This window comes from Siphateles boraxobius, unplaced genomic scaffold, assembly GCF_051911475.1.
Source record: "Siphateles boraxobius isolate OS27281-9 unplaced genomic scaffold, OSU_SipBor_1 7, whole genome shotgun sequence".
Taxonomy (NCBI): Eukaryota; Metazoa; Chordata; class Actinopteri; order Cypriniformes; family Leuciscidae; genus Siphateles; species Siphateles boraxobius.
In genome coordinates, this window is record NW_027509197.1 from 15,452,662 (window position 1) to 15,576,491 (window position 123,830).

Here is a 123,830-nt window from a genome sequence, read left to right on the forward strand (position 1 = left end):
GTTTGTATTACCAATAAAGGATTTTCATTACACTTATTTTTTGAGACATTGTATAAGTGTCTCTTTTATTATTTCATATGCCACAATAAACATGTCTAGAAATTAATTCATGAATCATGATAAAAAGGTACAATTCATGCATTCACTTTGCTCATTGCATTAAGTAACATAAAATAACTATGAAAATGTTAATGAATGTTATCTTATTTAATGTTAATTTCAACTTTTACTAATTTAGTCATTGAATCAAAACTTGTATCTTTTAATATGGACCTGAGCTAACATTAAATAATTAACATTTGTATTTTTTAACAACTGTTAACAAAGATGAATAAATACTTTTACCTATGTAGGCTATTGCTATAATCTTATTGAAACATTAATGATACCTTAATGTAAAGTGGTACTGATAACAAAAGACCGTAGCTATTTAATTGCTATGAATATAACCAATAAAATGATATTGTCAAACCTACATACAAAAAGAGGGGCTTGTATTACATTGAACCCTACATTGTTAGGCTATTACACATATAGTCTCCATGGTTTATTATAGAATAGACAAATGCCCATATTTAAAGGAACTTTTGCAAATGGATTAATTGAAAGTATTTTGTAAAGGAATTAATTACATTTCAGCCGGAAATAAAGCATGAACTGCAAATCTTGACCTTTGAGTGGTGTGTTTTGATATGTCTAGCCAGAAGATGGGGACTGGCTAGAAATAGGTCAGATTTCAGGCCACGCCCCCAAACGTGAACGCATAACATGATTGGATGGTGAGGCACGTTCTCAAATAACATGAACGAAAAAGTGAACTCTCAGAAAGTTTGGTGGTCTGACTTGCATTTTTTTAGTAAATGCTACCAAAACCAGGCTACTGCAGTCGCATCATAATTTGTTTTTGAATTAGCGCGAGTTATAATAATAAAACCCTCATAAAAAGAACAACTAAGATGTCACTTTGCAAAGAGCGATTAGTTCAAGAAAAAAAGCGAGAAACGGTCCTAAGTGAAAGCAATGGGGACACGGGAAAGAAGTCCAGAGCGTTCTGTGGTGTTTGTAATCGGATGTATAGAGACCCTAAAATCCTGCCTTGCTTGCACACTTTCTGTGCGGACTGCGTTCGTCAGCTCGAGCCGTTTTCTGTGCGTCGCGTGAACGGGGAACGACGCTCGTCTGAAGATGACACGCACGGGCACAACTCTGGCTCCACGATCCTGTGTCCTGAGTGCGATTCAGAGGTGAATCTGCCGCCATCGGGGGTGGATGGGCTGACCACTGATCATCTTGCGCTGGACGAGGTTTTCACGGAGACACTGCTAGTGGACAGCCGCGTTTTGTGCGACTTATGTAGCGACAGTGACGCGGGGAAGCGCTGTGAGGTGTGCTGTGTCAACCTATGCGACTTCTGCAGTCAGGCCCACAGGTTAGTTGACCATAAGTTAAGCCTGTAAGACTTTATTCCTTGAACACAAATGGAGATGATAAAGGGCTTACCCCCAAAAAATGAAAATAGTCATCAATCACCCTCATGTCGTTCCAACATGTAACGTTATTACTTCCTTTCTTCAAAATATTGAGAGCTAAACAATTTTGGTTATCATTGACTTCCATTGTATGAACAAAAAACACCTCAACATTTCTCAAAATATAAAATATATAGCTTTCTAAATATAATATTGAGTACAATCATTATTTTTTAAATACTTTTTTAAAGTGGTGTATTGAGAGCGTGATATGTCAGTCTATTGTATATAATACATATTACAGAGGTTGTGCTTCACCACTTCAGCTATTGAACATGTTATTATAAATAAAATACTCAATAGCTGCCGACACGAATATGCCTAACTTACATCTCTATAGTAGGTGAAAAACAGTATGTGATATGAGTCGTAGGCCTATGTCTGACATAAGAAATAAGAAAATAAGCCAGAATTGCGAGATATAAACTTTTTTTTTTACATGCTTCCATAGAATTCACAGTATTCATAAAACAGTAGGTGAGAAGTACCCGGATGACTAATACTTCAGGCAAGATTCTAGAGTGTACATCTGATGAACATTTTAATATCCCATGAGGCAACGGGATAGGAGTAACAGACGCAACGGACACTAGTCACATAATGAATCCAAATTTAAACTACACAAATACTATATAATATGTACTTATTCAGAAGAATTACTTATTCATAGAGTATGTGATTTCAGAACACTTAAAGCGGATGACCAGATTAGACATTTGGGTAAGGGTCAAAGGTCAAGACCTATGGTTATTCAGATGTAACATTACACCTGGAATGGTCAAAAATGGCTATCCCAAAAATGTGTCCTGTGTGAACACCCCCCTAATGCATTCTCTGCTTCATCATTTAAACAGCCATTGCAAAATGATGCGTTCAAGTTTTCTTGCGAAGTTTGTTTACACAAATTGGTAAGTCATAATTATGATGCTTTCAAATCAATATGGTCGGATCAAGATGACGATGCACATTTTCTACAAAAAAATAAAGCAAGAACATTACTTCTACTAAATGATGAAGAATGCACATCATGTGTTTATCTTTGTTTTTGTGTAATAAACTGAATCGAACTGAAATTCCTAATATTATACATTTTGTATTGTGCATATTGTTAATTGTTTCTATTTAGACAACTAAAAAGACTTTGTATTGTAGCACAGAGTAAGTGCATTTCTTTAGCAACCACAAATTGTGACCAAATGGTGACCATGATTAAAATGAATAATCATGTATTCTATCGTAACTGTTCAACACTACTGTGTTTTGTACACAATTTCACATGTATGCAATGCAACTTAGCTAGTTTTACTGTAAATGAGGAAAAAAAATCAATTATTTCATTCTAATTACAAATTTAACACACTCAAATTTAAAACTCTGGGCTTAAAAAAACCCCAGGGATTTCCCCTCGAAATTACAAATTTGTGGTGGCGTTCATGAGCATTCAACTCATAAATACGATCTTTCCATCATGACGTGAATGCAAACTGAGTCCTGTAATGTGTATCTTCCCTGCAGGAGACAGAAGAGGACCTCCTCTCACTCTATCCAAAGCCTACAGGAGCTGAAATCCCAGGGTCGTCTCACTAGACCCGTCCTGTGCTCGCTGCATCCTGGTCAGGAGTTACGGCTCTTCTGCGAGCCATGTGACCTCACTGTGTGCCTGGAGTGTGCGGCCACCTTTCACCGTGACCACCACTGCAGCTCTGCCCATGAGGTCATCAGTCGCCATGGAGATCGCATCAGGGATTTGGTCGTCAGGAGCTTGAGGCCTCGTCTTGCTCGTCTGGAGGATTCAATGAGATGCGTCGACACATCCCAAGAGGCTTTGCGGGCACGGACTGACACGTTGGCGGGTGAGATTCGTGCGTTTGCTCGGAGTTATGCCGACGCTGTGGAGGCACATTGCTGTTCGCTGCTGCGGTCACTGGAGGACTTGAAATTGCAGCGCAGGAACCAACTCCATCTGCAGAAGGCTCAACTGCAGCAAGCCTTGTCTGACGTCCGTGGTGGAGTGGACTTTGCAGAACGCCTGCTCACGTGCGGTTCAGACGCCGAAATCCTCAGTGCCAAAGGAGTTACTATGAGGAGATTGACGAACCTTGTAGAGTCAGGATTCGACCCACAGCCAACGACGATCGCCCACGATAATGCCAGCAGCATCTGTTTTCTACCTCACGAGAGTGCTGGGGAGATTGAGGGATTTCCTGTGGTTGGAGTTGTACATGCCAAGACTTTGGATCCCAGCAAGTGCACTATCCAGGGAGAAGGTGAGAGTAGGTCTGGGCTGCGTTTAACTCCACTTTTCATACACTCGCAAATTTCCCTAATCACTTCCTTTCAGGGGAATCCCCACCACCATTTTGAAATGCGTTCAGCTTTGTCAGGTGGACGAGGGAAGTTTATTTGGACAGACCCTCAATTTTACTCGTATGTATACATTAGGCAGATCCATTGACCACAATGCAACACGATTGTGTGACGTCTCAACAGTAATTCGCACGGCAGCCTCCATAGCAAATTCCAAGATCAAGGGCTTAGGGCTTTCCATTTAAACACATTGCCAGGGTTCTGCCAGTAGTGGGCACTCGTGAAACGTAAGAAATGACATACATCTGAGTGAACGAGACAGAGAGAAGTTAGTGGGGGAAGGGCATAGAAAAGTGGACATAAACGCGGCCCTTGTGTGGAGAGACAAAGTGCTTGTCGCTGGAATCATATTGCATGGTTAGGATATGGTGTAAGAGATTTAGAACCGCTGACATAGGGGAAGACCTCAGCCTTAAAGGAATAGTTCACCTGTTAATGAAATTTCCACCGGGAAATTGTCGGTTGTTGATGTTATTCCAAACTTTTAGGACTTTCTTTAATCAATGAAGCACGAGAGAAATTTTGCACTGTTCTGATCGCTCTTTCCATGTAATTGGAATTCCATACCAGGTATGAGAACTGATACTTTCAAGCTTCAGAAATGACACACAAGCATCATTAAAGTACATTAAAACCATATGAAAGTGTGATGAACTGATTGAAAATAAAATGTAACTTCTGCAACTAGAATATAGTCAGTAGCTAGGTCGAACGGGTAAGTCTGCTTTATGCAAAAACCTTTTAGATTTTGTGAACTGGATCAGCTGATTTATTGAAAAGTTGAAAAGTCGAAAAGTCATTCACAAATCAGACGTGGCTAAGAAGATCTAGGGAAGATGTCAAGATTTTCATTTAATAATGATTCAAACTTTAGTCTTTTTCTCACACAAGCTATCATTTGGCTTTAAAAGACTTAAATATAACATGGACCACTTTTATGACGTTTTTTGGGGTCATTTTGGTGCTTGACAGTGCCATTTCTTTTTAACGTGCATATTACTAATAATATTAATTGAAATATTTTTCAAAAATGTATGTTCCACAGAAGAATGTCATAAAGGTTTGAAATGAAATGAGGGTGAGTAAATAAATGACAGAATTTAAATATTTTTTAACTCCTTCTTTTAAAGTGAAATCTGATATAAAACTGTAAGTACTTTTATGAGCTCCTCTCCCCCTGAATTGGGTCATTGATCATGAATGACGTTACTCATGAAACTATGGTAACATGCTTTAGTAGAGTTTGGTTTCGTGACTTTACTGTGGAATCTTAAGCTCTTTGTCAAACACATGACGGGTCAGTGCACATTCCTCAGAAACCATAGTTCAGATGAAATTGTATATTTGATGTGCGACAGGCTCTGAAGTCTGAAAGAGAGACTTTAGATCCACATTTGTCCCACACACCGATATACATACACAAGTGCACACAACAAAAGGCCTAGGGCATGACACTGGGATAAATAGCAGACAACATTCCTGGTTACTATGACAACAACTCAGTCTTTTTATGTACTGGTGCTCCTAGACTGTAAAAGAGTCACTTATCCAGCTCTGTCCCAGCATGCCACATGCAGGTTCACCTCAGGAGGACAAAATGCTGCTGCTTGCCTGTGTTTTAATATTGATATTTATCACAATATTAATTTACCATTAATGGAAAAGGAAATGCTTTCCACATATTTGTTAGAACTTGAGAAAGAAAACGTGTTTGTTCACAATTAAAGAGTAGCTACCTTTTAATTTAGGGCCCCATTAAATCCATTTTATTTTTACTGTGATTTAATACTAGTTTAAATCAACTTCAACAATTAAATTAAGCTTTTAAAATGTAATCAAATGAAAATATAACAATTCATTTATAACAAAACATTGCATTATTTTTGTCAAATAAGATGCATTTAAAACATGGATGAATTAATGTCTTGGTTTTATGATATTCCTTAGAAATAATTATATTATTATTATTATTAATTTGAGAAGTACATTTAAGTGTGCAGTAGTGATAGCCTATATTTCTGTCATAATTTCTTGAAGATAAACCAAACTTTTATTTTGACGGTTTGTTGCGAAGATCTTTCAGTTTTAGTTTCAGTGTGTATTTGACAGTAGTTATTTTTTTTTAAACGTGAAAAGCACAAAACTTTAAAAGCACGTTATTAATCTAATTCAGTTGTTTTAGAGTTTTAGAGTTATGTCTTTTTTAAAGTTGGGATGGAATTAAAATGTACCCAATATATTTTCTAAATGAATCTTTTTTTTTTTTTTTTTTAGATACAGTTCATGGGGGATTTTTTTGACCTCGTAATTCTTAATCAAAATATCATAACTGTGGTCTTCCGATTAAATGACAGACTTGTCCTATCACTTATATGGCTTAAATCCTGTCCCTTTCGCGCAATCGAACTGCAAGCTCGCATTCAGATCTGCCTTCATCCAATTAACAGCCAGTTTTTCTTTTCGAGAATTTGTTTCACTCAGATGTACGTCACTGCTTCCGTTGCATAGCCTGTGTCCACTCACATGTGTCCTTGTGTGTGAATAACTCCCAGGTGTGGAGCGAGGTCGTGAAGGCCAGCGGGACGAGTTCACTCTGGTTTGCAGGGACTCTTCTGGAGAGCAGATGGGACGAGGTGGAGACCCTGTGCTGGTCAGCATAGTGCACAAGGACAGGAAGGACTGGTGAGGATACAGGGAAAATGAAGACACCACATTTTTAGAAATGACAGTAGAGTCTTAACGGCTGAAGCATATTTGCCAATGCTTACAGATTCTACTCTTATAACAATGTCAATGCACATGCCATTTTATCAAATGGGAAAAAATGTTTAGCATTTTTTTCTGAGAATCTGCTGGTTCATGAATGGCTGAATGTTTTAGTTTTTATTACTTTATAATATTTCCGTTTTTATTACTTGATATGTAGGCCTGAATTAAAGTATCATATTTTCATACATTTGGATTACTCAGGATTAACTTAAACTAAGTAATAACTTAATGTGATTCATATTTGTCAGTAATGCATAAATGAAACAAGTAAGAATGAGATTTCTGTAATGGTAATAATAAACTGAATGTGTTTTAAATTCACAATAACAAAACATGCAGGCAAATAAAGGATAAAATAAGAAATTTGTGTTGAAATACTGCACATTATCAGAATCTGAGATCAAATCGTTGCATTATTTAGTATAAGAATTGACAGACTGCCTCGACCCAGATTCCACTCCAAGATAGGTGGTTGAATGTGCTTATTTCCCAAAATTGCTTAATTATCATATAGAAGTAGAACAAAGTCAACAGTTTCATGCACGATTTGAGTGGATAAAATCCTGAGCAAATGTAGAATCCATTCAGTTGTAGAATGGGAGGAAGTGAGGGACCTTAAGGACCATCTCCGACAATAGGGTGTCTAACTTCGTACAAAAGGAGCAACTTAATTTACATTAGGGGTGGTAAACTGTAGTGGGACTTGAATTTAGGATGTTCAGGGTTCATTCTGACAGATGAACCCCAAGATCTTCAATATCCTCATCATTTTTTCTCACCTCAGACTGTGACTCCTCTTTTTCCCCTCTGTGGCATTACAGCTCTGTGGAGGTGTCTGTGGTGGATAACAGTGATGGCTCCTATGGTGTGTCCTACACCCCTGCTGAAGCAGGTCTTTACTCTGTGTGGGTCTGTGTTAAAGCACAGCACGTCCAGGTAACTGTGCAGTTAAACCAAAACACAAGTCTAATAATAACAACAACATTATTGGCCAGTTTGAAGGAATATCAGTGATGCTGGGACTGACATTCCAACAATCTGTGTTTTCCAGGGATCACCTTTCGTGCTAAATGTGAAGAGGAAGTTCAGACGTCACCGTGGCATATTCCATTGCTGTTCCTTCTGCTCTAGTGGGGGTGCTAAAGAGGCACGCTGTGGCTGCACAGGGACCATGCCAGGTACTGTAGCACAAAAAATGGTTTTAATTTAATATTTATTTGATCACATTAAAGGCACACTATGTAACAATTGCATCGTAATATAACAGCTTCAAAGTAATTTCGGTGGTAAATAAACTCATAGTAGGACGAATCATCCTGGTAGTAAAGCTAGGGGGGTCGTCGCTGGAAAAACCGGCTATGTAAGTTTGAGAGGAGCGCCCCCGACAAATCTCGCGAGAATCACGACTTGCTTTAAGGCAACTACGTCACACACAACAACAACATATGAAACACGCAGACACTTGCGCGCATTTCAGACGATGGAACGAGCAAAGAAAAAGCGGTTGGAAGAAAGTTTGAAAAGGAAAAGAGAATCTGACCGCGTGAGGAACCGGACAAGAGTCCCACTCGGTCGGGCATTTACTCGTTGGCGCAAGCTATAAAGCAGCACTCGATGCAACAGCAATGGTGACCTGGCGATCTTGTTGATGGACTAGTCAGTAAATATCTTATTTGTAAACTTGTTTGCGTTCTATATTGTATGTTGTTGCGCTTGCTTGTAGTATATCATTTTTTACGATGCTGTTCATTCATCCATTGTTGATAATTAGACCAGTCCAATAATTTATCATGAGATTATCATGAGAACAGTTGTCAATATCTCACAAAGTTATCAGGACACAAATAAAGTTAAGCCTAGAAGGTTGTAAAAAGTGTAAACGAGCACAATTTGCAAACTATTATGATAAATTGCAATAATCATGACTAATGACATCACAACGGCGAATGTTATGAAATAATGCGACGTACATTTAACTTTATTGTCATCTGGCATTTTGTAATGTTTACATTACAATCAAAAAACACAAATGAAATTATACAGTAGTCCTAGGCTATTTACTTGTGATTTAGCAGCAATCATGTAAAAACGTTTTAAGCCAGCAAACGCGGTAGGCTACTTTATTATTATAAAGTGGTCTCACACTTGACATATAGTTATTATTAACCTTTTACCATCATCAGTAGTTCAGTAGACTATGCAGTAGCCTAATATTTGTATGAAATCGTGAAACATTACCTGGTCAATATCTTCCGAGTCTATCTGTGCCTTTTGCATGCCGGACACTTCTATTTCCTACCGAACAGGTACCAGTGTGGGGGGTGGGGTGGGGCATTTACGACAGTGCAAGTATTCCACAGCGACTCTAGGGGTCGCTGTTTGACAAAAACAGAATTCCTGCATAGTGTGCCTTTAAAGGGAATGTGTGTGTGTGTAATGGGACGTGTGTGTGTGTGTGTGTGTGTGCGTGCGTGCGTGCGCACTTAGGAGGCTTTCAGGGTTGTGGACATGGTCATAAAGGACACCCTGGTAAGCCCCACTGGTCATGTTGTGGTAGTGTAGTGGAGGCTTCAGAGTGTATCCTACATAACCTGGCCAGCATTTCTCCTCGTGGACATCTCCGGACCGTGGAGCTCTGAGACAACCAGCAAATATACTCTGTCTGATCAAATTTGTACCATAAACTCATAAACCATTAACCAGTCAACATCAAGCACAAATTCACATTGTGCCTTTCGTGCTGCCTTTATTCATACAGTGTAATTCTCATTATTTTGAAATATTAAACTTTTTAGGGTATCCATAATTTGGGTATTGATGTTTTTTTTTTTTTTCAGCGGTGCCAATATTTATTGTGTCCCTTAATCATGGCAGATAAAGAGCAACTTATATTGTGTCTGTTCTGTTTTCCAAAGTATCAACACTAATACTTATGCATCAGTATTATAAAGATTTTTAGAGCTAGTGTTTTATTTACACACTCAGAACTACTGTATTTTTATTTGTGTTCACTGTAAATATTTTTTATCCATAATTTGATCGTATTTAGCATTTGACAAAAACATTTTAGAAGTGTCTGTGGATATTTTTTGTTAATGTCTGTGGTATTGTTTTATGCTTTTTTTTAATCATAATCATCATGTTTCCTTTGATAATACCCTTTTATATAGACAATGTGGTTTGTATTATAATGACTCTATTTCAAGACTGCGTTTGTTATTATATGCATCCATATATTACATTTTCGCTGTCTTTGTATATGCTGTAGGCTACTGGTACCTCGGATTAAACAACTCTTACCTCTCCATTTGTAAGAGTGGCACTTCTCAGATTGTGAGTATATTTGATTGTGCTAATGTGATCTGTTTTGCATAGTGTATATTCTGTGTAGTCAGGTCTATAAAACACGTGTCGTGACAAATAAAAGGTCTTTATTACCTAATTACCTACTTTAGTTCTCACCACCATGTGGTTTATCTTGCTTACTGAGCAAAATATCATTTGAATCAATGCAGTTATTTGGTTTGCCGTTTTCATTTGTGCTGATTTTGAGCACAGACTTTGAGAAAAGAATTAAAAACATCAACGCAAGTAAACTCAGTGGATCTGTGATGCAACATACTGGATTGCTCTGGCTAACGCTAGATGGCAGTTGTGCTTTACTCTTACTGCTTTGTGGGGAAGTTACATCGCTCTCTCTCTCTCTCTCTCTCTCTCTCTCCCCCCCTCCCTCTCTCTCTCTCTCTCTCTCTCTCTCTCTCTCCCCACCCCCCCCCCCCTCCCTCCCTCTCTCTCTCTCTCTCCCCACCCCCCCCTCCCTCTCTCTCTCTCTCTCTCTCTGTCTCTCTCTCTTATTATAAATTATACATTTTAAGTGTCAATGTGACCACACAATATTTAAAACATTTTTTTTTTTTACAAATATATTACAAAATATACACATTTAAAAAATGTATACAGCATATAATATTTATTCACTTTGAAAAAAGGAGCCTGTGAAAGGTATCAGTCAATGACCTCTATCCAAATATTTCTTTCCATTATGCCATGCACACACAAAGCAGTGGATTAAAGTAGCAATCAATCTGATTCAGAAGGACAACATGCACGCTTTGAACCCTCAGTTTTCTCTTTGAAATCTTCACACAGTCAAGGACACGAGTGGTTCTGTAAGCCTGCAAACACTCTTTTATTACAACTGTACAATGTAATATTTGGATTTATCTATTCTGATGATGGACTTTCGTATGTAGTGATCTTTTCATCTTAATACCCCATCATTAATACCCCTAGTTTATATATATACAGGTCAACACACACATATGGTCACCCTAATTTTGTGTAACCCTACTCCTTTTCCTATTTATATAACAGGAAAAAGGGTAGGGTTACCTTTTTTAAAAGCATACATGTAAACTAGGGGTATTAATAAAGAAAACTATATTTTCCCTTTACTGTCCTAAAAGATGAAAAAAGTCTAGGATGTTGATCCACATGTCCTAGTTGGAAGAATCATCACCCACATATTTTTTTTATTTTTATTGACAGATATTGAATTAGTGTTATATCTAATTTGCATTTCAGAGAAGAATCTCATTTGTGACCCACATGCGCATTCTAGGGGGCTAAAGTAAGGCCTAACTATGCATTAATCTGCATGCATAGGGTTTGACAGCACAGATCAAAGATTCAAGCCTCTTTGGGGGGGAGGGTCTGTTACTCTGATGACATGACCTGGATAGAATCTTAATGGCTATTGGAAGGAAAAATGTTGAAGAAGAGAAGCAGTAAAGTGTGTCATTATATCTTGATGTAGGTGAAGAACGTGGTCAAATGATTTGGCTGGTGCAGGCATAGTATATGCCAATATCATTGTACAAAGCAAATTAAGTTAGGAATATATAACATTATGACCAGTCACATGTGAATGTTGTTGATCATTTCCTAATAAGGTCACAGATTAAGATCTGTTAGATGGTAAGCAAAATATCAGTTCTTGTAATTAACATGTTGGCTGCAGGAATAAAGATCTGAGTGTTTATGACAAGGTCCAAATTGTTATAGCAAAGCAACTGGGTCAGAGTTATCTCTGAAAAGGCATGGCTTGTGGGTTGCTCCTGGTCAGAAGTGGTGAGAATTTACCAACAGTGGTCCGAGGATTGACAAACCACAATAATTTTAGCCAATAAGGTGTTGGGCGCCCAAGGCTCATCGATGCACGAGGGCACCGAAGGCTATCCTGACTGGTCTGAGCCACAGAAGGTCCACTGAGGCACAAGTCACAGAAAACTTTAATGATGGTTAGGGGAGGAATGTGTGACAACATACAGTGTATCGCACACTGCTGCGTATCGCAGACCAATCAGAGTGCCTATGATGACCACTGCTGGGAAACTCCGGGTCCAGCCATTCATGTGGGCATAAATTTGACACATGCCCCCTACCTAAACATTGTTGCAGACCAGGTACACCCTTCATGACTGTGGTGTTCCCTAGTGGAAGTGGCCTCTTTCAGGGAACATGATGAAGAGTTCAAGGTGTTGTCCTGGCCTCCAAATTCCACAATCTAAATCTATTCAAGCATCTGTGGGATGTGCTGGACCAAGTTCAATCCACGGCAACTCCACCTTACAACCTAGGACTTGAAGGATTTGGCAGCACACGGAGGACCAACATCATATTAGGTAGTCATAATCTTTTGGCTCATCATTGTAGCGTATATACAGTATCACTTAATTGTATAATAATAATACGGCTGCTATGTCATCCAGAAGATGTCATTAATGATGTGCATCATTAAACTCGTTGCCTGTTTTCCAGAGACCTCGTATTCCTCGCTGTGTACTTTTTCTGTGAATGTCTTTACATAATCCTCATGGGCTCGAGAGCTGCACGCTATCATATATGTTGATATTGGATGCACTCATTCACTCAGCTGCCTCCTCTTCTCATTGCATTTGTCATCTCTCTGTCTAAAACACATTGTCTCGTTTGGCAGTGTTTACCTCTATGAGCTCCTCTCTGTCTACACTTCATTTATCATTCACACTTGAGGTCTAACGCACATTCTCTTGCTCTTGTTATTTTTCCTCCACATGCCCTTTTGTAAATTGTTCTGTCTGATGTACACACTTTGCTTTTACCGTATTCATTAGTATGTGACTACAGTCTGTCTCAGATCTCTAATCTCCCATCAATCCCTCGCAAGGTGAGAACTCTTCCTCACCTGTCAGCATCATGTCATGTCACAGCGCCGAGACCAGATTGTTGTGACAAAGCTTGACAACCAGGGCTAAAAGCTTCTTTTTCACATCCACAAGATCACTGAAGGGAAGAATAACGTGCCAGAGTTTTGAATCCGGGACTGTGCTGTGACTGAATTATTCAATTGGATTAGTTAACATTAGCAGTTTGTCAATAATTCATTCACAAGGAGAAATGTGGTTTCCAGGACAACTTGCATAACATAGTGTTTAAGCCCCTTTGGGCACCTAATATATTTTTAGTAACAGAGCTGTGCTCACTTGCACAATTAAAGAGATGAGAGTTTAAAAAAAAAATTATGAACGGGACATGAAGCATATGTAATACATTACTAGTTGATCTTACAGTAAATCATGTTTAAGATGTAAACTATAAAATGAATCCATGTGTTAAGGCAGCATTCTCTTTTACTAACTCTAGAGCAGAACTAAGGTACAGCTGTGGCCAAATGTTTGCAAATAAATAAAATAAAATTTGTATGTTAATACAGTAATAATGTTCTTAGCTATCATGATTACTTTGGCAAAGAACTGGCAAAGTACATGTATGACTTGTGGAAGGGCTCTTTAAGGAATTTAGGTGTTCACTTTTCATTTGGAACACAAATGGCGTCCCCTTCCTGAAGTGCCCTTCAAGGTGATTGATTATGTGAATCTCGAATGTGATTATATTGTTTAGTGTAACACTTAGACTATTGTTTAATTATCAGTTTAACATATGGGTACTTCTGTTACGGAGATGGTTTTTGCCCCCACTCACTTCCTATTTTCTTTAGCATTATGGGGGAGTGCTGTGTCGCCTCATTAACTGGAATGTCAGATACAGTCACCCTTATCTACATTTATTGGTGACAGGACGTGCAATTGACAGCCGCTTTGGTCCTGCAGAGCCAATCAACTCGCCCTTGCCTGGACTTCTCAAGGTTGAAGCTGTATCCCAATCATTTGCTTGCTGAGTTTAAACTGTCATCGTTCACCATTCCTCACTTCAAAGTCTCAGAACACATCCTGACTCATTATGCAGGCCCGCTGGAGGATTGTCTCAGTTTCACCTCTACTGCTCTTAAAGTAATATAAACCTTTCAATCATCCGTTTCCTCTGCTTTTCCCTGTCACTTTGTCCTCTTTTTGCCTTCACAGAGGTTTGCGGTGAATTATTTTATCTTAATCCAGTCTTTTTTGTTGTGGTCTGAGATTTAAGGTGATTCTACTTTTGGCCAGTGATCTGTGTCATATTCTCACAGAAAACTGAGAAACTCAGCAGAGCGAAATTGCTTCTTTCTGACAGTGACTTCTGTCAGGGTGTCAAATGTGCCTCTTGAACTGACTGACAGCAGATACATTCCCTTGGCCACTGCCGCCTTAAATATGACTCGCACATGAATTTTTTGCTCTCCACAGACTTCAACGACACTGACATTTGCTGTCTGGTATATCATCCTTAAATCAAGAGAAAAGAACTACACTTATGGCAGCCCAAGGACTAAGTCACAAGCTGATCTAAATGGCCTCATTTCTCTGCTGCTCAGCAGAACGTGAACGTGTCCTTTGACGGATCCATGATGTAAGGGCGCAAACTATTTTATACTCAACCGCGTCCTCTAAACATATATTTGATTATATGTAAATCATTTCTAAGATTGCGTTATCTAAAGTTTAACATATATTTAATTAAATGTAAATCATTCGATTGCGTAATCTAACGTTTAACATATATTTGATTCTATGTAAATAATTTATAAGCTTGTGTTATCTAAAGTTGAACATATATTTGATTATATGTAAATCATTTCTAAGATTGCATAATCTAATTTTAACATATATTTGATTATATGTAAATCATTCCTAACATATATTCAATAATAGGCTATGTAGATAATTTCCACAAAGACGTCGATACATTTTTTAGATATATTATATGTAAATCATTTCTACGATTGCATCATCTAAAGTTTAACATATATGATAAGCTATATGTAATTCATCTGATTACTTATTAATGTTATAAATTATTAATTGTAACTTAATGTCATAAAACAACATACTTGATCATTCTGACATTACGTAAAGGGTATATAGTCATTGTCGCTTTTTTAAACACGAAACAAATGAGTTCAAATCATTTTACATTGTTTTTATTTTTGAAATATATATATATTTTTTTTATATTTGTATTTATAATTATTCATAATTTATTTATCATTATTTAAATAATTATAATATGCATGCAACTATATTCATCTCAATATTCATCAGAAACGTAGTCGTGCATATGTTTCATAAACAGCAAATGGAACATGAACATAAACAAGCATACAGGAATAGAAAAATAAAGATAAAGTAGACAAAAAATAAAAATATTAAAGTAGACAAAAAAAGACAAGTAATACCAATCTAATTTAGGAACTGTGAAAAATTACTCCTATAAATGCTCTATTTTCTCTACCGTCCACAGTCTACCACTATTAATTTTGCGTTGCCCAGAGAGACTCGTACTTGAGCGACGCTCCCTGGCTTTACCAAACGGCAGCTGACTGGATGTTGGAGGTCTGAGAGGAGGAGTAGCTGTTGCAGTAACAACATCCTGGATATTGAAGACTGGCGGCGCACACGGCTACAGAAATAAGGAGGAACGAAGACATAAGGGAGGCGGTGGTGGCATTCGGGAATGTTTCAGTGCATGGAAGCAGGGGCATAAACGTGAGCCTGGCAACTTTCAGGCATTAATTGAGGATTTACGGTCTATGGCGCCGATTTATCCTGAGGCACCGACAAGGTGATGCAGCAGTTGCAGGACGGGATCAGTCCTCTACACGGCTGCCAGCTGAATGCCTTTACTGGAGGAAAAAGGCGCAGCACACGTACAGCGCAGGCCAGCTTGATATTTGATTAAAATAGGGCATTATGTAGAGAGGATCCCCCAGCGGTTGCGATACACCCGTGGTTTACTTTCAATATTGTATCGGCTCTCGATATCGCTCTCCGGTTCAGATACGCTGCCACGGCATCAAGCGGATCAGGCCTGTGCTGAAACACCGTCCGCGCGCTCCGCTATATTTACCGTTTGAAGCTCATGATGATGTGACTGGAACTTTGATCGTTAACACGCAGAAGGAAAGCTCTTAGAGCTTTAACACATTGTGTTCACTATCCGGTCGGTCAGTTTTCTTTGTGTTCTCCTAGGTTGGGTTACTATTTTGTCATATCAAACTGCTTTTTTCGCTATCGTAAACGTATTGCTAGTTTAATATAAATAACTGTTACGTTACGACTTTCGGGCGGCGAGGGCGGACTCGCCGTTTATCGTGACGATAACGACTTGACCCAACCCCTCCTCGACACCGAGAAGCGTTTGGATCAAAGCGAGGATCATGGATCAGAATGATAAAAAGACCCTCACGGTATGTGCTCACATTTAACCCATATAATAATAATAAAATGGTAATAAAAATCCCGGCTGATGTTAAAGATAAGACCTGCGTTTTGAGCACGGAACGCTTGATGTGGCGCTGTAATGAACCATAAGCACTTGTACAGGTGTCACATTGTCATGCTCAAAGTCTAATAGAGTACTGTACTGTCTATATGCCGAGTTTTATATATTTGGCGCATGTTCATTCCGATATTGTTGTTTTGATATAGCCTAATGCTGATCTCATTTGAATGGGTTCTCGTCTTTGCTTGTTTGACTCTAGTCTACCTGTGTTTGACATGAATGTGAAGCAGTGTCCAAACAAGATAATCTAATAAACAAAATTTAAAGTAGTTTTGGGCCATAATGTATGCTTGTGTCCTCGTGAAAAAGTGTGATCCAAAAGCCCATGTATGTAATTAATGGGTGGCGTAATAGTAGGGAAAAAGTATTTAATCCTTATAATTAAGCAATGTATCACGAGCTAGATTGTTACACAGTACTGCGGGTAATCACATTTACAGTATTGCTACCCATATTCATAATATAAAGCACATTGTACTACATACGGTCATAGAAAGTTTCAAACCAAGTGTTGTAGTCAGTATGCAAGGCTTGGTCAAAACGGTACACTAGTATTAGCATACCAATCTTACTATCTATTGCTACCTTCAAGTGCACATGGGAAACTCATACCTCCAAATCTGCCTTTTGTTATTATGACATCACTAATTCAAGGTGGAAACATAAAATGGCAGCTAAAACAAAACCAAAACAATTTGTGAATAAACCCAAATAGCAATCACTGACTTGGGTCTCACAGCTAAATGTGAAGCAGACAATGCAAGTTGAGTGATTTGACACCATTTGCTACAGACTTGCTTTCTGCTCACAGATCCCTGTGTATAGATTATATAATATTATTTATATTATATATCATTGTCGCTGCCATGTTTCAAATCGTCACTTCCCTTTCAATGTAACAACTAGTGTATCGTCTACAAAACTGTCCCACTTGTAAATGCAACTGGGTCATTCATATGCTCGTAACTCTTAATTACGATATTCCCGACTACACTTGAAGGGCACAAATATATTGCACAAATAATAGACCAAATTACTTCTAATCACTAGTGACTAGTCTAGAACAGAGGAATCAAATTAGATTCCTGGAGCTACCTGTTGTTTAATAAAATTTAGACTCATGTCCTTTCTGCTGCTTAACATAATTGCCATGGAAACTGAAGTTAATTTTTAATGGCAAGCTTCTGTTGAATGTGTTATGGCAGTCAGTATCTGAAAATGTGTTTGTTTTCAGAGCAAGTGGAATCAGTTGTGATCTACAGGACAACTCAATTTCTATGAAAAGAAGACATTCGGCAGTAAAGCTCCCTTTTACTGCAATGAGATAATAGTGTTGCTTACACAAAAACAACCTTGACACTTATTCCACCATATTCCAGTTCATCATCAAAATATGACCACGCCGGCTCTATTGCCGCTCTCGGGACGTAGGATACCTACCCTCTCGCCAGGTGCCTCCTCATTCCCCCATCACAGAGCCACCTTAAGGCTCTCCGAGAAGTTCATCCTCCTCCTCATCCTCAGTGCCTTCATCACCTTGTGCTTTGGAGCGTTTTTCTTCCTTCCGGACAATTCCAAACACAAGCGCTTTGACTTTGGCTTGGAGGACGTGTTGATACCGCACATCGAGTCGGAGAAGGAGGCGAGGCACAGCAGCAGACAGGTCATACATGGCGTGGGAGCTCACGACGAACATCGGCACAGGTGAGATCTCCTCAACATCGCCATGTGTTTTTGTGTATAGGTGGTATAACATCTTCACTGTGGCGCTTTATTCGGAAAACAAACTGAACAGTTTCTATGCAAATATATGCGCCAGCTAAAAAAGTCAATGAAAGATTATGAAGCAAAAAGGATTCTTTGAGACTTTTGCTTTCTTTTAATATTATTAAAGGGATAGTTCATCCAAAAATGAAAATTATACTATTAATTACACTGCCTCATGTCGTTCCAAATCCAAACCCAAACCCATAGGTCTTTCGTTCTTCTTTGGAACACAAATTAAGATATATTTAATGAAATCTGAGACCTTCTTGTTCTCTCCATGCGCAACTGACACATTAACGCTTTAAAAAGTTCATAAAGAGATTGTAAAGCTTTTCTTAATAATAATACAAATAAAATAAAAAGGGGTAGATGCTTAGCTGTCTATGGAGGGATGGAAAGATCCCATCAAAATATCTTCATTTATGTTCCGAAGAAGAACAAAAGTCTTACGGATTTGGAACGACATGAGGGTGAGTAATTAATGACAGAATTTTCATATTTGGCTGAACTAACCCTTTAATCTTACTATGCACTCTGTAATTGGAAAGCTCATACCACTATTTCATGGCAGGAGGAAAAAGATTTAAATGCACTATTCAGGCCAAGCACACATGTGTGAGCTGTGCAAACAGACTATTCACAGATTGTCTGTTCTGTCGTTAATGGCCCTGTGATCTCCGAAAGCTTTTTCATACCCCAATCCATAAGCAGCAAACAGTGATTTAGAGTCAGAGATCTTTGGGAATATTTTTTTTATTAGGGTTGAAATTCAAAAACTTTTCCAAGATCATTTCGGAAAAGCATATTTATTAACCGTAAGGCAAAGAACCCCAGTACTCCTACACAAAAACAGACACTCCCTTCACTGTTTTCTATGAAAATCGGATTCTGCAATTGATGTATTTATCGTCTCCTTTTCCCCCCTAGCAATACTTCCACAATTATAATAGGCTATTCTTTTCCGCTTGAGATTGTTGTAGCCACACAGTCAGTGGTTCGGCTCTCTGTTTCTTTCTTCAGCTGTGTGGACCACAATTCATTGAGAGTTTAAGTGAACTTCGGTGAAAGAAAGCGCTTTCTGCTTCTTTGTTGTTACAGGGGCATCGGTGTTGTTTCTGCTTTCACCATTGAGCTGCTGATTGTACTCTCTGTCTTAAGAACCAAGCCATGGCTTACTGATGCGCTTCTTGCTGGGTTTAAAATCTTGTCTAGGTTTATCCTGTCTGAGGTTTGCATGCAAGCCCCCCCCCCCCCCCCCCCACACAACAAAAAAAAGTATGTATCTTTGAAAATGAAGTTGCAATCTAATGTAGTTTGAAAGTCACATGACTTTCCCTGTTCAATATAAGATGAGTTATCAAAGCTTATTTTCTGTGCATCCCGTGCTTTAATATCATAGCAGTTTTCCCCCCACACTTTGTCCAATATGATCCTCAGTGATAGAAACATTTGAATTAAATGCAGCTTGTGTGTTTTTTTGTTTTTTTTGTGGTCACTTAAGCTTTCATTTATGTAAATGTGTGGCACATTTCATGTGGCAAATGCTGACTCTGTTTCAGCGAAGCATTAGTGTGACTGAGGACCGTCTAGAAATTTTACCGTCTGGATTGAACAGAGCCTCTTAAGTACACTAGAAAATAAACCCGCTGAGCTGATGAAATGTTAACGTTAATGCATATTTCTACTTTTTTGGCACTGTCGTCCCGAAGGTAGAGTTGAAGTGCAGTCAGACGTACTGCATGTGTATTTGCATGTGAGACCTGGTATTAAGATGCATTTTGGTCGATCTGATCACAACGCTAAATACATGTTAAATAGGGTCTAAAACGCTTTAAGCTTCTCCACTTTCGACCACTTCCAGAAGTGAAGACCCAAGTGTGGTTTATAGACAAAAAACAAACCAAGCAACAATGTTCTGTCAACATTGATTTCCAACACGTACTCATTGTCACTCACTGCTCCTCTTCATATGTTTTTCGTCATCTCCTTTCCTGTTCATGTGTAAATTGTGCGAATTTATTTCAGTCCATTAGATCATAGATACATTTACCCACCCAAAGATTTTTCCCTCAAAGGAATCAGGACAGAAGTGGACAAAAGAGATGGATCAAAACGGGTGTAAATTTGATTGTCTCCCTCGACTACTTGTGACCAAAACGCATCTTAATACTAGTAGGATTGTAGGGGTATGACGGTATATCACGTCCAATCGTGAACATTTGCTTCTCTTCGGTATTGGAAAAAAATTAAACCAGATTGAGAATCTCAACTGTAGATATGCAACTTCTTTGCATTAGACTCAGCTTGCTCCATCCACACACATACAGCGGAGAACATGTCAGAGACAGAGGCTGTTATCTCTAATCTGCATCCCCCACCAAAAAAGATGTTAAAATTTGCTGTATGGGATTACTTTGGATAACAAAAAAAAACAAACGTGTGGTTGTCCTCAAGAATAGATATCCAATTTGCAATAAATATGGATGCAAAATGGCTGCAAAAGGAGAAAATGCAAGGCAAAAATGCAAGGTAAAAATGACATGATTGTAACAGCGCGCCAGTGTTAATTTCGTTGACGAAAATAACGACGAAAATTATTCGTCAACGACATTTTTTCACAGACGAAAACGAGACGATAACTAAATAAAACCTAGTTTTGAATGACAAAGACTATGACGAAAATCTATTGACATTTTCGTCAACGAATAAAAACTAGACGAAAATGTTAGATAGTGACGATTTGGGAAGCGATCCGTCAGAACTCATGTCCTGCGTGTGTGGTAGATGCGCACATTTGTAGGCTACTGTAACGTGATCTACCCCGCGGTCATAAAACGTTAAAAAATGTGAACGTCTGGGAGAATGAGTAGAGCAGACATATAGATCTCTGAATAAGAGTGGCGATGCAAAAAAGAGCTCTATTCGGTGCGGTTTTCTTTGCGCACACACCTAACCCGAAGCGTGCAGTCATGCACAATACACCTACAGCGCGCGAGTAGGCTACTGAATTGAGCTCTCTTTCGTGTCTGAATGGAGAAATACACAACAGTATGTCTAAATGTCCTTTTTGGAGAGTATTCATGTAAACTATGCTGGTTATGTCTTAAACTGTGAGTGTGTCGGATGTGCATCAGTGCAATTGTATCCGAATGTCATTGTACATGATCCGACGTCTTAAAGTGACAGTGGCAATAAACCTAATGCGGTCCGTGTCCTTAATTTTGATCAAGCAACAAAAGAAAAAGAGAAAAGCATTCACTGTTTGTTAATAGCTTTAATAAGGATTAATTATATTTAATTCATACAAATAAATATGTCTGCTTGAAAGAATAAAGAATGATGTGTAAGTAGTTATAAGGAATGAATATATCATTCATTGTAAAGAAGACTGTGTTGTACTTTAGGAAAAGTGGTTTTATTTCATTTTAAGATATTTTTTAAGTAACAGCAGTTAAATCTGTATCTGTATTGCATGTTCAAACTTAAAAATCATTCATATTAATAGGTTAATAGATGTTTTCTCCGGGAGTAAATGGGTTTGGAAATTTTAGAGAAATTCTAAATTAATGCATTACAATTGAACTAAACCCATTATATTTTAGTCGACTAAATCTACTGTAGATTTAGTCGACTAAAATGTTATTGTATTTCGTCGACTAAAACTAGACTAAAACTAAAACAATTCAGATGACTAAAATATGACTAAAACTAAATGGCATTTTAGTCAAAAGACTAAGACTAAAACTAAATCAAAATTTGCTGACAAAATTAACACTGCAGCGCGCGCGCCTCCGCATCCCCTAGACACCATTTACCACACACAATAGGCTTTTTTTCTCTGATTTTGGAAACTCGATCGACTTAAAATGCTTCCAAGATCGACGGGTTGGTGATTCCTGTAACTGTTTTACGGTCAATGACAAGAGTAGCCTACTAATCAGCTGTCTCACGAACGTAACCAGCACATTTATCCCCACATAGCAAAGCCATAACACAGCGAGGGAGAAGAATTAAGTTACATGAAACAATCCAACTACATATTTTACACCACTGACAAGGGAAAAGTCACTACTCACGGTGTTTATGACTAGCTTCTTCTAGCTTTCTGCGGCTTCTCTTTCAAGGTAGTGAGGAAACGCGCTCTGTAACGCTGTTTGTTCGCTGTCGGCTACGGTAGAAACATGACGTCACAATATGTCGACCTTCATAGAAGGGGATTCCAGCGCCTATGTAGATATAAACGTCTCACTCTAAGGTAATAAAAACATTACGGTTTATTAAGTAAGTTCTTTATACACCACTGAACACATAGTATTGGATGTCATATTGCATTTCTGTTAATAGATACTCAAAATGTTTACACACTGCACCTTTAAGGCCATCCTTAAAAATATTTTGGTTTGCAGTAACAGAAAAAAAAAAAAAAAAAGGGTCGGTAGGTAGGTCTATATTTTGTTTTTCGAGATTTAATGGGAAAAAAAATTTAAATTTTTTTTCCCCACAGACAACTAACAGGCATTGGGACTAACGCAAAGAGGGCGCTTGAGACGCGCCCAAGTCAGCAATATTTCTAATGATTTATTGGCATGAAGTTTTGTGCACAATGACAAACAGGAGTGCAACATTCAGGGATTGAAATTAACACCCTCCAAACCGCCAAATAAGGGTAAAAATGAACTTTGGAACCAAATCTGCGCGGATTTAGCACAAATACGCAACTCGTGAGTCTTCATATTAAATACAGCGTATTGCGCAGAATCTGCGCATTTCTGGCTTACTTGAACACACACGTCACTAAGGAACAAATAACAGCGAGCATGTTCACTTGCATTGAAGTAAAGGCGAATATTAAAAAGCATTGGGTTAACAGAAAAGACATTGTTATTTTCCAACATCCTACATGTTCTGTGTACTGGATTGATCTGTCCACCTAAAACACATTTTTGGTTTAAAAAAAAGGCCGTAGATGGTGGCTCACTTTGAAATTTCAATTTAAAAGAAACCACTTTGATTTTAGGGTCAAATTGTAGGACGTCCTCAATAGTTTGAGTTTCCTCCACCAACATTTTAGTGGTTTCCTTCAGGTCAGTCGACACGATCACCGTTAGACAGGTGAGAAGGGGGGGAAAAGATCTGGGCACAGTTTTTCCAGAACTTTGTGCCAAGTTAAAGCGGTGTCGAGATGTTTTAATGCATTTTTTAGAATGCATTTATTATGGTGCCCAAACCCATATGACTTTGAACGGTGAGCGCGAACATTTTATTTACTGCATCATTAATAGGGATGGATATCGTTAAGGTTTTAATGGTATTACTACTCTTACCGATACTGCTTATCGATACGGTACTTGAACGGTATTTTTATCGGTTCTTTTTGGTGTTTTTTTTTTTTTTTTACATTCGGGTAATAATTAACATTTGCTTTATATTTTGAAATGTAAAATATCTATAAATAAATAAAAAATAAATAAAAATAAAATAAAAATAAAAATCAATGCTTTAACAAAACGAATAAAATATCTAGGCTATTTGTTATGCAGCAGTGTGCAGGCTTTTTTGTTTTATATACATGAGATAGGATACGATAAGAAAAACAAGTACAAACACATGTTCAAAAAAAGAATACAATTAAACAAAGATACAAATTATATACACAGTGCTTTAATTTCAGGAAGGTCTAAAATTACTTTTCAGGTAGGCCTAAGTGTTTCTGTTTGAAATATAAATTTAATTTAGTAATCAAATGTAAAATAACACTGCATAGTTTATCATAGATAGATTAATGCTTATTAAAGTTTAAGTTATTCATTCAAGAGCTGTGGGTGATTTTCTCTGCCTTTTGTTGTTTGATTCGCATTAACGGCTCAATCGTCAGCAGGTTTATTAGACGCTGCCCCTTTAAGACCGAGTGCAGATCTAATAGGTGAATGATGCACCATCAGTTTCTCCCAACTATTTACGTCCATTTAAGACATAAACTGTGTTTCAGTGAATCTCAGAGCTGGTCATTTTTATATTTTATGAATATTTGATAGTTTAGTATACTTTTCTTGTCCCGTTGCAGTCCATTTCGGAGCGCGCGTCGCCTTGTGAACAGCAGATTTGTGTGCTTTTAATAGCTCTTTTAATGATTAAACGCGTACGCAATTTAGCAAAAGTAGAGTCTGCATTTTACAACAATCACCGATCGTGCTGATTCTGACGGTACGTTTGGGTTTTAGGAAGAAATGACAGCGCATCGCTGTGAAGGGAAGGAAGGTGCGCTATAGACAGAATGAGTTATAATGGTTTGTAATCTCAAATATCTTTTTTTCTAATCTTTGAAAGCCGAAATCTAAAATAAAATTAGAATAATATCCCAGATCTAAAGTGTAACCACGTTTGAATGTTTATTTCTGTCCTCATTGTCACTCATTACGCAGGGCTGTCATGTGTGAGCGCTGTGGCTCCGCGTGAGAGATCGCTCTCTCTCTCTTCTGGACTGCGAATAGCAAAATTGCATCACAGACAAATGGTTTAATAGGCTAGTTGCACGTGGCCGCCATGTTGGATTTACGATCAGCGAGTGTGCGGTTGGACACTTCCGGTCTCGCTTTACGCCGGTTCAGGGAGCCGGAGAAAGCCCAAAATGAATCAATTATATCACTTAAAATACCTTATATTACTATCACACGAGCAAATGGCAACTAAATGCAGGATGCATAGTCCGATTAATGAATGAAATACAACTGTTCACGAACAGAAGATTGTCTTGGACTCATGCTGCACGCAATGAGAATTATGCCTACTGTCAATATAGATTTACAACTACGATTAGAGTTGTTTGCATAAAATACCGCGTGAACATTCACACGTTTGCCCTGTGATAGACTACAATTTCTCTCCATAAATACTATTTTCTCAATTCTGCTCATAAATTTTCACTTACATCAATTGCTCGCTCAATATTATCATCACATATTTTACATACATGCTTTCTTTGCATCAATTATCTTTATAGATAAAAACAACGGTAAAAAACACATCTTAATAATTGTGATTCATTTACATTTTTAACTGTAGTTAACACAATTTAATATAACAATTTTACACGTAGCAAAATACTGTATTATAAACACCAGACAGATAATGATTAATGAAACAGATGCTCTTTATCTCACTTGCACAAAATAAATGCAGTAATAGCATAGAAACACATTATGTGAAATACACTGTAAATGATATGCATTTAAATTACATACTAAAACACAAACCGTTAGCAATAATAATGATACCAAATAAAGTAATGCCAACTACAGATCCGGGTGTTTTGGGTCGGGTTGATTAACGTAAGTCATCCGGATCTTCTGCCCGTACCGCAGCGGCAACAGGGAATGCATGAAAGCTTACTTTGTTGTAACGTGACGAAACGTAACGACACACAACAATGAAGTGCTGAGGCTGTCACCCTCAGAAAGGCAAGTCGCCTCTCTTGAATCCTAAAAATTGCGTGCAGAGTCCAAGACAATCTTCTGCTCGTGAACAGTTGTATTTCATTCATTAATCTGACTATGCATCCGTGCATTTAATTGCCATTTGCTCGTGTAATAGTAATATCTTAGTAGTATTTTAAGTGATATAATTGAATCATTTTGGGCTTTCTCATGCTCCCTGCACCGGCGTAAAGCGAGACCGGAAGTGTCCAACCGTACACTCGCTGATCGTAAATCCAAAATGGCGGCCACTCGCAACTAGCCTATATTATCATATATAGAAATGGCTGAAATTCAGCCCCGGGGCCCTTTTAATACCGAGTTTCGCTACTCATCCCTAATCATTACCAAGCGCGAACAGTGAATGAAACGAAGCGAATGTACAAGCCATAGTGTGACATGCCTAGACCAATGGTGTAAACAATCATAGATGACGATGACGGCGCACGGGTTTTTATTTAAAAGAAAGAACGTAGCCTGCGTTTGTATGTAGGCATAAGCAACTTTCACAATACTAACTAAAATATAATTAATATTATTTTATTTAATTTGTATTAGTTGTTCGAAAAAAAATCGGTCGGTCTTAACGCAAGTTACAACCGGCAAGTCGGTCGGACTAAAAGGGAAAAAAAACTAATTGGGTCGGTCGGGTTACGGCAAACAAGAATATTTTTAAGGATGGCCTAATGATGAAATAATTTGTTAATCTAATCCACAATCAATTATTACATTTAATTTATTCGACATTTTGATTGAAATTTGAATAAACAAAACAAATGGTTTTAATTCTTTATAATAAAGCATTTGTTCACCCCCCCCCCCCCCCCAAAGTGTAATTTTAACTGATGATAAAAATAATTGATTGTTTAATATGGTATTCTGTGAAGCCGTGCTATTTTCTGAGACCGTTACCATACCATGAAAATCTCATACCGTTACAACCCTAAATACCAGGCGTATACGGAGAGAATGCAGTGGATAGTATTGTTTTAGGAGCCATTCTGATGCTAATAGCACAAACAATGCAGAATGATGTGTATTTGTATTGTTATTATTGTGATGATTATTAGTAGTAGTTTATTGTTAATAATTGTATTAATATTATAGTTAATAATATAATTGTTCTTTTATAATAAAATTTGAGATTAATAAAACTAATTTGATTTCTAAACATGCTAAACATCGTTTTATCTGTCTATTCCTAGCATTACCTCAAACTGTAGTCTAATAGGCTAGACTTGGGATCCTGTCTGCCGCGACATGTGACCACATGATCAACCACGTTTTCCAGTGTTCATGGTGACCATGTGATCCGTCTTCAGCTGTCACGGCTGTGCTGTTTAATGTGATAATGAGTAATGACATCTCAGAATGAAAGTATATATTTAGCTTGGTGTCTTCTCTGCATTATTGACTTAGTTGCATTTATTTATCATGTTTAGTAAGTGCTCAGATGGCACAGTCATATTCCATGCTCCATTTTCCCCATCAGACAAGCGTGATGGTAAATGGGCATTCATGCTTGCTTGCATACAGGCTTGTTCACGTTCTCTGTGCTGTTATCATCATGACCCTCTTCCATTTAGCTTGACTTTCACAGACACAATACAACAGCTGTTTGACACTACAGTCGTGAGGTGTTGTCTTATGCCGGGCGTACACCAAAGGATTTTCACAGTCCCAGACTAAAGACCGGCAGTCTTTAGGAATCTTACTTGAGTCCCAGCGCGCTCCCGTCGTCTCGATCGTTAAATGTGAGGTGATAATCTGCAGTCGGCGACCAGATTTATGCCATTCTTTCTCTAGTCTTTCATTTCAAACATGTTTGATATTATCGCAAGTCTTTAGTCTGAGACTAAAAACTGTGAACCCAAGTCTTTAGATGTGAGCTGATAATCTTATAAAGTCTTTTCTAAATCTTTTCAAAGTCTTTAGGTGTACAGAAAGCATTAGATATCCAAATAATTAGCATTAGCAATTAGGACTATTGCCATTTTATCAGTAAAATCAATGTTAAAAGTAGATAAGTGTGAAGTTGACCATCAGCAAAATGCACCTCATTTGTTTAATTGGTCATTATTACTAAAAATATTAATTGGTTGGGTAGTCTTATCAAATTAAGATGATTAACTTTTCATCCAACCTAGACATTTTAAGGATTAAGAGTTGTTCATTGTCGCTCGCTAAAGCTGCACAATTTGGTGCATTTCTTCCCCCGATAAAAATTCTGATTTAAAATGCATTTCCTGATTTATTTCGCTCCATGTTTGGTGTACTTTTGTATTGCTGAAAAAAAGAATATAATGATAATATAAAAAATTGGTATTTTACTGTACAACTGTAAAATCTCAGAACTAATATTCATGGCTGTCTCAGTTTCTTTGATTTCAAACTATAGACTATATTAGCTTTTGTTTTAGTGGAATTTTTTTAGGGAGCCCTTAAAACCTTTCTTTTGTTGACAACACCTGGTTTATAAACATTTCTCTTTACAAGTTTGGGAAGATGTTTGGCTCATGTTGCAATCCCAAATGCACATTATAATCCTCGTGCCTAACAACGACCCTTAGGTATTCTAAAATCACTGTAAACAATGTTTTCTTGGGGATTATTGCTTTATTATAACTAAGCGACCTAAACTCAGATTGGATTCATGGATGTTTATGTGGAGAAGCATTCTCTGCGACGTGTTCTGTTTGTGTACTATCTCACATTAAGTTGGTTACCGCATCATTCCAGAAGCTTTACGTAAATGTTCCATCTGTATTTGCCTAAATTCCAAAAAAAGTCGAGTCACGGTTATACATGAGGGATGAATCCTGCTTATTGAACCTGGTGCCCATCTGCTTTCGCTCATGACCCAAAGAGCTCATCCTGGCCATGAGCTCTGAAGCCAAACACAAGCTCTCTGACTGATCCGCCTCTTACCTTGGGGGACTGAGATCTGAGCCAGCCCGTGTCTTGTTATGCCTGTCTGTGTGCCATGTTTGAGCAGTATCCTCTATTCCCCTTGTTTATCTGTGCGTGCTCATTGTTGGTTTTCACCAGTCCTGCAGTTGCGATTACCAGACTGGCATTTTTTGTTGTTGTTTTTTTACATTGAATTGATCTTTGCTATCTTTAATGCTGATTGCACAGGGTTAGAAAACCACAATTTTAACATCTGTGATTTAATTTGCTGGTTAGGGAGACAGAATCTCCCCCCCCCCAAAAAAAGTAGTAAAAAAAACACGAATCTAGGTGGGAAAATGGATTTCATGGAGTAGGCTACTAAAAAGATAGCTGCTCTTTTTGATAGCTGCTTTTCAAACAAGTTTACATGTTTACATTCATTTTGAAGCTCTAACAAATATGTGGAAATCATTTCCTTCCCCGTTAATTGTAGGTAAATGAACATCGAGATAAAATATCTTATGATATGGGGAAAAAAATATATTTTTGGCCATATCACCCAGCCAATACGGCGGGTATTGTTTGGATGAGGGTGTTGCCACATGTCCTGTAGATGTTTGCTTGATGAAACCGATTGGAAAAAAAATGGTATATGGTTAAGTTTGAAAAAGATTTTTGTTTCATTCTCTTATGCTCACCAAGGCTGAATTGATTTGATTAAAATATGGTACGAAAAAAAAAACTCAAAAAAAAACTTGTAATCTTTGAAATTGTAATAATATTTTACAATAACTGTCTTCTGTTATAAAATATTTGAAACTGTAATTTATTACTGTAATGACAAAGCTGAATTTTCAGCGCCATTATTTTCAGTCTTCAGTTTCACATGATCTTTCAGAAATCATTCTAATATGCTGATTTGTAACAATATATTATATTTTTTAACAATATATTAATTTATGTTTATAAATATCCCTCCTTTTGCTGCAGGAGCCATTTTCTTTTTTGTCTCTTTTTTCATCAGATGTGATGCCAGCAGGCAGTGCATGAACCACCAACTGTTATTTTAACCAGAAAGCTGGCAAAAAAGTCTAAATCCACAATGAAGCTGTGCATAAGGCAGATTTATGCACAATGTGAAATTAGTTTTAGCTACGGTATCCAACAAAGGTCAAAATAAATGAGAACTATTGTGAAAATATCCACAATATACAGTTAATCCATAGTTAAGTAATCCTATCTGGATGGGATGATAGACAGATTTCTCATAGGACTCATTGGCAGATTGAGTTAGCCAAACAACTCTAATATTTACAGAGATTTGTGCAAGAAAAACAGACATACTTGATTCAGAAGGGATTTAAATCACAAATAAGACTTCAAAAGGCAAGGTTCCCTCCTCAGGGAAAGCCAAACTAAACTTTGCTGGTCTGTAGGTATTTTCTCCAGGAAGACGGTTCTGAATCTGTCATGGTTTGATTTGGTCTCTCAAGGAATCCCCATGATCAGTGTAGAAAAGCGTGAACTTGGCCTGCCGAGTTGTTAGAGAACGTGAGCCACGTTCACTAATTTTCCGAGTAAGTGTGTCACTGTGGTGGGCTGATGTAACAGATGCCCTGTGACTCGCGCTAATTGAGTTAGCGCTTACACCTGCCAACATGATATGGAGCTTAAGGCTCCTCTGAAAGCGAGAAAGTGCTCGGCTTGAGCTAAACCAGACCCTTTCTCCTAAACCTGGCAGTTTATTTTTCAATTTTAGTCCTGATACTGTTTAAATTGGATGAGCTACGTTTGATGGCATGTTGGAGATTCAATCTGAGTGAAAAATGTACCTGCTCCTGCCAAAGCTTTAGCAAGAGGCAGATTCATTTGAAGTGTCTGAGCTCAGGCACTTTATTAGAGGCTTGTTTCTATTAGAGCAGAGAAACAGACAGATGAAGATGTGCTCCTCAAAAAAAGTGATAATGACGTTATTATTGCAGAAAACATCATTTAGTTTCATTGTAGTTAGTGGTGATAGAAAAATGCTAAGAAAGGGGCCAGCTGTTGTGACCAAGCGAAAATCTTGGTGGTTAAAATAAAGTTCACCGTTAGTAGTGATAATGGAAATACAAAGTGAAGGCCACGATATACTCATGCCAAACTCCTTTTTCGTTCTTCACATAGCGGGAAAACAAAGTTCGAAATGTGTGACCAGCGATATAGGCCTACTGTTAGCGAACATCTGATGAACATGTAAATGTCGTAAGCGCTTTCCTCTCTCAATAACAAAATAAACACAACAAAATTGAGAAAACCGCAAGCATTTTTTAACAAAGTATAGCCTTGTAACGAGCTTTGCAATTCAGCACTCTATTTAAGTCACATCACGTATATTTCTATAGCACTTTATACAAGAGATGACTTAAAATCAAGCAGCTTTACCATATTAAACATAAAAAAAAACTGTCAGTGTCTCATTTCATCAGAAGTACAACTTCATTTTCTACTGTAATACAGCTCTCCAGTGTTTTCATGTTTTCACTCACGGACGTCTGACCTCTACGGACTGAACAGGAGAAATGAAGCGGAAAATATTTCCATGTGAAAGAAGGCAGAGCCTCCGCACACACCGACCTATTACGTAATCGCCACGGACCAGTGGTAGTAGCTGTTTCGAACTCCCAAAATAAACCTGATTTTGTTCGAAATTACATCACATAAGTTCGTTCTTCGATTTCGCTTGAAGTAAATTGGGGCCTTTAGGATCAATAGGAACAGAATCAACTACAACATATTTAGTGTAAGACTACTTGCCCTACGAGATTATTGGTGCATTGTCACTACATCTGACATTTGTTAATTTTATAACATTTGTAAATGTGTTTAATGTGTTGTATTAGTTTTTCTGCGATGTATTAAATCTATAAAACTACTGAACTATACTCCCTACATACATCTATGACATCTATGCTAAGATGAACATTTCAAATACCAGTATGCTACTTTTTCGTATGACCTCACGGTTGCACATTTAATTAATTGAGTGGCATTGATTTATCATCTCAAAAGTAAAAAACGTAGAATCTTTAATCCAATTTTTTTGTACAAATGTCTACATTTTTGTCTGATAAACATGATAAAAATGAGTCAAGATGGCAACATTACAAATCATGGTTGATATCGCTCCTGGTTTGTTTTTCATGATTGAAGTGATTAAAATGACAGAGTCCATTGCACACAACTGTTCATCCTCATGAGGCAGCTTTACATCACATGGGACAGGAATGGAAGTCAGATAAGAGATTTGCTTTTAAAAAGAGACATGAAAAATGTAGGAAGGAATAGGCTCTGCTTCGCTCAGGTGCTGTCCACTTAAAGGCTGTAGTCAGACCTGTATGCATCATTTGATACCAGGAGGCTGTTATTCCCTAGAGTAGCTTCAGGCTGAGAGTGATACAGAAAGAAACCACCACACAGCGTTGTATCTTTGAACTCTTGAAAGGCAAGATGGGGCTAGAAAGCGATGGATGGTGAAGATGAAGGCCCTTCATGAACTCTATATTGGAAATATGAGTCGCTGACCTTATTTTCTGTGAAATGGGCCAGCAGCCACGTGGCTTTGCAGGTGTTGGTGGTATTTTGTTGAAAATGAGCTCAGTTCTCAAGGGAATTGTTTTACACTAAATACTAATGAAAAGCACATACAGTATTTATCAGTGGGCGAGTTAAGCAATGTGTTCCTCTTATTCCTCAATAACACAGCTGAATACTTCAGGCTGTCCTTGATGCTTCAGATTTCTATTGGTGTTTGTTCATTCTCTTTGCATTTCTCTCTGTCTTTATCTCTTTTCTGTCTCTGAATGTGAGCAAAGCAGAAAATGAATCCTGATCAAAGCCTAATGATGGGGCTGAGGAATGGGTCTGTCTGAGATAGATTGGGTCTCCTGAGGCGTACAGAATTAATCTGCTGTACCAGAATGAAAACCTGCTTTAAACCTAGAGCTACATATGGGGCGATAACGGCGCCAAAAGTGCTTGTGGACCCATTCTGCTATAGACAGTGTTTGGTGTACTTTCACGATAAGCTCTGAATTGTGAAGAAGCTGATGTTTGAAGGTAGATGTGTGGGTAGGTTGATGGTAGATAGTGTTGAGTGCACAAAACTGATGGAAGCTGAGCATCTTAACACCTGCTCATGGTGGGTGTAATATAATAAGTGCTTATCTGTTAACAATGGAAAGCTCTGCTGAATTTACCAGTGTTCTGTTGGCATGGCAGTGCTATCTAACATCCATTATACAACAACACCATCTTGCTGTATCCATTTACATTTACATTTAATCATTTAGCAGACGCTTTTATCCAATCCGACTTACAAATGATAGCAATAGAAGCAACAGTACAGTAATGAGATCAAAAAGTATGGATTAAAAAAACAACAACATTTATTTAGACAAACATTTTCAGACAATCCCTGTATCCATGCATCATTGGTTAGATTCATTAATCATTATAGATTAAATGTCAACATTTTTTGGTGGTTTTTCTTTAAGGTTTTCTTGATGTTAACTCTCTTACAGGGAGCTTATATAACAACATTACATTTCAAAGAATATTTCACCTAGAGCTTGTTGGAATGATGTAGGTGGGTTCACATAATGCCTGTAAATAATGTAATTGCTGATGAAAAATAGTAGCATACGCAATGGATTGAACTAAACATGTTAATTCAGCCACACTTTGATTTGCCCTGGACTGACTTTGTCTCAGTTGGGGTCTCAGTGATTCAAACTAATTTTGACATGCTTCTATTTGACATTATGAGCCTTCCATGAAATCGCCTAGACTCTACCGCAGCTTTGAGAAAGCCTTTCAAAAATAGAGCGAGACTGCAGGGCCAAAAAAAGGCAAAAGAATAATGTGAGTGGGAGCGAATGGTTGCGGGCTGAGATTTGTAGGTGAATCCATTATAATGGAGCGTTACCATAGACTATAGATGTCTGTACTCTAATGCAATGGAGAGTTTTATTGGTGTTTACTGTCATTAGTGAGGTCCTTTGCTCTCATGTCTCGCAAGGAGCCATTAGTGCCCACATTTTTCCAACTCGCGCACGTCCCTGTTTTGCAGACTAGCCATTTAACCCCCGCATTAGAAATGCTCACATCAGCACTCACTTTACTGTAATTGCAGCTTTTATCCTCTGGTACGGCATTTTTAGTGTCCGTCGCATTTATTTCTTAAGCTAATTAAGTACTTTGATGCAAAATAGTGGGGAAGAAATTAGAGCTGCACGATTATCACAAAAATCATAATTGCCGATTATTCCCTTGAAATTGTAATTGCGATTATTAATTACGATTATCACAATTTACATTGAATAGATATAGGCGTATTATATATGTTTACACAAAAATTGTTAACACACACACACACACACACACACACACACACACACACACACGTACTGTCCCCCTTTACTTAACATACACATCAATTGTAAGAATGACTAATAGTAAAGACCACTAATAGATAAACATTAGGACTATGCTAATGCAATTAAATAGCAGTCCCAAACTAGTTTTTGTTAATACAATGTTGATATGAGCCACCACAGTCCTTTAAAAATATAAAAAATAACACAAAGTGAAAATAGTGGCATTTTGGGCTTATGGAAACGACAGTTACCATAGTAAATACACAATACTAACAAGAACTGTTAATGAAACAGCTCCTGGTGAATAGAATGAAAATCACACCTGCATGCAAATCCTTCTCAACTAACACGTGATTTATTGGTATTTTACTTTTATTCCGTGACTTACTAATTTACATTGTAACGACGTTACTCGAAGTTTCTTTTGCACTTTATACAGTGAAGCGATACACAGCGCGCGCCGCCGCATTTGCGCTTGCAATTGAAGAGTGTGCGCTACGAGCACAGTATAACGGCTGACAGGACAGTGAAGTCCGTTTTTCTGAGGTGAAAGTCTTTTTATTTCAGCGTACACTTACGTACTGCCTGGTATGTCATATTGTGCTGGGTTTTCTGAAGTAGTCGTGATTCGCCTCTCATAACTTAATTATGCTCTAAACACACACACGCAGAGTGGATTTCCTTTTGTAATCGCGGCTTTGAACGATTACGTAATCGTGGCATCTGTAATCGTAATCGCGATTAGAAATTCGATTAATTGTGCAGCCCTAGAAAAAATTATCTATCTATATATATATATATATATATATATATATATATATATATATATATATTGCAAGTAATGCATTCAAATGATTGTTAAGCCATTAAAGTTTAGCAGATACCAGGAGACAGCGAGACTAGGTGGGGAAGAATGACAAAACGTCTCGCTGTCACCTGGCGAACGTTTCCAGTCCGTAACAATGAACGAACCAGTCTGAGATGACCTGCGTTGCCCCGGCATATCACTGTCTGTCACCGTATCCATCTGACCTCTTTTCCTTGCAATCCCCTTCTGCTCTTTCTTTAGTTTGGTGTGCTTCATTGATTCACAAGACCTGTAAATCTTCTGTCTCCACCTTGTGTGTGTGTGTGTGTGTGTGTGTGTGTGTGGCGTTATGTTACCTTTTAGCTTATAGTATATGATGCGTCTCCTGTGCATTCTCCCACACTCCACCCCATAATTGCTATTAATTAATACATACTAAACAAAACAATAATATTGTTGTAACACTATTTCTATTAATATAATTTTATTGCGAAAAACTCTGTGAATTAATTCCAATTGTTTGATTGTAAATCAGGTTTGTTGTTAGTGTACTCTGGGTGGAGTACATATAAAAGTGACGTGACCTGAAGGCCAAGTATGAAGGCCCCACTCATTTCGAAAGACATCCTGGGATTTTTTGTGACCACAGAGAGTCAGCACCTCAGTTTAACGTCTCATCCGAAGGATGATGCTCTTTGACAGTATAGTGTCCCCTTCACTATACTGCGGCGTTAGGACCCACACATACCACAGGGTGAGCACCCCCTACTGGCCTCAGTAACACCTCCTCCAGCTGCAACCTAGTTTTCCCAGGAGGTCTCCTATCCAGGTACTGATCAGGCTCAACCCTGCTTAGCTTCAGTGGGCAACCAGTCTTGGGCTACATAGTGATATGGCTGCTGGCACACATGTGCACACACATTAGCAGCAGTAAGTAGTGAACACACACACACACACACTGCAAACCGTGGACACACACACCCCAAGCAGTGGGCAGCCATTTTTAATGCAGCACCTGGGGAGTGATTGGGGGTTAGGTGCTCAAGGGCAACTCAGTCGTGAGTATTGAGGGTGGAAGAGAGCGCTGTTCCTTCACTCCCCCACCTACTTCCCTGTTGATCTTATAGTGTTGAAAATAAGTATTCATTTCTTTAAAAAAAAAAAAAAGACGACATCTTATTGACCCTAAACTTTAAAATTGTGAACGGGCAGTATAATACGCAATGTATACTATGTATAATTACATTAACTATTTATATAATCTGAAAATAACAAATTATATAATATTAATCAAATTATATAAAATACATTTTATATAAATGAAATCTAAATGTTCCACCTCCTAGTAACGATAAACTCTTAATTAAAGTAACTAATTATAATTATATATTTAATTGTGCATCTGCAGGGAGGAAGAGGAGAGTCTTCGTGACAAGATCCGAGCAGATCATGAGCGGGCACTGCAGGAAGCAAAGGAAAAGCTCCGCAAATCCAAAGAGGAGCTGAAGGCTGAGATCCAAACAGAGAAGACCAAGGTAGCTGAGGACTTGAAAAAGAAAGACGGTCCCAAACCACTGCCTCCAGTACCCATGCCCAAACTGGTAGGGGTCAATGATGGTGATCCAGGGGATCCTGACACTAAGGAAAAGAGGGACAAAATCAGAGAGGTAAGAGGAGAAATAATCTTGATTACAGTATAGACCAAATCAATTGCGATTAGGATTTTTATCATAGTCGAGCAGCCCAACTCAGAATTTTTGCAACTCCTAGTTAGATTCTTTCTTGGTCGTGCTTTGGTGAGAGATGAACAGACATCTTCTCCCTCTCAGTTAATTACTTCACATTGCTTTATAAATTGAACGGTTTTTGCCTATTTAATCTGTTGCAATTTAAATCTAACTGAGGTCTCCACAGGTATAATTATCAGCTTTTGAAAATGGCTTGCAGTTTTGGATGAGAAAGTAATAGCCACTGGCTGATTTGTGCTTGACTGGAACAGACAGATTTCTACTGGTGTAATACAGATTTTGATTTTTGCTCTTCCAGATGTACCACACAATGTGTATTACTGTGTGAGATCTGTTCCTAAATGTAGCAGATTGGAAAATGGTATTATTGTTGTTTACAAGCAAGCAACTTTTCGAGCTGTGGACACAAATGCTATTCAAATCTAGTTGACTTTTAATATTGATCATGTTTAATGTGTTTTAGTTGGCGGTGACACTTTAGGATCTCTTACATAAAGCTGAACAGCCTGTGGGTTGCAGATGATGAGTCAGCAATGCTTGCAGTAAATGCCATCATTTTCACTTTCAAATTGCTACTTGTCTCTAATGAGCTCCTAGACCTGGAAATAAATGTTTTTCTTTTGTTTCAGTACTTTGGAGACTGATTGTTTTGTCCCCACATAAGTGTGTGTTGATGGTAGTGATGGTTATGGTGTAAGAGTAATTGGTGTCCTTGAGTGTAAAGGTGAGATGACTGTTGCCTTAGAGCTTTTCACCAGGCATTTAACCATGGGCTAACGTCTTTTGTAAATCCCAGGTTAAAGTCACTTTTAACACTTGTAGTTTTGAAAGGAACTAGGGCTGGGTATTGTTAGGAATTTCACAATTCAATTCGATTTCGATTCGATATTGATTTATTAGCTTCGATATCGATTCAATAATTAGTAAATACACAAGTAATTAAGTACCTGAGTATATTTTTAAATAATATGTGCAGTATTACCAATGTTTAAGAACAAATTGACCCCAGCATGTTTCCAGTCATGGTTTATTTAGCAGAACAAACTGTACAATATTGCACATGTGTTGAATACAAACCACAACTGTAACAAACAGGTGCTTTATTAACACACCTCTAAAGAAGTGCTTGTAACTGTAATAGAAAGTATATGTCTTTCTTCCTATACATTCAAGTTATAAAAGAAATGTAAACAGAAAAACAAAATGTGCATAATCAAAAAAATGCGCTTCGTGAGGCACATGCGCGCACATTTGCACACGCAACGACTCTAGCTCTCTTCCTCTGTCGTGCGCGCGCTACGCGGTTTGGAGCTCGCGAGTTCTAGATTTCGGGAGATTTGAATTAATTTGCGTACATCAGGGAGCCGCTATAAATATGCGGGAGACTCCCGGAGACTTATTGTTGTTCTTATTATCATTTAGGGGGGCTTAGGAACATTTTGGGGTAGCTTCAGCCCACAAAAAATAGGCCTAACGACGTCCCTGGTTGGTGGTGCAGGCTTGAACGGAGTGCAGCTACTGTCCGTTATCTTGCTATTTTGGTAAAGTGCGTCTTGTACAACCATAGACATCATGTCTATGTGTACAACGCTGAACGCTCTCACTAGAGTGTTGCCCACAGCGCCGCCACTGGCCGGTGGGCTGAATCGATTCATAGGATTTGATGAATCGATATTGAATTGAGAAACAAATAATTGCAATGCATTGATGAATCGATATTTTTATTGGAAATGTAACAGTAAGCACTGGGCTTGAATTGATATGCAGATACAATCATTTTTTTTAACAGTAATGTGCAAAAAAACAATTTTTATAGGGAAAAGTTAAATATTCTACTCTTATTAAATCTACCATTTTTTATTCTGTAGTATCATACTGAACTGACCAACAGCTTCAGTGATAATAAAAGGAGTGCTCTTTACTTATTTTTTGTACAAAGTTTTTGTTTTTCATGAGACTTTTACCCCTTTTCCACCAACAAGAACCGGGTGCTGGTTCAGAGCCAGAGCCAAAGCTGGTTCAGAGTGGGTTCGACTGACGAGCTTAATAAGAACCGATTTGCCTTTCCACTGGCTAGAGAGCCACAACAGAGCCAGATCTTACGTCACTGTATACGTCTCATGTTGCCCAGCAACGCTAGTGCGGTAGCGCCAAACAGTACGCCAGGTTTGTTCGAGAGGCATCGGCTTCTCGCAGATCGATCTCCGCATGACATCAAAGCACTGCGATAGCGATCTAAAAGCACAAGGAGTCGTATGTTCTCCAAACACTCCCGCAGCTCCGATCGGTCCGCGCCGCTCCGATGCATCTCGAACAAGCCATCAACAATAACGGACGTTGCAATACTATGGATGCTCATGGGTTTACAAAAAAATCGGAGTCCAACGCGTTTGTGCAGCTCGCCGTAACTTACATAGACGGATATTTATAATCGAGCTGCTATTAGCTCGACTAGCTGCTATTTAAAAATGGCGGTCACAAGTTTCTATTCGTCTTGTTGGTCACGGTAACCCCGCCCCCAGCCCCTGACGCAAGTGGTTCTTACTTGGCTCTGTTCTAGACCAGCAATGATTTGGTGCTACTTAAGAACCACTTTTCCTGGTTCGGAGCTGGTGCTTTGCGTGTGGAAAACCAAAGAACCGAATTGAAACTAGGCTCTGGCTCCGAACCAGCACCAGCTCTGCCTTGGTGGAAAAGGGGTATTTGTGACTTCCTTATATTAGTGTGTTCCATGTATTAGGGAGTTGAAATGCCTAAGTCAATAAGTGCTCCTCTGCCGCCATCTACTGGTTATAAGTGTTAAATTCCTAAATTCTTTTTAAATAAAAGTGCTTGTTTGCCACAAAGTGTTAGTTTTCCTATGTCTTTAAATTTTTAGTTTTATAAATCATCATTAAAAATAACATTACAATTGGATGATATTTAGATCTTTGAAGTGCCGGAAAAGTGTGAAGCTCTAGAAAGCCCTTGAAAATTGCTTGAATTTCACTCTCAAAAGGTCGTAAGAACCCTGAGATGAATAATGTAAAAATGTCTGCCACAATACCATTACAGTTAGCATTGCTACTAGGGACAGGTAATGAAACCTGGTATTAAAGGAACACGCCGACTTTTTTGGACTCCAGCTTATTCACCGTATCCCCCAGAGTTAGATAAGTCCATACCCCTATACAAATCACAACATGTAAATAGGAAAATATGTGTGTTATTTTTTCTCATTTATTGGGATTAGTATGCTAGCTCTAGCCATTTACATCCAGTCTTTGTGCTAAGCTAGGCTAGCGGTGGGTGCGTCAAACAGAGTTACAGCACGCACGGAGATGAAAAAGGTATGTATGGACTTATCTAACTCTGGGGGATACGGTAAATATCTGCGTGTTCTTTTAAATGAGCCCCGGTGCTAAATTCTGAAAGACTACAGTATCGATAAACTCCGACACTGTCGGTCCTGCTGTTGGTACTGGAGTCTGGATAAATTAAGAAAATGCATTTACTATTTATTATTGCTATATATAGATAGATGTTATCTTGCAAATTCTATCTTCCCAACCATTTCTAAATGCGGTAATATTAAACCATTATTTGTCTGTGATGCATTTTTGTTATTCTCAATCCGGAAGAGAGATATGTCTCATTCGGAGCTGCACAACACGAAATAAACATTGTGATGTTTTTTGTGGACATCACAATGCTTAGGTGGAGGCTAACCACTGCACTAACGCTAGCTAGCAAGTTTTATTTGAAAAAGTTAACTTTAGTGGACGTAACCAGATTGGCCGTCCCATACATGCTCACTCAATGGATGGATGATCTGACAGGATTAACTCTGGTTGTGACATCTACCTGATAGAGAAGCCGAGCGTGTATACTAAAGAGAAACTGATGCCTATAACTATTTGATGAATGATTGAGTGTATGATGTGCAAACCCTTCTTTCATTATAGTTGTACACAAGTTAAGAGGAGGCTACATAATTGGCACTGTCGCTGAAGACTCACCTGTGTCAACAGTTAGCCATGATGATGTACTGTATATATGTTTCTATTTCAGCAGGCAATAAGAACTATTGTACAACTACATGAGAGTGAACTGGGACAAAATACAAACAAACATTTAAACAAAGTTAAACATTCAATGTAATGGCTAAGGCATTATTTAAGATGAATGCATGTAATGACCAAATAGTTATTTTAAACTATATGCCTCCTGTAATATGATGTAAATTTAGAGTGACAATACAGTACAATTTTAAAGAAGAATATTTTCTAGAAATAAAAATTCCAGACACTGCAAATAAATTTTTTGAACTTTCTGTATTTTACTAATCTTTTTTTACCAGAGTCTTAAATTCTAGTCACAATCAATCACAACAATGTATATACAATCACAGATTATATTAAGTGTGCGCTGCAAACGCGAGCATTTTTGATAACCGTTTCTGTCCAGTCTGCTCGTTTTATCACGTTTAATCACAACGGTTGTCGTTTTTTTGGTCTGGCAGTGGCAGCAGGTATGCAATAAAATTTCAAATCGGAACCTGTTCTCTGTCAATTCTGGCACCCAACAACACAAAAGATGACATTTAAGCTAATTCGTGCTGGTTTGTATTCTTGTCCGCCTAACGTTGTGACATAATTGTGACGTCAGCACTAAAAGGGTACATAGATGTTTTATATTCACTTTGTTCAAAACATTGCTGACCGTTTCTTTTGCTATAGATATTTAACAATTCAGTTTATAAAGCAATGTTAATTCTGTTCTTAATTAGTTTTATTGTTTTAATAAAAAAATTCACAAAAAGAACCGATACGAATACCGATAAAGTATCAGATTGATAAACGGCATCATACTGTTAAAACTTTAACGATACCCGTCCATAGTTGCTACATTAAATCCATGGTGGATGTTGGTGATTTGTGGATTGAAAAGCCTTCTATAACTTGTTCATTCATTGCACAATGTTTCCTCTGGTTTCCACGTCAGTGCTGTTTGATCTGATATCTGTGGTTTAGATCTTGCTGTGATGTTATTCATTTTGCGACGATTTCAAACGCTTTTTCGCTGGATCTTCCAGCACTGTTTAGTAACGGTGTTGCATACTCGAGATCGGCCCGCGAGTATCAGTCCTGCGCTCCCTCTGCGCTATTATTCCTCCAAGCTGATAAACGGTCTGCGCAGCCCAAACAAGTAGCATGGTGGTTTCGTTTCACTTGCAATTTGTTTGCCTTTTGATTTTTCTTATATGCAACAGAAATGGCAGCTCCTATCAATTGGGAAACATAGTGGTGGCACCAGTGCGACCTCTAACAAAATTTAGTTGCACTGGCAGGAAAAAAGGTTGCAAAATGCGACCCTTTGGTCACAGTCTGGAGCCCTGCCCTTCCTCAATTCCTGATCAAAAGCGTAATGTGTTGTGATATCCGGAGCATTCGGTATTCTTTAGCTAGCTGTAGCAACCCTGTTCTTCTTGTACTTTCAGTATCAATACCATAATGGTGTTTGATGATGCACTGGCAACTATCAACATAAATCAGCATGAGGGCATTCATAACGGCGCATGTCCACTGGAGTGGAGCGAGCGTTTTCAGTTCAGTTGAGCTTGCATGGTTGAGCTTCCATAGGAATTAATTGGGAAAAAAAAGAAGGGAAAAACTCCAAGGCCCCCACCCCCCACCCCGATGATACGGGTATTACCGGTGTTGCCACACGTCGATTAACAAGTGGGAAAATTTCCTCACCGTCACATCCATAGTCAATGGATATATTAATACAAACATGACTACCTGTGATTTGTTACTAACCCAGGGTGATGTTTGATCTTTGTGAAACATGAAACAAGATGAGTTTAGAAAAGTCTATAATTAGCCATAATGAGAGGTCTGCAGAGTGATGTGGATGAGGAAATTCAGGGCTCTGCCATCTGCTCTATCTGTTTCAATGTGTTCTATATTGGGAATGTGGAGTCTTTACTGTATGTGATATGTTGTTTATATAGGAAGGAAGCATAAGCCATTCATCAAAAAATATCAATCAACAATCCCTTTTACTTTTTTCTTATACTTTACACTCTGCAGGATGAAATCCAGCATCATAACATCTCTTAGTGGACTGTTCACAGCGGGGCCATCTGCTGCTCACTTAGGGGCCTTAACCCTCTTTTTACTCTGGATCTGTATGTGTGTGTGTGTGTGTGTGTGTGTGTGTGGCCTGCCTTCAGTTAAATGCACTTTGTTACCTCAATAAGTATCACTCCAGCTTCCTAAACCAACTTTTCAATTGCATTAATTGTGCATTATTGGCCAGTTTCTCTACTCTTTCAAAGTTAGTGAAAGGACTGCCTGCTGAAAAATGGACTGTCCCTTTTCTGTCAGAGAAATAGGATGAAGACTGGACCAAGAGTGTGTGTGTGTGTGTGTGTGTGTGTGTGTGTGTGTGTGTGTGTGTGTGTGTGTGTGTGATTCTAGGACAGTGCTCAAACCTTACCATGGTCATACATATGAATAAATTTCCCTCTCATATTCAAAACAGTATATATATATATATATATATATATATATATATATATATATATATATATATATATATAACACGGCTCTGTGGAATACTTGATTCTGATTGGTCAATCTTGCCATCCAGCGGTATGTTATTCCTTGATAACAACCGGTAAAACCGGATAACACTGGCTCAACCGGGTAACTGAAATCAGAGCTATACGTTTGCTGACATTTTTTATTTCGTGGAAGTTTTACGTTTGGAGAGCAAATAAAATATTAAAACTCAAATCAATATTTTGTGTACAATTATTTAATTGCCATTCAGGCATGGTGGACTCGCTCTCTTGTTTCATACAAACATAGCTGCTGCATTTTGTTTTGTACACTGTAATGGATAAGACAAGACAACAAACAGGTAAGATTTTAAAACGGTTTCATCTTAAATCAGTATCTCTTAATCCCTATAATTATTTATGTGGTGAAATGGTGTGTAAATAGTGGTATGACTGTACCGTATCCCTTAAATGTCTGTATAGTTTTAACTTACCGCTTGCTAGCCTCTGCTTTCTTCGTGGAAGCTTAGTTTAAAGACCGTATTATGACATAATTAAATAACTGTACACAACTGTACATTGACCTCATTTATACTGTACAGAATGTTAACACGTTAGCTTTACCTCACACATACTACACACTAAATGGTTAGTGTAACCTGATTCATATGTGCACAAAACCAGTCTTAGCTATTGTCTTTCAACATGGTTTTACACAAACTAACTATAAATCTGCCCTCTGAGCTGTTTTAGTATGCGTTTGTGATTCACTGAACTGCTTTTGAATTAGCACAGTGCTAGCTTTGATTAGCCTGATGAAGGGAGTGGAGCTGACGGGAAAAGATGCTCCCACAATGCCTCACTCTCTCCATTGCTACAGTAGCACACCTCTCTTGCTTTGTCTGATTAAATGAAAGTGCCAAATTTATTTTTCTTGTGTGGATTAGATGCTATGTTTCCAAAGTTTAGAGGGAAAAGATATGAAGCATAAGAAGTTAGCTGTGTACATTGTTAATGGTGCCTGTAAGGGTTTGTTGTTTGCTTTTGCATGTGGTGTGTGTGTTAAAGGAGTTTGTATGATAGATCCTGATAATGTAGCTTGAATCCCAGATCTGTTTCACACTCGACACAAAAAGAAAAAGTGCAAAAACAGTCACCCACTTAGCTAGTCTTTCAGTCTTTCACACTTTTTTGTAGCGGAACAGCTGCGTCTCTATACAGGAAATCAATTGTTGAGTTATTATTATACTTTAATATGTTTGTAATTATAAAAAGTTATCAAGAGTGTGATATTAAGAATTATTACAAACTTAATCATCATGAAGTCAAATTACATCTAAATTTATATATATTAATTAGACCTTAGAAGGGCACCTAAACAACCACGTAAAGAATCTGGATTGTTATTTACTGAATAGAAAGTTATGTTTGTGTGCCTGAAGCTTTCATAAAAAGCCTTTATTGCAAAAGTGTGTGTTTTTATATATATATATATATATATATATATATATAGTAATCATAAGTTGAACTTTTGCTGACAACTCTCAGCTCTTTTTTGAGCTCTCACTCTCTTTGTTTTCGTTAGTTTTAAACATTTTTGTCTAATAATTTATTAGACATAACTGTTAAAATAAGAAAGTAAACGGTATATGAAGTTGTATTATAGTGTTTTCCTTTATATTATAAGCAACAGGTTATAATACAATCTCATATACTGCGACATTTAGCAAAAACGCATTTATAAGATAAATCACTGTTGGTTCGGATTTTTTTTTTTTTTTTTTTTTTTTTTTTACAGTTTCTGGTAACACTTTATTTTGAGGGTCCCTTTCTAGTAACTTTCTACTAACTATAAGTAACTTTGCAACTACATGCCAACTAACTCTCATTAGAGTATTAGTAGACTGTCTGCTAACTCTTTATTTTGATGGTCCTCCAACAAACATTCTACTGACTAAGTAACTTTCAAGTACGTCAACTTATTCTAACCCTACTGAATTGGGTTACCTATAGTCTACTAATACTCTACTAACACTTTAATGAGAGTTAGTAGACATGTAGGTGCACCGTAACTAAGGGGACTTTCACACTGGCAGTTTAGTTCAGAACGGGGCACGGTTCGCATGAAAAATCGCTAATGTGAACGCTGTCATGGGACCCAGGTGCGCACTGGGGTACCGAACTCGAGACTACCTGGAGGAGGTGGTCTGAGTTCGGTTGCTCCCGAACCGTGCTGCGATTCACGTGTATGTGAAAACAACACGGACTCGGATGCGCACTTGTTCAGGAAGTAAAGTATCCTGCGCATGCGTTTTAGTCGATTATGATGTATTTAGTTAAATAAAACACACGTAAGGGATGAAGATTTACAGTGGATACGAGCAAGAGTGAGTCTGCAGTGTATTCGCGCATAGTGCGTCCAATCAGGGCAACAAATTAATGGAAATCCACTGTCTCCTCAAAAGAGTCCATTTGCAAGCAGCGGAAAGACAGATTATGTGAAACACACACACAGTTAACCTGCGTTGTTTACACAGCTATGAATAATAGCACCAAATTAATAAAAAAACACAATATATTGACCCACGTCATGTTTTCTATCATGCGCCGTGCACGTTTGCAATGACGTAAGATGCACGCAAATGCACCAGAGTTCGATAGAATCAAGTTGAGTGTGAAACCAGACCAACGCTGCGGGGGGGGGGGGGGCCGGGAACAATCGCGCCCGGGCTCGGACCGCAGCAAACGAGCCCAGTGTAAAAGCCCCCTTATAGTCAATAGAATGTGTTAAAGGGACCATCAAATAAAGTGAAAATTACAAAATCAGGCAGTTGATATCTAAAGTATAAATCTGGTTATTTTACAGGTTTGTTTGTTGGTTTTTTCATATTCATTAATTTTCAATTTTATTTACTTTAGTAGTACTTTAGTACCTTCCTTCAAAGTTCAGCTCCAACCCTGATCAAACACAGCTGAACCAGGTAATTAAGATCTTCAGGAGCACTTGATAACAGACAGGTGTGTTTGATGGGGTTGGATCTGAACTCTGCAGGAGGGTAGATAGATCCAGAGGACTGGGCACCCATTGTTTAGTATATTATGTAAAATAAATACAATTTCATTGGAGCATGTGTTATTTACCTCATTTATTTACTGAAATGCTTCTCGCATATAAGCCTCTGCTTACACAGGCTGTGTGAATACCTCTTTATATAGGTGGAGAAAGAAATGTGTGCTGATTTTACTTGTGGTGTGAAACTTATTCTCCTTCACTCTGGGTCTTTCTGTCTCACTTGTTCTCTTTGTATGTATTTGAGTCTTCAAAGAGTGCCTGTTTTGTTCAATCTTCTGGATTTTAAATGGATTTATCATCCCAGAGCAGTGCTTTTTATAATCTTTTCATAAACTCTTCTCCACTCACTTGCAGAAGTCTCATTTTGACAATTCTCTAAATGTAATTACTTATAATACTCCCTCTACATTAACTCGGTGATAAGCTTACAGTCATATTGATTTGTCTAAGGGGCCCTCAACACAAGCTCCTCAGTTCCTTCCTCCACAGCACTATACTCCACAGCCATAACTGGGATTGTGGACTCTCTGTGTATGTGTGTGTGTGTGTGTGTGTACCAGTGTGTTTTTGCTTATTTCTTTTGCTTGTTCTGATGGTGGTCCGCAGGGCTTGAAGCAAACAGTGAGTCACTGATATAGCTGACATGCTTACTCTTGACGTTTAGTGTGATTAACTATTTTATCTTTGTATGACTACAGAATTTAAATTTTAAAGTACTCACTTTCTCAGAAACTAATGGAACATTTAATTAGAGTGGATTATGTATAGTTTAACTTTACTCCCCTTCATGTCATTTTAAATCTGTATGACTTTTTTATATAGACATTTAAAAAAAAAAAAAAAAAAAATATTTTTTCCCCCACTCCATACAATGGAAGTCAATGGGCATCAACTAATGTTTGCTTACCAACATTCTTAAATATTTTTTGGATCAACATGAGGACAGATGATGACAGAATTTCAAACTATCCTAGATAAAGTATGTTTATTTTATGAGTTCTTTGGCTTTGCTGGTCAAGGGGAAAAGGATCTAGAGTTTATGTGAACTGAACTTGAACTCATTACCCACATGAACTCCACCTTGTAATATGTCAGAGCTCGTCTACTAGCCGCCAGGCCAATTATCTGACGCATGTTGTTTGTGGCATGTTGCTGTGAGAATCTGGAGCTCTGTGCTGCTCTGTTTGTGTTAGTATTGTTGGCAGTGTGAGCATTTACACTGCAGGGTACTGACACCCGAAGAGCATCAGAGGGCAGGTTCATGGCTGTGCATATGCCCTGAAGATGAGATGAGGAGAAGGTGAGACTGTTTGCCGCAGTCAAGGTCACAGAGGGAATTAATTGGGCCTGTATTTGAAAACGTTTAGTAAGTGAAAACATCAATCACAGTACAACAGGATACAACTCGACACCGTACAGTACTTGTTATATTTTATTGTATCATATTGTTGTCATCAAAGGATTTTGAGTGATTGGAAGACATGGTTACACAAAGGATGCATCTTTCAAGGTAAACTGAATTAAGAATGCGAAAGGAAGGCTTTTATTCAGCAAAGATGCATACATTAAACTTATCAAGAGTGGCAGTAAAGAGACTTGCATTGTTACAGAAATTTCCGTTTCAAATGAATGCTGTTCTTTGGAACTTTCTGTTCACAAAAAGTTCTACAAAAAGCACAAAAATGATTGTATTTTATTAAGCAGCACAACGGTTTTCAACACTGATAATGAAAAGACCAAAGCACCAAATCAGCATATTAGAATGATTTCTGAAGGATCATGTGACACTGAAAACTATGGCTACTGAAAATTGATCACATTTCAATTATATTCAAATAGAAAACAGTTATTCTAATTATATTTCTTAATATTACTGTTTTCACTGTTTTTAGCATCAAGGGGTAATGCGAACCCCTAATGGTTCTGAAACTTTATTGACTCAATAGATAGGGTCTGGTATAAAGGATGCTTTGCAACGGCTTGTATTCGTAATTGTCGGAAGGAAGCAGTTAGAACTTGAGCCCAGGGATAGTTTTAGACCATTTTTAGGGGGGCTTTAGTCTGTCGTCGCAATCCTCCAAAGCTAAAATCACCCATCTGAAAGATCTGGCCAGTATTGCTTTAAGAAAGTTTATAATTTTATAACGTGTTTTAAACTTGTCAGTTTAAACATTCAAGTGATTTTAAGCCATTCAAACGTAAGAAGCCGTGAAAGTAACTTATTTTTGTGCATGCATACAGAAAGCCATCTGTCAGTACACAAAATTGTCAAAATTACCGTATTGACGAGTATCCATGTAAACCCTGTCTGTTATGTACTAAGTGAATGAAAAAAAAAAATAAAGCAAATATTGGATATGTGTCAATATAACAGATGTTATCTTGACAATTTTCAGTTAGTCAAACAGTAGCCTAAACTTGTACCGATTTGAACTGTACTGCAGAAAGACTGGTATCATTATATAATTTATAAAGTTTTTGTATTGACTTGGTACCAATTTATGTACTGGTTGGGTACTTTTGACTTACTATAGTATATTAATACAGTGGTGCAAATTTACAAAGAAGCACCACTTAGGCAATGGTCTTTTGCTACACATCCTCACTAAGGGCTGAAGATCAAATCCTTCATCCTACAACCCCCCTGAAGATCAAATCCTAGAACTGCCCCTTGGCAGAGATCATGGGAGCGGATCTTCTAAACTCCTGGGCCTTTCTGCTGGTGTTCTGCTCTTAGATGAGCTCAGTAATCATCTGTTTAACACAATATCAGAGGCCACATTAAATGAGAAATCACCTGACTTCAGAACATCAATTTAATTTATTCCCATAAAACCTGAGGCTTAGATCCAGCTCTTCTTAAACTATACAAAATCATATACAGTGGAGAGAGTGGAGACCTTGAACATCAACTGAAGAGCCAATATATCTGAATTAGTTGAATGATGGGTTATATTTGACATGTCAGAAGGTAGTGCACATTCTAAAAAAAAAGTGTTTTTTTATATACGGGTCCTTCTAAAAAAATTAGCATATTGTGATTAAAGTTCATTATTTTCCATAATGTAATGATAAAAATTTAACTTAAAATATTTCAGGTCTTTTATTGTTTTAATACTGATGATTTTGGCATACAGCTCATGAAAACCCAAAATTCCTATCTCAAAAAATTAGCATATCATGAAAAGGTTCTCTAAACGAGCTATTAACCTAATCATCTGAATCAACTAATTAACGCTAAACACCTGCAAAAGATTCCTGAGACTTTTAAAAACTCCCAGCCTGTTTCATTACTCAAACCGCAATCATGGGTAAGACTGCCGACCTGACTGCTGTCCAGAAGGCCATCATTGACACCCTCAAGCAAGAGGGTAAGACACAGAAAGAAATTTCTGAACAAATAGACTGTTCCCAGAGTGCTGTATCAAGGCACCTCAGTGGGAAGTCTGTGGGAAGGAAAAAGTGTGGCAAAAAACGCTGCACAACGAGAAGAGGTGACCGGACCCTGAGGAAGATTGTGGAGAAGGACCGATTACAGACCTTGGGGGACCTGCGGAAGCAGTGAACTGAGTCTGGAGTAGAAACATCCAGAGCCACCGTGCACAGGCGTGTGCAGGAAATGGGCTACAGGTGCCGCATTCCCCAGGTCAAGCCACTTTTGGACCAGAAACAGCGGCAGAAGCGCCTGACCTGGGCTACAGAGAAGCAGCACTGGACTGTTGCTCAGTGGTCCAAAGTACTTTTTTCGGATGAAAGCAAATTTTGCTTGTCATTCGGAAATCAAGGTCCCAGAGTCTGGAGGAAGACTGGGGAGAAGGAAATGCCAAAATGCCTGAAGTCCAGTGTCAAGTACCCACAGTCAGTGATGGTCTGGGGTGCCATGTCAGCTGCTGGTGTTGGTCCACTGTGTTTTATCAAGGGCAGGGTCAATGCAGCTAGCTATCAGGAGATTTTGGAGCACTTCATGCTTCCATCTGCTGAAAAGCTTTATGGAGATGAAGATTTCATTTTTCAGCACGACCTGGCACCTGCTCACAGTGCCAAAACCACTGGTAAATGGTTTACTGACCATGGTATTACTGTGCTCAATTGGCCTGCCAACTCTCCTGACCTGAACCCCATAGAGAATCTGTGGGATATTGTGAAGAGAAAGTTGAGAGACGCAAGACCCAACACTCTGGATGAGCTTAAGGCCGCTATCGAAGCATCCTGGGCCTCCATAACGCATCTCAGCAGTGCCACAGGCTGATTGCCTCCATGCCACGCCGCATGGAAGCAGTAATTTCTGCAAAAGGATTCCCGACCAAGTATTGAGTGCATAGCTGAACATAATTATTTGAAGTTTGACTTTTTTTGTATTAAAAACACTTATTTTATTGGTCGGATGAAATATGCTAATTTTTGGAGATAGGAATTTTGGGTTTTCATGAGCTGTATGCCAAAATCATCAGTATTAAAACAATAAAAGACCTGAAATATTTCAGTTGGTGTGCAATGAATCTAAAATATATGAAAGTTTAATTTTTATCATTACATTATGGAAAATAATGAACTATCACAATATGCTAATTTTTTGAGAAGAACCTGTATATGCACCATTTTTGCATCACACTTTTTAAATAAACCCAACTAGGAATAATTTTACTTAAAATTAACAATAAAACCTTTGTTATATGTGCTTAAATATTTGAGTTCACTCATCATTCTTTACTTAGAAGATTATATCGCGTTACATATATTTTTAAGTAATGTTAAGTTAACATAAGATTCTATTACGTTACAGCTTTGGAGAAGTGTAAACTCAATGCATGTACTTAATGCATGCATTAATGAATACCTGCCAACACTATGCATTTTAGCACTCAACAATATATCCGATGGAAGCATGCAGAAATACGTTTCTGATAGTTGAATTCATAGCAATTCAAAATAAGTTTAACAAATCCCCAGTGACTACAAATGCAAAAAAAAAGCCGTACCCTATATTTGATTTCATTAATACAAAGCTAAACTTTAGCTTATCTCCTTTCACCATCTTCACCACATCGCTCTTCAGAAAAAGTTGCGTTGTGCTTCCAGTTTACAAAAACATCCCACTAACCCAATTAATGAATGAATATTAAAAAAGTCAAAATCTAATGTTTTTATTTCGTTAATATAAAGCTAAGCTTTAGCTTACCTCTGGTCTCCGTTTTCACCACATCGTACTTCAGAAAACGTTGTGTTGTGGTTCTGGTATAGGAAGGAATACACTCCGCTATCTCAGTAAACAAGGGTTTATGAATGTTTAAAATGGCAGACTATAATATTTTATTTTGTGTTTTTTATTTTTTAAAAGACAGCTTACCTGACACAGTTCTCTCTGTCTTCTCCACATCACGATTTCGAAATGGCTCCTCCAGCTTCGCTCATTGGCTGGATAGAAGCATATCGCGCAGCTCACAAATACGTAAAATGTTAAGTTAGGTTTTCTTCATTTTAACCAAGTTGTAATGCTAGTTGATGTTACTTGCGTTTTTTCATTTACTTTACACATACACTTATGTTTACCTTTTAATTAAAATGTTTGCATTGCATACACTATAAAATGTTATGTTATATAAATTAAGCCTGAAATGTTATGAATATATATAAATTTGAGTCGAATCTATTTATCTTTTTAAGTAATGATTGTTGAGCAAACTAATCACTTTCTATGTCTGGGTGTGATGTTTAAAGGCTGTCTCCAAAACAAAAGAACCGTCCTGAATCTTTTTAAGTGTCAGAATGCTCTTAAAGTCAATTTATCACCTAGTATTGCGTCGTCACATTTACTGCAGTGAGACTGTCAGATAGGATTCTGTGTCTGGGTAGACCGGTTATAGCACCGTAACTTCAACCTGCAGCTCTGTGGCAAAATGGGTGGAGTCTAAATCAATCACAGGGACTCAGGCCTTCACCGGAGGCAACTGGTAATTGCAGCTCTGCTACCTGATACTTTCAGAGCGGCTGTTCTTTTTTGACCTCGCTGCAGAATTTTCACAGTTTCTCGTCTCTGTTGGTTTGGTGTAGAGCAAAGAGTGATTTATGAATGAATTGCATTTGCCTGGTGAGGGTTAATGCTAATTAATGCAGCTCCCCCTAGAGGGAACATTGGAGGGCATTTGTTTGTGTGTGTGTGTGTGTGTGTGTGTGTGCACTCTACTGGTTCTGAATGCTATATTTTTCTAAGCCCGCAGTAATTAGCTGACCTGGTGAATTTCCACCATCTTCAGCAGTGATTATTAGATTTTTCATTAGGAACAATACACACAGTTGTGACTCCTATGCATTTTTTTAGAACAGTCGTTCCCAACATTGTGTACTTGAAGCCACCGTCCTTAATCTAAAACCCCTTCCCATACCTGATGCCATACCCATATTTCACTACATGATTATTATGGCCAAAAGAATTTACGATAATATTACGATATCTAAAGAAATGTTGGAAAAAATAATGCTATTGGTCAAATTTATCTTTAAATTTATTTTGTGAAATGAATTACACTCCAAATACGATTGTAGGGAGTCAGAGAGAGAGAGTTTTAATCATAACTTGTACAAAAGCATAAAAAAGAACTTACTGTTGATTGGCACTTTCTGCAGACTGGGGTGTCTAACACTCCGTCTTTTTATAGAATCCATATCCAGTTTTATTTTGACAATTTTATTTTTGGATGAACTGTTTCTTTAAGACTGATTAGTGAACTGAACATTCAGGCAGTTCACTAAAGAGTCAGTTTTGTAAATGCATAGTTTGCACATTCGTACACTGCACTAATAGCACTAGTGTGATTAGTGGCCTAGAGTAAGCTCATGCTGAAATGACTGATACTCACACTCACCTCTTTCTACCGAATGTTTGTCTGCCTTGACACTTGTTTCCTTTTTTCCTTCTTTTGTTCTAATTTTTCTGACTTTCTTTGGAAGCCTATTGTAGTCTCTCTCTCTCTCCACCTTTGCTCCATCATTGGCATTGTCTTTGCTTTAGGAATCCTTCCAGACAGTGTGATGTGCTCTAAAAGGATCTCCCTCTCACGCTTCAATCCCAGCGTGCAGTGGAAAAACCATCAGCATACCCCTTGGAACATGTGCTTTTGTTGCTCCCTGGCAATCATGCACTCCAAAATAAAAGGCCAATGATAATGAGAAGAAAAATCATATTAGAGCGCCTGAAAGCAGCAAACGACTTCAAGAATGGTGACGGTGCCCTCGGGAAAGAGGGAAATGCATTGTAACCACTTATAGGTTTTGAGAACATTCAATCTAATTTGTAGATTTGTAGACTCCTTTCATGGAGTCTGAAGGCAGTGCTTGATGGACATAACCGATCCACCTGCAGAGCTGATATGAGCACTGATCTCTGTTCAAACAAGTGTGCTGGCAGCCAGATGGTAATTGAAATGCACAATAGGCCGGCACCATCACTCAAGCTGTTGAGCAGAAAGCGCCGACAGGGCTCATCTATCGCTCTCTTTGTTCTCTCTACAATGTGCTGTTCGATTGATGGGAGAGTGGAGATGATCATATCTGTCTGCTCTGGAATTGATATGAACACGACTGCCGATCCATAGGGACCGATCCAGTAAATCAATTAGTCGCTTTGTGCAGATGCACCGAATATTGAATTTACAGAGTAAACTACAGAACCACTTGATGAATTTTAGAACGAATCAGGAAATTGCTATGCACAGGGTCCATAGACGAGAGAGTCCCATAGAGTGAAAGTGTGGTTTGAACGGCGTTGTGAAATGAGCTTGGTGTTGTTGTCCCATGAGTCCTACAAAGAGGTTTTTCAGTGTATACTCAGTGTTGACCACAGCCCAGACAACACTGTTGAAACTGGCACTCATTTAGGACTTTAATTAAGACTAAACGCGCTTTCAAACGCAGTGATACGGTGCAGCCTTCATTTACAGGAACCTCATTATTCAGAAACCTGTCTTCAGCGCTGCATGTGAGACACCGAAAGACCACACAATCCATGGAGGAATGCTGTGGAGTAGTGAATGAAAGGTCATAATGCCTTTCATAATGCCATAAAATGACTGAAGCGCTGTCGTTTTATATTACACTACTTATTTGTTTCTCGCTCATTCTCTCTTTTCCCTTTCTATTGTGTATTTGTTATTTCCTTTGAGGGTGAAGCGACAACAAATTGTCTTCTTTTGGCTTCTCCGATTAGGGGGTCAGCACAGCGGATCATCCGTCTCCATTTTGCTCTGTCCTCTGCATCTACACCAACTCCTCCATCATGTCCTCCATCACCACAGCCATTAACCTCCTCTTTGGTCTGTCTTTTCTCCTCCTACCCAGCGGCTCAATCCTAGACACTCTACTCCCAACATACTCCACACACCTCCTCTGCATATGCCCAAACTATCTTAGTCTCGCCTCTCTCAAACTTGTCTCCAAACTGTCCTACCTGTGCTGTTCCTCTTATATGCTCATTTGTAATCCTGTCCATCCATGTCACTCCCTGTGAAAATCGCTGCATCTTTGAGCTGCCTCCTGTCTTTTTGTCAGTGTCACTGCCTCCAACCCATACAACACAGCTGGCCTCACTACAGTCTTGTGAACTTTCCCTTTCACACTTGTAGGTACCCTTCTTTCACGAATCACTCCTGACTCTCTTTTCCACCCACTCCTTCCTTCCTGCACACTCTTCTTCACTTCTCTACTGCACTCTGTTACTTTGTAGAAATGACCACAATTATTTAAACTCATCCACCTTCAACGCCCAAAAAAATGATTGAATATTCTATTAAATTAATGTCTGTTGGACAGTGCTGCTTGGTCTTTTGTGTTCATTTGTGAAAACGCAAGATGACCTTTTTTGAATTTTAATTTACACAAATTATATGGTTATTTTCTACATTTTGAAATTATTTGAAAACTTATCGAAGTAATAGTTCACTTTAAAAACTGTATTATTTACAATACTCGTTCAAAACTCTCGTCACAAAATTAGACTTTTTTTTTAAGTATATTGAGAGCTGTTTTCCATCCAAAAGTTAGCGTCCACATCCGTTAAGCTGGACCAAAAAAAAATCAACAACAAAATTGGTCCATAAATCTTGTGTTGTATGCTTTGTCTTCTGAAGTTATACTGTACCTTATTTACTCAAGAACTGTGACATCCAGATTGAGTCAGTGCATTGAACCCGTGAACCGGATCAGTGAATGAATGGTTCTTTTGAGCTTTTTTTTTTTTACTTTTGAGCTGATTGATCTTATTCTGAATAATGGTTTAAATGTGTGTTTCTTACACAAAGCTTTCAAATAGCTTTTGAAAAGTCATATGGACTGCCTGATTCTTAATGGTGATTGTTGATTTTCTTTTTTCTAATTGTGGACTTTATGAATTGATCTATGGAAAAGAGCGGTGTGCAGTTTCTTCAAATTTATTTCACAAAATAAACGACAGCAAATTTTGATTATGATGAAGGTAAATAATGACAGAATGCAAATTTCCGTAGAATTATCACACAAAAATCTGAGAAATATAATCCCCAGCCACTTGTGACGGTCTCACCTTTTGTGTCTCTCATGCGCTTGCGTCCCTGTAGACACATCTTCATGGTGTAGTTAAAAGCCTGGGCTTAATTTAACCGCCAGTTTAAGTTTTCTTCGTGTCGGATAGGATCTGCTCTGAACGCTTCACAAGGCCTCCACTTACTCAAAACAACTGTTAATTGACAGGCAGAACGACCCTGAACAGTCCTTGAATAAAACATGAGAGGGAGGTTGGAAGTTATGCATGTTCAAGTGGGAATTTAGAGGAAAGGGAAAGAGAGATATGTAGACTCATAGCTCTCCATCTCCTTACAGTTTGTATTTTAGGCTTCTTGCTGATCTTGGGCTTTAATTTGTCTACATTAAAGCGGTTTTAACAATCAGTCTAATCAGCCACCAGCCTTCGGTTTGTTGGAAACATAGAGGAAAGACTGCATTGGGGTAATTCATAATCTGTTGTGCGCACAGCGTCACATTGAAAGGTTGAGCAGAGAACAAAATTAAATTATTGACTTCTTTTCATTGCCTTGGCTCCCTCCTGGGTTTTTGCTTTTTAGGCTGAGAACAGCGAAGAAAAATCATGGCTTGTGCTCGGGATGGCAGCCTACAACAACACTTGACAGTCAGACGAACTCCAGAGGGTGTCTACTGCATCTGTGTTCATAAGCTCCTTGCCAAACCCTAATGAGCTGCCTATGCGACAGCATTTTAAGGCATGCTCTCCTATGTTAAGGCCATTTTAAACAGTAGGCAACAACAATATAACTTTTTTTAGCCAAGTTGAACCCAATATTTGTATGTGCTATTTTTATACTTGGATTATGGAGTTATTAGCATAGCACTCTTTTGGAATGAATTGTCACATTACTTTCATATGCGTTTCACGCTATAACAGGACATTCCTAATTGGAAATGTATTTGGTTCCATATGAGAACAAGATTTGTTCATATTGTGTCACTGTACTTCAGTGTCTTGTGGCATGATTGCTGAATTTCAGATGCTGCTTAAAAGAATTCATTTTCTGATGCATATCGCATTTGGACGAATCAGATATATTTGTTTTAAATATAAAACCCAAACCTAAACAAGTGGCAACACATCAGACAAAAATCTGATGTGAAAAATCATTCCTTTCAAAGGGACAATGGCAAATGATCCTTTGTAGTAAAAAAAAACTTCTAACCCTGCTGAAATGTAAACACTTATAGTTTAAGTGTACAAGTGTATAGTACATTATTTAGGATGCGACTTTTTTAGAGCAAGACATGTTTTCTTATATTAACAGCCCAATGTATTCTTCAGTTTTGACCTGAAATCTTGGCATATGCGTACAGCCGAACACAGCCTTTCAAAGTATACTCCATTCGGTAGAGTGCACAAACACATGTACACTAAGTTTCATCTTTGTCTTGTGTCAGTGCTATTTCTCTCCAGAAAGTTATGACAAATTTAAACGAGTATAAAGACATTTTTTTATCAGAGTTTTTAGAATCTCTAATTTCCTTCACGCAAGTGCTCATAATATACTGATGATGAAATTCACACATACACATACCCTAGGATGCGTGTAAAAACCAAAGTATAATTTGGGCTTCAGGAGGCAACATTCTATATAGGCTACTGCAAGCTGTAGAAATCAATGCAGCTCACTAGCTTTTGGAGCAGAACTATAATTTAATTCGTTTGCCTTTCACGCACCTTATCATCCTTGTCACAAGTGTTCTGCTCTTTGGAGGAAGTATTCCTCCAAGTGGTAATGTTTGAAGACATGTCTAAATGTGGAGTGGCTCGGAGCTGAATCTCAGCCAGCTGTTTATGGATGTGAGCGAGAGCTCAGAGAGAGCACGCCTGGAGCCTCAGCTGAGACAAAGACACGCTTAGAGACGCAGACACACACTGTGTCCATTCATCTTTCCCCAGTAGGAGGAAAAAAAGAAAAACACACACGCATAGAGTGAAGATACATTGACAGGGTGCTGCTAGCCAGTGACCTGAAAGGGGAATGACAACACGGCAGACACGGTCACAGCGGGGGCTTCTGGGTAACTGGACATCTCTGATGCAATGTTTCATCTTGTACATCAAAGGCCTTTGTGCATCCCTGTATTATTCTACCCTGTTAAAATGTGTTCGTTATCAGACCAAACTGCTTTTTTGCCTTTCATGTTACTACATTTTGCATTGAACAATGCAGTTGTATCTTTCCGACATTTTTAAAAGGTTTATGAGTCGTGAAGACAGGCAGCTGTAGATTAATCATTCAGATGGATGTGCGTTCTGTAATGCAGATATCCACCATGCTTTTTTGTGTTTGTGGGTAAGGCTAACTTCTCGTCATTTCTGTGTCCTAGATGATGAAACATGCGTGGGACAGCTACAGGCAATATGGCTGGGGCCACAATGAGCTCAAACCCCTCGCCAAGAAAGGACATTCCACCAATATCTTCGGTAAGTAAGGATGCATGTTGGTGTCTCATTTACAAGTGAATGACTGCTCTTGTGGGATGATTTGGTTCATTGTGGTAAGGACAGACACACACAATTCCATCTACATCCTCTTTTGTGTCGTCTATAACTCACACCCTCAAACGATAAGACGTGCTTGCGCAGATCGCCTTCCCTAATCATTTCTCTGTTTGTTTGGGTGTGTTGTTTATCACTGGCTCTCAGCTCCAGAGCTAAAGAAGATTCAACTTGTGGGACTGAATTGGATATTTGTGTGTACATGTGAGCATGCCTGAACAAAGATCATGAAAACACAATTCATCCTGTTTGCTTCTTACTCTACTGCTGATGTAACCAAGGCAGTGTTTGCAGGAAAAAGAACAATAGTTTAAAATAAATAGTTCTAACACTATATCCTGATAGGATAAGCTGCATTGAAAGACCTGTGACTGCACATTCTTAATACGCCAAGTTGTGATGTTGCTGATAGGACCAAGTCATTTTTAAACTTTTCAATTTTTTATAAATGTAAATTAATTCAATGTATGCATTAATTTTATATATAATGAAATATGTATTAATACCATTACTTAAATGTTTTGTCAATGCCATTTAATATTGTCTTATTTAGCCTTGCAAATTGACCTCAGTCTTTCTCTGAAACTTGCCAAGATTTTGGATGAAGTTTTATTTGTGCTTTCTCTGAGAGACCAATGAGACTCGTATGAGGCAGTGCTGGGTTTTAAACAAAATAAGAGGGAGCTTTTAAAGAAGAACAAAGATTTGAGGTGGAGAGAGAGTGTGGAAGAACAAAGGAGCGCCTCATGCTGCAGTGCGGTGTGCTGAAGTGTATCTCACACTCTACTTTCATATTTAATAAGTCTATCTGTTTCTATCCTCACATGTGGAATGAACTCCTCAGCCGGGCATGTATTGATCAACGTACTTGGGTATATTTTGGAGAGAGACTGATGGAACACTTTTGGATGACTTTGCTCTTCTTTTCCAGAAGTTTTTCTCTCAGATTCCCTGTTGAAATTCGTTCTCCATCCTGGCAGAACACGGTGTGCTTTGTTTAATCTGAAGTCCTGTCTTCAAGAGACAGACTGTTTATAAGTGTTGTGTTGCTCTCATGCCATTGGTTTAGCCAATGTTGCTGTGTCTGTCTGGTCGGGATCTTTCGATTACTTTATCTCATCTTAATTTAATGGTGTTAGTTCACATACTCAGATGAAACTCAGAGGAAATTCTTTTTTTGTTTTTTTGGCTAGCCTCAAATAGAACGTTGTGTTTGTGCATGTAATAAATAATTGATGACAGGCCAGTAAATTTATTCGAAAAATAGTGCACACCTGAAGTGGTTAGACAACCACATTGTGAAGCATGCACTATTTTTCAGATAATCAAATGGCTCTGATTACTTTATTCCGCTTTTGCTATGGTTACAACTCCTCAACTTTTTCAGATATTTTATTTGTTTTGTCAGATATTTTATTTCATTTGTATTTACATTTGTCAGGTTTTTGTCCTTAAAACAGTCTTGTTTGTGTAACTCATTTCTTACTCATCCTAAGCCTCCATTGCTAATTATAAAATATCTTTTTAGTTCCAGTGGTGAAAGCTTGGTATGCAGACCAATGCAGTTATCATAGTGAGCGAAAGGGATCGATTGATTTTCGTTAATAGCGAAAATGCAAGTTTAACTGTATCAAGAACAGTGACTTTACTACCTTGTTACTGAGAAATGCCATGTAGCCTTTACTGATAGAGTCAGTAAAATATGAAACTACTTTCATATTGCCTGACAGTAAAAAAGGCAGCGCTGACAAGTTTCTCTTCACGTATGTTTCCATGTGTCTGTACTATATGTGGAACTTCTTTAGCGTTGTTTACTGGAAAATAATTGCACACCTTTGTTAAACCAATTAGAATCAAGCATTTAACCCCATAGTATAAATATTATATAATACACAGTGCATACTATACTTAATATAATATTTAAATATAAAAAGGCTATATAAGTAGTTTAGGCTGATTTTCGAGTTCAGACTAGCTGACTTTTTTTGTTTTTGTTTTTTTGGCTAGCCTGAAACAGAAAAGCTGCCTAAACTATATATAGAGCCATTATTAATGAGTGAGCTGATGCCTTTGACAGTTTCATAATGTCACATTCTGTTGACTGAATTTAAACTGCCCACCCCACATCTAGGATGTTTACTGATGGACTTTATCAATCTGACAGCATAATGGTTGGATTTGGATTGATCGTTCAATAACTAAATAACTGGTTAGTGGAGTGAGTTATAATATACAGACATACAACTTTTAGAAAAACATTATTGTAATATTGCAGACAAAGCAGAGGAGCAATACATACACACAGTATACACATATTAAGTACACAATGCAACATCTGTAACACTTGTGAGGTGAATCTGAACTATAGTTCTTTTTATTGTACTATGTTTTTATTATAGTTATTCCTTTAAGGGGATAGTTAACCCAAAAAATTAAAATTTTGTAATCATTTACTCACCTTCATGTTGTTCAAAACTCAAACTTTTTTCTGTTGAACACAATAGAAGATATTTTGTAGATCCTTTTCTGATTATATGTTTCTGGTTGTATGGACAATACTGTGAAAGGTCTGTGGGATCCAAAACAACAACATTGGGCCCCATTGACTTGCTTTGTTTGGATTAGAAGACAGAAAGTAATGCAGGTTTGGAATGACATGAGGGTGAGTAAATGATGACCAGAGTGTTAATTTTCGGGTGGTCTATACCTTTAAAGACAGTCTAGTCATAATTGAAATACTTTTTTGCACAATTTAAATACTTGGGACATAACAGTAGGCCCTTTTTGTGTTTAAACCTTAAGAATACTCTTCATTGTGTTTCCACACTGGGGCTTTGACCTCTTGATTGTACATCTGTTGTGTTGGTCAAAAGGAAAATTCCAGTGGCTTACTGTTGCGGTAGGACAGGGACTCGCCCATATCGATCCACTGATAGACATCCATTGATTTTATTTTTTTTGTCTGTGTGTGTGTAAAAACATTTGACTCATAAAAGCTCGAGAGACTGCTGCTTGAAGGCACTCTCTGGACAGATCGCTGATGGTATGCACTTTGATCTGTAAACAAACACCCTGTTTGCATGGAATATTCTCAGTCCGGACCCCAGGGTCAGATTGCGTAACCCAAATGCCACCGTTACGCATGCGATAACACAATTCTAAAAATAACCACACGTCAACGTGTGCTCGCACGGCGGAGCGATTGCCTGCTGCTCTGTTTCTGATGTATTACGATTTAATGTTTAATATGGAGTTGATTTACTGTAACATTCAAAACTTTGGAGTCTGTAAAAAAATGTATGTATGTGACGACAATGTTTTAAGTCTCTTGTGCAGGTATTTGATGAAAACAATAAAAACAGTAATGTTGTGAAATATTATTACAATTTAAAATAGATGTGTGCGATATTACGATTTTAGATCGTCAACTATTAAAATGTCTCCGCGATCTGCCTTTGAAGAGAGATTGTGCTACAGTGCACATTCTGTCAGGTGCAGTTCTGGCACCGCCGTCCCAACGTAATGTGCAATGCAACGTACATTCACATCACATATTTAAAACACAGCTGTGGTTTTGGGTGTACAGTATATACCAGTAGATGCGTTACACTTTCGTGACATTGCAGTTCTTTGTCATCATCAAAGTTTATTATTTTCACGTGTTTTAAAGCCTCATTCACATGCTGTTCTAACAATTTGAATTTTAATATTTTAGTGGAAACATGCATTTTCAAGATTCTATGTTGAATAGAAAGTTCAAAAGAACAACGTTTATTTGAAAATGGAAATCTTTTGTAACATTGTCTTAATTGTCAATTTAATGAATCCTTGCTGAATAAAGTAGATTAAAAAAAAATGAATCCGATGTTTCATGTTATATAGGCTTGGACAAGGACAGTTCATATAAAATATTTTTTTATTCAATGACAATTCATTCTTTGACAATCATAAAATTCTCAAAAACATTTAGAAAGGGAAGTGGCAGGATCAGCCTTGGAGAATGAAAACTGGTATAAGCAGGCTATATTTCTTTTCCAGTTTATTCAATGACAATATTATGTTAATATTCATGTTTGCAAAGTTACATAAAAAACAACTTTACCTTATCTCATCTCATCTGTCAGATATGTAAAAAAAAATGTAACCCATCAAATGAATAGTGCGACCACAGCCCCGACGCTAGCGCACTATCAAAGTAGTTTGTATAATTGGAGTCAACAGAGCGGTCTGCACTGAATGTGCATTGCAACTTTGTTACATGAGATGACAGCGATGTCGCGTTGTGTGTCTGGCCCATTTGTGCCATTCGTTTGGCAGGAGGTGAAACTTCCATATGGTGCCTGCCGTGTCATTCGCCCTGCGTGTAGATCCGGTGTATTTTGCGTTTATAGAAGGCTAGCGTTCCAAGCAGTCATTAGCTATGATGTACATGTAAACAAATAAGTTATAATGTGCAACTGCATACATTTTTCTTTTTCTACAGTAATAATCTGATAGAAAAACAGTGTAATACAAACCTTTATTTCATTCAGGAAATTGTTTTTTTTTTTTTTTCAGAACACAACACAAATCCTCCGTTGACAAATTGATCCAGTTTTAACTAGTTTACACAGACCCACCATTGGGTTACATAGACCCAGTGTATTGTCAGTAAAATTGACCTAGCTGGGTTACACAAAAGCTACCTAGCTACCCAGAACCTGGGTAAAAATAGTAAAGAAATAACCCAATAAAATGACCCGACAGGCTGAATCAAGCATTTAGGTTAAATAAATAAATAACTCGGCATTTTTTATTTTAGTTAAACCATTAAAAGGTTTTTAGCAGACAATGAAGAGGTGGATATTTTTTTTTCTCAAGCGGTCAAGCTTTGTGTTTTCATTTCTTTCCACCATGATATGGCCGAATGAACTCATTAGACTTAACCTCAGTATGAACCCACATTGAGCAGGAAGTCTTATCCTGATGTGTGAAGTGAGAGAGAGAGAGAGAGAGAGCGGGAAGGCTGAATCAGTCTGGGCACAGCCCTCCAGACCCGCAGCTGGAGACGGGCCATTGTGTTCTCCGTCATCCAGACGTCCAGTGTTGTTGCCATAGTAACGGCAGGGCTAGCTGAGGTCAGAATGCGTATGCTGGCTGATAAGAGGCAGAGCATCCAGACTAGTTAGTCTTTAATCAGCGCTCTGTCTTGAACAATACCCACTAGCCTGCAGCTAATCAGCTGAGGACACTTGCCTTGAACTGCTCGAACTATTGTCCATAACTGTTTTTTTTTTTTTGTCCCTCATATCTGTTCCCAGGAATGAAAGAACACAATCTATGAGGAGCCGTGCTATAAAATGAGAGCTCAGCGGTTCTCCCTGACTGGTTGAAAGGGGTGGGCTTAAAGAGAGAGTACACCCAAAAATGAATATTTTGTCATCATTTACTCACCCTAATGTTGATCCAAACCTGTATGAGTTTCTTCTGTTGAACACAAAATGTTGGTAATCAAACAGTTGACTGTAGCCATTGACGTCCATAGTAGTAAAAAAATACAATGAATGAACAATTTTCATTTTTGGGTGAACTATCCCTTTAAGCCATGTTCACACTTATAGTGATTTTGGTCGCTAGCAGGCGTTTCAGCCACTAGATGCTCTAATGTTAGAGGTGGGCTGCATAAATGGTCATGGTGTTTGGAAATCCAATCACAAGCCAGGTGTTTCATATATATATATATATATATATATATATATATATATATATATATATATATATATATATATATATATATATATATATATATATATATATAGCTTTGGTTCCAAAAGTATTTTTCCCATAGGGTTTCAAAAAGTCTTTGTTTATGAGTTATAAGCCATGAACCAAACTAACCAGCGTGACTCACAACATTACAATCTTTGATTTGAACAAAATAAAATAAAATAAAATAAAAGACAAAGGTGTACTTAATGGCTTTGAGGAAGGGACCATCCCAAGAAACACTGAACGACATAATCAAATTAAAAATGATGGAGAAATATGAAACCACTAATTTAAATGTTGATTATATATGTAGAAAAAATATATTTTCAATGAATTGCAAATATGCATATGCTCACAGACTTCTTACATATTTGTACATTAGGAGATTGACATGTCATTGACTCAATGAGAGTGGTCACGATTTGCTTGTTTTGCAATTCTCAGATTGGTGGAGATTATTGCAGAATCATGAGATGTAGTTTTTCACATCTGTTAAAAACAAATAGCTGAAGAACTAATGCAGACTGATGGCTTCAACAAAACAATCATCCTTTTAGCTCACAGTAAGTTTGTCTTTAACGTTTTAAAAGTTATCATTAAGTTATTCACTCTGTAATTTGTGTTAGTAAAATAAATACAATTGCAATTGTACTCTCAGCAAATATTGTGGTACAGAATTGAATATGCAGCAAATAAAGCTTTTCTCAGCCATTAACATGAACTGAGAGGACTTATATTGCTATTAGAGTTTTGATAATGTTGTTGACTTATCAACAACAGTGAATTGGACAAATAAATAGCTGTAATTGTCATGGAAATTCTCAATGTAATTGTAAGATGCTATTTGGGAAGAGAAAATATAGCTGATTAAATATTTCAGAGCTGAGCATAACTTAAATGCATTCACTATAACAATGTTAAAAGGCCGGGAAATGACAACTTTCTTATTAAATTATATTTCCAGGATTTCAACGACCTTTTGAGCACCGTATAATACACATGCAAGGTTAAAATATGAAAAATGAATATACCTTTTCAGTGTAAACTGGATAAAATTGTAATCTCATTCAGTAGGGATGAACAATATATCTGCACCCATATCGGTATTGGCCAATTTGTTAATTTTTTTATGGTATTGTTATCAGCCCAATAAGAAAATTTGGCCAATACATTAAAGACGATAAATAATGGATTATTTCTTTCAGATGCGTACTGTTCGCCATGATGGTTTTGATTTGCTTGAAATATGATTGGAATCACTTCGAGAAAGGAAAATACAGCACAAGTTAGTCATACAGGCTAAATAAAATTATAATGAGAACATTATTATTGTGTGCTTGGGACATGGCTTTTAATAGTGAGACTTTTGTTTTTGTAATCAGGCTCTCAAAAATGCAGATTCATCGGCCAATATATCGGTTATCGGCTTTCAAATATATAAATAATTATCGATAACGGCCAAAATGTTCATATCAGAGCATCCCCAATATTCAGGTTGGGGAGGAACAGACAATGAGAACGAAAGAGAGGGGAGGGGAAACGGCTGTCTAAGGGAGTTGTGTCAAGACAAGGGATTGGAATGAGAGAGTATTGCCTCAGTCGACTGGCTCTTTTGACTTTTCCATTCATTTTTGGTATTTATGACCTCATTTGCTTAATTCCTATCAGCCAACAGCCTCGCCGAAATCTCCAATTATATATGCATCTCCGTACTGCCCAACGAATTGCGTTCCCTAGGTGGTTAATATTTTCTTAATGATGCGTGTGATTTTCTGTTTGACTGTGGAGAACATGGGGAAGTATACACAGCTTCTCAGCATGTGAGTTTAGTGCTCGTGGCTTGTGCGTGTATGAGTTTTGTCTAGAGACATGTCAGTACATGACCCACTGTGTTGGTAATGATGTAATGAGTGGTGGGGATGAGCTCTGGGGCATGTTGTCTTCTCCGTGGTGACTTCATATACGACTGCGGCTCGGCTCGGCTCAGGCAGGTGCCAAGCACCACTCTCTCCTGCAATGCAGAGACAAAGCAGTTTATCACTGGGGTTTGGGCTTTTCTCATCACCGTGCAAAGTATGCCAGTTGTGCGCGAATACATCCCAAGCACGTGCTACACGCTGATGGATGCACAGTACTAGACAGTTAGTCATGCATTTTTCCTTTAAATGTCTCCAACATTTCTGCTAAAGCCTGTAATGCATTCATCCGTCTGTGTTCAAATGGCATCTTTTCTACAAACAATGCAAATGTAACTTTTACAGCTAAGGCTTATTTAATCGTTGAAATGTGTGACTGTACTTGAAGAGGGAATTTGTTCATTTTGTGTTCATTTTGTCAATATATATTTGTATTATTTATATATATATATATATATATATATATATATATATATATATATATATATATATATATATATATAATATAATACAAATGTAATCAGTTTTTAATAAATACAATATTATACATGTGCATATTTTTAGTGTGTGGATCATGGATGCGTATTCATTTTTTACTTAATACTTTTTTTAAATACCTCAAATACCAGTTGTATAAAACGGGCAAATTGCATTCACGTTTGGCAAAAGTCTAGTCCCCAGCCAATACACCACTTTCTGCAGACAGCAAACACATTCAATAAGTTAGGTCATACCAGCTCTGCCATCTGAGTTTGAGGTGATGGATTCTTTGAGAACAGAACTCACCCTGCATAAATTAGTATGTGCAAAATGTAGGGCTGTATGTGTCACACTCAAAGCGTAGTGCCATAAATCATGTGAAAATGTGTATATAGCCTACACATCTTGCATGATGTCTGCTTTCATAGCTGAATTTCTAAAGACCACCGCTGTCTGCAGCTTCAAGGGGATTCATTGTTTCTTTTATATAGGGCTTTTCTGGTTACTCAACGCGCTTTACACATGGAAAGGCGAATCTCTTCAACCACCACCAATTGACTAGTTCATCTGGATTTATGTTCTTTTAAAAAAAAAAATTTAAGACCTAGTAGTCGACTAGATGTTCAGGCAAACTTCCAATGAGTTGTTTTTGAAAATATGTACTTTTGCACACATCAATATAATCCCCATAAGCACGGTTCTGAAGTATTCAAAGGTCCCATATTGTCAAAACTGAAATTTCCTGGCTTTTTTCATGATAACCGAGGTCTAGGGGCTATGTAACAACCATATAAGTTACAAAACAGTCGATCCACAGACAAATGCACACAGCCTGCATAAAGTAGCTGTGCCTTTTCACAAGCTGTTGTAACTTCTGTATATTTGTGATGTTAGAACTACTCAGTCACCAATGGTGGGTCACTCAGAAAACAACAGGCCAATCAGAAGAGAGACTCTTGAATATTAAGTAGACAGGCCAAAATCTACCTGTTCTTGGCAGAGCTCTCGAGAAAGGAGCTGGAAAAATATGTTGACATGGTTTTTGGTACTTATTACCGTAAATATATATTCTTAAGGACATCAAAACCTAAAATAAAACTTCAGAAAGTTGTACAATATGGGACCTTTAAGTATTGTTCTTTGTTTAGTGTTACAAGGCTTAATTTGAGTTAGCATGTTTCCAGCTGGCACAGAAAGAAAATGCTGCAAACTGACTGACTGATTCCAGCTTCCTGCTGCTTTTTCCACTCTAACAGGGTTCTGCTGGGATTAAACTTTTAATAGATGAGAAGATGCCAAGCGCAGGTGGGAAATCGCACAAATTTGGTTCTGTGCAGTCCACCAGGAATCCACGCAAGCCCTTGACATGTTAGAGGAGACCTAGAAATAAACCACTAAAAAGAGTTGGAAATTAAATGGAAAATGGAGTTTTAGGAGGAGAAAAAGTTGAGCAAAAGTCATAACATAGCAGTGTTGGGAAACTTGTAGCTTGACAGTTTCAAAGCAGTTAATGCAGACAAGTAGCTACAGTACAAAAACAAATGTTTTTTTTTCTTCATTTTGCTGTATTTTACTTTATTGAACACCCCATTGAACAACTTTTTTTTAGCAGATAATTTTACAATAATTCAGAGCAGTAATTATTTGCCACATAAGCACTATATAGTCATTTAATAATAATAATAATAATAATATTAATAATAACTGAATCAAAAGCATACTCATAAATGGCCCTATTTGATTAAATATTATATTTGTAAATGTATATATTTAAAAAAAAACATGTAAAATGCATTGCAGGCATGGGCAGAGTGATTCAATTTATTATAATTTTCTCATTCAACTAATTTCTGTTAACTGGAAAAGCTGCTCTGGTCTGAACTTCAGTGTTTCTACTGGAAAATGTTGTTCGTTAAGTCGTGACATTGCTATTTTTTTAATGTTGGTTCCTCTCCAACATGATACAGACCCTGTTCTTGCTGCACTACCCGGATAATGGTGTGCCCCATGAGTCTCTGCAGCATTAAAATGGTGCAAGAGTCTGTGTGTCTGAGAAACAGGGATCACTCCTCTCCCTCGGCATCACAACTACAGCCATTCATCAAAGTGCTGTGACTCAGTAAATATTCATCAGCCACTTACCAGTGACTGACAGCAAGCACAGCAAACACCAAATTACAAACAGAGCAGAGATAGAGCGCTGGATGGAGGCAGAGGATTGGTGGAGAAGGAGACACTGTGATGGAAATAAGCTGTTGAAATGTCTGTGCAGTTATTCATTAAGAGATCATGAGAGACAGACAGACACTAGTGTGCCCTTGAGAGCTGAATGGACGTGACTTGAGTGCCGATGTGTTATTTTGACCAGAGCACCTGTACATGGACTGTGATTGTATTTGTGTGAGTTACAGTGTGAAAATCGCACATGGCGGCACCAGATTACTGTAAAAAAGAAGAAAAAAAATGAAATCAAGGCTGTGAGTTTTTTAATTGCATCAAAAGGTAAATGAATCTTTTGGAGCCCAAAGTTTTTGCCTTGATACATTTAATGCACCAAAATGTTTGCCTTGATGCATTTAAAGCAGTCAAGTCAATTTTCTTACCCTGGCTGGTATTTTTTATTTTATTTAGCATTTTACTTTTTAGACTTAAGTCGTAAAATATATTTTGGTCCTGGAGGAAAATCATCTTGTAACTCTTAGCGTGATATTCTCATTAAGTGCCTTAGAGTTTTATCTTGACCTTTGAAGTCCTGCGTCTTTAATTGTGGCTCACAGTCCTGCAGTGTGACCGTTCTGGCAGCTGTCTGGTAAAGAATCAAGCAGAACACTTTTGCACATGTGACTCCAGGCCACTCTTTAGACTGCTGTCATTAGTCCAAGGTTTCTGCAGTATTATTGCAGTTTACATGTAAATGAGGACGGCATGATAGCTGTGTTCTGCTGACATAAAATGGCCATTCTACACTGTCAGTCAAGAAATTCCTAGCTATGATGTAGAGCTTACTGTCTGGCATAAAAGACCATTGATGTTGGCCTGTCCGCCTTTGCTTTTACCCAAGATTCGTCTTCATACAATCTAACAAGCAACAGTCAAGAACTACTGATAAAAGTAAAGTAAATGCTGTTCACCCAGCTTATACAAAAAAAAACACACACAAAAAAAAACCTATACCATCAAATGGTGAGCCATGGTCATTATTTCTGTTTAATTCTGTAGGGTTTTTTTTATTATCCTTTGTCATCCGCTGCTGCTGAGTGGGTTGTAATGACATATATTTTTACTATAACTACCATTTAAAAAAAATGTTTGCTTGTTTTTTTTTTTATTTCAGCAAGGATGCATTAAATTGATCAAAAGCGAGAGTGAAGACTTCTACATTGTTACAGAAAAAAATACTATTTAAATTGTTTCCTGACAAATGTTTCCACAAAAATGCTAAAAAGATAAGTTTCTAGAGCATCAAATCAGCATATTAGAATGATTTCTGAATGATCATGTGTCACTGAAGACTTGAGTAATGATGCTGATAATTCAGCTCTGCCATTAGAGGAATAATTTACATTTTAAAATATATTAGTAGAAAACAATTTTGAATTGTAATAATGTTTCATTATATTACTGTTTTCACTATTTAATCAAATAGTATCCTAGGTGAGCATAAGCAAACATTAAAAAAACAACAACTGTGAAATAAGAATATATGCACTGATAATAATAAGCTTTAGCATTTTACTCTATCACAGCAAAATTCATAATGTTACAGGAACGTAAGCTATACTTTAGCTTTAATGGTGACCTTGATACTAGATGAGGCAAACATAAATTCATTCTTTCACTGACACACTTAATTGGGGTGAGGATCTAAACATGATTTTCAGTGAACTTTTCTTTTAATATCGGTGTGTGACATTTTGCGGCCACGTCTTAGCAAATTGACGCCGGTGGTATTAAGCATTGTAATTTTAAAATCACAATGAAAAATGGAAAGGGATTAATACAAGAGAAAAGAATCCTCAGGAAACCGCACAGTTCAAATATATGTGATTTGTTTTCATTTCCAATAAACCAAACTTCAAAAGAATTCCTCATCCATGGCAAATTCAAAGTACGCACACTCGAGCTTTCCAGTGTTGCGTTCTCTCAATATTTACAGAATCCCGCTACTTCTTTCCACTAGCTAAGATCCGCCTGTAGTTTCATTTGCTGCACCCACATTTCCAGTCATGCTTCAGTGGGTTTGCAATCTGAGCCTGTATGGATAAGTAATGGCTAAGACTGTACGAAATCAAAGTAAATGCAGAAATAATGGAAAAACGCAGCCGAAAGCTTCCAGCAAATGTACATGCCCCCAGACAACATGCAGGCCGTGTCGGTGGACATGAGCTCTAGTGGGCCAGTCTGATGATTGAAGGTGATCACTTCTGACAGTGCACCATTTTATCTGGTCAGAATATACAGTATGTTTCATGTTCTGCTTCAGATGCTTTCTCCTTGTGCTTGTCAGATTTCTCGGGGTGAGGAAATGCAGAAATAAGTTTGTGACCTTAAAAGGTTAATCTAATATCCTTAGCGTTAACTGCACTGGAGCTTGAAATTAATGTTGGATTTTCGTTTCAAGAGCATCAGCAAAGTTGAGTTTCTTGGAGAAAAGGCAAGTTGTCCACCCTGAAGCAGTCGGTAATACCTAACACGCATGTCATAATGTGATGAAGAACCTCTGACACCGAAGGTTTTTATAAATAAAACCACTGCTTCAGATTAAAAAAAATTGTAATTCCACCAACAGGATGTTACGTAAACATTGAATTTTGATGTGCCTTTTAGCCTTTCTGCATCTGTAGACTCTTTTTCAGCAGTAGTTTCATCATGCACTGATTCACCAGGAGTGTGATGACTTGACCCCGCAAAACATTGAAACCTTTCATTGGTTACTCATATCAAGATGCATCTTAACAGCCTATCACAGCGGCCTTGTTCACCAGTCACTAATTGGCTGTTATCTAGAGTTCAGCATTGCTTTTGGCCTCATGGCTCATTTGTGGAAATTGCACTGGAAATGTTTTTTCTTTTTCTTTTTTCTTTCAATGCACTTTATGGAGTACAAATTGGTGACCATAAAACAATCCTTGAGAGAGATTCTGCATACAGAATAGAGCCACAAGGCAATTAGACTTTATGGTGTTTGGTTCAAACCTACAAAATACGTGCCTTACTAATGCTTAGGTTAAAATTGGAGCTGTTTGATTTGAGGATTTTAATTTGTAGGTCTTTCTGGTCTGATCTGAAGCAATTTAAAAGTGGTTTAAATAATCTGGTCAGGCAATATTACAAGCTTCATATAGATCTTTATATTTTAGTCTGTTTATTCACTGCTGTTCAAAAGTTTGGGGTCAGTAAGATTTGTTTTACATTTTTTTACGAGTTAATAGTTTTATTCAGTGAAGACACAATAAGTTGATCAGAAGTGAAATACATTTATATGGTTACACAATATTTGTTGAGTAATATCTGTTCATCATATAATCTTGAAAGAAATGTTTCATGTTTTCCAGAAAAATATTAAGCAGCACAACTGTATTCAACATTTCTGATATTAAGAAATATTTCTTAAACACAAAATCAGCATATTAGAATGATTTCCGAAGAATCATGTGACTGAAGACTGGAGTAATGGCCAACTGAAAATACGCCATTTTATATCATATTTTATGTTGTTTTTTACATGACATTTTTAAAATATATTAAAATAGAAAGTGATTATTTTAAGTTCTAATACAGTTTTACTGTATTTTTTTATCAAATAAATGTAGCCTTGGTTATCACAAGAAGCTTTTTTCAAAGACATAAAAAATAGTGTGTGTATATAATAGATAAAAATCTCCAACAACTCCATCTGTGTGGTCTAATGTCTCTTGTACATTACTCTCTCTCTTCTTTCTGCTGTTCTCTCTTGCACACACTTAGCCAGATCAGTTTGTTGATGAGCACAGCAGATGTTGCGTTCAGGGTCCAGGGAGAATCAGTGGCAGCAGAAATGGTGAGCACTAAACTGTTAGATATGGATGGGGTTTGGCTCTCTCCCCCACTGCATTCCCTTGATAAACCTTTAAAATGAGACAGATAGAGGGAAAAAGCCATCTGACTCATGCCTTTGGCTTGGAGATGCAACAAAGTAAAACTATAAATAAGTACTAAGAGTCACAAACACACCCCTGCATTTTACTATATAAACCTCTCCACCACTGAAAACCTTTCCATTGGTTCGCTCTCAAGATGAAGAATCTGATGAAAAACACAATCTGAACAATGAAATCATCATGTTGGCTACCACTTGCGTGTTCATATTAGAACAACTTGCAATCTGTCACCAAATTAAACTGGCAAGGATGACACTAAGTGGGGGAGCGTGGGATGAAAAGATGGCTGGTAGGAAGCAGAGAGAGAAGCCTGGTCTGATTACCATTGGAATTCCCCAAGTAACTTTATTGAGTCCAATTTGATTTACACCAGCAAAGTCTGGCATCCAGAATGCCAGCCTTGTGTAAATGCCAATCAAGATTCATTCAGTATGATGAGGCCTGAGAGAGCCAGAGAGTGTGGATTTTAGTCAAGAATGGCAGTGTATTTATGGGAGTGTTGATGAGGTGGTGAGGGATGAATGTGCAGCCAGTTCAGTGGGTCTTGGGTTATTTCTTTATTTTTTATTTTTTTTTTAACCTTTTTGTTTTCTTTGATTTATTTTATTTTAGTTGAGTTATATTGGTGAACTTGCAAATTAAGGACTGATACATCTATGGTGACGGATCCATAGTGAAATGAAAAGGTGTAGAAAAACACTGAAAATAAAATGGAAAGGGCGATAAAGAGGAAGGCAGTAAATTTAAGTAGTCTTAAATGACGTAAGAGGACGGGGCTTTAAGTCTTGTAAAAAGAGGGATGAAAAGAAAAGGTGTTCATGTGGTTTTTGAAGGGCTGGGGCCATTTGGGGTGCCTCTGGACAAACTGAAGCAGGAGTCTGGACAGATTAGAAGAGCTTAGAGGCTGAGGGCTGCTGGGTATTTTTAGAGTGATTTAGAGTTCCTGACAATAATGATGATGATAACACTGCGGTTCTACAGACACCGAGAGAGAGAGAGATGCCATACAGCATGTCTCAACCGTTTGCCACTCTTGAAATAGTTTTATTTGTGGAATAACAGGATTGCTGAAATCTGATCTTGAACTTTAAACAGGGCTCTTTATTACGACGGGATAGTTTTACAGGGGCTTTCCACGGATTTGAAAATATTAAAACAGAAATGCAATGTAAAGTTTCCGCTAAATCTTGAGATCTGCTCTAGCTTTCCTTCATAGTAGTGATGCCTGAATCATTCATTTGAATTGGATCAGTCTGATTTGTGAATTTGAAAAGATCTATTTCTTGATTTCAACCCTCTGTCTTAATGATCCATTCGCAGAGGTTAACAACTGACTTGAAGGGAAGATTATTGCTGTCATACACCGATTGGTCTGCGCAGCGCTGCTTTAAAGTGCCCCTGTTATGCTATTTAAAAGTTTCCTAGTGTTGTTTTGGAGTCTCCTACAACAGGTTTACATGCATCAAAGGTCAAAAAACGTTTATTTCTCATAATATACATTTGCACATAGCCACATTTTTCAGGGATTCTCAAAATGACTCGTCAGTTGAATCAATCTCTCTAATGGTGCTTTTCCACTGCATGGTACGGCTCAGTACGGTTTGGCTCGGTGCGGCACTGTTCGGCTTGGCTCGCTTCGCCTTTTCCACTGCGTGGTATGACTCGGCACGGCTCGGTTCGCTTTAGCTCGGTTTGCTTTTCCACTGCAGTTAGTACTGCTTCAAAGTGGGTGGGATAATAGACTGATCGTTATAGTTTATCCGCTCCTCAGCAACCAACGAGAGGAACGTCTGCTCTTCGTCCACTGACCACGATACAGCCATTTATTTTTTGGAAGTTTTTTCTGCAGTGTTTTCACGTCACATTTTAGTATCGGTTCGGTATGCTTGGAACCTCAACAGAGGTGGCACCATTTAAAGCGAGCCGTACCGAACCGTGCCATACCGTACCATGATGCTGTCCAGTATCCACAGGAATCAGCTGCCGGTTTGAGGGGATTCAAGTTTTCCCTGGTGTCTGCGCGCGCAATAAGTGGGCGGACAATATGCTAATGTTTCGTCTTGATGTCACAACAAAACGGCCTATGACTCGTTTGAAAAACGATTCATTTCATTGACTCAGAGTCGACTCTTACTTTTGAAAGACAATAACTTTATATTTGGTGCACTTTCAGATTTAAAACTTTGCAGGATGTTTTCATTCACTTTTCACACAGCTGTTACACACTACGTGAAAGGTCATTTTCGATAATCCATAATGGGCATTTTAAGTCGAACACACCTGATGTGTCCATAGGAACTTAAATTTCAGTCTTTTACCTTATACAATCATAATTATTCCTCTATTGTCCTCTGGAAATAAAAAAGTGTACATTACCATTCAAAAAGTTTGGAATTTTTTTTTTCAAGTTTTTGAAAAGTCTCGCCAATGCTGCATTTATTTGATCAAAATGCAGTAAAAACAGTAATATTGTGAAATATTATTACAATTTAAAATAAACTGTTTTATATTTAATATATTTTAATGTACTTTAAAATTTGATTTATTCTTGTGATGTCAAAGCTTAATTTTCTCATCATTTCTCCAGTCTTCAGTGTCACATGATTCTTCAGAAATCGGTCTGATAATGATAAGAAACGTTTCTTCAGCAGCAAATCAGTATATTAGTGTTGAAAACAGTTGTGCTGCTTATTTTGGAGTAACCGTGGTACATTTTTTTCAGGGTTGTTTGATGAATAGAAAGCTCAATGAACAGCATTTATTTGAAATGGAAATCTTTTGTAACATTATAGGGTCATTCCATGTCAAATCAACCAAATTTCGGAAACATCCCCAGCTCAAATTTCTGACCTTATTAGTACTTTTTTTTTTTTCTAAAGAAAACAAAGATAAATTGAGATTAAAGCCAAAATATGAAATGTCATGGATGAATATTTACTGAATAATCCAGTTTTGTAGAGGGGGTCAAAATGACAATTTTCACCTGAGGTTTGGAGCCCGTCTCAAATAATGATGGTGCAATATTTCTCAAGTAAAAACCTCAGGTTTGTCATTTTGACCCCCCTCTATAAAACTGTGTATTACTCAGTACATATTCATCCATGACATTTAATATTTTGGCTTTTTATTTATGTTGTTATTACCAGACAAAAAAATATCAAAATCAAAATGTTTAGCTGGGAACCTCTGGTTGAGTGTACACAGAAATTACCCTAAACATGTCTTTACTGTGATTTTGATCCAATTTAATGCATTCTTGCTGAATAAAATTATTAATTTCTTTGAAAATATATATCTTACTGACCCCATGCTTTTTAATGGTAGTGTATCCAATGGTTTGTTTTTCCTCAATAAGCTCTGCCTTTAGCTTCACACTAATCCAAATGAATATTGCTTGCCTCATATGGGCCTTATTATGTAACTAAGTTTGTTTACATTTTAATTAGTGTGGTGCATATGTATTCAGTAAATATTTCACATCCTCTTCTTCGCAGGTAATTCCCAGATGGGAGCCACTATAGTAGACGCCCTGGATACCCTTTACATAATGGGCCTCCACAACGAGTTTAAGGACGGCCAGGAGTGGATCGAGCAAAACTTGGATTTCAGTGTGGTAAGTGGACTCAGACTCAGACATGAACTCACACGCAGGATCACCGACAGCACTTGTCTTTGTAGGTTTGGGTCAAAACAAGTCTGTTTTTGTTTATAGACACAGTGATATCTCAGGACACTATTATTTCACAGTGGTGGGCCGTATACTTTGGCAGTAGACTGACACAGCTGTATTAACAGTCGTTCGACACCCCATGACTCCTCAAAGACTTCAGTCCTCAGCATGTGTGAATCTTTCAGGTTTTGATCAGATTGTGGTGGCACTTTGTGGAAAACGTGTGGCGATAAAAGAGTTGATGTGACACATCACCGTATCCAGGAGACAAGACTGGCGCCATGGAAACAATGCGAACCTCCGGAGCTCTGCCTCCAGAATTAGCCGGTGATGTTGAGGAAAAAAATGGCAGACAAAAGAGACGTCAGAGAAGGAGCGGGGCCAGTGACTGTCCCCAGGGGCCCTGTGTCGTCTCCTCTCTCTCTTTCTCTTTTTCACATTCTAACCCATTAATGGGATTTCTCCAGTTTCTCTCCCTATCAGTTGTTTTTCCAGCCTCTGCTTCATTAGATATGGAGAATCTGTATGCTCTTCTCAACTTTATCAATCTCTCTGGTCTCCATGTGTTGTGTCATTTTTCTCCCGTCTCCCCTCTGCCGCCTTTCTCTTAGCAGGACTTGCAGCGCCTGAAATCTCCTCGGGGTGTTTGGTTGATCTTTTTGGCTTTTCAAGCAGTGGCCTCATTTCTTCTCTCTCACCTCCTCACTGTTACTTTTGGACAAGTGTATCTTCTGAAGCATGTGCACTTTGAGGGATGACTCACACTTGGACCGTTGGGTCTGGCCGTTGAGGACTCAGCGTGTCACAGTGGGATGGAGGTGCTGGAAGGATTTTATGGAGGAGGGGAATAAACTGCAAAGCATGGGCGAGGAAGGGAAACATGTGAAATATAAAAATATTAAGCAGTACAACCATTTTCAACATTGATAGTAGTATTAAATGTTTCTTGAGCAGCAACTCAGCATATTAGAATGATGTCTGAAGGATCATCTGACTGAATGCTGAAGATTCAGCTTTTACAATTACATTTTAAAATATCTTAGCATAGAAAACTATTGTTTTAAAAAATATTTCACAATCATATTATTACTAAGAAATGTTACTGTTTATTGTTAGTTCATGATACCTTATGTATCATTTGTGAATTTATGAAATAAGTTTAAATTATTTCAATCAGTTGGGTCTTATTATAAAGTGGTGTCCATTTTATAATTAAATTAATAGTTCACCCAAAAACGAAAGAATAAAATAAGAGAATTTTCTCACCCTGATGTCGTTCTAGACTGTTTCAGCGTTTTTTGTATGAAAATCATACAATGATTGGACTCCATTGAATTTCATTATATGTGCATTAAAAAAAAAACTTATTTTGTGTTCCACAGAAGAAAGAAATGAATGTCTCTCTCTCTCTCTCTCTCTCTCTGCTTCTCTTGTGGTGATGGATGAGGCTGTCTGCCATCAGCATTAATTGCAGCTGTTAAACCAAAAACTGAATTAATGGACCTTGGTCAGGGAACGGTCATATCTGAATTAATCTGGTGCACGTTCACTTTTGTCAAAATTAATAGACATGCTAAATGAATGCTAAGTGAAAGGGTTGGTTAAAGCATGTTCTTGTCTTATCAAATTAGTGTAAAACCTAGTCAATATAAGATGCTTTAGAAGCGTGATGTTACAAACTTGAAAACCTGCTTGTTTTTCATAAGCAGTATACAAAACCGTGTGTGTGTGTGTGTGTGTGATTTTGCTGTTTGCAGTGCAATCTTTGTGTGAATGAAAAAGCTGAATGAAATTTTTGCACAAATATATTGTATTTTATACCTACATTACAGTTCAAATGTTTGGAATCAGTACTTTATTTTTACAATTTTATTTTTATTCAACAAGGAGGCATTAAATTGATCAAAAGTGACAGTAAAGGCATTTATGATGTTACAAAATATTTCTACTTCAAATAAATGCTTTCCTTTTCAACATACTATTTATCAAAGAATCCTGAAAAAATGTCACGTTTCCACAAAATTATAAAGCAGCAGAACTGTTTTCAACATTGATAAGAATGTTTCTTGAGCACCATATTAGAATGATTTCTGAAAGATCATGTGACACTGATGATGCTGAAAATTCAGCTTTGCTATCACAGAAATTAATTACATTTGAAAATATATTCAAATGGAGACTTTCAAAACCTTTCGATTGGTAGTATATTTGACTTTTAAGATTTAGATTTATATTGTACTGATGACAATAGTTTTATATTGTCATTGTTTTATTTAATATCATTTGCAATGGTTCATAGGATGCCTTATTAAAGATAAATAAAATATGCAGTCATGCCTTTTTGAAGGTTTTTGATTGTTATAATTTCCCCGAAATTAAAGTTTATGAATTATTTCTGAGCCTGTTGGTTTCATTTAGTCTCTTTATCGAATTTTTTTTTTTTTAAATACTTATGGGAAAAATGCTTTGATTCAAGGACCCTGAAAAAGTGGGCAATCACTATTTTGGCCTTACTCCCTCTTATTTTCCCCTATGTTTCTACAGAATGCAGAAGTCTCTGTCTTTGAGGTCAACATCCGCTTCATTGGAGGGCTTCTGGCTGCGTACTATCTCTCCGGACAGGAGGTACATTGTTATCACTTCTTATTGATTTTTGTGCGTTTTCTTCTCTGTCTGTGTCTCCGTTCTGTAGTTTAATTTGTATGATGGAAGTGTGTACAGGCCTCCACATAGATGAAGTTCTGTACAGAGAGTTCATCTTAGGGCAGTGATGTTGGATCAGAGAACTATGAACAGCTTTTTCAGGGGAAATAAATGTTCCTCTCTCAAGCCCATGTTAATTAACACTTCCCTTCTATCTTATCTGCCCATGGACATTAATGGAGAAGAGCACAAAATACTCTCTCTCTCTCTTTCCCCCATCAATGGGTAGCATATCTCTGCCACTGCATATCACAATGTTCTCCTCCTTTTAGTCTGAAGGTGAAAATGCAAAGGAATTAAACTGCAGCCATGCGGCACGACCTCGCTGCCACTCCACACACTTCATTAGATGAGTTTAGATACTGGACGTGAAACTCGCCACACTTGCATACAAAGTCTTCGAGCTGGTCTGTCCCCTGCCTGGCTCTCTGTCCCCAGTGACCTTTTGTTCTTTCAGTACAGTGTTTGGTCAGGCCTCAGTTTCAGCACAGTCACACTATGTTCATCGTGGTGTTTCCCACATGTGTGCTGTCAAAGACATGCTATACAGTATGTGCCGAATGTTGGAGGCAGAGTGTCAAAATTACTAGTGTTTGTACTGCCACTGGCAAACACAAAGAGAAGTGTCATTAAATCTTAAATCATTAAATCAGGATTAACAGTGCATTTATATATGTAGTAATTACGTATAGTCGTCAAACAAGCTATTTACAAAATGTGCCCAAATTTGGCCAACAACATTTACAGGGATTTCGTTTACAAAGATCAGAATCAAAGCAAGCATTAGAAATACTGAAATGTTGGAATAGCTTAAACAAAATCAGTGCTGAACAGATACAATTTAAGTTTTTGTTTTGATGAGTTTTTAAAATTAAGTTTTTTTTCTTCTTTTTTTTCTTGACTTTACCTTTGCTCCTTTTTTTACAGTAGTTTACTTTTAAAGTTGCACAATAAATATATATATTTTTAAATTGATCAGAATCAAATCAATATTCTATATTTAATTGTGCTGCTCATTTCCCCTATTTTTACATTTAGATTTCATTTGTCAACAAACACTCACCAAAACTTGATCATTAGAAACACTAATAATTTAATAATATAATTAAATATAATCAGGTAAATATCTTTTGTAAATCTCAAAATGAATATTGATTTTTCATGCTCTACAATTGTTGTGATTCCTAAATTCACATTATTTATTTTTTTAGTTATACATTTTTAGTTTTGTAACGTTTTATTCTTGATTTAGTAAATAGACTAAATAGTATAGTAGGGCCCTATAAAATCTGTTTTATTTTTTCCCAAATTCTGTTTTTTCTGTTTTAATTTTTGGGAATTCAGGTTTTTTTACCCTTTACTGTTATTTTAGTCGTAAAAAGAGTGTGCTTTTAATGTTAATGATTAAAATGTACGCAAATAAAACAGGAATGACCTTAAATTTATTGAGGTAACAAACATCACATTTACTCAGAAGGTTTCAGGACAAATACTGCATGATGCAAACACTGCACTCGAAGTACTTCAGGTAACAACAAAATATTAATGGTTATGAGCTTTAAATTGTCCAGTTAAATAAATTGCTAGTGGAATTCGCTTCGCTCTTGTCCAGACCTCATAGACAGACACGGTGTGCACAGAGGGGACGGTGTGTGTGTGTGTGAGAGCGAGAGAGAGAGCGAGGGAGAGAGAGAGAGAGAGAGCGAGCGAGGGAGGGAGAGAGAGAGAGAGAGGGAGAGAGAGAGAGAGAGCGAGCGAGGGAGAGAGCGAGCGAGGGAGAGAGCGAGCGAGGGAGAGAGCGAGCGAGGGAGAGAGAGAGCGAGGGAGAGAGAGAGCGAGAGCGAGCGAGGGAGAGAGAGAGCGAGGGAGAGAGAGAGCGAGAGAGAGAGAGCGAGCGAGGGAGAGAGAGAGAGAGAGCGAGCGAGGGAGAGAGCGAGCGAGGGAGAGAGCGAGCGAGGGAGAGAGCGAGCGAGGGAGAGAGCGAGCGAGGGAGAGAGCGAGGGAGAGAGGGGAGAGAGAGAGAGAGAGCGAGGGAGAGAGAGAGCGAGAGAGAGAGCGAGGGAGAGAGGGGAGAGAGAGAGAGAGAGCGAGGGAGAGAGAGAGAGAGAGAGCGAGGGAGAAAGAGAGAGAGAGCGAGGGAGAGAGAGAGAGAGAGCGAGGGAGAGAGAGAGACACGTGAGTGACAGAGACTGAGGGAGAGAGAGAGAGAGCGAGGGAGAAAGAGAGAGAGAGCGAGGGAGAGAGAGAGAGACACGTGAGTGACAGAGACTGAGGGAGAGCAGGGAAAGGAAATGCAACTGAAAAAATACGCTGCGTGTTTTAAATAGCATTAAAAAAAAAATTTGAAAACGAAGAAAAAATACAACGAAACGCAATATGTGGCGGCCGGTGTTGATTCTGTGGCGCACCGTGACGAATTAATCTATGTGTGGGAAACACTCCATAAAAGTCACGTGGGAACTGCTCGGCTCGATACTGAGGGCTTAGCGTCAAGTTTCTTAACTTTTTCGCCGACGAAAGCAGAGCCGTGGAGAGCCGCTTCGCCATGCTTTCATTGTTTTGAAGGGGGAGAGGCAGTTGAAATGACGGGAGGGGTTGTGTCGCCCAGATTTGCTTCCCCCGGTCTGCATTTTCCCCAGACATACGTTCTTCTCCCACACACAAAAAAAACAGAATTTCATTCCAAATATGTAAAATTCCACGAAATTCCAGTTTAACACTAGATTCCGCGTTAATTTGCCGATTCCGTCCTCGATTCTGTGATCACGGAAATTATAGGGCCCTAGTGTAGCATTTTAGTCTTGGTCATTTATCGGCCGTAATAAGAAAAATTATTATCTTATTGCTATTGCCCAGAACTACCTTTAATCTGGAGCTTTAATTTCGTACAGTAGTTTTGAGTCACTTTTTTGTAAAGATGTGCATACTCTCTTGGTAGATCTTCAACATTATAGGAACCAAAGCCGTCTTCCTCCACTGATGACCATTCAAAAGCACTGAGTGCCCATGAGCAAAGATGGCTGATTTAAAATTGCTTTCTTTCAGGGGATCATGCAACAGCCAAGAAGTTAACTTTGAGATTTTTTGGAGGGCTAATGATAACTTTCTCTAGGTATAATTCTCTAGATCTCCTTGGTGCAGCCAGAGTGTCTATATATATCCTTTATGTGGTGTAGGCAGCATGGAGCAGATGCTAGAGGCAGTGACTGTAGGCAGTGTACTGTGTCGTCAACTGAAAATGTTGCCATGCCTCTTTTAATAAGAGCTTTTTGATCAGACATGATCGAGAAAGCCGCTGAGGGTAGAGGGAATGAAAGAGAGTCAGGAGTAAAGAGAGTTGTGTACTGGACTGATGCCCAGCTGGTGTTTCTCAAGAACAGAATTTGATTTGAAGAAACGAGGACTCTGTACTTTATCAGCTCTGGAGGTTATCTCTCCTATGCAAGACCACATCCCCTCTCTCTCTCTCTCTATCTCTCTCTCTCTCTCTCTCTCTCTCTCTCTCTCTCTCTCTCTCTCTCTCTCTCTCTCTCTCTCTCTCACTCTCTTTCTTTATCTCTTTCTCTTTAGCCTGTCCGCCAGCTCTAGCAGAACCCCTATGCAGTGATGGATGATGTTTACTCTGCTGTCCCTCTGTCCTCTCTTCCACCGTCTTTTGATCCTCTTGTTTTTTCTTTTATCATTTTCTTTCATCTCTCTCTCTCAGTCCCCCTCCCTTGTTCCCCAGCTTCTCTCACCCCTGCATCTCTTGGCAGTGTTATTTCACGATGGCAGAGAAGAGTAGTTTGGTACATGCTGTGCCATGATGCTAAACTCTTTTTAATCGACAGCCATTCAAAAGTATTTATAGTATAGTTATATTCAACCCAGGATCATTGGAAATACATGTCTTCTCATGAAATACTTCTGTGAAAGGTGATATATAAATAAACTTTACTTACTTACATGACTCTTTCTGCAAAACATACACATGCATACAATTCACTGCAGTTTCCAGCTGAAATGAACACTAGAGGCAGTAAAACACCAACAACTTAAATAATTTTTTAAGAAAAATTACAATTACCAGGCAGATTACTGATTAATAAAGATTTTAATCACTTTTACACGTTTCACTTGGGACATTTCAACTGCCTTGAAACGTGTTACAAGCAATGCAATATTTTCCAAAAATGTACCCACGTTCTGTTTAATAAACCCACATCTGCAATGGAGAAAAAATATCATTGCTTATATTGGCGTGGTGTGTATTTCTCTTATTTTTGGGGGGCAATGTTTTTTTCTTTTTTTGTTTTTTTCTTATACACTCATGTCTTAAAATAAAGGGTCTTCAGTACAGAATCTTTATGTAGTTCTAAGGCACTGTTACCTAATAATACATTTTAAAAGTGATTTTATTTCATTTATCATTTTTATATTTCAGTATTATTTAATTTTATTTATTAGATTGTATAATTTAACTAAAGGCATTCGATATATGACGTTGTATGTGAAGAGCAGAAAGAAGCAGTTGTTCCTTTATGGTCATAAAAAGTGACTGGCTCAATAACTTTTTTGAATAAATCTTTCTAAATGCTTCTTGGAATATGTATTTTAATACATGTTATTTCCTTCTGTGGTTAAGACCCTCATAACTTTTTCCAGGTAACTCACCAGCAAGCCAGCAATTTTGGATGACTTATTTCAGGTCTCATGTCTAACAGTAATTTTCTAGTGGATCTAGACAGCGTGTTTCTTCTGATCTTCTAAAGACAAATGCAGATTTTTGTGTAAAATCATATACATTTTTTTCACCTTTTGCTCCTGCAGATACTCTGACATTCTTGGCAGTCCTTTTTGAGATTGTTCAATTACGGTGTGTTTGACAGCCCAATTTCTGTACTAAATCAGTAGGTTTCTTTAAACACAGTGCTGACGGAGGTTTTCTATCTTAGCATTTCTTCAAGCCAAATAGGATCATAGGCTGTAAGTGAAGAACACAGGCAAATATTGGTTCTTTGTCTTGATTTGCACATTTATTACAGCAAATATGGTGTGAGGAAATGGTGTTTGCTCCAGGCATTATGCAGCAGTTATCTTTCTTTCTCCTTCTCGCCCTCCCCATTGCTCTCTATGTTGATGCGCTGTCCTGTGGTTGTATATCCTTCACAGTGGTGGAGAATATGCGGTGTCACATTAGGGAGCAGCAAACTCTTCTGTTGTCAAACACAGATCTCATCAAAGGCAGAACACAACCGCAGCCCCGGGCCCAGCGGAGGCAAGATAAGGACAGAGATTTAAGTAGGGAATTTGATGGATGAGAAGATGTTTGTCAACTACTCATCTGCGTGTTTGATGTGCTGCAGAATTTGGTCATGCCATCACCTATCAAATCTCCTCTTAGAATACAAATAAGTGAGCCTTTCTAGACTGGCATTTCCTTATAAACATCTGTTTTTTTAGGAGCCTCTGGTTTGCAGCTGTATTGCTTGGTCTCTAGATGAGAATGTGTCCAAAAACACTCTGGAAACTGCCAGAAAGTTAACATCATTGAGCGCCTAACAAGTGGTTATATAAAGATTTGTTTGGCTTTGTACATCTAGACCACCGGTGTTAGTGTTTATTTTGACATCCCAGCGGCGGTTTTGTTTGACACACTCATCGATGTGAAATGAGACGCATCGTATGCTGGGCCAGCTGAGAACTGAGACGAAATAATTGGTCAATCTCTCAAAAAGTGTGCTGGTGTTATTTCATCCCAAAATCAAAAGCAAGGGTGAACAAAATAAATTGAGCATTAAGAAGTTTTGCACTGTTTTTTTGATAAAAGTTAAAGGAATGGTTCACTTAAAAATAAATTGTCATCATTTACTCACCCTCAAGTTGTTTCAAACCTGTATAAGTTTCCTCCTTCTGCTGAACACAAAGGAAGATATTTTGAAGAATGTCCGTAACCAAACAGAAACTTATACAGGTTTGGAACAACTTGAGGGTGAGTAAATGATGACAGAATTCTCATTTTTAAATTAACTATTCCTTTAAGTACATTTCCCCGGTATCTTATTACTGTAATTACCTGTCATGTTTAAGAAGTTATTTAATTGTGTACATCATGTTGAGAATAGTTATACTGCTTTTATGTTGATTTAGAAATTCATCAAACAAAAATCTCTTTTTCACATTAAGGCAAGACACTACAGGTGAATAGGGTATTTTCTTAACTAGCAGATATCACCATGAATCTTTGCCAGTTGACTACCTACATTAAGATGAGAAAAAAATGTATTACAAGTTTTCTGTAATTTAATGTTTAAATATGCAAATGAGACATTGTCTAATTAAATATGCGCCAATTTGCATATATTTTAAAAAAACGAAATCTGAGTATTGAATAAACCCAGGTTCAAAATTATTTTTTCATTGTGTTCACATATTAGATGGGAAAAAAATTACAGAGGGATTTATGGATATCTACTTTTGTTATCCTGTAAATCAGAGTATACTGCCAATAGCCTTAAAAAATGATTTTCGACATGTTATTTGGAATAAAATGTTATATAAATCAGGCTAGGAATAATATATTTACAAATCCCTCTGTAAATGTCTTCATAATATAACTAGGTATAAGACTGGAAAGTTTGGTGTATATAGGTGCTACTGAAGTGGAGATCTTGGACTTGGAGTATGAGAGAGAGTATAGCATCAGCCAATGAGATTGCGCATTTAGAGTAAAATCCCCCCTTTTACTTTCACGATTGGTTGCTGATAAAAAGGAAATGACCATATTTGGATCCGGCAGTATTGTTTAGGAGAGAGAGAGCTTTCTAACGGTGTGTGTGATGACAGGGTGCAGATCGCAATCGCGGAGCAGAGGGATGATAACCACAACTTTTGATGAATTTATGAGAAATCTACAGACGCAAACAGACAAAGTGTAGTAAAATAAAGACCTAAATGTGTGTTTCGGACTTTTTTTCTCTGAAAAAAAAGTCTGAAAGAAGACGTAATTGAAGACAAATATCCCAAAATCTCAAAATTGACTCCTTAAGAAGTCTAATGCGAATCACCATTGAGAATAATGAGAATTTGGAGGAATAGTTCTTTATTCTTTTTCAGTACTGTAATATTGTAATGAAAATTATTCTGTTCAGGTGATTTTGACAGTGATTGTATTAAAAAAACAATACAGTAAAATACCAATACATTCTATGCAATTTTACTTTACAAATGTACACAATTTAAATGTCATATACAGTAGTGAGAAGACTTTTTTTAATTACTAGAAGGCTTGAATAATAGCATGTTTAAATAACGCAAAAAATCTTTTAGACAAAGATATAATTATTTTCTTTTTGTTTTGGGATGAAATATGTGAGATTCATTAATTGACACAACAAATCCAGCTGTGTAAACATTCAATTGGTGATTAATGGGTCTGAGGAATCTCCTGAAAGCAGCATCATGATATGTAGTTCAATCAAGAGGAGCTTCTTTAATGATGTTTGTTTCTTTTTGACATCTTGTGCATTCTGACTGTTTTTCTTTGTAGACTCTGTTGTGTATCTCTTACATTTGTCTCTTCTATAGCCACACAGTTTATTTCTAAACCAGGAGGAATCATTTTAAATAAAGGCAGAATATGTGTTTGAAATGTAAATGTAGAAATATACTGTCGTTATTTGCTTTGAGAGATGAGAAGCTTTTGACTAAATGCGCATTAACATTCTCACGGACAACAGCCTAATTTCTTCATTAGACGACGTCTCCGGTGCTGTGATGCTGATGCTCTGATTGGCTGTGCTTGCGTCTGCCTTGATTGGCAGCTCCCAATAGTGCTGCCATGACGACAGATACACTAAACACCAGGCAGAATGTTTTTCATAAAAGGCTGCACATGCACAAACACACTGAAACCAGAGCAAGAGTGAGGGCAGAAATCCAGCTCTAACCCTGAACCCCTGTGGAATACACTGTGCAAACACTCATTCCCTCCATTTCCAATGTGTTCCCCATAATCTCTTTATATGCTTCCGTTAGATGTTTCAGGAACGTCTCAGGCTGAGGGCGCCATAGTGTATGTATTTGTGTGTGTGTGTATTTGTGAGTGTTTGTGTACAGAGAGCAGAAGCAGTATCGTGGGGAATGTCCATGCTCATATCCTCATATGTGTAATAACAGGATCATCTCTGGCACTTATGATCTGCATCAACCAGATTAGGCTTCAGCTTTGGAATCTGTATACTGGGAATTATATACACACACACACACACACACAAACACACGCCGCTCCAACTAGTAATCCTGAGGGAAGTGCTCATTCAGCCTAAATTAGCTTCTCTCTGTCTTCTGTCTTACTTTCTGCCTGTGTCTCACATTTCTCACAGTTTCTCTACTCTCTCACCATTTTCTTGTTCTCCTTCATTTTTTCCATCCTCTGAGTGACCATTTTTTACCTGCTTTGTTCAGCATACAAGACTTATTTTTAAAACGTAAAAAAATCTAGGTGCAAATCAAATCTTTCCCCAGCCTTGTTTTTCTCAAAAAGGGTTTTATTTAGCAGGGTTTCTTTGGTAAACAACACAGCATTGTGGTATTTCTGTCATCTTGCTTGCTTGTGTGTGTGTGTGTGTGTGTCAGAAATATCTGAAAGGCTGTGTACACTCCTCACACATCTATTCTAGTGAATTGCAGTGCATTTTAATAGAATCCACATAAACATCCTTCAGACAGGCTGGAAATAAAAACCTCAGCAGTGGCTCGGGCAGCTGTACAGTTTGTCTGAGAACCAAAGGTCTTTTCTCTGCTGCGACTTCATTTTATCTTTCGTCCTAAAAACATGATCAACCGCACAGGTGAAGTCTGCCTGTGAGTCATCATCAAGATATTTTCTAGCCATTGTTGCTCAAAAGCACTTGGTGGGATTGCAGAGTTGAAGTCAGACGGTCTTGCTGAAATTATGATGACTACTGCTGGGGGAAAAATAAAATATTGATTGGTGCACATTTGACATCTACTTCTCAAATAATATGTGCGCTGTTGGAAGGGGGAAGTCATTCTTTCTGTGTCTATGCTGGAGAAAGAAAGAAAGAAAGAGATCGTAAAACGAATCCATGGTAATTGAGCTGTTTAGTCCAAATTTTCTGAAGAGACTCAATCAATTTATATGATGAACAATTTGAATTTAGGCTTTTATTCGCATATAAACATCAGTTGTTGTAAACGGAAGCTCAAGCATGTTCACTTGACATACAAGAACCAATGAGGTTCATTCTCGTTTTAAGCAGCACGTTTTAGCTTCTGTAAAAACCAATGAGGTTTGTTCTCGCGGGTCAAGCAGGTTTGGTTGAGCTTCTGTTTATATTTGTTGATCAATGTTTATACTGTATGTGAATAAAAGCCTACATTCAATCTTCATCATATAAGGTGATCGTGTCTCTTCAGAAAATTTGGACTAAACCGCTTAATTCATATGGATTAGTTTTACGATCTCTTTATGAACTTTTTAAAGCGTCAATGTGTCAGTTGCAGAGCTGTCAACGGAGGGACAGAAAGCTCTGATTTCATCGAAAAGCTCTTCATTTGTGTTCCGAAGATGAACGAAAGTCTTACGTGTTTGGAACGACATGAGAGCAAGTAATTAATGACAGAATTTTCATTTTTTGGTGAACTATCCCTTTAATAGACTCTACATTGCAGGGCTAGAACTAGCAGCCTTCCATTTACCAGCTCTGATTCCACTATGCCACACCAAAAACAAGTTTTCTAATCATGCTTTCAAGAATAGGCCTTTCTTTGCTTTGAATGTGTCTGCAGCAGCAGTAGTTGTTGATGTTAAACTAAAGCTTTTCGCAAGGTTGTATCAGCTCAAATTATGCAATTTATGACAAGGGCAAACAACCCCAGTGGATCATCTCCCCTCTGACAGTCAGTGAGTAAACGCATTCAGGAGTGGTGTTCATTGGGTATTTATTCTGTCTCAAATGTGCGTTCTCCTCTTTCTCTCTCTTTGTATGTCAGTATAGTTGGTTCCCATCTGTTGAGCTTGTGGACAGATTTTGTCGCTACAGCCAGAGTCTGTGGCGTTATTTGTCTACGGGGTGAATCTCACAAAACCAATCAACAAACCATGTCTTGGCATATTTCACCCAAAAAAATTACATATATATATTGTTTTGATAAAAAAACTAAGCCTGTTTCAGAATCATTAGGTTTTTTTTGCGTTGTTCATTTGTGTCAATATGCACAACTGTTCAATAGTCAAAAATACAGTTAATACTGTAATATTGGCAAATATAACTCTTTTCAATTTGAATATATTAGTCATTTATTCATGTGATGGCAAAGCTGAATATTCAGTGTCACATGATCTTTCAGAAATCATTCCGATATGCTGATTTGCTGCTCAAGAAACAATTCTCATTATTACTAATTTTGAAAACGGTTGTGCTGCTTTATATTTTTGTGGACACGATACACGATACATACAATCATACACAAAAGTATGATTTTTTTATTTTTTTATTAAACTCACCAACCAGTAACTTATGAACAGTAGTGCACATTATTTAAATTGTATATTATTATTTAAATTGTAAATTATATGTCTGATCTGTAGGTATGGAAGTATTTGTCTACTGAATTTAATTAAATTGTTATTTAGTAGGATTTATAATCACTTTTGAGAATTATTGGAATTACATAGTCAAAATATTATGATAAGGATAATTATTTGTTTAATTGTCATAAACAATAAAGCTCAAAGAATATTCAATGTTCCTGAATAAGCTACATTTTCATTATGGGATGTGTAAATATAATTGTTTATTTCACCCCTAAATCAAAATATAATTATTTCACCCCTAAATCAGAGCCTGACACATTTTTATGTGATTGACCCACAGTTTTTTCTAGAGCTGACTTGACTCTTTCTGTCCACCTGTGTGCTTTGTCTCCCTTGTGGTTCATAATTTATTTCTCCTCTCTGTATGTCTCTGTCCCTTTTAGGTTTTTAAGATGAAAGCTGTCCAGCTGGCAGAAAAGCTGCTTCCTGCCTTCAACACCCCAACTGGCATCCCCTGGGCCATGGTCAATTTGAAGAGGCAAGTCCAATACACACCTTGCCTTTCACTTCTACATCCTTTCTCTCCTTTTTTTGTTTTTGCTCTCTTTGCTGCTGCCTCTTTTTTTTCCCCATGCTGCCTCCACTCATTGTCCTGATAGTGACTGCCACATAATGGAAAGCTGTCAGACCTTTTATGTCTGTGAAAATCCCTGTGGCTTTCTTCCTGTTTAACTCTACTTTCCACATAATTTCATTAGAATGAAATGAATTGCAAAATTAAATCTGTAGAGCGCATTCTGAATGTACATTAAGGTTTTTTTTCTTTCTGTGTGTGTTTGAAGAGGAAGGGAGGTCAAATCCTGCCTGACACGGTTTTTGTGAATTAATTGGGTGCTTAGAAGAAATTACTTAGGAACAGACAAAAACCACTGCATTTTGGGTGTTTTTAATCCTGAGGGAAAGAACAACGCTGTTTTATTAATCCCCATTCATATAGAGCAGCCTTTCACAGTCTCACACACACACACACACACAGTCTCAGTGGACGGTGTGGATACATTCTAAATGGAAATGAGAAGTACAAGTAGAACACAGGATATTGGTCTTGACAGAGGAGTGATGGGCGGCAGTGAATTAGTTTGGAGCAGGAATGAAGCAGTTGACTCAAATGAGCTCACCGTAATTCTTCATTGTCTACATGCTGTAAAGGTATAAAGGTGGAAGTTTGCTTCAGGCTAGTAAGGAACACACTGTACGTAAATGTCATGGGTTTTGCCTTCTGTCTTTTTCAGTGGAGTGGGTCGTAACTGGGGCTGGGCGTCAGCTGGAAGCAGTATTCTAGCAGAGTTTGGGACGCTGCACATGGAGTTTGTGCACCTGACATATCTGACAGGAAACCCTGCCTACTATCAGAAGGTACGACTGGCTTTGAGTGTTGTGTAACTATTCAGCCCTTGTGTTTGTGTCCTCTTGTGAACTGTGTTCTGGTTTAGGTGATGCATATACGGAAGCTGCTGGCTAAGATGGACAGACCCAATGGGCTTTACCCCAACTACCTGAATCCTCGTACAGGACGCTGGGGCCAGCGTGAGTACCTCCCACTAACATCCTGTGTGCTCTCTTTCCTGTCTAGAAAAGGCTTTGTATGAATTTCCAAATTACAACACCCACAATGTGAACTTGATGCTATGATAAACGAAAAAATACATGGCACACACAAATGTTGGCTGAAATCTTGCATTTTTTAGTAGATGGAAGAATGTCCTATCAGCACTGAATAAAAGATTTCAACATTTCCTTGAACTCTATCCAATATCTTAGATTAATTTTGTTCTTCTAAATTCGCCATGTTCTGCCATGCTGCCTTAGATTTAACATTTTGCTGCCTATTGTTTGGAAATGCTTGGTAAGTTAAGTAAACGGATATACTAGACTCAAAGTATATCCTATATAATTGTTGTTGTCCTCGTCAGGCTCAATTTTTACTTTAAAATTTTCAGCTTACCCCATCACAAAACAATATTTTATTTACTGTATATTTGTAACATTTAACTAGTACCAGAAAGACATTCATAAAAGGGTAAAAAATTATTTACAAAAAAATACTGTTTTTGATAAGCAATATTAATGGCGGCTGTACATTCATTCATAAAAAGCATTTTGTTGGAAAATGATTCCATTCAATGCAAAACAATACTGATTTGATTGTATTTTTCAACCCATTTTTACTGATGCTGCCAATAATATTACAGTTCAGTCTTGAGACTTCAACAAAAACTTTTTGGTACAATTTTCTTAAAGTCCCCCTCTAATCAATAATTGTATCCCTTAAAACTCATCTTTGATCACCGAAATTACATAGTTTTTTTTTTTTTTTATCCTCGAAAAAAAGCCCAGGTCATGCCTTAAAATAGCTTGAATGTAACCCTACATGGCTCATGGTAAATGAACCTTGGCTCATTTAGTATGCGTGGTTCTATGAATATGCAAATTAGCCCCGCCTCCACTCACTCACACTAGCTCAGAGTAGGGCTGTGCAATATGGACAAAATAATCATTGCGATGTTTTTATTTTTTATGAATATTGCGATTTTTATTTGCGATTTTGCCAATTGTTTTTGCTTTTTCAAACATGCTACATTCTAAATGTATTCAGTGCACAAGAAGTGCATAACAAAACATTTCACAATGAAATAACATAGTATTAACAGCTTGATAAACAAAACTGTAATAAACTCTTTAAAACAGACAATATAAAATAAATTGAGGTTAACTAACCTAAATTCAAGTCATAACAATAAATAAACTTCAAAATTGTTTTTCAGTGCACACATTTCACAATGAAATATAATTACTGTTCAGTTATTACAGTATTACTGCTTGTTAAACAACATCATAATAAATTGTATCTTTAAAACAGACAACATAAAATAAATTACGATTAACTAACCTTAACTCCAGTCATAACAATAAATAAAAACTAACAGAAATCAAAAACTAAAAAATAGATTGCTATATAATGGACCGTTAAACTCATGGCGCCGTAGTATTTCACTTCAACGCCCGCCTTACATTTATCATTAATTTCAGGAATAGCAACTCGTGTGAAATGAGTGCAAGATGGCAGCTGGTATCCTTTGTCGGGTGTGTTAGTCTTCTGAAGCCGTCTTTACTGACGATGTATGCAGGCACCATGTCTTTGCATACATGATATTGCGTCTGTAATTTCTTTGTGCCATTTTGATCCGAATTCTCATAAGGCGTGACGCTTGCCATGCTTGAACGGTCGAATCAGGCTGGCTTTGAGGTGTGCTTTTGTTAGTTTCGATGGACTTTTTCGACATGCATTGATCATACAGGTTTTTTTCCCCGTTTCTTTGCAATAATCAGTTCACAGGTCTTGCAAATTACTTTGCTCTGTGACACATCCTCTCTCCTGAATTCAAAATACTCCCAAACGACTGATGTTGAATTTCTCTTTTGCACCAAATAATTTTTATTCTGACCTGCATCCATATTTTACGTTCTTTCCTCCCGTTCGCCTATTCTGTTCTCCCGCTCAGCTTCGTCGTAATTTGCGCGGTGCGCTGAGTGAGCTCTGATTGGTTAACATCTTAAACGTGCACAGAAATGTTGCAGTATTCTGAATTAAAATATAAATAAATTAATAAATAAAATCGCAGCCTTATGCGGTTTAGAAAATCGCATGTGCTCAAATCACGACTGTTTTGCGATTAATTGCACAGCCCTAATCTTAATATGATTAACAAATCTAATATATAGTGACGTGCCATTGTTCCAATCTGAGACACTCACAGTGGCTTTGGCCCAGCAGGTTATCCTTATTACTGAGTCCTGTTTCGGTACTCTTATTACTGCAATAATCGTCAGAAGAGATTCAAATCAAAAGGAGGATCCAAAATATCACCCTATGAAGTGTGTTTATAGACAGATGATTTTCATAATCCCTCTGCCAGGGTTTATTATTCTATAAATATGAATGACGACAGAATAGCAGCTTATCCTCATCTCCTCGCTGATCAGTGAGCTTTAATAAAGATGGGATGTGAGGAAGTTTTTTTATTTATATATAATTAGTAATTATGTGTAGTGAAAACACTCCTCTGTGTTTTAACCAACTCTTAATTACTGGGAGAGATGAGGGTTTAATTGGTGCCCTGCGTCTTAAGGCTAAACCTGATCAACCCACTGTGAGCAAACAAGCGAGCACACACACACACTAAATTTCAGTAAAGCATGTGTGTCCATCCAAAGGGGTAGAATGTAATTAAGGTGCACTAGAGATCTATTTTCTAAATGAAAACTCCGCGTGAGTGACAGGCCAATACAGAAGAGTATTATTCCCCCTCCCACACTGCATCTGCCCCATGGGCTCTTAAAGGGACGGTTCACCCAAAATTGAATATTATCTCATCATTTATTCTCCCTTATTTTATTCCAAGCCTATATGGCTTTGTTTTCTGTGTGGAAAACAAAACGTTTCCGACTTTTTTCCTGAAAAAAAGGTCAGATATTTTATTTTTTATTTTTTTTAGAAAAGAAAAAAGAATTTCAAATCATTTTGTATTTTCTATACAATTAAACTGAATGGATATCATGTATAGCCAGGTACTGAAAACAAGCAGCTTGGACATTGTGCTAAACATCATCTGTTGTGTTCCACAAAACAAAGATAGTCATATGGGTGAGTAAATTATGACAGAACATTCATTTTTGTGTGAACCATCCCTTTAACATTATAACTCTATCTCTCTGTCTGTACAACTTCAGCTCCAGGGGCCTTTAGGTTTTACATCCACATCTCGTCTTCAGCCCATCATTCTCTGTCCATGACCTGTCCGCTTGCTGTCGGCGAAACCTCTCTGTGGAGATTTCCTGCCTGGATCTTTGATTGTTACTCAAATCCACCCTGTTGTTTTTTTTTTATTCAAAGACTTTGACTGCATTTGCTTTCTAGTGGAGGCCGTTAGGGAGTTGTTTTTGATTGGCAGAAGTAAAAATCCAAGCATTCGATAAATGGCAGCAGTGCCAGAAGAGGCTGTGAAATAAAGGCCCAGATGGTTTATTGAGAGTGTGACTGAGATTTTTGGGAGTTTGAAACGTCTCTGCTTCAATCAATCTTTCCACTGCCACAACTTTTTTTTTTGTCCCACTGCACATAAACCTGCACCATCTATGTATTATTCATCATCTTAATCGCTGATAGTGTTTGTTCTTTTTTCATATTTATTATGATTTCTACTAAATTCTTTTCTCTGCTACTAGTACACATTCGCCTCTGCCGTATCTCTTTCTCTGTACCCTTTTTCTCTATTCCTTTTGCTGTCTCTGAGCAGCTTGTTTTGTTCTCTCTGTTGTTTTCAACCTGTCAAGATTCTCATAGTCAACACATCCTGTCTGAACTTTATCTTCTTATACATTTTTTCTAGCTCTAGCTAGATTGTGTTATAAGCATTGCTTGCAAAGGTAAGATCACTCGAACAAATCTCTAACGTTAAGTATTAGTTGTTATATTATTTGACACCTAACTCATCCTGGACTGTTTGTCCTAAGGGTTTAAATTAAATAAATCCACTATGTGTTGAGGAAAAGTGTCATATTACTTTTGTAAGCAATTAAACTTGTGCTTTTTTTGCCTTAAAATCCCTGAAATATCAATTTAAGGTGGCAATATCTGGGGACTGGTATATCATAGACACATGGGCTCTTTTGAATTAGCTCAGTAAGCAGTGCCCTAGCAACCACAGAATACCTAGGCAACCACATGGCAACAGTTTGTGAACTACCTCCAATATTATATCGGCGGCTCTGCATTTTTTCAGTATTCCAACATATCCCGGCTCCCTGTGCGGACTAGTAAGATTTACTCAGTTACTTACAATTGGTCTGTGATTGGACAGCTCTCTCTCACTTTCTCTTCAGTTTTTTCCCTGTAATTTGTTTTCTCTCCTGTTGAATAATTCATATCAGCTTCTATGTCTTCCCTCTTCCAGGCCAGTCCCTCGCATCCATTAGCATAAAATACATCTTTAACTTTGTCTCAGTGTCTCTGTAAAGTATCTCTCATAAAGTGCTTCAGCCTCATGCCTCGTTGCTGCCTCGTTGATTTATTTAGCTCTCACTCTGAACCAGCTATTGCAGATGCAATTTTTAGCCATGTCACTTGCGTGTTCACACCTCTCTCGTGTAAAACCATCACCTCTGCATCTGTTCTCCACCCCCAGTCTCCTCTAAAGACCTTTCATAATGGTTTTTGGCAGCTCATCTCCTGAACGCTAGGTCTCTCCCAGCAGGCTGAATGCAGAACAGCTCACTAGCCCTGGCAGCTATGAGCTGTGACAGTGCTAATGGGCTCCTTTCTCATTCTTCCATGACACTATATACAGCAAGTGTACAGTACACACTCATCTGCCTCCTGCAGACATCACACGTCCTGTTCTTCTTTGGAGAATATGTGTGTCCTGTCTGTTCCCTAGATGGGTTAACAAGCTTATGTGTGAATCTTGGCACTCAGAGAGGATGGATGGATGGAAGGATGGATGGATGGAGAACATGGATAAATAACTTGGATGGACGGATATATACATGAATGGATAGATATATAACGGATAAATGGACCAACATACATAGACAAATACTTTATTAGATTTACGCATGTATGGATACCATGGATAGGTAACTTAGACAAATACTGTGGATGGATGGATAGATGAATAGATAACATGGATAGATGGAGGTAAAACATATATATGGACAGACAGACATAGACAAATACTGTATTAAATAGATAGATAGATAGACAGACATACAGATCTAGAAATAGATATATCAGATAATCTCAATCTGTGTTTGCTGTCATAACATGGATGGATGGATAGACAACGGAGGGATGGATGGATAACATGGATGGATAACATGGATGGATAGATAACTTGGATGGAAGGATGGATGGATAGATAGATACATAGATGGATAGATACATAACAGGAATATAGACAGACAGACAAATGACAGACAAATACTGTATTAGGTGGATGTATGGATAGATAACTTTGACAAATATTGTATTGGACGGATGAATAACATGGATGAATAGATAACATGGATGGATGGATATAAAACAGATATACTGTATGGACAGACAGACAAATAGACAAATACTTTATTAGATGGATAGATGATTAGATGTACTGACAGACATATATAAATACTGTATCAAACAGAAAGACAGTCAGAAAGATAGACAGACTGACATATAGGTAAACTCAATCTGTGTTTGCTGTCATGTGCACCCTAGTTTAATATCAGAATAAATAACCTAGTGCCTCTTTTTTAATATTCTGTTTTTGTCCATGTCTTCAATATACCTGTCTTAATTTCAACAGCTCCCTCCGACAAGTCAACACAGATTGTTTACATGTTCTGTTGTAGGTGCCCATTACAAGCCATTACCAGCACAAATGACTCCCAGCCTGTCAAACACGCACTCACTCTGCAGTCATTAGCTTTGTCAAAGTGGAACACACACTCAATGGCTGTGTTTATAAGTGATTAGGTGTGTACTGGTGTGTGTCCACACTGAATAAACGCCAGCGAAAACATGCTCACTTCAGCGCAATTTTATTGTAATGAGAGTCCGTGTCAAGCCTGAATACACTTTTATGGCAGCATTCAGGCACATTAAAAGACTGAGCTTTGAACAGAGAGTAACCAAAACTGAGCAAGTTAAATAAACACAATTGGCTTTTCTTTCCTCAAGTTTAATGCATTTTCACAAGATTAAGAGTTTAGTTGTATCTAATTAGGCTAGTTTTGTGTTGTCAACTCCCTTTACTCTAAGCTTAAAGGGTTAGTTCACTCAAAAATGAAAATTCTATCATTAATTACTGACCCACTTGTCGTTCCAAACCCTTTTTTTAAGAAATCTGAGAGCTTTCTGTCCTTCCATTGACAGTCTACGCAACTACTGTACCACTTTCAAGCCTCAGAACGGTAGTAAAGGCATCATAAAATTTATCCATGAGATTTAACCTCAATTTTATGAAGCGATGCGAGTGCTTTGTTTGTGCCAAAAAACAACAACATAATTTACCCTTTTGTTTACAAAAAATGAGCGCTTTTGAGATCAATAGTTTGTAAATGAAGTGGTGTATGATTTTTTTGTGTGCAAACAAAGCACTCGCGTCGCTTCATACAATTGAGGTTAAACCAATGGAGTCATATGGATTACTTTTGATCTTTCCTACCTTTCTGGGGCTTGTTGTGTAGGCTGTTAATGCAGGGACAAAAAGCTCTCAGATTTCCTTAAAATGATCTTCATTTGTGTTGTGAAGATTTACATTTACATTACATGTATTCATTCAGCAGACGCTTTTATCCAATGCGACTGAATGAAGAGAGCAATAGAAGCAGTCAAATCAATAATAGGGCGACGATATGCAAATATCTTGACCAGTCTCAGCTAGACCAGCCCAGCACGCATAGCAAGGATTTTTTATATAATAGATATAGAATAGTAAGTGTTAGTATTGATGAACAAAACGACATGAGGGAAAGTAATTAATGGCAGAATTTTCATTTTTTGGTGCCTTTTTAGTAACCCTTTACCTAGCATTATTAGAGTTCAATAAATGTACGTTTCAAGTACTATTTTCTCAAATTACACTGAGCTGACCAGATCACATCAATGTAAATCTATAATTTATTTTATTAAAAACTGTATTATTGTAAAGTATTATAACAATTTAAAGCAACTGTTTTTCTATATGATTTATAAAATAAATTAATTTATTTTATTCCTGTGATGGAAAAGCTGCATTTTCAGCATCATTATTACAGTCTTCATTGTGTCACATGATCCTTCAGAAATCATTTTAATACTCTGATTTAGTGCTCAAGAAATATTTCTTATTAGTATTGTTAGTTGAAAACAGTTGTGCTGCCTAATATTTTTGTGGAAACTGTAATGCTTTGTTCAGCTTAATTTGACTAGAGATTTCAAAAGATAATAATTTATTGAAATAGTAATTCCTTTTACATTATTGTTCTTTCACATTTCCCAAATATTTCTGTCACTTTTAATCAATTTAATATGTCCTTGCTGAATAAAGAATTTCTTTCTCATTAAAAATCTTGCATATCTCAAACTTTTGTGAAAGAGAATACCGTGAAAAGCTAAAGTCTCGGTTTATCCTGGTTTCTCTCTCTTGCTCTGCAGATCACACGTCTGTAGGAGGTTTGGGTGATAGTTTCTATGAATACCTGTTGAAGGCCTGGCTAATGTCCGACAAAACCGACACAGAGGCACGCAAGACCTACGACGATGCCATCGAGGTGAGGGCTGCTGGTTGCCACGACAACTTGTGTTCTTGTTTTGTGTGTTCTCTGTTCATTCTCTCTTTCTCCCTCTCTCTGCAGGCTATCGAGCGCCACCTCATCCGTAAGTCCAACGGCGGTCTTACTTTCATCGGGGAGTGGAAAAATGGCCACTTGGAGCGTAAGATGGGTCACCTGACTTGCTTTGCTGGGGGCATGTTTGCCCTGGGGGCTGATGGGTCGCCGGATGATAAAGCTGGGCACTATCTGCAGCTCGGAGCAGAGATTGCTCACACCTGCCACGAAAGCTACGATCGCACTGGTTAGTGAATAAGAGGGGGGCAGTTTGAAGAGTATAAAAAAAAACCCCGCATTAGATCTTTGGACTTCAAATCTAATTTGTTGCATGATGTGTTGCCATGGTAACACTACAGGTTATTTTGAGAGTGTGCCATTTCTATTTCACACAACTTGACTGAGAGACTGTGATAGATTGCAGCTCAGCCACAAGCTCTCAGACAGATTTTACATTTATGGCACAATGGGGGCCGTAGGTTCAACTAATAGTGATGAACTCATAAACCTTTTATTGTTTGCAGTACTGAAGCTCGGTCCAGAGGCCTTTAAGTTCGACAGTGGGCTGGAGGCCGTGGCTGTGAGACAGAACGAGAAGTACTACATCCTGAGGCCTGAGGTCATCGAGACGTACTGGTACATGTGGAGATTTACCCACGACCCCAAATACAGGCAGTGGGGCTGGGAAGCAGCGCAGGTCAGCACTTCCCTCTACCTTTCCTGATGCTTCCATCTCTATGACAGTAACACAGAATACTCATGCACAATACATCAGGACCATATCTGTAATTGGCAGAGTTAATGGGGGTGTGTGTTGATATTCCACTGCTCCGACATTACATTTCTCTGTACTACACGCATTTCTGTTTGTAATGAATTTCTTAAATTAATGCCTCAATTACTGTAGGCCTATAGAAAGTAGTAGGATATAAATAAACGTGACTTGACTTGACTGGATAGTGCTGAATTGCAGAGCTTGTGCAAACATATCCACATCACTATGATCAGATGCTTTCTTAACTGATGTTTTCTCACTGCTGTTATTTTATGTTTATTTTGTTATTGAGAGGAAAGCGTGCAGCACATATTTAATAATCGACTAATCGGCGCTCTCATCGGTGTGGACGTCGGTGTGTTTGTTAACAGTATAGTGTTGTGAAGGAATTTCAAGTTTCTTTATCCATTAGCAAAAAATGAAAAATAGCTTTGGTAACTCAGATTCTTCACTCTCCCTTTTAATTTCTTCTCCTTCATCGTACTTAACTTCGATGTTTACTGTGCATTTAGGTTATGTATAATGTTCGCAACTTTAAACTTTAAAACGATATTTGAACTCCATAACCATAGACATATTGACCGTTCCGGTGGAAATATTACCACTCCGTATATGCACATATATTATATAAAAACATTTCATGCAAAGAACTTTATGTTAGATGCGATTAATCGATTTGACAGTACTAAATTTTATATATATATATATATATATATAATTTTAAAAAAATGTTGGTAATTTTTTACTGTATTAATATATAACATTAAAAATCGCTAAAGAGATTCAAATGAAGATTGCAATTAATCTGGAAATCTGCTTTTACTGGATATGGGTAAGTATTACATTTGTCTAGTATCCTCAGAATGGAGTGCCTAAAACCAAATATTGTATATTTAATTGTGGATTAGATTACTTTTGCCATTATATAACTGCAATTTAAAGGGATAGTACTAGATTACAGCAAACCCTTTAAGAGCATTTTTGTGCTATACTATAATAAAGGTTACATGTCTATTTTACAGACTTTAAGTCGAATCTCAAAATAAAATAGTCATCCATGTTTCATACACTTCATTTATAATGTTGGGATGCCGTTTTGAATAAGCATTACTACAGTGATTCAACAATGACAAAACTATTGAGCTTTTTAGCTTGTACAGCGTTGTTTATCATCCAAAACAGGAAAATAGACTTTTTTTTTTTTTAAAGTGGTGCCTATGCGAAATTCTCCAGCACAAAGCAACTGTTCGAAAAAAGTTGGACTCCCTTCTCACCGGGCTGGTATCTCCAGCCATCAGAGTTCAGCCGGATATCAGAGACAGAATAAGGTCAGACTGAATGTCTGGCACAGGTTGTTCCTCAGTATCTAAACCCATATCTCATCGCTTTGATATCCATCTGTAGTCCCGGTCGCTCTATCTGTGGCATCTTTTTGCTGCTCAGATTAGTCCTGTACCTCTCCATCTGTATTTTTTAGATGTATACCTCCCTTTCTTTTGATGTCACTATTATGCCAGTGAGGCCTAGGCTGTGTTTTTAGAGATGTGTATTTGTGTTTTTAGAACAGTTTCAAAGTGCTCTTGAGAATGGAGCGTCATCGTCTTCTCTCTGATTGGTGTCATTGTTCTGCCGTTACAGTACTGTTTCTCTGCATTTGTGTTTCTTTTGATGAGCCACTGGGTGCCTGGGCTCTCTCTCCTCCTCTCCCTCATTGTCACTATCCCCATTTCTTTCAAAGAGAGCAGAATAAAGCTCACTTGTTCCCTATCACTAAAGTTCCTTTGTTGCTATTGCCTCTTTTTCTCTTCTAATTTGATCATTTTCTCTCTCCAGCTCTCTCTGTGCACCTCTTTCTTTCCAGGGTCTCAACGTTTCTTCTCATTGCGATCCTGGCTCTTTTCTTTGGCTAGATAAATGGTAAATGGTGTTGATCTATTTGGCGTGCGTCTCTAGGATCAGTCGGGATTTTTCCCAGCTCACACCATATCTTTGCAAGATGGCCAGTTGCAAGTTAAACAAATGGCTTTGGTTTAATGTCGTCATTTGACAATTTGGTTATTTGAACTGCTGTAGTGTTTGCAGAGATTTTGTTTTATGGGGGAAATAATGTCATTCGGTTTAGGAAGGATTATAGGAATTAATGGACAATTAATTTTCTTTTATGGCCGATAGCCAATTAAAACTTAAAATCAGTTGTTTTAAATGCTGGAATTTTATTTAGGCATCACAGCATTGCAAGGTACAGTATGAAAATTTATTTTTTCTAATGATTATATTTAAAAGTATTGTTAAATTAATGTTTTCAAAGGTGTTGTGAGATTCTAAGGTTATCTAAATGGAAAAATCTAGGAAAGGGAGCTGAGCTGAATCTCTGTTGAATGGGTTAATGTGAGCCTGGATCAGGCCGGCTGCTGTTGTGTTGTGTCCTCCGTGTAGCAGCTGTTTCAGAAAGATCTGCTCCAGGTAGGTGAGCACATCATGCCGTGTTTTCCTGGCACAGATGGCTTGCATCACTCCTACCTGCAGAGGCTGAAGCAACGATAATGCAGCATTATTGGTTCTTGGAGAAAAAGAGCAGCTTCTTATATGTCTATTTCTGGCTTGTCATTAGTGTGAGTACAGTCATAGATTGATTTGATTTGCAGTCACAAAGTGGGGATTAGGACAAGGTTTCACTTGATATTGCACATACTGTTTAGACAATCTTTCTGAGCTTATGCACTGGAAAAAATACATCTGGGTTACTCACCAATTGCCTGGTAACTTTATTAGAAACTGCAAGATATTACATTGTTCTCAAATTCAATTAAACTATAGTCTGATGCTCACAGTTTTAAGAGATCAAAGACGTACAGTCACGACTCAAGCGTTAACAACCTTTACCATGAAGTGTTCATCTAAGATGCTTACATTTTTCTTTTTTGTCTCAAGAACATCACGTATGTGAAAATATTTCTCACATTAAGCCAACAAAATGAACATTAAGAAACTTCACTGTTAGTCACAAATATGCAAGGAAAAAAGAAAAAAATTAAATTGTGATGGTGACACATGTAAAAAATGATGTACAATACTGTTCAAATGTTTGGAGTTGGTAGGGAAAAAAGTCTCTTTTGTCCACCAAAGCTGCATTTATTTAGTCAAAAATACATTAAAAACTGTAATATTGTGAAATATCGTTACCGTTTAAAATAACTGTTTTCTATTTTAATGTATCTTAAAGGGATAGTTCACCCAAAAATGAAGATTCTGTCATTTACTCACCCTCATGTTGTTCCAAACCTGTATGAATTTATTTCTTCTGCTGAAAAACAAAAGATGATATTTTGAAGAATATGGGTAACCAAACAGTTTCTGGTCCCTTTTGAGTTCCATGGTATTTTTGTGGAAACCCCAAACTTTTGGAGTGTGTTTGTGTGTGTTTGTGTTTGTGTGTGTGTGTGTGTGTGTGTGTGTGTGTGTGTGTGTGTGTGTGTGTGTGTGTGTGTGTGTGTGTGTGTGTGTGTGTGTGTGTGTGTGTGTGTGTGTGTGTGTGTGTGTGTGTGTATTCTTTCTGAATATAACTTTTTTCTTCTTTTCTGCAGGCTATAGATAAATACTGTCGAGTAAGCGGAGGTTTCTCTGGTGTTAAAGACGTCTACTCCTCCAACCCCACCTACGATGACGTCCAGCAAAGCTTCTTCCTGGCTGAAACGCTCAAGTAAAAATCATTCCATTTACTGATACACATAATGCGAGTACACATTATTATTGTACATTAAACAATGTAATGATGATCAGTTACTATTAAAATAGTCAAAATTACTATGCAACATACAGATGACAGAACTGTGAAAAGCAGTGACTATCAGCTAAACAAAGTAGGATTTGCAGGAGTGGAAAGACAGCCGGTCATTACTGCAACCTGCTGGTGCCATTGAGACACTGCAGTTTCTCACAAATGTCTTTTGAAAGGGATACATCAGATCTGTGACCTAGTTTGGAACAGTATCAGGTTAATTCTTGCATCATGTGTGTGTTTTTGTAGGTATCTATATCTGCTTTTCTCCGGCGATGAGCTGCTGCCTCTTGAGAACTGGGTGTTCAACACGGAGGCCCACCCTCTGCCCGTCCTGCACCTGGGCAACATCACCCTGCCTGGCAGCGAGACCCAGCGGTAGAGCGGACGCACCGGGGGGGCGCTCTCCCCCTCACTCGCCCCTTTTCTATACGCCTCCCTCCTTGTGAAAGACAGCAGCTGCTAGTGCAAAGGAGATGGGGAGAACTGTACCCACCAACCACTGTCTCCTCCTGAACTGTGAATCATGGGACTTCAGTGAAGGGAGGAGACCGAACTCTCTTTATCTCTGTCTCTCTCATATATTCTCTGAAGGACAGACTGCCGGATTGATCATGTGCGTCTATCTTGTGGCCGCTGGTCTGACACACACTGTACACACATTTACAGACATAAAGACCTTCTGAAATGGATGTTCATTTCTCACCAGGGAAGGATTTTAACAAGTTCGTTCGTTCTTTTTTTCCCCTCCAATTTGGCGGCGTTTCATCTCATCAGCTCAGCACTAAATCACTTCAAAATGGTGGATAAATTGTTCCCGGACCAGAACCTTTCACTTTCTGAGCTGGGCTCCTGGAGACAGCAGATGTTGGATTTGACCACCTGTGAAATCTTTCTCCAGCTGAGGTTGAATTTAGGCCACAGGCACCCAGGGATGTTCATTTCTCCAGGATTTCTCTTCAAACAGTCTCTCCGATGTCTCTGTTATGGTTAGCGGGTAAAAACAGACACGTGCTGCTAGACAGTCACCACCATCATTCCAGAAACCTGCGCTTTTCTGTGTCTCTCCATTCCTCTTTCTGAATGCTCAATTTCATTCATACTGCTCTCTGAAACATGGATGGGTTTTGCCATACAGTAACACTTTCAGTGTTCAGTGCTTTAGATACTAATTCTCACGGCCATCACCATTTGTTTTCATTTGTAGATGGTGTCGCTCTGTTAGACCAGATTTTTTCAACAGCAGAGTTTTACCACTAAACGTAGCCAACAATATATATATATATATATATATATATATATATATATATATATATATATATATATATGGGGTTTAAAGTTCAGAAAATACACTCTGTGTGCCCTGTGCAAGAAACCCAGAGTAAATGAAACACAAAAACCCGTGCAAAGATTTTGAATACAGTTGCATAACAACAAATCCCATGATGTAGGATGTTTTAGACTTGAGAATACTCCTAAACTGAGGTCAAAGACTTTTTTTTGTCATTCTTGTTTCTGTTCTTTAAAGTCAAATGCATATCTCTGAATATTTCATGTGAGTTTTAACATGACTTGTTCCATTAATGTTTCGATCCTGGGCTGTAAACCCTGAGAACCGGTGATGGCAGACAGAAACAGATTCCTGATATCAGATGATTCACTCGAGTTTGATCAAATGGCTAATCATATTGAAGTTTTTTATTTATTTATTTTTATTTCGTTTTATTTGACCTTTAATGAATATTAATTCAGTCTGTTTGGAAGACGTGCTCAGCCTTATGCTCTTCGACTCATCGTGTGAAGCGGCACATCCACAGAATATTTCATGTAGTTGATCGGAGAAGGAATAGTTTATTATTTTCTCTTCTTAGGTCATGAAGAGTCTGTTTGAGAATCAGTCTTTCAAAAAGACTTAAGCACCACTGGGTGTCATCGAAGAGTCTTTCTCTTTATATCCTGTCGTTTCAGTTCTTCAGTTTCTAAACCGCGTCCTCTCCTCCCCTCTAGATGGCAGAAGTGGTGTCTCATTTTCTTTTTTTTCCCAGTAACATGACTTTGACTAATGGTGAGTGAAGCCCAGGCCAACACTCTTCCCTGGTGTTGCTGGGTGGGTTTCGAAAATGCTGTGTTCTGTATTTGTATTTTTACTGAACAAAAAAAACAAACAATAACTGTAAATATGTTTAAAATACCACACAAATTCAATAAAGATGTTGCAAAAAGTGAATGGAATAAAACAAAAACTTTTATTGTCAAGTCTTTTCTTACTGACTCATAAAAAAGACTTTCAACACTTACAGTGGAGGTCATAGTTCAGGTGGATCAGACGTCATCGTTTGAATGCAGGTTTCCCACAATCATAGAAGATCAGGATATATCAGGAAGATTTGAAATCAGAATTACCAGACCTAAAAATCGCTAAACTTCTTTAAATGACAGAGAAAAGCCATGGATGTTTCCGTAATGAATATAATTTTCATATTTATGCTCACATAGGACTGAACGCTGAATCCTCCATTGAGCCATATTCAAACCGTAGGATGAATTTTGTCCAATTTGAGACATTTGTAAGATATAAACACTATTGATCAAAAGTATGGAGTCAGTCATTTTTTTCTAAATGAATTAATACTTTAATCGAGTAAGGATTCAATTGATGAAAAGTGACAGTAATGACAAATTTATTTCTATTTCAAATAAATGCTTTTTTGAACTTTATTCATAAAATAAATCTGACAAATGCATCACAGTTTTACAAAAAAAAAGTGTTTGAGCAACAAATCCGCAAATCATAGAATGATCTCTGAAGGATCATGTGACACTGAAGACTGGAGGAATGATGCTGAAAATACAGCTTTACAAACACAGGAATAAATTGCATTTTAAAAATGTTCAATTATAAATATTTCACGGTGTCAGTTTTTATTGTATTTCTGAACAAATAAATGGAGCCATGATGAGCAGAGGAGACTTCTTTCAAAAACATTAAAAAACCTTTTAGTGGCCCCAAACTTTTGAACAGTAGTGTAAATGTTATAATGGAAACACTTTATGTGATATGTATTGCATTAGAACTAACAATAGATATTTTGTACATTTAATAATGTAATGTAAACATGTAGATTCCAATACCTAAAGCTTTGGGAACCTTATGGATTTGTAAATACTGTAAATAGCCTTTATTCTTATATTATTCTTCTAATACATCCTATATATAGATCGAAAGTAGATACAGTATGTACATTTCCATTATTTCATAAAACAATGTTATTGATAAATGTGCTATCTATTTGTTTTAAGGACTTCATGCTCCTTTGCTCTTGGAAGCACACATTGATATTATAGGTCGTGGTGAACTGGTCCTGGCACATTACCCCTGCTCTCAGTATACACGTCATCCCCATTGCAAACAGTATTTCCCACATGTGTGTTTGTTATTGTTGTTCTCTCTGTTTAGCAGAAGCAGCAAAAATGAGGGATTTCCAATTTTTTTTTTGCTGTCCTCTGTCATTGAGCTGTCTGGTCTGACCGCAGCGTGACAGGACAGGATGGATGGGGGGCAAAAGAAGGAAGCAGAGGTCATGAGCTGGATGCCACTTTCCCTCTTTCAACAACCCTAGTGACATCATATGACCCCTCGGTATCATCTGCTCAACAGATGTTGAACGATGACTGATTTCTCATTCCACACATACAGTGGTGTCCAAAACTCTGAGACCCCTGATGGAAATGCTTGTTTTTGCATATACAATACTACAATACAATATTGAGTTTTGCATGAGACGGGCATCTTGTGCTTCAGCCGAAGAAAAACGAAATGCTGAATTTTATGAACGGAGTGGTCTTCACCATCCATATAAACTTTAGAGACTACAAATATATTTTTCAAAGTTGTAAATATAGATTAATGAAGTTGTACTTGCCATTTCTTTGTAATTATTTGTGGAATTTACTTGTAATGTCTGAGTGAATGTTGTTTCAAAGTAAATCTTACACCAAAATGTGTTTTGTGTAATTTAGGGTCATCTTAGGCCACAAAGTCAACTGCTGCTCTGTGGAAAACAGTGAGTGATAAGCTTGGAGAAACTGGCATGTTGCAAGTGTGCGCAGAAACAAAAAAGTGCCAAGGTCACTGTGAACCAGGTAGGTCAGTTGGCAACTAATGATAGCAAACTGATTACACGTGCAGAGAGAGGGTGTGCTGAGAGCTACAGTACCTACTGGAGAAAAGAGGGATTTTACTTTCACAAGAGCATATTGAGTTTGCAAACCCCTTGCTGAAAAAACAGTTATCTTTTATTTTTTTAAGGGAAATACTATAACCAAAATCATTTGTCATTATGTGCTGAGTTTGTTTCTAAAGTATATGGTATAGGAAAGATAATGTTTGTTATTGTGCCTGATCTGACCTCATCAACACTGTTACTGCCACAACATGTCACCGTGAATATCGTTGATAATCTCCTAATAATCTCCACATATTAAGGTTTTGGTAGACTAGATGGTGGCCATACAATCAGTTCTTGTAATCAACATGTAGGATGCAGGAGAAATAGGCAGAAATAAAGATCTGAGAGTTTATGATGGCCCAAATTGTTATGACAAGATGACTGGGTCAGAGTATCTCTGAAATGGAAAGGTTTGTTGGTTGTGTTCCGAGGATTGACAAACCACAAACGGCGGCAGGGTGTTGGGCGCCCAAGGCTCATCGATGCATGAGGGCAACAAAGGCTATCCCGTCTGGTCTGGTAAAATTTGAATGATGGTTAAGGGAGGAATGTGTACAACACACTACATCACACTCTGCTGCGTAGCCACGGGCCAATCAGAGTGCCTTTGATGAACCCAGTCCACCGGGCGTGCCCCCTATCTAAACATTGATGCAGACCAGTTACACTCTTCATGACTGTGGTGTTCCCTGGTGGAAGTGGACTCTTTCAGCAGGATAATGCACACTGAACATTGTTCAGGAACGGTTTGAGGAACATGATGAAGAGTTCAAGGTGTTGTCCTGGCCTCCAAATTCCCCAGATCTCAATCTATTCAAGCATCTGTGGGATGTGCTGGACCAAGTTCAATCCACGGCATCTCCACTTTGCAACCTACAGGACTTGAAGGATCTGTGTCTTGGTGCCAGACACCACAGGACACTCTTGTAGAGTTCATGCTTGCTGTAGAGTCCATAGTTCTTTTTTAAAGTTGTAATTATGATAAAAATTATGCCAAACTATTTAACAAGGGTTTCTTTTACAGGAAATTAATATTTTATATTGGGCATTATTTATTTATGAATTGCATTTATTCTATTTTTGAATAAATTAATACAAAAAATATGTCATATTTAAAAGGATAGTTCCCCCAAAACTGCAAATTCTGTCATCATTTTTTCACTCTCATGTTGTTCCAAACCTGTATGACTTCTGGGGAACACAATAATATATATATCGAGAAATGTCTCTGTGTTGGTCATCAAAACTGTTTGGTTATCACCATTCTTCAAAATATCTTCTTTCATATTTCACAGAAGAAAGAAAGTCACCCAGGGTGAGAACATGATGACAGAATTTTCAATTTCGGGTGAACTTTCCCTTTGACTATCAGCTGACAGATGAATTTGTCCAGCAGTTGAGAGCCAGTTCTCCAGTCCCTCCAGTATTAACCGAAACCCTCTCCTGAGGACACATGAGACCCCTTGCATCGTGTTTTTGTATTTCAAGAGCTCTGCATTTTAATCAATAGATCCCAGAGGGTTGCTGATGTCACAGGAAGGAGAGGATTATGAATGTCACTATGAGTCACTATGTGAGCTGATAGACAGAGGGGAAAAAACAATTGCGTGGACGTCCGCATACGTAGTGGAGAGTTTAATGTGTTAATGGGCAGTATGTGCGTGTGCGCGCCTCCTTCAGTGTGTTTAATGTGTTAATGGCCGCCGGTTAACCATCCGTAGCATGGACAGTGAGTCATTTCCACTTGGCTCTGGTCCCAGCTGCAGCAGGTGGCATTGCCCCTCCTCACAAACTAAATGACATTCACCTTTGAACAAAACACTGCTTAATTTCGGCTCGATTCAGCCCTCTCTGTGATGTTTATTTATTCTATAATCCACCTGGGAAGGAAAATGCTTGCTTAGCCTCATAAGACTCCATGTATTGTTAGATGTTTCTCAAAGGCTTTGAATGTGACATTTGGTGCTGTTTGTTTGATGATGCTGAAAGAAATCTTTGTTTGATGGCTGTGTGTTCTCGTGCTTTTAGCAAATCCAACAAAGCAATGACAGATCATGGTTCAGAAGGTTTTCAGAAAATCAGAAGCATATATGGATGTAATGCGTTAACGTTTTTTTATTAGTCTCATGAGTTAAAGTCATTGTTTATTTCTGAGCTCCATGTGTGAACACAGTGACAAACTTTTGTGATGTAGCTTCCTGCGAACTAAGTCATCCAGAATAACTAGTGGTTATGACTCATGTCCTTTTTTTCAGTTGTCAAAAAGTTGTTAAAAAAATCTTATTGAGAAAATGTTCACTAACCTGTTTGGGCAGTAATAACCCAGTTGCGATCGACATACTTTAGTTCTCTTACATAGCACATTGTTCATGCCTCATCCTCATTTGAATGCAAATGCATCAACATCAAGCATAATTGTAGATTTGAACACCCTTATACACGCTTAAAAATAATGGTTTCAAAAGGGGGGTTTCACAGCAATATCATAGAAGAACCATTTGGGGTTCGCCAGAGAACAGTTCTTAAAATAACCATTTTATTGTTCTTAGTGTGAAGACCATTTAAAGAACCTTTTCTCACTGTAAAGAACATTTTGAGCAATGGATGCCACAGATGCCAATAAAGAACCTTTATTTTTAAGAGTGAGTGTATGAAGTAAAAGCTATAAGCTAAAATAAAACTTTGCATTGTTTTCATTGCTGTCAACATTTAATTGACTGGGTAAGATAAGACGCGATGATTCCCAATAACAATCTTTGATTTTCATTGCTGTTTTTGTATGAATCAGAATGAAACTCCCATCATAAATGTAAGTGGCGCGGGGAATAGCATTTTGTGTGTTTTTTCCTTATCTTGTATAATTACGTAAAAAAGTCTTGCACTATTGACGTCATGTTAGATTAACACAAAACTGTTAGGACAGTCCCTCATATCCAGAATCTAAATCTCTCTCAATTCCTCTCATATTCTCTCTTGCTCTTGTTCTCAGTCATTCACAAAACTGATTGTGATTCAAACCCAGCACACAAAACTGGAGTTTCCTCACATGCGATTGAGCAGTCATTTCCTGTTTTGCTTTCTCATGTCATTTATACCCTTATCATAATTAAAAAAGATTTAGACAGAAGCAAACAGACAGGAATATCCCTTCCTTGTATTTCCACTGGAGGCTGCACTAGGTCTGCTGATTTACTCAGAAGCATCAGCGATATGCTGTATGTGATGATGTTGCACTACTTTCCTATAGGGTTTCTCCAGATGTGCTTTTACACCACGTATTCTGTTTTACTCCCTCAAACTCACCATCCACAATTTCACTGACACTCACCACAACGTGGCTCATTCTGTATGGACCACGCAGTGTCTGTCTGTTGGAGTGTCACTTAGATCCAGCTTTTCAAAGACAACTATTAATTAGTGTCTGTTTTTCTCAGTTATGAAAAACACCACCTACAAAAGAGCATGTGTGTGGGTGGATTATGTTTGTGAGGGCCAAATCTTTAAAAATGTCCTCACAAATATAGTGCATACATGCTTTTGAAGTGGTCCTCAAAATGATAAAGGCACATCAATTGTTTTGCTTTTAAGTTAGCCTACTCTGCTGGTACTGACTACTAATAAGTAGTTGTGTGTGAGGGATAGGTTAGCCCTAGGATGACTAGTATGTTACTTACGATTACTATAGCCTATAGGTGATATTTACAGTAGTATAGCCTACCTGACAACATTCTTGAATATTTCTAGGCTTTAGGGAAATAAGTCAGCTAGATTTATCAAAAACATGTCTCATGAGACATTATCAAATTATTTTATAATTTTCACTCTGACAAAACGTAGTTGAGCTTTAAATATTGCTGACACCCCACCTGTGGAAAACAAAATTAGAATTATTTGATCAAACCCCAAACCTCAATCTATTGTCAAATGTGTACTAGCCTACTAGCTACTCAGACCTCACATCCTCTGTCAAAACCGGACGTCAAATTCGACATGTGCCTGTGGTCGCCTGGCAACACAAAAACCTCTTCAGCCAATCACAGGCTTCAGCTGGCGCATTGATACAAGCGAATAGAACGCCGTATGTTTTTGAATTCCATATAGAGCCTTAGTCCATTGATGCCTTGAAATGCGAAACTCGGCACTGGAGTATTAGTAAGTACAATGCAGATTGTTATTTATTTAGAATATTTGATTGTTATAGAAAATAAATATTTGTATGTTTGACCCACGTGACGATGGCATGGCTTCAGAAAAATAGTGCGCAGTGGAGGTGCGGAGAGTCAGGTTGTTTTGTAGGCAGTTATAAGAGAGCGCGCATGTGTGTGCTGTTCAGAACTGAAGCTGTGGCGTTTGACGACTGAACAGATGGATGGAAGTGCTGCTGCTAAATCTTATTTGACATCCACTACTTTGTGCCGACCACGTTGCTGAGAACTTCAGGGGGATTTCTTGAGAACAGTAGGTGCGACGTTTTCCATATAAGTTACTTCATAAGCGCGTTGGGTCTGTGTGATTTGGATGCAATCGGAAGATTTACTTTACTTTCAGATTAATTGCTGGTAACTTATATTGTTTGGTTGGTTTGAACGCTGACCTTACGTGAGAACGCTTTCGATCTCACGTGCGCTTTGTATCAAACGATTGGTTTTCATAAAATATAGTACAGAGCTCTTTTTGAATCTTTCAAGTGTGCATTGTATTTCGAACATTGTAGTAATTTACGCATGTTTTTACTTGCTTACGTTGCGTGTAGTTATGACTAAAGTTTATATTGTCGCGTGCTGAGTGCCATGTATCAAAACAGCTTATTGTAATTTCCAATATAAATTGGAATCAGGCGGGCATTTTCCTTTTATTATTCCAACATAAAACAAAATTGAAAAACATGTATATTTTTGTGCAGTTGTGGTTACCAAATAGAATAAAATTAAAAAACATTTAAAAATTAAGACAAAACATTGTGGTTACATTATTGTATCCTGTAGGAACCATATAAAAACTTTTTTTTTTTTAAGGCTACCAATTTTTGTATTTTTATTTGATTCCATTTTGTATATCTGGAATTCTTCTGATTGTTTTAAAATTAGGATGGGAATCCTGTTCACATTCTTTGTTGTTTGGCTCAACCCTGTTAGTGTCATTCATAATTTATGAATTGCATAAATTTCAAGTTAATCAGTGCGCATGAATTATTAATGCTCTTTTGGGATTTGTTTGGATTTTTTTAAAATTGGAATCATGATGAATGCAGCTGAGTGTCACCCATTATAAATGCTTCAGTTCTGTTTTTGTTTGGGCTTCTGGAAAGCCTGAGATTCATTGTTAGCTTTTCTGTTATGAGAGTGGTGAACCTGTTAGACCATATGTGTGTATATATATCTATAATAATGGTGTTTAACTTCCCTTTGAGCTCATTATTCTAACTAAATATGAACTGTTTTCAAACGAAAATTGAAAATCAGTGAAATTGTTTTTGCACTTGTCCTAGGAAGCTGCATAGATTGCAAACATGGCCTCAGCCTCATCCAGCAGCGAAAGTGAGTCGCAAAGTGTGCTAACCTGGGAGCAAGTGAGCCGCTTGAACGACGTGCTGACAGAGGTTGTGCCAGTCCACGGACGTGGCAACTTTCCCACCCTGGAGGTCCGGCTAAAGGATATCGTACAGATGGTGAGGAACCGTCTCGAGCTGAGTGGCATTACAGTCAAAGATGTGCGTCTGAATGGCTCCACTGCTAGCCACGTGCTGGTAAAGGACATGCGCTGGAGCTACAAAGACCTGGACGTCATCTTCAGGGTAGACCTTCCTCGGGAAGAGGAGTTCCAGCTCATCAAAGATGTGGTTCTAAGCACTTTGTTAGACTTTCTGCCCGAGGGGGTGAATAAAGAGAAGATCACTCCTATGACTCTGAAAGAGGCCTACGTCCAGAAGCTGGTCAAAGTCTACACTGAGCAGGACCGCTGGTCCCTCATCTCGCTGTCCAATAACAATGGCCGCAATGTGGAACTTAAGTTTGTGGATTCAATCCGGAGACAGTTCGAGTTCAGCGTGGACTCCTTCCAGATCATTTTGGACTCTGTGCTGTCGTACTATGACTTCTCAGAAAACGCCATGTCTCGGCACTTCCACCCTACCGTGGTCGGGGAGAGTGTGTATGGTGACTTTGCCATGGCTCTGGACCACCTCAGGAACAAGATGATCGCCACCAAACGGCCAGAGGAGATCCGTGGAGGTGGTTTGCTCAAATACTGCAACCTCCTGGTGAGGGACTTCAGGCCCACGGACGTAGACGAATTTAAGGCCCTGGAGCGCTATATGTGCTCCCGTTTCTTCATTGACTTTCCCGACATTGGTGAGCAACAGCGCAAACTGGAGGCTTATCTGCAAAGCCACTTTGTTGGTGAGGAGAAGAACAAGTACAACTACCTCATGATCCTGCGGCGGGTTGTGAACGAGAGCACCGTTTGTCTCATGGGACACGAGCGGCGGCAGACACTCAACCTCATCTCACTGACGGCGTTTCGGGTGCTCGCCGAGCAGAATGCCATACCTGATGCGTCCAACGTCACCTGTTACTACCAGCCGGCTCCGTACGTCAGAGACCTGAACTTCAACAACTACTATGTGGCCTCTTGTAACCAGTCCATTCCAACTTGGTTGCCTTGTAACTAAGACAAATTATTCTTGTTCAACATCAAAATCCATGAGTTGGCTAGAAAAGCTGGATTTTTGGCCATAAGGGATGTTTCCCTCTGTAGGCATAAAGGATCTTTAAAATGACAAGCGTTTCCTTTCCTTTTTTTTTCCTTTTAATTCCTTCTCTGCAGAGGTGGCAAGATGTTTTTGATTCAAAGTGATATATTTTAGCGAATGAATTAAACTTTTTTTTTTTTTTTTTTTTTTTTTTAAACAACCCTTAATATTCTAAAGTTTCAGATTTGTTTGCTCTCATCGCTGTCCTTGCTCTGAGAGATTCTTTTTTTTTTCATGTTAAAAAAACAATTCCCACAGTGCCTTAATATATTGTAACCCTAAAAGTGAAGGAAATGCACATTGGGGCAAGGTTATATTTTTCCTGTGATTCAAAATCGAAAGGCCAAAAAAATAAAAAAATGTTCTTAGAAATTCAGAGAAAAAAAATGTACAAAAAATTGAGAGAAAAAATATATGAAAAATGGGAGCACAGGTGAAATTGGTATTTTAGGTCTCAAGTTATCAGGAGATTTTGATTGTTTTTTTGGTACACTAGTGGGCAGCTAAAGTTCTTTTTGTTCTCATGAAATTAATCATGTTGAAGTATTCATAGCAAAGCGCTTCAGTTTGCTGTGTGAATGCATAAATGACTTTTGTGTTCCACTGTACATTTTGGAGAAATTTTGCAGTTTGTAAACTTGTTCAGTCTTGCTAGTTACATCCAGGGTGAGAAATTGAAATTGGTTTCAGCGTGTACAAAAAGATAATTTGTCCTCTTCCCATGGAGCAGAGAGAGCAGTAACAAACAAAAAAGTCCTTTTAATGAACTAGATTAATAAGGAACCTTGGATCTAGTGGTTTAATCTTCCCTGCGTACCTCATTAACATAGTGTAGGTGTTTAAATGGGACAGAGAGGTCATGGTTGTCCATACAAGGATCAACTGTTGGACGATGGGTCCTCCTGAGCTTTTTGCAGCCATTAGCAGACTTAGCATTGCCGTGTGTAACAAGACCTCCAGCTAACAGCCTAGCCAAATGGTGTCACAGTGCTCTAAAATTATCCCTTCCTGCACCTCTCGGGATGTGCCTTGAATGGACAGCATGTGGGATGGAATTTCTAGTGGGGCGAATGTCTTTCCTGTGCTTCTGATTCGCGTCACTGTAGATGACACTGTAGATGTGAGTGCTGGTATGTCATAAGGCCTTTTCTGGTAATTGAGGTGTGGGAGGGTTCACCGCTGTAACCAGGGGATATACCAATGCTCAGTCAAATGAATGTAAAAACACATTGGCGTGGATTTTTTTTTTTTTAGGTTTGGATCTAATCGATTTTGCTGGGGTTGCTGCTCTTGATCTTTATTGGGTTTCAGTGTCTCCTGTCTTGGTCCTTTGTCAGTGAATTTGACTTAATGGCTTCAAGGAACATTGTAATTGTCAGTTGGGTAAAATCAATTCCATGCTTTTTGTAAGTTAGACAGTATTAAATTGTGACTGCCAATTCTTGTCCGTTAACCCCCCCAACTAATCATGCCCGTGTGTAGTTCCTCTTTCGACAATCATCCATTCAGAGAAGTCTAGTACTCCGCTAGCTGCTCTTACGTAATGGCTGACAGCTGTCCCCTGCCCCTCAGGTTCCCTCTTCGCCTCTACTCACACGCCTCAGCTCTTGCATGGGTCCTCACATGCACAAGATAACCACGAGAGCCACGTTCCTTCTCTTATCAGCCGTCACAGACTTCTAAGGTAATGAGAAGGGTCACATAGCCTCCCTTTCAGTGGGTCACACCCCGAAGTGTATTGAGCTGGAATGGATTTTACTCTGTGAGGTTTTTTGGGCCCCTACACCTTTTTAAAAGATTTTGGACCAATGTTTGAACCAGCAACAGCACATATGTGGCTTTTTTTTGTGGTCGCCCATTTGGGTTTAGCTTATGACTTTATGCGAAATGCATGTAGAGACTTAGTAGCTCAATCCTCTGGTTTCAAAACAATTTGGTTCCATTAAATAAAGCTGAATGAGGATGAATGACATGGACAACTAAGAATGCTAAGGTTTTTTTTTATTTAGTCCCAGTTATAGCTTGTCATGTCACACCCTGCTTTTTCTGAGTATAGTTGTGTAGTCAATTCAGTTGTTCTGTAATTTTAATGTCTTTTCCTCAGAACCAAAGTACTGTGCTTTACACAGTGTTTTCAAAATCTCTAAGGCCTTAATGTTTAAAATACCAATTTCAATAAATGCACTTTACAGGCCTTGTCATACTCCAAAGCCCTGTGAACACTCAAGCTATAAGGTGTCTCTTTTTTTTTTTTTTTTTTTTCTCGTCTCAGGGACATAAAGGGCTACAGTCTTGATGCTAACAACTTCTGTTCAGCGAAGTAAAAGTTGAACTATTTGAAATGCCTTCTTACAACTGAGATATTAAGTAAAATGTCAGCGCACCAGGAACAAGTAGCCTACTTCTGTTTCAGAACTGGTTTCCCCCTCTTTTTTTGCCGTTTAAAGGGCACTTGTATGATCTGTTTTTGTTGGCCAACATAATTATCAACTTAATCTGTCCTTTATTTATCATGTGTATTAAAATATATTTATATATAAAAAAAACCTAAATAAAGAAACATTGCATTTTTTTTTTTTATCTTCACTTAGATAAGGCATGGTGTGATGAGGCTTGGATCATTTCCTGTTTGATGTCTGTGTAAATTGTTTCATTGAAAGGGAGTGTTGAAAATGGGAAAACATGCTTTTGTGTGTATTGAATTCATCTTGTGTTCTTTTTATTTTCTTTGTCCCCTCCGTCTGCTGTAATTCCATATTCCCCAGTGTTACCCTTTATTCATTAGACAATGGTGTTGGAGCTTTTGTAACCGCTCTGAATGCATCTGTAACTCTGTGTGTGCAGGGCAGGTTTATTGGATTTGGAAATGCTTGTCTAAAGTCTTGATGATTGAGGCCTTTTTGAAGCCCTTTTGCAATGTTACAAGTGGAGTTGTGGATTTCAGCACATTTTGTTTACTTTTTTTGTGATTTTTGTCCTTTGTCTGTAAAGATGCTAATGATTGTGAGTTTAAAAAAAAGGTGAAAAATGGAAGTCGCACTATTATTTTGAAGTAGTTATGTCGGCTCTCTGATGTCGGCGTGGTGATTTAATGATGTAGATTCATTATGCCATTTTGTTTCAAAGCACTTTTACCTCACTATAATTTTCCTTTGGATGGAATTGAGAATAAGGAAAATGTGCATCAATGGGAAAAAATAAAGTATTGAAAGCCCATTCTTTCTCATGCTCTTTTCTTTGAAAGTAAAGTTTTCTATAAAATTCTAGTGTTCTACAAATGTAAAATCTACCTAAATAAGTTGTTTTTAAACAAAAAAAATGTATTGCCTGGACCAAGTAAATTCTATATTAGTACTCTATTTACGCTTTTACTACCTTAAGCTTAAATTTATGTTATAGAATTAAGTAAAACCTGCTCAACTTTCTGATACTGGTGTTCCCATCATGCACTGGGGCATGAATAAGGTAGTTTTCACTGTTTCCCAGCTATATTTACACTTTAACAAAAAAAGTTTTAAGTTTAAAATTTCTACTCAATTCATAATCAAAAATGATCCAACGGAGGTGACCGTTATTTTGTACAAAGTTTCGTGCGCTCTTTGTTCGAGTGGGTACCACATTACTTATCTTATGTAGGTATGTTGTCAAAACATCGAAGTAATTTAAAACAGTAGTTAGTGTAACGCATATACTTTAATTGCATGGCTTAATTCAGTGTTATATTATAGTAAAATGTACCAGAAACAGTATTGCAAAGTAAACTTCAACTAAGTATAAATTACTCAAACTTTAACTGGCCGAGTTAAAATTGCTTATTTTTATTTTAGATTATACTTAATTCCATGTGTGAAATAGGCATCTAAAAACTTGCCAAAGAAATCAAGTAAATTTTACTTGGATTTGCTGTTTGAGATGGAGGGACACTTTATTACAGTGTTTTCTTGTAATGGTGGAGACTGATAGTTTCAAGTGTTTGAATGATCAGTGTTCACTGAGGTGTTTATTCCCAAGGCCTCTTTGGCCCATGTGGTGTTCATCTCTGCTGTGTTGCTCCACTGCCCTTAAAAGCACAAGTATGAATCAGCAGTCTGTGCTGCAGGCTGGAGCTGCTCTCTGTGGCTGATATACATAGTCCTGATCTATATCAGTCACAGTGGGTCTGGTGGCACTTTTTCTAATACATTATGTCCTAAATGAAACTTGGAAAAGTCATGTTTACCTCCTATTCTTTAACATGTCTCCATTTACCTTGAGATTTGTACTGCGGTTAACAAGAAGCTTGATATAAATATGTAGCACAAGGGTTTCGAACATATCTAGGTGTGTAATGAAATTCCCTAACCGGTTTCTTCTCTTGCGTTTCGTTTTAACAAGCATACTGATAAATGCTTCCCTGTTTGTATTAATTAGGCATTCTAATGTCATTTAATTAAGAATAGTATTATAATTTGTTTTAAATGCATTATTTTTTATTATATAAACAAATTTGTTTTTATATAAAGGAAATAAATAGAAACATTTGTGAATTTAATTGTTTTAGCACAAAATGTCAAATATTAAAAGGGATAAGATTGCTTAAATTAAATTATTTTTGATGTACTTATTAATCTTAATATATTTTTAAAAGTGGCAACTTTCATTTAAAATTGTATTTGACAATTTAGACAAATACTTGAATAACCGACGACAGGCAAATCAGAATACAAGTAAATGAAATTTATCTAAAAGGTAAAATTATTCTATGACTTATGTACAAGCATATAAATATTTACATGTTTAATTGCCGATATTTTAATTGAAGATAAGTCATAGAAACTTTTTTTAGCGGTTGTGAAGTACTTATACTGAGGGGAAAGTGCGATTTTGGACGCAGCCTAAGTTCCAATGTTCTGTTACTGGAGGCCACTGGGAAAACAATAATGAGTGAAAATGGCTGGCCAACAATGACTGATTTCTGGAACAGTGCTAATAGAAACATGTAGAGGGAAACAATGAAAAACAGCACACAGCACAATCTTTACAGCAGTAGTACGGTACAATATCTAGAGAATCCTCCCTCTCCATTCTCTTCAGTACTATCATTTATAAGAGGCATATGGCTGAGAGAAAGTTCCCTGCTTTAAATAATCAGCCTTTCTGCATAAGGGGCATTCGACTGCGCAGAGAGCATCGTTTTTGTGTTGTATGAAACATGTTTGTGTTATGCTGAGGAGAGCATGCGTTTCTCTAGAACTTTCATGCCTATATTGTCAGATCAAATTCTAATTAGTCCTAACTTGTATACAAGACTATAAAAGATTAATACTTAGACTTTTCTCCCTCAAAGTTATTAATCAAACTGCTGAATTGAGAGTTGTTTTCAGGACAGACTGCATTTTAGAGGCACAAGGAAGATGGTTCTATAATTTGTACGTGGAACGATGAAAATGTCCGTTTCCCAGATTATAAATCGTATAGTTCATATACTATAATGTTTGTGATGGTCACAACTACTGTGTCAGGGGCAGTTAAAATAAAAGAAACACATTATTGTGTGTTTGACATCCTCTTTGTGAAGATATGTTGAGCTGTATCTGTAAAAAAGATTCCCATGGCAAGCCTGTAAAGCTGTAGAGGTTCAGCGTGATACTTTTGGTGCAAGCAGCAAGCTTATCAATCCTCTGAGAAATCAAGCAGCTTAAGCAAACTGTCTTTTCTGGCCAGGAAATGGGCAGGCTGCTCAAACACTAACTGCCTGCATCAACATCTTTCAAGAGGTGCCATTTATAGGAACTCAAGGTCCTGAGAAACAGGTGAGAGATGGAGGGAGGGATGCCAGATGTTCTTGTGGCTGAAACAGAGAGAATGAGAGACATGTGGGACTTAGGGGGCCCCTGGGCTTGAGTTTATGTTTGGGCCCTACTTACAATACAAACATCATTATGGAGTCGCACAAATTACACAAATATTAAAATGTGCTTTGAGGTTCCTAGAACAATTAATATGCAACATGCCTGTAGTTAAAGTTCAGTGGTAGGCTAATATTAAAAAGTCATTATAATACAATATAATGCAGGATGTGCTATCTCGGTTGTAAACTAAACTAAAGATGGGCATTTGACCTTGTATAGCATTTCTCTGAAACAATCATATTACATCTCAGAAACAATCATATTACACCTCAGTAAGTTCCTTTGCACATGGTTTGATGATGTCCGGGAACCGCAACCTCAAGCTCCCCACACGCTTTCCATCTCTGCTGAGTCACATAATCTTCAGCAAGACTGACTTTGCACCTGTTTCATGTGATTGTCTTCAGGAAGACAATTTTTACAATGTGAAAGTACATGCTTGTGAAATTGACAACTGTGTGACATTATCTATTAACAATAGTCTATAATAATAAACTTCTTAATCTTAATCTTCTGCAATTTTTGTATATTACAGGGGGAGACCAGGGCTAGTTTTGTCAAATGCAAATGACCAGTAGATTAATGTTTCTTTCAAACATTGTTCTTAAATGTGTTAACTGTTTACCGACTAAAAAATTTAAAATGTATTTTTTTGTAACATTTGTATAGAGAATGCTTTTTGTTAACTTTTATATTTGTGCCGCTTCGGGAATTGTTCATTAATTTTGTTTGTGTTTTGCTGAAAAGCCACTTATATTCTTTTTAATAGTTCAGTCAGTGATAACTTACATTTCTATATACGGTCAGTAACCTTTATCTTTTTCCATTGGCATTAACAGTGGAAATATTCAGTTGCTGTCAAGACTTCAAGATGTGCCTATTCTGCCTAAACTGACTTTCAAAAATAAACAAATTAAAAATATATCAGGCTATTCACTGGATTAAAAGTATGACAACTGGCCCTGGTCTCTCCTACATGCAGTGTTTGAGGATATATAGTCGGAACAAAATTGGCAATATTCACATTTTTATTAAATAATTTGTCAAACCTCATGACTAGTTCAATGAGCAAAAGAAAAAAAAGAAAATCAAATTTGAGAAAAGAATGCAGGCTGTTGATTGTAAAAGAACAAACAGAAAACTAAATATAATTTACTTTAACATTAAACATAAAGCCTATTTTTGTCAAACACAGTAGGCCTGCTACTGATAAAATACTCAACAGATTCCTGCATGCAGCCATGCACTTCCTAGACTTTAGAACTGGCAGTAGGCCTATTCATCTCTTCACCGTGATGCAGGCATGGAAAGAAAACAAAACAATTTTCCAAACCTCTGGGTTTATTTAATTTGCTTCGCTTTTGTGCTGTTACAACCTTAGACCCCTTATAAATGTCAGTGAGTAAAAATGACTTACTGTTGGCTTTTGTCTCATCACTTTCATGAAGTTTCCACATCTTGCTCTCGCATTTCAAATAAACATCTTCGCGCCAAAACGTTCCTTGCGTGAAAAGTCATTTCCCAGAAACATTTACAGTCAGAACTCTATAGTAAATGGATCCGTGTGGATAAACAATGTAATATTCGACATTATGAGGCAACAGACCAGAAATGTAGTATGTGTACTGCTGCCCCCCACTGAGCAGCAGTGATACTCGCAGGAGTGACCCGCTCCTGCCCTCTTCGACAGCAGGACAAGAGCAGTACAATAAGCAGATGCTCTGCGATAATCAATGCCATATTTTCAGTTCCAGCACTGAGCATCTGATCTATTTTCATTCACCATATTAATCAATCTGCTGCCTATAAGGGAAATCAATCAGTTTCATTTCTTTCTGCTTAAACCTGATCGTTTCAGTGTATTTAAATCTGGATCGCAATGCTTTTGTTAGTGCACTAATAAATTTCGATGTCAGCAAACATTGTGATAAAGAAAAGAATCATGAGATCATATTTTACATTCAAAGGGCTATGCTATTTAAATGGATAGCTCAGCCAAAAAAAAAAAAAAAAAAAAATCTGTCCTCATGGCTTTCCAAACCCATGGGGCTGTATTCCATGTGGCAGGACATAAAAGAAGATATTTTGAAGAATGTTGGTAACCATGGTTCCCATTGACTTCCGTGTATAGACAAAACAATACAATTGAAGTCAATGGGAACCAAAACTATTTGGATACCAACATTCTTCAAACCAGCTTTTTTCGTGCATCACAGAAGAAAGCAAGTCATACAGGTTTTAAACAACGAGGAGTAATGAGATATTTTTAAATTTTGAGTGGATTTTCCCTTTATAATTTTAGACAGGCTTCCAAAACAACTGATGATTGAAAAACACCGTGAACAGAATGTAAAAAACTGATACATTACATTACTGTTATAGTGCGTGTAAACTGTTAGTGTCTTACAGACTGTTCCACAGACGCATCATGTGCAACAATTATTTATGGTTCATTGCATAAGCATGAAAAACACTTTCAAAAAAATATCTGTAAAGCTGATTTGGATTATACAAAATTATCTTTGAAATACAATATCCTGAAAAAAAGATGTTTCTTTTTTGTTGTTGTTGCTGAGTTTAGCGGAATTACTTGAATTTATGAATATATAAATGCATTTTATAAAAAGACTGCTGTAAGGGTTATTTAAGGACATCTCATGTGAGGCTGCAGACCAGCCAATGATGATGAGAAGCACAGTGTCGTGTCTCCATTTCCCAGATACCCCTGCTGATTCCTGATGTTGTTGTCATAATCATTCTGAGTCACAGTATAAAGCCAAAGCAATCGTGTCCAGGTTTTACAGTTCAGAGCAGCTTTGCTGACCCCCTCCGACATGGTGAGAAACCTGTTAAAGACTGATTCATTTTCCTCACCACATGTGCCACACAGAGAGAGACACTGGCACTCAGCTAGACTGCTGCTTTACCAGCAGTGCTTACATGATTAAAAACAAACAGCATGCCTGAAGTATACAATGTGCTATTTGACCAATCTGACTGAGAATATATGGATGGACATGAAAAGGGCTGTCCACTAGACTATACACAAGATTGGGGAAGGAATTGATGTGGCCAGATATGCAAAGTTGATAAGAGACGTTTTCACACAGACTGCCTTGAGGCGTGAGAAAACGATTGTGAAAACTATTTAGTTGTTTTCTAGAAATGATCAATTTTGAATGTGTTAAAAATGCCTAATTAAATCCTGCAATAAGAGTTTTTTTGTTGTTGTTCAAAACAAGAATATAATGAATATTAAAAGAGTAGCCCATCGGTCCAGTACAATATTGTAGTATATACCCGAGGTGCTTCACTGTCATCAGTCATGTTACATTTATGTTGTCATAAATAAAAAACAAAAAGTCAAAGTAATAATATTATTTCCACTGCTGGTTTGGATGTAACATCACATCCTGGCTTAAATGGTTAAAAATGTTTCTTAAAGATCCATCATGGTTATAGTGGACATCATGGATCAAAAACATTTAGTATTAATATCTGTTGCATCTTAACAGAAAGGTTTCTGACAAAACCACCGCTTACCCCACAAAAATAATTTTGCATCCTATGCAAGTCTTTGGAATTGCCAAGT

At 37.8% G+C, this 123,830-nt stretch overlaps 3 protein-coding genes across 4 annotated transcripts; all 3 read left to right on the forward strand.

The window, feature by feature from the left end:
• Positions 1–771: 771 nt before the first annotated feature.
• Positions 772–10,104, forward strand: trim45 (tripartite motif containing 45). The gene is made up of 6 exons (XM_077215169.1): positions 772–1,429; positions 3,045–3,796; positions 6,449–6,578; positions 7,487–7,601; positions 7,717–7,843; positions 9,153–10,104. The coding sequence occupies exons 1-6, from the start codon at positions 957–959 to the stop codon at positions 9,302–9,304; spliced, it is 1,749 nt and encodes a 582-aa protein (XP_077071284.1). The 5' UTR covers positions 772–956; the 3' UTR covers positions 9,305–10,104.
• A 5,375-nt stretch (positions 10,105–15,479) lies between these two features.
• Positions 15,480–105,594, forward strand: man1a2 (mannosidase, alpha, class 1A, member 2). The gene is made up of 14 exons (XM_077216576.1): positions 15,480–16,329; positions 17,659–18,128; positions 36,189–36,447; positions 58,035–58,131; positions 75,985–76,103; positions 78,705–78,785; positions 89,847–89,941; positions 90,696–90,819; positions 90,897–90,990; positions 98,642–98,757; positions 98,842–99,061; positions 99,339–99,511; positions 103,174–103,289; positions 103,617–105,594. The coding sequence occupies exons 2-14, from the start codon at positions 17,818–17,820 to the stop codon at positions 103,747–103,749; spliced, it is 1,938 nt and encodes a 645-aa protein (XP_077072691.1). The 5' UTR covers positions 15,480–16,329; positions 17,659–17,817; the 3' UTR covers positions 103,750–105,594.
• Positions 105,595–111,912: 6,318 nt separating this feature from the next.
• tent5c (terminal nucleotidyltransferase 5C) lies at positions 111,913–117,563 on the forward strand. 2 transcript variants are annotated; one of them, XM_077215764.1, is made up of 2 exons: positions 111,913–112,058; positions 113,085–117,563. In XM_077215764.1, the coding sequence occupies exon 2, from the start codon at positions 113,106–113,108 to the stop codon at positions 114,264–114,266; it is 1,161 nt and encodes a 386-aa protein (XP_077071879.1). In that variant the 5' UTR covers positions 111,913–112,058; positions 113,085–113,105; the 3' UTR covers positions 114,267–117,563. The 2 variants fall into 2 exon arrangements, with proteins under 2 accessions (XP_077071879.1, XP_077071880.1); XM_077215765.1 differs by having other exon boundaries at positions 111,925–112,054.
• Positions 117,564–123,830: the final 6,267 nt, after the last annotated feature.

Excerpts from the sequence above, each read along its gene's own strand:
- trim45 (XM_077215169.1), top strand. The coding sequence starts at position 957 with ATGTCACTTTGCAAAGAGCGATTAGTTCAAGAAAAAAAGCGAGAAACG. Across the intron at positions 7,602-7,716 it reads TTAAAGCACAGCACGTCCAG|GGATCACCTTTCGTGCTAAA; the intron begins GTAACTGTGCAG and ends TGTGTTTTCCAG. Across the intron at positions 7,844-9,152 it reads CTGCACAGGGACCATGCCAG|GAGGCTTTCAGGGTTGTGGA; the intron begins GTACTGTAGCAC and ends GTGCGCACTTAG.
- man1a2 (XM_077216576.1), top strand. The coding sequence starts at position 17,818 with ATGACCACGCCGGCTCTATTGCCGCTCTCGGGACGTAGGATACCTACC. Across the intron at positions 18,129-36,188 it reads CACGACGAACATCGGCACAG|GGAGGAAGAGGAGAGTCTTC; the intron begins GTGAGATCTCCT and ends GTGCATCTGCAG. Across the intron at positions 98,758-98,841 it reads CCTACGACGATGCCATCGAG|GCTATCGAGCGCCACCTCAT; the intron begins GTGAGGGCTGCT and ends CTCTCTCTGCAG.
- tent5c (XM_077215764.1), top strand. The coding sequence starts at position 113,106 with ATGGCCTCAGCCTCATCCAGCAGCGAAAGTGAGTCGCAAAGTGTGCTA.